The sequence below is a fragment of the Ascidiella aspersa genome, chromosome 8, assembly GCF_963924565.1.
Source record: "Ascidiella aspersa chromosome 8, kaAscAspe10.2, whole genome shotgun sequence".
Classification (NCBI taxonomy): Eukaryota; Metazoa; Chordata; class Ascidiacea; order Phlebobranchia; family Ascidiidae; genus Ascidiella; species Ascidiella aspersa.
Window position 1 is genome coordinate 21527951 of NC_139454.1, and position 121896 is coordinate 21649846.

Here is a 121896-nt window from a genome sequence, read left to right on the forward strand (position 1 = left end):
CTAGAAAGTAACATTAATTTTATATCTCTAAAGTAATGAACCTGTAAAAATAAGCTGTGTAGCCATTTTAGTAAAATAGGAAGTTTTAAACCTGTAACAAATAAGCTGTGTATCTATTGGATTAAAGCTTGCGCTGCTAAAGCGTACTCTGTTTCCTTCAAGATTCGGTGCGTTTCTTGTCATCTTACCATAATAGTACTAAAGGTATATAAACAGATTTGTCTGTCATTCCACTTCTGTGTTCGCTTTCGCCTGTCACCGCCAATCAATAGCTATAATGCAACCGCACGGGTTACAGCTACTCACGTTGACACACTGGTGCTAGTCTCGACCATTCACCCAACACTCCGACTACGTTAGCGAAGCAGGTGGACACCGGATGACCGACCAGGGCGAAGCCAGCATCGCAAGTGAAAGTGCACGCGCTATCCGCGAAGTTGGAGTTGGTGCAAGACACTTGTCCGTCAGTCGGGGCGTCGTGAGGTGGGACACAAATGATCGCTAAAGGTCAGGAAAACGATCAGCTTATCATGTGTATAAGTACAACAGGTTAATAATGATAAGTTGGTGGAGAATTTCTGCCGGAAGAAACAAAGCCCGTCTTCTGTCAAAGGTTAAGATGAAGCATTTTTTTGCAAAAATTATATTGTTTTTTGGTTATAGAAAATTGCCACAAAAGTGTGTTATTCCCTAGAAGCATTTTCATCACAAAATGACACAACGAGAAAAAGCATGTGTTAAGGTAAAAGCAACTTCATTAAAGAAGAAAAAGAGAATTTATAAGAGAAAGGGTACTATCAGCATTATCACTAGCCTTCCCATAACACTGTATGAAATAATTTAAAAAAATGCAGTTGTTTTATATCAAGTCACAGCCGTTTAAATTCCAAAGTAGTTACTAGAGATGTTTTCAAAAAGAGGCAAGAAGTGCAAGCAACGCTTGTTAGGTTGGACAGAAGCATTTGCAGGATTTCAAAAGAATTCACAGCTGAAGAGCACGCCAACGCAAGTCACAAGCAACAGCGTCACGAGGTCTTACGTTCACAAACTGGGGGCTGATTGGTCCAGACGCCCAGCGGGTCACCGTTGCCGTCGTCAACGCAAGTGGTGACCGGCGCTCCGAGGAGAGCGAAAACATCACCACAGGTGAAAGTGCAGTCGCTGCCAGCGAAGTTTGAATTGCTGCACGATACGCCGCCGTTGCTTGGATTGATTTGCTCGGGAACACAAATGATGGCTACACGGGATGAAACGTTGTTTTTAGCATTAACGTTATTCATATAGTATATTCCTTCAGAGTATACACATAGGTATTGATAGACATAGATTACTGCATATAACTGTAAAGCGCTAGATTTAGGTGCTGTGTATATTTGCAGACTGTTTAGGTAATATAGCAGAACGTTGCCAAAATGCAGCTCTGTTGATTGTTTCAGTTATAAGAGAGACACGCCTGTACGATAAAAAAGAAGCCTTTATCACAGCACAAAAAAAGAGAAAGCTTTTTCTCAAAGCAGCCAAATAAAGAAGCTTTTTCTCAAGCGGCAACTAACGTTGGCAGATTGGCGCTGGGTCGGACCAGAAGCCGAACACATCGCCGTTCAGGTCGTCGTTGCAAGTCACGACAGGGACGCCAATAAGGGCGTAGTTGGCGTCGCAAGTGAAAGTGCACTCGCTGCCGTCAAGGTTGGAGTTGGAGCAGACGACCTGGCCGTTGGCGGGATTGTCCATTGGTGGGAGACAGGTGACAGCTGCAATTACAAGTATAACCTAGGCTATAGAAAGCAATTCGCACCCACTCGAAAAACTGTAACAAACTAACTGTGGTCTGCCTTTTGTTCATTTACGAGACAGAAAAATCCCAAAGACAGACAAAATGAATTATTTGTGGAACGCTGTGAACGTTATACCCTGAATTTTTCCTGCTCGTCGTGTATACGTTCTGCTGTAATTGTACTTACCCCACCTAGAGTTGATATAAACTGTAATATTACGATAAATTGTCTGTATATACTCTTTACATAACCTTTGAAAAGTTACTCAGAATCTTTCGTGAAACTGCCAAATCTGAAATGCTCCACAGTCGCCTGCATTGCATGAATAGCTCTATTTTGACTGAAGCCCGAGAGACGGTCTCGGTGAAAAAGTACTCCTGAAAGCAAACTAACTTATAACCGACTGGATATTGGTCTTACGTTGACAGACAGGAGCCGGTGCATTCCAGTCGGTGACGCCATCGATTGTGACGCAAGAAGAGAGAGCGCTTCCGACGAGAGCGTAACCGCTATCGCAGCTGAAACTGCAGTCGCTGCCCTCCAGGTTACCGTTCGAGCACGAAACGCCTCCGTTAAGTGGATCGACGTGAGGAGGAACGCACACGTTGGCTGTAGAAGAAGAATAAAAAACGTTATGAGAGTCAAACTCCTGCTGTTCGTGCGTCGTTACCAGTCTTGAACAACTATAGTCGTTGGTTAAGACATAGCGAAATGGTATTTTTAGGGGGCAAAGTCTTTATTAGATTTATTGAGTACATAGGGTTTCCTAACTTTAAACCTAGCCTACCCGTGTGTTTCTTTCTAAAACATCTCATATTTCATTTACTTCTAAAGAAAAACGCCAATAACCATTCAAAGAAATGCACATGAAAAGCTTATGAAAATATTTTAAAGGAAACGTTTGGTTTCTTTAAATTCAATACCGCGTCCCCTGAGTGAAGGGGCGCGTCCCATATGTAGGTTTACCAAAAGCGCTTTTTCTAACTTTGCGTAATATTTGTTCGGTGGATTTAACTTACGTTCGCAAACGGGCCTTTGGTTGGTCCACACTCCTTGAGGGTCGTTGTTCAAGTCATCCACGCATTCACGGTCCGGAGTTCCGACAAGGCTAAAGCCAGCGTTGCAAGAGAAGCTGAAAATATATATTTGTTTGTGTTATGAAGCGACTTGAACGTTCGCCATAAAACAGCTATTAATCCCAGATGATAGCCGTATTTGTCACATTGAAAATTTGAAAACAAGTGGCACCAAATTGTGTTTAACTCTTGACGAGCTATTTTTCTGGTTTGATTTGGACAGTGTGCCACGACGAACTTCAAATATATTCAAGCGTTATCATTTTCTGTTGACGATCAAACGGAATAGAACATTTAACTGAATGATTTTCATTTATCAAATAACCTTCCTTTCCAAACAACATGTATTGATTTTTGCAAAACACACTCAAACTTGAATTAAAAAGTGTTATTTAGTTATTAAGCCAACAGCAAAAGTTATACGGCAATTTTCTTAAAACACGTCACAATTGCGCCAAGTTTAATCAGCTTTAATGCGAAAATGTTCAAAACACTATATTGCTTAATGTGGATTTGTTTTGCGGGCGGCGGTAGAGTAGAAGCTATTAACACACATATGTCTCAATACTGAACCTGATATAGGGTGCCTACATATGCTTACCTGCATACACTTCCAAGACGGTTGGTGTTGGTGCAGGAAACTCCTCCGTTAAGAATTGGAGTTTGGGGTGGGACACAGATGATTGGAATGCAGAGGGGTCGTACGTTGCTCCAAGCGTTACCATTTACTCCGGCAACTACGTAATGGTAAATTGATTTTTCAGAGGTGTGACTTGCACTTTAATTTCAAGTTTTAAAATTATGACACAATAGTGTTTTTATACAGCTGGGGATTCGGGGTTTCTTGTACTGAGCTTTAAAATAGCCCCGTCCGACTTGCAGAGAAGGTTACTAATTTTATTATTCTTAGTGGCGATGAGGTGTTCCGAGTTCTGGACCGATTTGCCAATAATGAGGTTGACACAACAGTTAGCCAAATGCCAAGTCTTTTATTTTAAAGGCTACATCTCGTGTCGAAACTGAGCAACGTAAAGCCATTTTAAATTTCTATACAGTTTTCAATACGTGATGCTATAGACAAGTTTAGAACGGTACGAACGTCAATTTAGTTTTGTTTAATTTTGTTGTTTTAGGCAAAATTAAAGGTCGGGATTTTAGCACAACTTGAATGCATTTACAACTTACCGCAGACGGTAGCAGATGAGCCTTGCAAATAGTACCCATCGTCACAAACGAAGCTGCAAGTGCTTCCCAAAGTGTTGCCGTTGTCACACGAATAACGTCCGTTGAAGGGTGCTTGTTGTGGGGGAATGCAAACAGTGGCTGCACAAAGCACACAAAATACACATTAGTTGATTTTGCCTACCAGATTTTTCTTTGCTTGTTTCGAACACCTGTCTGATGTCCTTAAAGTTTAAACGTTTGTTTCTGTTTAAAACTAAAAAAAAAATGGGTACATCAACCAAGGGTCTTTAATGTAGCCTATATGTGTACATCAAGGCTACACAGGTCTAACAAATAATGATGGAAGTACGTATCGAAACGCCTTCCTAAGAAAGATGTCTATATGCTCGACCTACTTTGCCTTGTTAGTCATATTCAATTAAGAAAACAAAAAATAAATATCCCCCAAAAAGTAATTTTTATTTTTATTTAAAAAAAATTATTTTACAATTCTTAACAAATGTTATGCGATCAATATGTGGTTGATAATTAGGCATGGTCGCATTACATTGTTTTTGCACGACGAGCGCTTAGTTTATATTGAACTAGTAGGACACCCTGCGGCAGTCAAAAGAAAACTTACGTCTGCAAGTGGGCGCTGGCGAGGTCCAGGTTCCGATTTCGTCAACCACGTTACAAGTGGACTCGGGAATTCCGACAAGCTCGTATCCAGGGTTGCAAGTGAACGAACACTCGCTCAGGTCATTGTTCGAATCGGTGCACACGACGCGGCCATTGGCTGGGTTTCTGTGCGGTGGGTCGCAAGCTATCGGAATACAAAAACGAGCTTAAAGCGTGCAGTTCGTTATTTGCCAGATTATGCCTATCGTTTGCCGCGTTAGACTTTTGAATGAATGTAGCGTGTTTTACGACATATTTTTTTTTGCGCTACATAACAGAAGTATGCCGAAAACCAGTGGTTCTCAACCTTTTATGGCTTTCGGCACCCCTCAAAAATAATAAATAGATTGAGGCACCCCTACAAGATTTTTTCGTGGGTAAATCAATAGAATGTCACAATAAACGGTACTGGGGACAACACACATCAACTTTGCACAACGTAAGCTTTAAATGGATTTATTCCAGTCTTATTTTACACAAAAAGTTGTAAGAGTTAAGTAAAAATCAGATTTCTAAAGATTCTCAAATATCTCTCGGCATTCTTGGGCATTACAAATGGCACCCCGGTTGTGAACCACTGCCGAAAGCCATTGCCGTAATCGTTGGTTAAAAAGCAGCTTTAGAAGTGCTAGATAACAGTTCTTTAACACATGTGTATTTATATCTTTTATTGCATAAAGGAAGGAATATGTAGGGCGGATTAATTTAAATTGGTTAAAACACATATCGTGAACAATTAGCAGTCTGTACTTATGCGTGAACCGTGCAGAGCGTTGTTGGCGCATGGGGTATCTTTGTATGTGGATGGCCATTAACCAGCAATTATAGTTCAAATTATGGGCAAAAATCTCAATTCGTTTCCGTAGGAATTGCACCAAGTTCAACTGGTTGGTTTGCTTTAGAACTTTGATTCGGTCACGTCCGCGCAACGCCCGTTTAATGGCCACCTTGGTTTTAATCCTTAAAAAACACGATCGTGTCTGGAACTGGCGAAGGACACTCGCCAATTAGTCCTCGCCACTCGAAAGTTGAAAACTTGCCGGGCGAGTATCTGTCTGATAAAGTCCGGTTTTCGAAAACCTCCTATTATTATCGGCGCATCTCAATTGGCATGGAAGATTTTTTTGGCCTGATGTTGTACAAAGCTTCAATCAGTTGTTAATAGTTACGGGTTTAATTTGGGAATAGTTGGGTCCAACTATTTTTTGCAATTTTTTTTTCTCTTGATAAATTGCAAAGCACCGTATTGTTTTGTTTTTCGTGTCGTAAAAGTGTGTCCTAATACAAAAAAAATAGTTAATGGTATTTTGGTTATTTTTGGCCTAAGCAAATTTAGCGCGCCGCTTTGATTCTTTTTAATGTCTGATTTGAAATTAAATAGATATCGGCAAAGCTGCCTGCTTTATAGGAGTCAGGAAGTATTCCGCTAATAGCGGATGGCATATAACCTAAAGGTTCAATTTACGCAGTTGTGATTGCTATGCGTTCGTGTTAATATAAGGGTGGTTTAATTTAACTCGCTTTAACTTAAGTCAAAAACGCCATGGCACCTGCGCCTCTCTTTATATTCCGAACTATGTTCATGTTAAGTCGGACAATGAGTGCTAATAACCTATGCAGTATATTAAATCTGCTTGAACCAAAACGATCAAAAATGTGTAATGTTCAAAAATATTTTTACACGTTTACGCAATGGTTGATTTTAATTTTTAATTTTCGTTGCGATAAACCGCTTATTTGAAAGCGTATGCGGGATTTAATTAAAGTTCAGGGAAAACTTTTTTTATTTTCCGTTTGTAACGTATTGGTTTTACCAGCGGGTAACTTTGAAGTCAATATTCTACAATAAATCCAAATCGTTCGTCAAAAAGCAGCTTCCGAGGAGCTAGATCACGGTTGCTATCAAAACACATATGTGTGTGTGTGTGTGTGTGTGTCTGTCATTCCACAATAAACTTACTAGCTCCGAGACATCCGAGTGCAGGCGCGTTGCACCCGTCCGTGTTACAGCAACATCTACAAACTGTGTGTCGGATATCTAGGTTACACTGGGTGGGGAACCAAGCGGGTCGGGGGTTCTGCAAAAATTAAAAAAAATTGTAAGTTACCACTTGGCTGGTAAGATCAGGCTGACTGAAGATTTCGGCTAGCCGCTCCGGAGGGATGTTATGTACTAAGGGTGCCATTCGTTGGCCAGTATGACCCCAGAAGAGCTTGATCACGGAATACGCGTGGTGACAGTTGTGTATGTAAGTTACAGTTAGCTGGAAAGATTCATACGATATACTAGATGTGAAGCAACTTTGTTGCCTTAATAGATTGTTTAGAATTAGTCTTATTAAATTCTTTAAATTTCTTTAGGTTTGTCCTACTAACTTTTAAATTCTTTGGAATTCTCAGTAAATGTTTCAAAATTAGGTTATTTTAAATGACGTAACTTTGTTGTCATATTACATTCTGCAGCAAAACAACAGCTCAACGTTCTCATTGAATCAATGTTCTAATAAAAGTTGTAGTTGAAGTTGGTTCGTGATAAAATTTCAGTTTAAACCGTTCCGCAAAGCAAACAAGGTTGCCAACCCTGATTTATAACACTGCTTTGAGGATCGTCACCCAGCCTTTTTTATAATTAATGAAGTGGTGTGTTTAAAACACTGGGTTTTCTGCGTATATTTAACGTTGGCGCCTGTTATGGGGGACATCGTCCTTTGCCCGAACACTCACCTGGATGAAATTGTTGTCGCAGGCGTGCGCTTGCTTGCATCGCTTGGTGATACGCAATCCCTGGTTGTCGGTTCTTACTTCGTTCTGGCAGGCTTGCTGTTGGGATAAAGAAAGTTGTAAGGTTGGCAGCTTTCGCTTAAGCTCAATTAAAAAATTTAATTTTTTTTTTTTTGATCTTAGCAGAAAATTACATTACGGAGAACTGTTCTATATTAAATTCATCATAATTTCAAGAAACGTGCTTTCTCGCTCTCCACGACATCAAAGAGTGCCAAAATCAGCAAGGTATATAATGCACACCAAAGTGCTTTATTGCTTGTACTTTCACGAATGTCCATTTTGAGATATTTGAAATGCAAGTTTAAAGCTATTTTCGGCAAATTATGCAAATATTTTAAGCGGCCTGTCTAAAAACATGTTTTGCCGTGGGCTTGATCTGTTCACGGTAACCATTATCCCAATAAAATTGTCGTTATACAAATTCATATTTCGCTGTTTTTTGGAGATTTCGTCACGGCATTCGATGAAACCAGGAAAATGCTTTTTAAAGAACTACTTTTCCGAATTTGTTTTGCATTTACGTCGTTAGAGTTGGATGAAATTCAAAAACGGTGAGTTTAATGTAAATTAAAGCTATTTGTTCTGTTGGCCAACGCACGATTTTAGAGCGGCCAGGAGAATTAATATTCGGGCAGAGCCGCTGTTTTTTTTTATTTTAAACAGTCGTAGGTCTATTATGTTAAAATCGCTTTAAAATGCGGTCTGCACTTGCACCACCCAAGAAACGCGTTAGCGACAGGCGCATGAAAAGCGTGTTCGAAAAAAAAGGAAAATTGTGCCATAAAAACGGCATGATTTGGCTCAAATATTCGTTCGGCGGCTCATGCTTAACGCTCGTGACATTTGGAGAGCACAAAATGACAAATCAATTTATCGAGATGGTGTTTATTGGCAGGGAGGCGCACGAAGTATGGCGTAAGCTCGACCCGGCGCCGGCTCCATTTCCATGAACGAGAAAGCGAGGCCACGTGGCCCTTTTTTAGGCCTTGTACCGGCCATCGGTCCATTGCTGATGACGCGGCGCCGCTTGTCTTAACCTGATTTGGCGAAATACGCGAGCGCCAACGCTTGAAGTTGTTTGAGACGACGGGCCGCCGTAGTTGGTCGTTCGCCAACCGCCGCTTTCAATATTTCAATTATTTCGCAACTTTATTTTGAGCTTTTTAAACAAATATAGATAAGAGCCGTTACGGCAACCATTATTTCACATTCCACAGACACGCTGCCTCAACACCTATTACCCAGTCAAAAGAGTTATCCCTGAGCCACTCCAGGCATTTTGGCCTATGTTCGAATTAGCCGCGGTTTATCTTATATTTACTCAGATAAGTGGCCGGAGACGAAGTCAACCTATAGGAGGTTTGTAAATGATACTTTAGCATCAAAATAATAATTTTTGTATATAGTTACAAATTTATTGCTTGTACGTATGTCAAATATTACGTGACTTAGTAATTGTGTTGTTCTGCGACGTAACTCGTTTTGGCTTTTAATCATTTGTATTATTTTAAACAAATTTTATGCGTAAGCGCGTCTTTAAAATATTTCATAAAATAAATTTCGCGACTCACAAACAAAACGTACTTCAGTAAATCAGGCATCGGTAAAACATTTTTGCGTGGCTAAGCGCAAAGTTTCTCGTACCACTTTTGCCAGCCCGTTTCTTGTATTTTTATCGGCTTACCTGGTTGTTTTGGCACTGTTGCATACTTCCGTTTTCCATGCATTCTTGGTTGCTTCTCTGATTTTCACAGATCCAGCAATTCAGTGCTGTAAAGATGTATAAAATATTTAGCTTTAGAATTCGAGTAATTTTCCGACGATTAAGCCCAGGTTTTTAATTTTTTTTTCGTGATATGCTTTTCTAAAATTAGCCAATCGATTTGGAACGTTTGTCAATTTAGTTGAATTTTTCAAATGCCAATGTACAAGGGTGTGCAAATTTAGATTTTCCGTCTCGATTAGATTTCGTTCGGGTTTCGGGCTCGATCGATGCCTTGCCAAACGCAAAGCGAGTTCGTGTTTTACTTCGTGATTTTTTTGCCTCGGGATAGTTGCGCAGTCTGGTTTCGAGAAACCGTCATACTAACGCAAGAGAGTCGGCCGCGGCCTCCATGTAAGTTTTCTGAGGTCAGAAGCGAGATATGACACAGCGATAGACCTAAAGCTATGCTACAGGGCTGTGTACAGACAATAGCACGGAGGTCGCCGCCTGATAAACTCGGAAGTTTTTATTTTCGGGCGAGACTTAAAGGAGAATCGCTCAATATTGGCGTAACGAGTTTAATGTAAGTAATATGTGGAATAGTGCTTAAGACGGCTTATTTATTACGCATATAGTAACAGGAGGCAGGAAAGTTATTCGTCAGGTAATAACACAGTGTCATTTTACGTCATTTGACCGGTTATTCATGCTTTACCTCACATAAAAATTGTTATTCGGTCGCGACGAAACAACGCGTCGGTATTTTTTTACTTAACATCGCATTTTTGTATCCACGAGGTTTAGGAGTTATTAGCTTAGGTGAGAAAAACGTACTACAGTACTTTATTTTAGAAATCATTTTAGAAATATTTTTTCATGACATGTTGTTTGGCTTTAAAATTTTTCAAGTTATTTAGAAAAAAAAATGTTTTTTGATATCCTAAGTAACATTCGAAAACATATACTCGGAAACCGGTTTAAAATTGAATAGATTTTTTAAAACTTTGTTGTCGTTTTTTTCTTGCGAATTTATTGGCGATAAAAATGGGAACGATCAAATCTCGTTGAAAGACGCTCATTTTTTTTTAATTTGTACGTATTGTGTAATTCTATAAAACTGGGTGATTATACGACCGCGTTATTCTTAAATTTGAAACGACAACGTGACAATACCTTTCGTAACAATTTTATTATGTTTTTTTAATAAAAACGTTTTCCCGTATTTTGTTATATTTAATTATGTTGTGGAAAACAAAAAAAAAATTAAACGTGCACACATCAATATTACAAAATTTTCAAAACCGTTGTAACTCAATCGCAAAACTCACCTGACGCCGAGAGGGCGAGCGAAGCGACGACGGCCACAAAGCAGAAAAATTTCATCTTTTTGTGCTGGTGTCTTCCTCCTCTGCTTGCAACTAGACAGAAGTGATGTCCACAGTGTCCGAGCGTCCACCTTTTATACACCGGGCCCGTCGCCCGTCGACCAATCACAGCGCACCGAATAGCTCCCAAAACCCGATCGGGCACTTTTTTTCCTGTTTCGTCTCCTGCTCATTTGTTTCCACTCCTACTCCACCGAATCATCGGCCAGGCCTCTCTTTTTTCTTTTTTTTATTCTCTTTTGTTTTTCTCTCCCGGCCCGGATGCGCGTCTATCAGGGCGATTTTTTTAATTAATCCGGTCTCCCGTTAGACGTTTACCGAGAAACGGTCACCGTCGCCTTGTTGATGTTTGTTTCTCGGGCGCCAAACCGGTTCGTGTCAGGTCAGTCTTGACGTTAGGTTCCCGCCCCCCCAGTTAGAAGCGTGCCCCTCGGGTTTGTCGCACTGGCGTAAACAGAACATGCCCATGTTGGAACCGCTATTTTTTAATTACATGGGTCCGCTACGTTGACAACCAGGCTATTTTAAATTGATTACTGCTGGCCAAAGTTACGTTTCTCCAATTCATATAACATTTTTAACTAGAGAAATATGTGCGTGCTTTCCGCCCTGCCTCTACTTGTGAGGTTGCTCAAAATTCCGCAAAACCAAGCCGATAGTTAACTATTAGCGTCCGAAGTGAATTACATCCTAAAACTACCTACGGCAAACAACGAAAAAAATTTCAGCAAAAAAATTGTCAACAAAACTCTACCAAGCACGGTTTGCGAGACGGCTTAAATTCCCCTTGCCCTTCTGTATGCGCTTATCAAATTTCGACGGAGGCTAAGCCGCGGCGAATCCACGTTGCCGCTCATTTTATTCGATTACAGGGCGTCCTTAGAAAGATCTTGCGTTTGTGAAGTCAAGCACCTGCGATAAAATGCCTTGTAGTATATTAAGCTACTCCAAGTCGCGGCCAACCTAGCTCAACACTCTTTATGATAGAATCGGTAGGTTTGAAGTTCACATTCGGGTACTGTGTATAGTGTTAACCTGATAACTTTATAGGCAATTCTGTTGAGCACCCTACTCCATTAAACGCAAGAAACTAACACATTTGTGGAATTTCAAAAGTTGTATTTAGATGTTTGTGCGAATACTAACGTAAACATGTGAAAACCATTACTAAGGTTTCGCCGCTCCCGTTATTAAGCAAATGTCGTCGTGTAAGCCCGTGTAGGATTATTTACGAGGTCGCCACTTTGGGCGAATTGGCGATTTGCGCTTGCGCTGGAAGCTTTCGAGAAACGACATTCTGCGCGTCTTCTTATGACGAACCGTCTGAAATGCAAATAACCTTGGTCATTTCACGGAACTGACGCGTTTTATTTCAACGAGGGTCGCGAGAAAAGCCAAACAAATTTGAGAACCTCGAACGCACGTTTTTAACTCTGTTTATTGTTAAAAACGCTATTCCGTAACGTTTAAAACTGATTAGGTTTAAAATGAAAAACACTTGTCGATTTCCCAGCAACGCATTTCGCAACTCTACATCTTGTAGTGATGCCAAAATATTGTTTTTCAGCTTCGCCAATAAACCAAAGCGACGCCTTACATTTAGAAACCAGGATATGCAGGTGTATATACCTAATTTGGGGCCAGAGTCAAAAGCTGATTATTTTTCTGGCTTTTGATCTCACAATGGGAAACGCATTTGTGTGCCAACGGCGCTTTTTTGAAAAAGTAAGCGCAGGTCAGGCGACGTTTTGTTAACGTTGCACTTAAGTGTTTCAAATTAACCGACAAAGCTTATAAGCCGACTGGGCGTGTGCCAATAAAGCGGCGACCAACAACACGAACTTGCATGACGTTCGATCAAGATTAATTTAAGCGGACTGCCTGTGTCGGTCAAACAGGTGGAAGCTAGACGAGCGAGAAAAAAACTCGACTTTGGTGGCAACCAGCCAGGCCGCCGCGCGTTTAGCCGGATTTGTCTGTCCACGTGCAGCGCGATTAGTCTTAAATCGCTTTGATAGAAAATCAAAATAGTTGATAAATAATATCAAACTATTTAGTTAAGCCCGGTACGATTTTTCGTTGTTGTCGCCTTAGTACGATGTGTTACCTATATTATTAACATCACCGAAGTCATACTAATGGGTGACATTTTTCACTAACTGAATACATATTACATGGAACATAACAACTTAAACAAAAAAATTGTTCTGCACTTATAAATGTTAACTTGGAGGATATTGTCGGCGTCGACTATATAAGGGGTGCTTAGTATTTAAAAGTTACGTTGGGGCAAATTACCTGTGATGTTATTATGTCAGATATGTGTGTTAACAGAGGAAATCTTAAATGAACAGTAAAATGACCAATGGAAAACCTAATATGAAGTTTCCGTTTTGTTTTGTAGTTGGGTCCATCAATCCATAAAACTACCCTACTATGCCTTCGACTTTGCGAGAGAGAAAAAATCGTACAGTGCAAAACCGAACGAAACAGTTGCAAAGGCAACAACGATTCTTCACGCCAATTTCGGTCGCCATATTGGCCCTCGGCAAATTTAAACTAAATCCCGCTGCATCCAGCTCTGGGTTGTTTACATAATCGCAAACATTCAGTCGTTTCAGTTCACCGTCCATCGCAGCCACGCAGGTACAATTAGTGGTCGCCTCGACCTTGACTCGACCGCCTGCACGTTGCTCGCTTGACCTTCGTCGCGTATTTTGACCTTGCACGTCGCTTCTTTCGTGGCACCTCGACTCCAAGTCGTTTTTTGCCTCCCTTGAAATCGGCCACGCTTGTTTGACCAAACTGGCCGTCTTTCTTATCAAGGCGTTTGCCTTCTAAACTTGACGGATCCAACCTAGATGTTTATTGTTTATTTGTTTATTTTATTACAGCAATTCATTGCGGTATAATGGCCGCGCTCTTTTCTGTGACGTTTAGAGGGAATTTGCTTCCAGTTTCCAAAACGGTCCCAGGAACTTACTCGGATTCCATTAACAACCAGTTAAAACGGCAATTGACCCTAAACCCACAATCGCAACCATTGAAGGTGTTGTATGTACCTCCTGTTCAATATTGCTGGAAGATTCTAATACTCTTCAAAGCTTTGGATTCTGCTGGTCGTCACATATAGCACGTAGATTCCAACAAACACTTACCTTAAATGGGAGGATATCTTTGTTTCTTCAACGCCTCCAAGTATTGTCAGGTATTTTTGTTAAGTTTTATGATTGTTGGTACAACTATGCACGGATCTGTAATATAGCTTGATAATGAATTGCGAAGCCAAAATGGTAGAGTAGATCGACATCATCGTGAGTACGACGTTTTTGAAGATACAAGCTCGTATCAAAACGTCTTAATTAAGATGAGGTCGAACTACTTATCTTTTTGGGATTTTTAATTGTGATGATTGATATTTCGAAAACGATACCCGTCATTTAGGCAAAACGATCGTCTCCAATCCAAAACGAATGCTCATGTTACAATGGCTAAATATGTGTGGGGTCAAATGTTGTAAAAAACTATATTGCTAAGGACCAAAATGTCGAGCATCGACATCATCTTTCGATCTATTCGTTCATTGTGGTTTTGAAAATCATTATCAAACTATAATTGTTGCCAAAATAAGTTTGCCAGTTGTAGACTTAAAGAAAGTTCGCCTACGACTTAAATAGATATATTACTCTATCTGTATACTGATATTACCTAAATATTGGGCAAAACAACCTATCTTACAGAAAAACGGGTCGTTCTGTGTGCCTGAGCGTTTTACGCAGCTTACGCACAAATGCCGTTTAATGTTATATTATAGTTAAAACTGATACACAACTTAATTACCGATGTAAGTTTGTTGGTGATGATGGTTAATTGCCATTATTCCGACAACTCAGCCAGTTCTGTGCCATAGAACTAAAAAGTATAGTGTGTTTTTTGGCTCTCGTTTTCAGTTTGCTGTTTTTTATGTATAAACTTATATCAAAGTGGGCCAAAAGTAGGCTTACAGTTATAAAAAGTAGAGTTTGGGTCTAGAAGTAAATTTATTGTTTTTGGGTTCTTCTCATACACCTTGTTCTTTGCCACATCCCCCAAAAGGAAATCAATTGGTATCAGGTCAGGCGAGTGTAGTGGCCATTCAATGCTAGGCCTACTTCTTCTTCCGAACCAACGCTGTTGAATAACTGTAAGCCTACTTTTGGCCCACCCTGGTATATACATTGCGCAAATGTTTCATCTATTTATCACAGTGTAAGTACTTCTTTGATATTTGACGAATAGCTATATTTTCAGAAAACCTATCGCCCTTTGTTTGCGTGCAATTGTCGTATTGGATTGAAGCAAAATTGCCGCGCTAATTAATCATCTGATAATCCCCATATTTTACCCTCAAAAGGCCAAATGTTAAGTTTTACTAAACTGCAATGAGATATACGTGCTCACAGAATTATTATTTTTCTTGCGATTGCGGCATTTCAGTACACTGGCATTCAATTAAACGCTGTTTCGATTTACCATTTATTGTGGGAATTTTGCTTTCGTTGGCTTAATGACTTTACGAGGTCGAGTTCATGGTAATGTAATTTTATTTGATGCAGGCTATAATGCCTATACAAAAATGCTACAAGCATTTTTATCTGAAGTAAGCTTTTGAGAATGTGGCGAAACACTTTCCTCTATTTCTTTAAATTTATTCGAGCAAACGTTTCCGATGCAGCCTTGTCATCTTAGATATCTTTAGTCTTATAATATTGCGTAAAGTGCAATATTTGCTTTACAAATTGCACGCTAAAGCAATTAAGTTGCGTTAAACTGTTATAAAGGCACCAACGAGAGGCTAAATCAACGGCTTGCGTAAAAAAAAAACAAATTAAAAAAAACAGATTTAAAAATATCGTCTGAATTGATTTCTTTTCAAAACAGCGACTAAACATTTGTTTCCCCTTTAGTTTATACGTTACGTACCCCCCCCCCCCCCCCACACACACACACACACGTACGTTAGTGAAAATCAGGTAGTTTTCGTTGGAAATGCGTTCTCGTCACGAAAGCCACAATATTGCGTTTTCCGATAAAGTATAACCTGAAGGGTTTGGGTCGAATTTCATAAAAGTAAAGACGGGAACCAAAATTCTGCCCGCGCACAAGCAAGCTTTTAACAAAAATCGCCACCGTTCAATAAAATGCCTGCCAATGAGGCGTCCGTGTCACGAATCAACGTGCAACTTAAGGCGCATGTTTTTTCCGGGAAAACGCGTTTTGTCTTGACGTCCATCAAGATGAACATATAACTGGGTTGTTAATTGATTGCTTCTTTTTCTGCGCGAATATGGAAAATGTGTTAGCCGAAGCCTTTATTCGAAGCTGGATTTAGGCCGATGTCATTAGGTTTGCGCGTCAAATAAATAACGGAGAAGTCCAAAAAAGGTAAGTTGTACGTCACGGCCCCATCTGTGTCTTAAATTTCCTATACGTGCTGTCTGATATGCTATTTAGGTGAGTGTCGGACTGTTCTTAGATAGTAGACATATTTCTAGAAATGAAATATTTTTGCTATTTTTCTCTTCGCTCTACCAATCTATAGGGTACCAGTTGCACAGATATATAGAAATGTCATTATAAATTTACGTTCGAATTTATTTACATGTAAACGAAAATTTGTCATACAGTTTATCATCCCACAACTGACATTGTTATATAACTCCTAAAATATGTAATGTATGATAAATTTGTTTTTAATGCAACCAACATCAGGGATGTAAGACGGTTTGTAAACTATCTTTGCGCTAAGCCTTACTTCCCGGTATAGTTTGAACTTTAATGGAATCATGGCGTATTACTGCAAAAGCATGACAAACTTTTATTTTGGTTCTATGAATCAAACCAGGCGACGTAATTTGTTTGCGGCGTTTCCAGTTAAATCATTCGTGCCTTTGCGTCTATTGTTTTCAAAAGTGGGAATTTATGAGGCACAGGAAACAGAACATCTCTCATTAGTTTTTAAGGGAGCTATGACAAATCGAATACGTATTGCATTTTTGCGGTAAAATTGCTATGACGCCATAAACGTCCTCTGACGTCATTCTCCCAGTGACGTTATCGTCCAGAACGGTTGGTGCGTCGACGGCCTAGTTTCACAGCAAATACGCCTGAAATGTTTTTTGTCCCGATAGGGCTGTAAAAGACTTCGCCCTTTAGCCGTTGAAAAATGCCTCTGGCTACTGGTTTTATCCATTTTTAGTGGTCGGCGTTTCTAAAGCGAATTGGCGCTCCGACGTCTAAACTTAGCCGCCGATTTACCTGGAATTCTGCCGCTTTACTGCGCTTTCAGGCTCCCAGCCCGAAAATAAGTTCGTGAGTATAAGGAACGAGCGCAAGAACTTGCCGGATTCTGCGTCCGCTTTGTATGTTGGGTCACTAAGCTTAAGATTAATTTTGAAAAGCATTTAAGCAATGTTGGAAGTTTTAAGTTTTTGGAAGTTCAAACCGACTGCCGCATTGCCAAATTCAAACTGTCCAACCCCCTAAAAAGAAATTATTTGTTATGGCTTAATTTCAATAAAATGCAATCCTGTATTTTTCGATTAATCACTGATTAAATTTCGTTAAACATAACTCCAATATTAATAGTGCTGACGAAAAAGCGAAAGTTTGAAAGAGGGATATTAAAGACCTGTTTTAGGTAGCCAATAACACAGGGGATGAAATGCTACCCTAAAGCCGATTAACCGCTTCATATTTCGAAAACCTTATACAGCAGGTCATGCGTTCGGGTCTGTCCATACAGCCAACTGGTTCGTATGGAGAAATGGAAACAACGGGGAATCCTGGGATACAGGACGACCTACGTTCTTGCCACTTGCCGCTTGTAAACTTGTAAACAAAAGCTCGAAAACACGGTTAGCCGAACTCGAAAATCCGATTCGTGTGTTAATGAGCTTTTCTTTGTCATGAGCTCAGTGATGTCTGTTTGTGTGTTGTGTGTGCAACGCACGTTCATGCTATTATAGGTAACCAAACCATGTCCTAGCTGCGTATACGGACAAACATTCTATTTAGGTGGTTGGGTTTCGGTAACATCGCCCTTTAGCCCTTTTAATCTCCTAAAAAATATAAATATGAGAGCCGTTTCGGTTTTTTGTCGAAACTAGGAAACCTTATTAGTCGTTAAGTCACTTATGCTTCGGCACAGTATACAGCTCACGTGTAGGGGGGTGCACGTTGCTATGCCCCCCATAAACTGTATTTAATTTATTTTGAGTATTTTACTATGTAACTTTAAAAAAGTGCAGTATAAAATTTCGAAACGATACGCATTAATTCGTTTGCATAAATGTACACATTTTAGATTAGACGGATCAACAATTGGTCACGCGCCATTCATTATTATGTAACAACATTAGACAGGCGGTTTTAATTATTTTTTTAATCACGAAACGAGAAATGGTTAGACTACACCCTGCATTTGACACAAAGTTAAACCATTTTTTTATTTCATGAAACTGAATATTACTGTACAACGTATTGTACACTAATCAAGCAGGTTGTCTAAAATACGCGGACCTAATTTCCCACCTCTAGTTGGTATTGAACAATTTCACCGTATTTGTGTTTTAAAAGCCTCATTCTCCTGTTTTAATGGTCATTTGCGCAATGCAGAAAACCTCATTTGGCCAATGCAAAAACGAGGCAATTAGGCTTTTTCGCAAAGCCTCGTTATAGGTTAAGTTTTATGGGCGCCAAGAAGCCGAGGGATTTCCCGGAAAACAGGCGCGATGGCGTCTTGCTACGTTGTAACTTGCACGTTTCATTATGCATTGATAATTCATAAAAAAAACATTATATAAGGTAAAACAAGGTGCGCGTCTTTTTCAAAGATACTTACGACCAGGGGTGACAGTACAATAATTTTCTTAAAGAAACGATGAAAAATATCATGAAATGTTTCAGTGATAACGTCACAAAGGTACTTTAAAGTGGAACGCTTAATACAAGTAACCTTACTCAAACTATGAGGTTTGAGTGAGTAACCTTACTCAAACTATGAGGTTATCGTTTGATGTCGTGCACAAATATGTAACTGAAATCTTGGTCAAAATATAGCCAAGAAAATGGCGGACAGGCCTAGTGATAAAGGGACATAGCCAGGTGACAAAAAAACGTTTTTAGGAAGAAATATTATTTTAATAATCATTTTATTTGAACGCTGTCCTGGCAATAGTTATTACTGAAACGCTGTTCCGGACTGTGCTGATGTAATTTAACCATACTACTTGTGAGTGAGAAAGCATATATATTTTGTCCCAACAAGACACAATGCGAACATTTCTATATCAGCACCCTAAAAAGTCAATTTAAACCCCACACAAATAATTTCAAATCCCGCACAAAAATAAAGTTTGCGATTATGACATTTTGGCAAACCGGTCGTACAATGACAAAATGAGTTCAATCCCTTCGACACAACTCAGAACGATCCCCGGGCCGTTTCACCGAAGAAACCCGCATTCGCTGAAAAAAGTCAACACAGCGATAAAACTCTGGCCAAAAACGATACAAACAACGGAATTAATTAAAAATCGCGTCCAGCCATCAACATCACGATAGTTGCCGACTGCATCAATCAAACCCACATATGACAGCAACTGTCGTTATATAAGCCTATTTCATTCCACGAATGGGCTGACGGCGCCACAGCGTCATTAGCACAACAGGCAGTGGACTTAGGACGTCTGTATGGCATCCTTGTGCGTAAACTTGTTCATTACGCAAATCCTCGCGTGTAAAAGCTGTTCGTATATGTGCGTGCAAATGTTTGCTGTCCGAAATGGAGGCCAGTCGCAACCACACATTTCACACACCTTTTCATTTTTTTTTTTTTTTTTTTGCTAACCTACTATTTTTGAAAAGGTTAAATTTTCACACTATAATCGCATTAGTTTGGTATCTGTTTGGGACCGATGCCGCCCTGATATCGAACGAGTACCGATACTACCGTTTGGCATCATCGGGTATCGGCACCGATCCGACATTATCGGCATTCCTACCATTGACGTAACTGGTGGTGCACAAATGATATAAAAATACCTTTTTAACAAAGTTTAAAGATATTACCGCACGAAAATGTCATCGGTTTCTTAAAGTCCTAATTATATAGTTTCGTGCGCATTTCTGACGTTTTTTGTGCTTGCTTTAAATACCACAAACTCGAACATTTGTTGCCTAACCAGGCTCGAAATATACCTTACATTAATCCCTTAAAGGTTACAAGTGTGTTATAGGTACACAAGTTCTTTCGTCGTCTATCACGATTTCCATATGCAATATCGCTCCATATACGGTTAAACTAAAGATCGTTGTTATTTCGGTTTTATAAAATTTAACGTAATTTGCTGTGCACTCGTATTTCTATGAGAATCAATGCACAAAGGGGAACACACGAAATGACTTGCGAAGCTACAATAGAATAATTTATAAACCATTTAGTATTGGGACATTTGTGTTTTATTCCTATGTTGATTCTTCATTCGGTCTTATGGTTGGAGTCCGTCGCAAAGTACCGTCGTTGGGTCGGGTTACTGCAGTGGTTCTCAACCGGGTTGCCGCAGGGCTCGGGTGTGCCATTTCTAATGCTCAAGGGAGTCGGTAGGTAATTGATATTTACTCCAGTCAGGGTGCCGAAAATCTATTTATTTTTTTGAGGGGTACCGTAAGCCATAAAAGGTTAAGAATCGCTGAGTTAATGCAATGTAAGATTTTGTCTATAACAAAACCTTCATCCAAATTCAATGTTTTATCATAGGCGTGAGGATGGATTGCCGATCTGTGCCGAACCTTCATGTGGAGATGAAAGCGCAGACTTTAGTAAAAGTACGTGACCATATGGGCTAATTGGAAACTACTTCAGGCATGTCTATACCCGCGGTTTAAAAGAATTTTAATTTTATCCTGAATTGTTACTTCGTTCCCAGAAGGTAGTATTTGTGATTTTAATTGAATTTTATAAAAAAAGTATACCTATTGTTGCGGCATTGGCCTTGCAATGGTCAACTTAACACTCCTATTTATCAATAGCTTACTAATGATCTTAATTGTGATAAACCGGCCATGCATTTCCTCCTCAATGGGTAAACATTTTTCAAAACATGTACACTTTCTATAAATGGAATCAGCGAGGAGTTTTACATCTAAGGGCATTATCTCGTTAAATATATAGAGGACACAAACTATAGCGAAACCAGCATGGGTTTGCATTAAATGATGGACAATTTACCATCCATGGTGAAAGAATGCGGCCCACATTAACTAGGCCGTTGCACCTTCGCAACAGTCAAAAACTCCGACAAAAAAACGCATGAGTCATTACCTCCACATAAAGCGTGTTTTTGGCTCGGTCGCACACCAGACAATTAAACGTCGAGGACCGAACGCGCGCCGGTATATAATTAAAAGTCAAAATTGAGAAGTATCTAATTGCCCAGCGTTGTAAATGAACGTCCATACGCTAAACGGCACCTGATTTACATATCCTAATTTATATGTTCTTGTGTGTTGGTGCTGATTAAAAGAGGCGAGACTGACAATTTAATTAATCTGGACGGCGTGGCGTTTCATTTTCGTGAAAAAAAAATGCGCAGTGTATATAATAACATTTTTTCGTACAGAATCAGTTCAAAGACATATTTGGTCTCTCATGTCGAAATTTAACCTCTAACGTGGACACGTGACCTTAATCTGTCGCTATTTGACCTCTAACAGTAAGATTTGACCTCCAGGATCCTGTTGCTGACCAATTGGGTGAAATTATTATTAAACTTAAGACCGACCCCGAAGTTTTTTCAAATTACATTATAGTTAAACATGTGTATATATCGATTGGTAAATATTTTGTATATTGGATGGTAAACATGTTGTTATTTGTAATTTAGTCATGAATGCGCCGTTTACTGAAAGGTGAATTAGCCTCCTCATTACTCTTTCCTCGAAAACTGACAAACAAGCCATCATGAAACACGGTGCTTTTCAGCGCTATTGCATTACACTATTTATGGATATTTACTGGGCAGTTGAGCGAAAATCTTTACCGACCAGGTGGTATTTGTTGTCGCGTCTGTAAAGACGAGAGTCTCCGCGCATTAAATGGACGAGACGCTATATGGCGTCAGATTAAATTGCGGTTCGGGCTGCAGGTAATTTGCTGAGTTCGTTGTTAAGGTCAGCGACGCTCAAAAGACGAGATTAGAGCAAGTTTCGCCACAAAATCCCACCTGTGGACAACACGACTAAAGGCTAAGCTTTGAACAGCAATCTGCTTTGATGAGGATGTTTGAAATGCGCCGGCGAATAGTCTCGGCATAAATATTTTGCCTTGCATCCCACCGCAGACGGCGCTAGAGATGATCAAAGCGCCGATCTCCAAATAATCGCGTCGATTTTTTGGCTTTCTGAGTATGCAATTAAGTTCTGAGCCAGCTCGACGCCATAATTGACTTCAAATGTAATCGGAACTTACTTTGTTTTTCAACGAGCAACACCAAAACGTTTTTGCGGCGATTCAGTTTAATGCAAGCTTTTTATTAAGCGAGAAAGTTAAGATATTTTTCATGGCTGATATTAATACTGATAGAGAAACTTGTAATGTGTTTTCATGGGATTATTATTTTGAACATTTTTTGTGATGGCGTCGTTATAAAATGTAATTTTCTCATAGTTGTGTGTAAAACAAAAGCAGTTAATAAATTACGCCCATGTGCTAATATTTTTACGTTTTGCAAGTCCGTGACTAAAAAGCTGTTCAAAGTGTTGGAAGTTTTAAAATGCAAATCTGAAAAGAATGTAAAGTTTTTTTATTTATCGTATCTCTGAAAATCTGTCGCTACTTTAGACAGACGTACGTCATCTAGTTTGAACGAGTAGTTTTCAACTTTGATGACCCCCTTCCGTATATGCGCTCCGCAAAAATGTTACCCCTGCTCAAGTTTTATAAAATCACCAAGGAACGACACAATGTCGGTCTTTCAAGTCATATTTAAAACTTGTACTTAAGTGATGAATAATTACAATTTTATGTGCTCGTGCCGCCCACAAATTCAACGGAACCTGCACAAAGTGCTCACTGCTCATGTTATGAAACTGTAATAACGTAACACTACCGAAAACTGTGCTCGCGCGGTATTTTATACGCTACAATACAACTTCCCGCTCGCAAAGTCGAAAAACCCACGATGATAAACAGAAACGGCCTGCGGCCTGGATATTAATGAAACGCGCTTATTGGTAAAAAATGAGGCACGGTGCGCATTACAAGTGCCAAAAATATCAGAATAATAATTCATGGGAAAAAAAGAAAAAACAACAAATGTGTCTCTCTTAGCGTTAATAAAACTCGCTTATTGGCCAAAGATGAGGCTAACTCTGAGGAAAGACAGTGCGCAAACATTATAAGTGCCAAAGTAGTAATTCAGAAAAAGCGACTAATAGAAACGAAATCTAACCAATGTGTCTCTTTTCGCACCCCAAATTGAAACGTAGGCGTTTCGTCAGTCGAGCCATAATAAGACTTTTGCAGGTTAAGTCTTTCCACCCAAAATCTCGCGTGTCCATTAACGGTTAAATCCTCTGGGTCGACAAACGTTAAATGCTGATACCGTGTGAAATCAGCGGGAAGCTATTGGCCTTTCATGTTCGCGACTATTGGCCGGGAATAAAGCACGACTATACACCGCAAGCCAAAACGTTGCCTGCAATAAAATGCGCTTGCCAAAGGCCAGTGATATAATTTAAGGTTAATCACTGATGAGTGTCAATCTTCCAATCCGACTTGCCAACGGTGCCGGTTCGAAATCGACATTTTATGGATTCCCGAAACGATCGTGACTTTCTTGGCTTTGAAATTACCTGAAATCGCCAACATTCCAGCTTCTAACGAGGTTGGCTAATTGGCTGAAATCGGACGTGGGAGCCGCGGCTCATTTGCAAACACGGCTTCTGCAAACCACGGGAACGTTTTAAGACTCGTTACTTTATTAAATGCAGATCGACTGAAACGTTTTAAATATCAGAATAATGAACATTTTGCGTTGATTTTAGCTCCGTTGAAATTTTTCAGCTTTTTTTCGAAATATTCTTCGTTTTCATTATTGTCTGAAATTTTACTTCGATTTGTTTATATTTCTGGAGACTTTTAGGTTTTCCTTCTAGTTCCATGTAAGAATTCTCTACTAAATGTGCTAATCAATGCCTGATTTTTACTTGAAATATAGACGATTGTTTAAAAAATTCTCACAGATTCAAATTAAATATGAAACAACACCTAACCAACTCTCTAATTGAATAACTTGTATTTTTGTTACGCCCATTGGCCACAAACTCAAATAGCTACTCAATTATCTCTAGATAATGTTGTAAGTTATAATAAGACCAACACGTATGAAAGGTATAATTATAACTGTGCTTCATACTGATACTATTCTAATGTTCTACTACTAAAAATAATTTTGGGTTCCGGAACGTTATTAAATCACATATTTTTATTGTAGGATAAAAAATGTGCTGTGTATATGGATAGCATTTTTTTAAAGACTAAACCACTAAACTTTTGTTTAAATTATTTTAACTTTAAACCATTAGTAATTGGGATACAAATTTTGTTTTCGGTAGAGACCCATCGTTATTTTAGCAAAAGCAAAGTTATTCGATAAACCTGTTCAAGTTCGACAATAAGTTAATTGAACCAAATCTGCAAACCGCATCCTAGTCTGGCCTTCAGTCACAAGTCGAAATATGTTGATCTGTGTGCTGGAAAAAAAGTTTGAAGCCCGGTACGCCATCAGCTGCCTTCATTCTACAAAACAACGCCGTTTCTGCTTTTCACCAGAAGGCTTTTTTTGGAGGTAGATATTTCGAAAGCAGGGTTTCTTAAACTCTTTAAGATGCGCCCCCTTTACACAATTTATCCAAATTATGTCGGCTATGATGCAAATTGGCAAAATCTATTTCGAGGTAAAACCTGACACAATTTCTCTGACAACATGTGCAGTGCGTAAAATGCATTGAAATAGAAAATATGAAAAATCAAGATGAATAGCACTGTGGATAGTTTACTAAGTTATTGGATTAAAATAATGTGTGTCAGCAACGAATAAAAAGTAGTCGAAAATATATATTCGTGTCAGCAAACCTTAGTATTGAAAAGTTTATAACAAAGCTTTTTTTGGATTATTCTTAGCAAAGCCCCAGTTTGACAACCTATGCTTTAAAGCAGTGTTTCTCAGCCTTTTATGGTTGGCGGTACCCCTCAAAATTAATAAATATATTGTGCCCTGTAGGATTTTTTCCGCATAGGTAATTTACTACTGACTAGAATGTCACAATAAACGGAACTGAAACAACAAACAGCAACTCTATACAACGAAGGAAGTTATAATTGGATTTATCTCACTCTAATTTTACACAAAAGTTGTAAGAGTTAAGCAAAAATCAGATTCTTAAAGGTTCCCCAATCAGTCGCGGCACCCTTGAGCATTAGAAATACCACCTCAGGGTGCCGCGGCAACCCCCGTTGAGAACCAATGTTTTAAAGCTTCATTGCAGTGGTTTTAAACCAACAGTCTACCAACGTGCGTAAGTATTCAAATACAATAAATAAAAAAATCAAGATTGACATCACTGTGGGTAATAGATCAAGTTGTGAATAATACAAAGTGACTAAAAAAGTATAGCCAGGTGCGTGTTTCGAAGCCTACCTTACGTACGTGCGGCGCTGGGTGCACAAAGTAAGGTAATTGGTCGCCCGTCGTGCCGCAAATCGTGCCACGGGGTGTCCAGCACTAGCCCGGGCTCCACTCGTCCGCCTAGCCTGGCCGCGGTCGCACGCGAGAAACGGCCCGAACGTGACCAGCGGCGCCTGGCACGCAACACGCGGCATGTGGCACGCGACACACGTAGTTATCAGCCCGGCCGGGTAAACTTAGAAAAAAAGGCCTTTGCGGCGTTTTTGCTTCAGGGACGTGACACGAGCGGGCGATTAGCGACTGTCCGATCCAATAGAGTGACTTTTGGCGGCTCGCCATTGCGTTTTTGGGACCGAAAATGAGCGCTGGACGTGACCCAGGGTCGCTGGACCTCTGGAAAAGCTGGCCGCCGAAAAAGCTTGAGGGTGATTAGGCATGATTTCTCGCCAAAAATTGCACCATAGAAAAATTAGGCCGTGTTGAATATATCAATCCCGTTGTCAGTTCAACATGACCAGGTTCAATGGTTTACAACCTTTGGTGCACCGTGCTCTCCATACTATGTGTCCAACTTTTTTTATGGTAAGCCAGACTTAATATTAGCGGTTTCAAAAAGCAATAGGCAGCGCTTACAGTTTACACCAGGGATGTCCAACATTCTATTATAGTTGGCCGCATTAACACTTGAAATAATTTAATGTGCCACAGAACCTATTAAGTTTCAAGATTAAGTAATGGTCTTTAGAGTTATAACAGGCCTTTAGAGTTATATATATATATATTTTTTACCCATACTATACTATTAGTGCGCCCCTAAAAGCTGACTGGTACATTTTAATTAGGCTAATATTAAACGTTTAAAATACTACTTGGGAGTGAAAATGACTAGCGGGCCGCACAAAAATTTCAGACGGGCCGCAGGTTGGACATCCCTGGTTTACGCGGTCAATCGGTCAGGCTTTATTAAACTGATTTTTAGAGAACGCTTCTCTTTTCAGTGAAGCATTTCTATAATTTAATGTTCCTCTTAGTTCACAGCTTGACTCGAAATGGCTCGTGGCATGTTTTGGCCAGTTTAAAACTGCTTAAGGACGTTCGTTTTTGTCAGTTAATCACCAGCTTTTCATGATTTCATCGTTAAAAGACAGTCCGCTTTATGGTATCGATATTTACAAGGGTCAAACCGTATTGCGTCTAAAATGTCATAAGTGCGTGGCCCTTTAAACGATGATAAAACTGGGATTAGGCGAAATAGGGCTATCACGCTGGGCGATTAATCAAAGTTTTTTGGGTCGTTTTGGCCACCAAATAACGATAAACCGCATAATCTTTATCTAAAATGCCTCATTCCACATGGCATTAAAATATTTCATCGAGATTTCCTGATAAGTTCAAAAATGGTTCTGCATGCCATGTCGTCTTTTTAAAAGTCCTGTATGCCAAAATTTATTATATTTCATAAATGTTACAATTGATCAGCTATCATTAAATACTGACATTATTTTGGAAAATGTCTATTTGTCGCTTTTTTGCAAGTTTACTGTGTTGTACGCTGTCGCAGGTAGTTTATCTGATAATATTTCCGGTATAGTATACAATATGCCCTTTTGCAGCCAACATACGAATGAAAAATGTAAGTATTTTTCCGTAAACGAATTATAATTTTACATACCCGGTGTTGAACAGGCAGAAGTAAGAAAATACCATTGATTTTAAAATGACTTATGGCTAAGTCTTTTGTGAAATTTCTTAAAATCCAAGTAAAAGTCAAGTCTTTTTGAACAAATCACAAGTCAAGCCAAAATTATAGCAAGTCAATTTCAAGTCAGGTCCTTGTCATATAAAATTAAACGTTTAACTATCAAAATCGTTAAACGCGTACGATTTTGAGCAATAACCAAACAAAAACAAAAAAAGGCATACAGCAAGCAAAATGTTTTATGTGCAAATTAAGATAAATAACCCTTTTTTTTTTTAAATGCCTGTTGAAAACACTTAATTTCAACCAAAGTATGACTCATGCCAAGTCAAGTAAATTGCCCAAAAGACTCAAGTCAAGTCTAGTCATTCGAATATAGTGACTTTTGTGCACTTCATTGAAGTAATTTACTTAAGTCATTACAACACTGGAACATACGTTAAACAACTTATTTCCCCTCCGTATCTAACCCTTTTTCTTACTCGAGTTGAAACAGCATTTAAAGTTACATTCTTGAATCTTTTTGACTCCCATTATTTTTTATTATGTTTCGCATGTCCGTTTGCAACATTTCCAAACGATTAAATGTCGCTCAAGAGATTTATTACATGGATGTCGTACTTTGTATGACTTCGCGATTGCGAATGAGGCGTGTCGTCACAATTTAACGTGGCCAAACGTGCAAGGCCTATAATGTCAATTACTGCATTAAGGACCGGTTCGGGCAATGCACGTCACGATCACAAAAGGCTTGAATGTAAATCGCGCCCATCATGCAGTCCAGGTCGTCGTTTTCCTATCAGATTATATTGGCGACGATTAGCGCCAATATGCACGCGAATCGGTTTTGGAACGCAAAATCGAAATGTCAGCGGGCCAATTTCCGCTGAAGAAGATCAGCGCAAACGTGCCAGACTAACTATTTGTTCATTGCATTATTGACTCTCTCCTAAGACCCCCCACCGTCGGCATTTGTTTATTGCGTGGAAGCCTAGTCATTCCATGGCGACGTTTCAAGTAAGCATCGCCGCAAAGGCGCGTTTGCAAGATTTGCAGCCGGCGGTCATAAATCGGATTTTGTTCAAGCGCCCGTGGCCGTTTTTCAGGCAGTTTTTCAGCCATGTTTTTTGCGCGTTTTTTTTCCTGTACAGCAAACAGACAACACAGATGAAATTCACGTACGACAGATTAAAGTTGTTCTGAAAGTTGAACGTTTTTGTGTCGAGTGATACAGCAAGTTTATAATAGCAAAACGTTAAAAAGTGTTTCTGGTATAATGGTCTTATTAACAGAGCCTAAACCTACCTTGGTAAACATTTTTGTTGAACTCCTTATCACTGTAAGCCTCAAATTGCTAATTTATAAAAGTCACAATAATAATAATCAAGTCCAGAACACCTCAATGCCCACTGGAATTTTATCAAATGGCCCGAGGCATTTCAAAAAGTTATTAAATTCAACTATTTTAATTTAATTTTTCCTAAAATAGGTTTCGGCCAATTTATATTTTCTGCAAATAATAAACTGTTTTAAATATTAGGAATTTCTATAAAGAAACTGTTCTTGCGATTGTTTAAAAACAAATCAAACATTCTCTCCTTTTAGCCATCGACCGAGTTGGAATTTGAAACTTAATCGCCCGCCCTCTTGTTTTAAGCAGCTTACGAGATGGTACGACCTGTTCAAAACCGGTTTTGTCTTCCTCGCAGACCAAAAAGCACGTTTGATTCGCGAACCTTATTTGAATGTGTTATTTAGTCATTTGGATTCACCCGGCGCTAGTAATTTTTTTCCAATCAGCGAACGCGGCTATTACGTGGCCCAACCCTCCCTAAGAAAATTTTCACATTTATTTATAATTTTCTGGAAGCGATTAAGCCCTTGCCTTGAATTTCCTCTAATTTGGTGGCGGTTATTGCGGCTTAACGAAAGGTTATGCTGTACTTGAATAACACCCCGTGGTACACTACCGCAAAACATTGTAATTGGTCAGGTGTTAAGTCAAATCTTACGGCTAACAATTCACTATCCAATTTTTTTGAGGAACAGCTGTTGAATTTAAAATAACTTCAATAGCGGATATTGCTGGGGCGCACTGTAAAAAATATATTACTCTTCTATAACTCAAACTCCTATTGTGCTTACCAAAAACCAAAGTCCAAAATTTTCGTTTCTTAGTGGATGTTTAAGTTTTAATTTTTAAGCGATAATAACAAAATGTGTCTGTTTCCTTTTTAGTCACTTGTATATTTTTAAATTTTCTAGCGTGAAACGAACTTGTGCAGATATCAGTTGCATAATTGCAGAAGCAATTAATATTTCTTTGATTTTTTCTCCCAGACGCCGCAAGATTAGTGGGAAGACTGCCTTGTACAACGTCGTCATGACCTTCGAAAAGCCAGACCATCAAACTTTCCACCAAATGTGGTAGCACCAGCCTAATCCATCTCGGTGTGTGTACAGCTCTCGATTTTTTTGACATTTGTATCTTTATTTGCGATTCGAGATGCTAAGTTGCGAATTAAAGTCACCACACGAGCTTCAGATATCCGATTATCCTTAACAACCCGATTGCCATCGCAATTACTCAAAGCAGGTTTGACCACTGCACTGTCTGGTGTTTCTTTGTTTAAAATCGCCGTCGATCTGTTGCAATCGGCAACGGAAAATCGCGATGTTTGGCACGGACATGTAATCAAGCCGGGATTAAAATTCCGAAACCAGGGTCTTTTGGCCCCAATTCGCTGAGTCAGTGCCTTTTCGGACCGATTAGCGATTATTGTTTGTGGCCGGTGATCAGGATAATCTTTGCGGAGTGTTGTGCCGGACAGTGCCGCCTGACGCGTTATTGCACCGGATTGTTTGTCTATGTTTGTTGTGGCCATTTTTCCGACCGTTTTTAAGCAAGGCGATATCACATCGAACGCGGAACGCGCTAAATTGAACGATAATTTGCATCACACCAATAAATCATATAAACCGCATTTAATTTTTCATATAATTTTGTTTGTTTTTTGCGTGTTGTCTCAGCATTTTTTGGAAGGGAAATGAAACATTTCCATCCAAATTCGACGTTTAATTTTAAGCCGTTTTTCGGTCGATGTCTGAATAATTTATCAAACCAGTGTTAACCCGTGGATTGAGACCTCAAATCTTCGTTTGACTTGGTTTGGCCACCGACTGCAGTATAGTTATTGATTTAATAAGAATGGCCCCGATCAAGATTTTTCCAAAGGGAAAATTAAGGTAGCAATACGCAAACGTGGATCACATCCTTTAAATTTGAACTTAATTATGCTTTTGCCAGGTTTTGATCGACTACAAAAAAGTTCGGAAAAAGAGTTGGGTAAATCAGTAAACCCCTTTTTGGATTTTGTTGTCGCGACCCACTTTTCGAAATCCTACGCGACCCCCCTAATTTTTGTAAGCGAATAAACCAGATTACAATCATATATAATTTGCCAAGTGTTCACATTTCTAGACAAAATGTTTCAAAATTTGGTGCGAATGTTCATATTTACACCCAAATAATGAACGATTTCCTGTTATATTAGACAAGGCCAAACAGTGCTTCTTAAACTTTTTCAGTTTTGTTCACCCCTAGCATCTATCTCCAGATTTCATTCGCTCTTGTCTCATGATATGATAAAACTATCTACACTCAGTGTCAGTGCAAACCAACTTCACTATTACAATCAGCAAAAAGACACCAGTTCAGTAGTCAATTTAGTGCGAGTTATCATCCATTTCTGATGGTTCACCCTTACTCACCCTTTTTGGTCGGTTGCAAAAATATTATTCACCCTGGGGTGAACAATTTACCTGTTTAAGAAACACTGGGCCAAGATACTGGAACTTCGCCCATTTATTGAAAACAAGAGTAATGGTGACGTCATAAACGCGTTCACTGAAGCAAATGACATTATCACAATTGTTAAACTCGCGGTTGTTCTTGCTTATTTCCGTTAAAACTTTAGTGTACCGGTTCATTGTTTGTTTTTTGTCAATTTTTCGCTTAACATATAGAACACGGCGTCAACCTCTTAGAATCCCCTAGTTGGGAGCCACTGGTATAATGCAAGGTGTGAAAAAAGGCTGCAAAACCTTGGTACTGGCTTAACTCTCCCAGGCCCACGCGCCCATTTCTCACCCGACAATCTGCGAATGCTCATCAGAACAGGCGTATCCGGCTCAGGACCACGAAGTCAGGCCGGGAAATGCGAACAAGCTCGGCTAAAGATGCGTAGGCTGGATAAAACACCGGCTTTGGTGCTTGTCCAGTCAAAAGCCTGCCGGTTTCTGTTTCACGAAATTGGATAGTGGATAATTGCTTGACCCGGACGCATCGGGTTAATTAAGGCCTAGAGAGGTGCTCAAAACAAGCACTGCTGTTCCAAAAATTTTCGTAACTGACCGGTCTTCTTTTGTTATTGTTGGGCGATATTCGTAAGATTTCTACATACCCCTAAAATGTTCTGGTTTTTGGTCAACAATTGCTACCTTATCCTACAAAGAACTGTAATTATTTTAGGTGTAGGCAGTGCTGCAGGACTTAAGTCCAAGACTTGACTTGGGTGCACTTAAGTCACTGTTTTTATTGTTCACTTGATTTGACCTAAGTCTCCCGGTAGCACTAATATTATAAGAAAGTTGGATAAATGAATTGACGTAACTTAAGTCGTTTACGCAAATGACTTGACTTAAATTTAGGTACTTAAACTAAACATATTGCCAAAAAAATAATAACACATTCCACGATGTCAATGACGTTACTCGAAATCAACTTGCTAAACAAATGACTTGGAATGATTTTTAGGACAAGGACTAAAGTTGTTTTCCAAATGACTTTATTTGAACTTCAGTCAGTTCAAATTGACGAGCCAGAATATAATTTCTTCGCAATAATCCTTGTTATTACCATGGCACATATGTTAAGTTAGATCTGAAACAAGCCTAGTTGAACAAGCCCTGCTGCCACAGTTTTGATAACTGACCGGTCTTCTTTATTTATAGTTGCGCGATATTCGTAAGAATTTTACCTAACCCTAAAATGTTCTGGTATATTTATAAACAACTGTCACCCTGCCCTCCAACAAACTGGAATTATTTTAGGCATAGACAGTGCTGAAATAACTTAAGTCAAAGACTTACTGTTTTTAATTCACTTGATTTAGGTCTCTTGGGCAAGACTAATATTATAAGAAAGTTGCATAAATAACATGACTTGAACTTGAGTCGTTTACGCAAATGACTTGACTTAGGTACTTAAATTAAACGAATGACCACAAAATAGAACACATTCGACGATGCCAATGGTGTCACTTGGATTTGTCTTGTTATACAAATGACTTGGAATGGTTCTTAGGCTGCCATTAAAAAAATGACTTGACGTAAACTTAAGTTGTTTTCCAAGTGACTTTTGAATTGAAGAGCCAGAAAATAATTTCTTCGCAATAATCCTCATTGCTACCATGACACGTAGGTTGAGTTTGATTGAAACGAGCGTATTTAATTTTAAATGTTGGACTGGAGATGTTTGGAAACACTTTTTTCAAAATACTTCGTTTGGAGTGAGGTTTGATCCCGGCGAACGGTTGTATAATGTTTAATTTAATATAAAGTACCTTTGGTGTGTCACACGGGTGCATAGCATAGGCTACTGTTTGTATGGTAATCTCAAAAATTACACTATTTACGTGGTTAAAATTTAAAATACAACTTACCACGCGATGTCGCTAAAACAATGAACGCACTTTAAATCGCTCTTAACTTAACATGATAAAAGAATCTTGCTCCTTTTCGAGTTAAACGGTCCAGTCTATAAACCTATAGGCCTACCTGTCGCTTCTTATTAAATGCTATCCATATTTTATCTCTCCTGCGTCTTTTTTTCCGCCGTGTAACTTATTATCGCGTAACAATACTAATAAAAAATATAAATATATTTGACATGATTTCACAACCCATATCCAGTTAGACAGACCTTAATCAAATTAAAGGGAATTAAAATGTTTTGTCAACCTTATACTAATTAAACTAATAACATACTAATCGTTTTAAATGTGTAGTGAAAAGGTTGCAATGCGTAAGCCTAAAACTTAACAAAGCAATTGCAAACCGTTTTATTATTACAAAGAGTAGACTTTTTGTAGCTCATAGGGTTTAAACCGTTTGCGAATATATAAAATGTTTTAAAGGTCAATTTGGTGATTTAGAAACAGCTTTGGAAAACTTCACTGTATTGAGTTCGATGCAGTTTTTACTATTATCCAATGAAACATATTTACACACATATAAATATTAACAACTGCGATCTAGCCCTTTATACAGTGGACCCCCTTTAATATGAAGTTGCTTGTACTAACAGATTGAGCAAGCATTGGTGTATGGTTGTTTCTAGACTCGCTCCTCTCTGAGCCTGCATAGCTGAGTTGGTAGAGCGACGGTCCCGGCTTGACCGGAGGTCGTGAGTTCGAACCTTACAGCAGGCTAGTTGTTTTTCTAGTCTGCCCTGCTTGCATCATTAGTCAACAGATTCGGTGAAGAGTCTGCAATGGCTTTCGGTGAACAGTTTTTACTAAGTTGATTCGAGTTTTAGGGCACCTATAACATGACTCTTCCAAACTGCAACTTTTGCCGATTTAAAGAAGTTTAGGCAATGTAGTTAAAACCAAAAAAATTTGCCCGTTGAAGTGAAAGTACTTGAGATGCACCAGCCACAAAATATTTCTAAAGGCTACTTTTGTTTTATGTTTCCAAGCGACTTAATTTTATAGTGTTTTCCCTTAATTTATACAAACAAAAGTAAGCCTCACCCATTTTCATGCAGGTTGCAAGTAGCCTAGTTAACCCTAAATGTAAACAAGGCCAGGCGAACAATATTCAATTTATCAAAAATATAATTGAACAACGTCAACGCGGCGCACCGGAACAACGTCAACGCGGCGCACCGGAATCCAAAACAAACAGGACGAAAATTAGGTCACATTACGGCCAACCCAATAAGGTCTGCCCCGATACGCACAAGTTAAACTATTTTATTAGCCATAAGAAGTACGTCCGTGAGGTTTGTATTTTGCAGCATGTAACCGGATCAATTAATGCTTTTTTACGAACATTGCCTAATTACAGATTTCCACTGAGATTTGCGACCTGCATATGAGCAAACGACCTTCATATAAGCAAATGTTTACCTTCTATTACCATTCTAGAAGTTTAACTTTTATTAGTCAACTGCATTAAGTTGGTATTTTACTTTTTTCCAGGCTTCTTTACAAAAAATCTTAATGATATATATGTTTAATACGGCAATATATATATTTCTTTTCATGGTAAGAAATTATCTATGCTTTGTACATCATTTTTTATTTAAGTCTGAATATTAAGTTGATTCCACGCAAGAATCTTTCTTTTGTCAGTTACTGTGTGGTTAAGTTTCCGCTACAAACAAAGACAGTTTTAATTTTATTGTTAAACTTTAATTAGAAACATTATTTTCCAATCGTCACATCCTGTTCATTGCGAACAGTATAACCATAATCCTTATTGCGAGTAAATGGAGTTTGCTTTTTGCAATTCCTTGTGGTGTTTAAGCTTTCTTAATTTACCAAATTTCGATTTCACTCTAAAAATACAGAACCCCGACTTGAGAAAATCTCGTGCAAAAAAAAAACGCTTTGGAAAGGTGCGTTTGTTTTAGATTTTGTAAGTATGTTTGTTCAACCTTTACCCCAAACAAAGAACAGCCCTCGCCCGTGCAAAATTTTAGTTGGCCGAGCATAAAAAAGCCATCTGTGTTGGCTCAAAATTACATCATTCGTTTGCTTGTATGTGTGTTAGCCCAGTATAGGCTATATTTAGGTGGCCTGTACACCAGTCATCAGCGTTTTGTGTTTGCAGAACGCACACACACAATTATGCAAAGAGTGCAAACGTGATAAGCCGGCGGGTTAAGCGGCGCAATACGACATTTCCTGTAAAAACATTGCGACAGATTGCGTCTTTGTTTTAAAAGGGAAACAGTTTTTTCAGTAATCAGCGTAATTGTTATCGAACGACTTTCTGCATGCAACGTTTTAGAGCAAATATTGAAAGTGAATCATCTTGAAAAGTCTTTTTTAGCCTGTTTCTCATGGCGGATTTTTTTTTGGTTTCTTTTTAGATGTGATGGACCCCAAAATTAATTTCAAATTCTAGTCATTATTGTTCCAAACGGAGCCTAATCTCTAATGTTCATACAAATGAGCAAAATTTATAGTCCGGCAAAAGAATACCCAAGTGAATATTTTATAACATACATAGTAACCAAGAACAAATTACCCAAGCTATCCAGCGTAGAATAATCAGCTGCCAATACAGCAAAACGTGGACCAGCAAAAAATGAAAACAGCAAACCGATTAGTTCTAAGCGTTATGTTAGCAAAACACACAAACAATTAAAGCATAAACGAACTTGAAAGATAAAAAACTCAGTGTTGTAATGACTTGACTTAATTGCACTTTAGCCACTGGTTTAAATGACTTAAGTACACTTGGTTTTTGTAAACTGATTTGATTTGACTTTGGATTTTTTGGACAATTGCCTCGTTTTAGACTTCATATTGATGAAGACGTTTCGATACGAACTTGTATCATCTGATAAAAGTTAAATCATACAAGTTCGTATCGAAAGGTCTTAATCAAGATGATATCGATTTACTCGACTTAGTGGCTTTGCAATACATTATCTGGCATTTTTCTCCATCAACATTTTCTCCTATGATGTCTCAAATCAAGAAAGGCAGAATACAGCTGCAGGTGACTTAATTCGCTCAACAAAATCAATAAAACCCGTCTGCTGTGCTCATTAATAAGGGATGGTGTTAATTTATTGGTGGTGTGTTGGTGACATTTGTTAAGGTCTCAAACGTTATTTTTCACCATTTTCAAAATTGCTTTTGTATCTTGAGAAACCAATTTGTTATTATTTACCGAAAAATGATATGTTTTCAACCAACTTTAACTGTTAATGTTACGTTAAACTATTTCAGGACTCCCTACTTCACGGCCTGTCGGATGCCTGAGCACTACACTAGACTTATCTGTATTGTATATAACGGCCATGTTCAAATGGCGGATCGCGATCCGGTTCCGGATCTTTTTATCGTTTTGTGCGGATCTTCTAATGTAGTCTTAAAAAAATAAACTTTCTACAGTGTTTTCATGTGAATACTAATTGTCAGTGTTGATGAATTTAAAAAAAAATCAAGTATAGAACGAGACTCCTAAATGCTAATCTTTGTGAGCGTTTGAGGATATCAGTATGCGACAGAAAGCCCCAGTTCGATGCTATTGTAAGACCTGAAGTCTAAAACAGGAGTCGGGAACCTACGGCCCGCGGGCCAGATGCGCCCTGCCAATGTAATTCATTCGGTCCCCCACCTCTTTGACAAACTGGATACGAGTCTATTTTAAATACTTTTTGACTATTTAACTACGTAAGTGCGAAAAATTTTCCCGCTTCGCGCGAATCATCTTTCTACGCCCGGCTTGTTTACGTTTTAATGCGGTCTTTAGAACTAGATCAGCGCTTCGTTATCGTTAACGGAAAACAAAATAGTGGACATATATTTTTTAACATTTTTATTTTTGGCAACGTAATAAAATCTTGCAAGAAATTTAAATAAATGCCGGTATACCTAAAAAAATCGCATTCGCTTCGCTCGCCACGTGCGCCCTCACTTAAAAAGCTTAACAAACACTAAACAAGATTAACTATTAAAGTTATCGCGTTTATTCAAAGTAGTTTTATTACATTTTTCATTTGTATTAGGACGACGTTTGGGCTCGCCTTTTTTCGCGCTGTGCACCAACACTTTACTGCAGGGGTTCCCAAACTTTTTTCGCTCGCGGCACACGAAAAATATATTAAATATTTTGCGGCACACTTTTAACACAACAACAATAGAGTCATTTTACAATCGCCCTGACAAACTATATGTAAATGTCTCAATGTGATTAATTTGTAATGGGTATAGTGCGTATTCAAGTCTAAAATGCTTGCGCGTATGCCTATATTTGTATAACAAATACTCTATTTTCCGAAATTACAAAAAGTTTCGCGGCACACTTGACAATCTCTCGAGGCACACAGTTTGGGAATCACTGCTTTACTGCCTTCTTAAATGTAATTAAACACGTTTTAAAGTGAAAAAACACAATTTTTCTCATTTAACATTTTGTGCGGCCACAAAGACCTTTCTGAGTTTGGTGTTGGCCCGCGACTAGAAAAAGGTTGCCGACCCTGGTCTAAACCAACCTATCATTTTTCTCACTCAAATCTTGGTGCTGTATAGCACATTTCACTTTTGGGTTTTACAAAGTTATCAATATTTTGTAGGTTACATTTACATAAATAAAGCACCATAATAATTAAAGCGTGTCCAATATGTTACTATTCGTATTTGGTGGATCATCATGTTGTCAGGTTTGGCTGTGGTGGATCATGGCAGAAATCATTTGAACACCCCTGGTATATAATATAGGACGACAGAGGCGAACTAACAAATAAAACATAAAACAATGGAAGCGCGTAATGCGAGATTCAATAGGGCGTAAACGACGACGATCTAAACGGGTGGTAATCCCAGCCTTGCCCAGCCTTGTCCAACCTTGCCCAGCCTTGCCCAGCCTGACTGTCGACATTCGATTCCGACCACGCGAAAGACAACAACAAGAGAAAGAAATGGTGTCTGTGTCAAACATAACTAATTATTAGGTGCCAACGGAAAACGTGATAAGATAAGAAATAAAGCGTGAAAGGTGAGGTGCAAAAGTGAAAAGGCAAGAAAAGTTAAGTGAGTGACAACGCCATAGTGAACATAAGGCGAAAACAACACAACAAAGAAGAGATAAAACATTTTGTGCAACATTAATTATTCGATCATTTTACTGAGTTTTCGATTTTTGTTTAGGTCTGCGAAAATAACTCTTTCGCTGGATTGTTGTTTCAATATTATGTGTATAACCAGCAGAACTCTCCAAATTGTCGTAAATACGAGGTTTAGGGCTACCCCGCTGGTTTTTATTTGTTCATTGTTGCTTTGGATCCGTGAGTTTTTCAACGATTTGTTTTCATTTTTCAACTATGGGCGTCAGTAGGGTTTCACCCTTTGCCCTTCCACAGTGTCCGTCACGTTTATGTTGTTTGCTTACGTTTTTATGACTCCGGCCATCAGACCGAAGTTCGAACATCGTCAACGTCGGAATAAAGTACATTTCCGAGTAATATCAAAATACGACTAATACCTGATAGTCGCAATACCGGGAAGACACAATAAGACCTATAGCCTGCAAGCAGTGTTCCCTCTCAGAAATTTTTTTTCTGCGCAGATTTTTTTGTACTGCGCAAGAACATTTTAAGACAGAGTTAGCGCGGGCCCGCGGCAATGTAAGTCGTCAAAATTTTAAAGATGACGTCACAAAGAATTTTACTGCGCAATTGTGCTGTTGCGCACCTTGGAGGGAACACTGCCTACAAGGCAAGAATATCTAAAGCAGAATAATCTATAATACCATAGTATTAACACCAACGACATGATAAAGCCAAACACACAGAAATATCCCACACAAAATAAGACCTAAGTCGTCTGAATACGACCTAAACTAAAATAAGATGGGTATTTACAAACCACTCATTGGGGAAAATATGCCACCATATGCTATTCCACCCTAACAATTTACAGTTATTTATCAGTTTTTAAATAACCCTCTGTAAAAAATGAACTGTCACGAACACACAAAACGGTGCCCTCTATTTTAGAATATACTTGGACGCTTTTCAGCCAATACCTAGAATTGTTAACTATAAGTTTTGCTTTTAGCTTGGTTTCCCAGTGGCATGATGGGCTTACTTTTAGTGAAGAATACCCGGCTTTATCGCAGTGCACATCACGCCAATTTTAGGCCATTGTGACGTAATACGAACGGTTAGTGGAAAACAACAAGCTTAACGTCCACAATAAATAATGTTAAATACAACAGTTGCGACAATAATTTGTGACACGGAACGAAAAGGTATGCAACTATTTAGTTGGCGCTAGTGTTAGTGATGTCATAATAACGTTAAAGATGTTGTAGTGAATGGTTGCACTTTCTTGAGGTGATATAACCTGCTCGTTAAATCATTTGGCGTGTCCTGAAAAATCATCTCGCGTGGCATTTTGGCACGCGTGCCAGGGGTTGCCTACCCCTGCCCTAGTTCAACCGGCGCCGCTTTATGTTTTTTAACAACATAAATGTTCCAATGCCATCGGGCAGCAGAGGTCTTTCTAAGATTTGGCTTTGATTTAGCGATAAATGGTTTTAGGCTAAATGATGTAAAGATGTCTTGGTATTTGGATACAAAATGATAAACGTGGTGGTCGAATAATAACAATTTACAAAAATATATTATTAGTCGCCGATGCCTTTGTTCATTGGCAGTGAATTTCATTATACTTGATACTAGCTAAAAAAACAACACACGTTTGATAGCATGCATAGATAGCGCACCAATGAGGTGTTTCATCACTTGATTTCCGCTAATTTGTACGACAATTCATTAGTTCACATCCTCTCTACCCTTTGACATCAGCACAACACCACGAAGACGGACTAGAGCCTATAGAGTGCAGACATCCTGATGGCACCTAAAACAGGACGTTTGATTTGCTGTTGAAATAAATATATAAGATTATAAAATGTAATAAAATAACGGTCATGTTTTTAAGAAATTTTAAGTCTGTACAGGCTTTATGTTTACAGAAATTTTTGTTACATAGAAAAACGTACATACCTTTTAGTGAACAATTGTCAGAAATTAAGCCCATTCTAGCACCAGAAGCTAACCAGCACGCATCTAGCTGCCGTTTTAATACTATAGTTATAGATTATTCTGCTGTGGCTATTGTTGCCTTGTATTAGGCAGTGATCCATCTAAGGTGCGCAACAGCACCATTGCGCAGTCACGCCAGACAACTTGCGCAGTGAAGGTTCTTTGTGACGTCGTCTTTAAAATATAAAGCGCTTCGAATTGTGGGGTCTCGGTGAATGCCAACACACATGTGCGTGAGAGGCCGTCGAAGGGTGCTGCGCGCATCTACGCAAATCGTGACTGGAAATGGGGCCGCGCGCGAGGGTTCGAAGCGTTGCATCACTAGCAAGGTCACTACAGCGCAGCAGGAACACAAGGAAACTCGGCCGCAGAGTATAGAGGCTCAGTCAGAGGCAGACGCGCAGGTTCAGCGCAACGCCGCACTCAAATATAGGCGCTGGGTGATAATCAGTGTCAAGGTGAACTCGGGAGCTTTAAGTGGGTCTGTCAGCGAAGTTACAGAAATCGGACAACGTGGTTTGCGGCGAATGTGGTTGCCATGCTGGGCGAATTTGCTAACGAGGAGTTGGTGGCAGTCGCTGCACGTTAACTTTACAGCGATTAGGGTTGTAAGTTTTCGCCAACAAAAAGCTATCAAGTGCGTTTTGTGTTTGGAATGTTGAATTAAATTTAACACGCTTTTATATACTTTTTTGCGTATACTGCTTATCCACATTTTAAAGCGAGAAAAGAATTTTGCTGAAAAATGCCTTTGATTGTTGTTTTAGCGAACAATTTAAAACATTGAAGCATCTGTTTTACTGATTTTTGAGGTGTATACAGCTTTTTATCGGGGACACCAGATATGCAGTTGTCATGTGATTGGGAGAAAGAGGACATTCGGTTAAATTTTACAACGCAAAACGGCACTAATAGAAGTCGATTCATTGCGCAAAAACATTTATATGTGTCAGGTTCCTGGTTACTTGTCCCATGTTTTAAAGATAGGTAGTAAATAAACGGGAACCTCGTGGTGATTACCTCATCACACCTACCAAGGGCATTATAACAGGCACTGCATGGCCCGCTACGATTTTCTTTTCTTTTTTAGGGTTAAATAATAAATGGTTCATAAATAACAGTCTGGGCCATAGGCTTTTGTAAAAACGTGGCTTGAAAATAAAAACAGACGTCTCGTCACTTACACGTTTTGCTAGAAGCGCTTGTTTATTTCCGCCTAGACATCGCAAGAAGTGGTTTTGTAAACAGTCGTATATGTTTTTAAAAAGCAAATTTTACTGCAGAAGGGAAGGGGTTTAGTGGCGACCAGCTGTAAGCATGTTTCACAAAAGTGTATAGATCTCTATAAACCAGTACAGTCAGACACAATACGTGAAGGGTTGTTTTGAGGTTCTACGCGCGCAGTCATTATCATTTGTGTCGGTTTTAGCTGTTTGAGACTATAGAAACAGAAAATGGATGCTATTACTGGTGTGCGGAATTTTCTGGAAGGTCACTGGCAGAATGTGGTGGACGTTTTTGGGGGCGACGACCGACTTATGTTCGGGCTTGGTGAGAATGTATTTCCGTGGGCAACGCAAGTGACTCGCAGGCAAAAGAGTCTGCGAAAGGAACCACTGTAACCTACGCTAAATTACTGTCCGAAACCTTACGTAGGAGTTAACCGATTGACTTCTAATGTTTCAATAGAAAGTACCCATAGCCTCAAAAACGATGTAATAATTGTTTAAAGTGTTGCTAAATAATGGTTATGTTCGGTGTCATAGGACGAGATACACCTTGCGAATTGATTATTTGAGTCGGATATTTTTTCTGGACTTTTTTATAGAACCAACGTTTTTTTTTTTTAATTTCTCAAATTAGTAAAACCGTTTTTCGACTTTTATTTAGAATGAAACATAAGGAAACTAACCCGGGGTAGAATATGCTGTTAAATTACATGGTGATCTGCATTCTACGGAATTAAGGCCCTCCACTCTTTAGAAGTGTATAAAATCACTTTATTGTCCATTGTTTGAGTCGTTTTCCTTTTGAGTTTTACGAATACCATTATATACCTTTTAGTGCACTGTAAATATGAAAGCAAACTGCTTACCGCCCTCCAAATAACAGGAAAAATGAAGCATTAAAAGGATTAAAATTGCCGGTTGACAGCTGTGAATTTTAATGTTAGTCTTTGTTATAGGTTGCCTAAAGTGCAGTCCTTCGTCGCTTTTCAGCCTTCAGAGCTTTCACCAAAGAAACGAAAAAAACGCCATGAATAATGCACTGAAAAATAAGTACGCTAACACTTCAGTTTCTTTTTCCAGGATGCTCTCTGGCGCTTCTGATCCCGTTCGTTTTGGTCAACGTCTTTTGCGCCGTTCTGGACTTCTCTGGAAAGCCAGCGTTCCTTGTTAAGTTCCGGATGCAGAAAGACCGCAATTTTCCGGTGATTTCACTGTATCAGTGCTTCTCAAATCTTTCTCACGGTGGCTCCGGTATATTAACCGGCAGCTAACACCAAAAGCCATTGTCGATAAAAAAAAGTTATAAAAATAAATGTATCCGTATGTTCATGTAAGGCGAACCAGCGAGGTTGGCCCGTGACTAAATAATGAGAAGCACTGCATCGATAGTATAGTTTTCCTCTTCTGTTGCTACAAGGGCCGTAGCCACGCAAATTTAAATCACCAACTGCCACTGCAACATGAGGCCTGCATTTGCGATTTGCTTTTTTAATAAGTTAGGCCGTAGTAAGGCCGATATGTTTTATCCACAATAAGTTGTATCCCTTACAGCAGTCATGTCAACAACCCCCGTGAATGATTTCCTGGCTACGGCTCACTTCTTATGTATCACTTATTAGGACTTGTGAGGTTGTATGCCTCTACATGCATTTCACTCAATGTCGTAATTTATCTGATTTTGCAATAAGTTCGGCTGGGAATATTTTCCCCAAATAGAAGGTGATGATCGGAATGCAATAGTTATTTTGAATATCTCTTGTTGGAACAGCATACAATGCCTTGGGACATCACCTTAAGAGTAACCTTTGGTTATTTTTTGGCACAACACTGATACAATTATTTTTCAAATTTTTTAGAGAGTTGTAGAAATCACTGTTATACTATTCTAACGTACACTTAATTTTTGCGTTTTTCCAATAAGTCGTTTTTCTAAAAAAGTGAAATTAAATCTTCCCACTTTGTCATTTTTGTTTGAAACTTGTTTTTGTTTTGGGCTATAACTTATGTCAATAAACTTAACGCCAAAGTCCAACTACTGAAAAATACTTTTCATCTGCCTGGTATGGGACTTAAAGCTTCTGCTGCCCCCTTTCGCAACCTAACTACAAATAATAATTTACAGTATTGGTTTTACCTGTAAAGTTGGTAGCGGCCCCACTCCCAAGCAATAGCGTATCAGGGGTATTTAAAAAAATATCAATGTTTAGTTAATATGGGGTGTTTGAACGAAATAGCTATCGATTTTTTTTTGAGAAGGTATCTCATAAATGATGTTAACATCTAGTTGTATTTGTTGTACATTTGCAACAATAAACATTTCCCAAAGAACATGTTAACGGTGTGCCCTTGTCAGGGATATATACTCTTTTCAAAAGTCTCTTTTTCAAAAGCCCGTACACAATACCCGGCGCTGCCTAGGCGTGCAAATCGCGTTTTTAGCACTTCCTTGTTTGGTGGTTTAAACCGGCAAGTCGCGACAACAGAATTTGCAAACCGTTCAGTGCAGTAATCGATATTTGCAGCGCGTTTTTTAGCCGGGTTGTGCACCATTAGTGCTGTAACCACGTCACACTTGAGCGAACATCGGCAACCTGGTAATTTTCCACGCCTAAGACTGCACGCACAGATTTTACTTTGGCTCTCATCAGACGCGCGAGATTTGAGCTGTAAGAGCTGGCGCCTTAGCCTTTTGCCCCGCTGTAAATTTCCACTCTAGCCATTCATCTGTAAACGAACGACGACATTTAGCAGCAAGTTGAAAAGATACGCCAAGCCTTTTCGCCTGTAACATAAAAGACTACAATTTTTAGCCTATAATTGTTCCTAGGAAGGAAGAAAATAAAATCATATATTTTTTACAATCTATACACAATATAAAAATACATGGTACCTGTTGCCTTTCATAGCGTATACATCTAAATAGTTTCCCTTCTCGTACAAGGCTATCTGCTCCTATGGGTATTTTAGTCAAGAATATCACATGCTATATTTGAAAAAAAGCAAAAAGGATTATCCACTCTCACAATTGTTGATTTGTTAACCTTTGTATATTTTTTCACTATAAGGCCATTCTCTTGTTGTGCAATCCTAGTTATGTAAACAAAGAGGACAGTTTAAGCGTGGACACTTAATACCAACGGCCTTAGACTGGCGTTTTTGCCTTTTTTTGTAAGCTTTTTTGTAACACACAATATAAACCAAATTATTCTTACATTTTTGGTGTCCTTTGCTCTGTGAATAACGTTTTAGATTTCAATACCGCTGTGGTTTAAATTATGCCCCATATTAAATAAAAGGAGTGACTAACAAAATGAACCACAATCGTACATGTTATACTACCCTTTGACATTTAAAAAGCAGAGATAACACATTTCAAGTGAAATTTACCCATTTTTATTTGTTAAGTTCCCTGAGAAGGTAATAACCCACTAACTAGTCAAGGACCACTGATCTAAACTGATTTTATCAGTTTAGCAAAAATGCGAAATGCCGAGCTGTGTTATTTGTTAAGCCACTCCATCTACTTGCTTCTCGCCGTCGACTTGGGGGTCTTGTTTACAAAGCTCACAAATCGGGTAGAAATGATGCCGCGATCTCGCGAATCAGCGCGTTCGTGGCTGAGGCTATTAGCGCAGAGCGAACATCGCTATCGCAAAAGCGTTATCGTGCTTGTCAAACGCGTGATAAAATTCCCTAGATGGACAAAGGTCGCTATCTGCGTTGCTTGCTGGTGGCCTTAATGAACGAAGCAACGATGTGCGCACTGCTGGTGATCTGCTACCCGTTGATGAAGTTCTGTGGCATGTCGGCACTCAATCCCCTACCGTCCGCCTTCCGGGCCGTGCTCACTGTATACTTTCTCGGCTACGCGGACGAGTTTTTCACTTACTACGGACACAGGTGACCGACGGGTGGTGTTCCTATGTTTTAGCCGAGCCCCGCATCTTTGACATCGCCGCGAAAGGTTTTGCTTGCGTAAAGAACGGGATTCCCCATTTCGAGATGGCACTTTGCACTCCGTTTAAAGAACTGCGAAAAAGCGGCTGCTATATAAGACTATCCATACTCCACATAAATTGTTATGTTTTGCGCAGCTGTGCTTGAAAAACCTGTTGAAGCACAGTTTTGCAAAAGCTGGCTGATTTATGTTGTTTGTGTTCGCAAATGAAAGCCATTGTAATTAATTGGGCTAATTTTTATATAAAATTATTGTGTTGTGCATATCGAGTAAATGGTAATAAATTGCGCTGAACGTTAGGGAAGTCTTTGTATTGTGTTTTTTTACAATGGGGGTGGTAAAACAATTGGATAAATGTAATGAAGTGTTTTTCTTGTAAATAGCTTTAAATAGTTTCGAATTTGGCAACCCGGTGGTAAATTTAATTATTTTTTCTGAAACCAAATTTCTAACAAATCAAATTAAAAGTAAGAAAAAAACGATATGAGGGAGTAGCAATATTTATATTGACTAAAATGTTTTAAAATCGCTGGACCTAGCCCAAAAGGCTTTACGACTTGAACTTATAGTTTAAATGGCCTCTTTAAATTCATCGTTTACATGAAAATTTATGCTATTGGAAAAACCAAAAATGCTTTGAGTTTGGACGAAACGAAACAACCCCCAAACATCCAAAGGAATTCCCAAACTACAACGAACGGGGCGAGGAAATGGACCACCTTTTAAGGTGCTACATAAACACGAGAAATATACGAAAAGTCGTCAATTTTTTTGCTGCCCTTTGTTTACGGAAATTATAGTGGCAGTCGATTGAAATCGCGCTTTAATCTGTTCGCACCGACGCCTACTAACATAGCCTCGATTCTCAACAGATTACTGCACTGGGGCCCGCTATATAAAAAATTCCACAAGCTCCACCACGAATGGAACATGCCCATCAGTGTGAGCGCGTCATACCTGCATCCTGTGGACTGTTTTGTAAGTTGATAGCTTATAATGAAAACGAGGTTCTGCTTACGCCGCTTTGATTCTGCTTTAAAACGCCGCTACATACCACATGTTAGGCTGTGAGGCAACCCATTTAAAATTGCTTTTCCTCTTGGCACCGTTTAGATTATATAGACTTCCATAACACATAAAGCATATTTGCAACGGAATATTGGGATTTTTACTGCCCAAATTTTAAGAATTAATAAAGGCTTGAATATTAGATAAAAACTGAGGTTTTTGAAGACGCTGCGGCCAACAGGCCTGTGGAATTTACAAATGCTGTTTAAAATTGTTTAAATTTGCTTGCACAAATTAATTAATCAGTTATATACTGCAACGCAATTGCACGCGGTAACTGTTGTCGCGTTAACGTAAACATCCTATATAGGCTAAACTGAATTACCATCTAGCATAAACAACAGGGCTCTGCAGCAACTCCGTTACCCAGCAGCGTTTATTTAGGGTGGTTCATAAAAATTTGCAAAGAAAACGTCATCACGAAGCTACGTCAACTTAATATAATGAAACAAAAAAATGAGGAAACCTACTGTTCTTAGGCAAAATCGTACCCAAATATAATTAAAGTTAACGCTCATCGCGCGCAACCGGAAAAATTAGTATTTGCCTCTACATTGAAAACAAACCTTTGTAGGGGGCTTGCAGTATTAAGAACATCAAATAAGATCAGCACATTTTATGATATAGTTCTTTTTGGATTTTTTTAGTAAACGATTTGTGAGTGCAATCGATTCCCAGTATAGATGTATACATTACGAACGTACCAGCAAGGGGTATAATTTTCAATATTGACCTACCGTTAGTTTTGGCATGGATTTGTAAATCGAGCCCTAATATTTTTGATGCTCTGTTTATATAAAAAAAACAGAAACCATCCCCGTGAAGGCGGCGAAATATAGAAAATATTTTTCATATTAGAAAAAAAGCATGTTTTATGTTTTTTTTTACGATATAGAAATAGATTAGTTCATGGAAGGAACTCATGTCCCGTTTCTCTTCGCCGATCCGCCCCAGGGTCTAGCGGCCAGTTGGTATAGATTTCTTTAAAGCGGGATCCTTTTTATGAAATATTCAACCTCCGAAACTATTTAGACAAAAAAATGAAATATTTATAAGTGTCATTCGAGATAAAATCTGCGTGCAGTAGTTCTAGCCTGAATTAGTTTGGAAAATTTTAACTTGGGGCATGATTTTACGTCGTTGGTGTTTTTTAAAGCACGAACAAACTTTACAAATTATTACACAACATCACGAGTATGTCATTTTTCGCATACGTTTGCACGACTGGTGGAAGTCACGTATTCAAGATACTAATACACGCACTGACCTATTAAGCAAAGAATACTCCACTAAAAAGAAACCAATACTAAAACGGGATTTGGGCTTGTTTTACGTAACTGCACGAAATATTATAAAACGGAATTTTGTCTTATTTAACATACAAGTGTTTTAGAACTCATTGCAGTAAGCTATCTTCTGACGTCGAACGTTTGTCGAATAAAGCTGTCTCTTTATGATGTAGCCCAGTGCTTCTCAACCTATGGGTCGCGACACAAAATTGGGTCGCTGTATGATTTGGTTGGGTCGCCAACCGCAGTAGCTCACATGTTTATTGAGATTGCTTCTAAGAAATATTTCTCAATTAAGAAAATTAAGGAAGCAATACAGATAATGTCTTATAATTAATTATTTCTTTATGCCTATGCCTATTTTTTGTTCGCTTACAAGAAGCTAGTTTTTATTTCGCTTATAATAAAAAAAAACAATTGGGTAGCCAAAGCTTATAGTCGTCATAATTACGCTTAATATTTGGGTCGCCGCGAAAAAAGGTTGAGAAGCACTGATGTAGCCTATTACATAACAACAATGTAGAAGTCTGGGCTTAATAGGTCAGTGCGTGTATTAGTATCTTGAATTCGTGACTTCCACCAGTCGTGCAAACGTATGCGAAAAATGACACACTCGTAATGTTGCGTAATAATTTGTAAAGTATGTTCGTGCTTAAAAAAACAACAACGACGTAAAATCATGCCCAAAGTTAAAATTTTCCAAACTTATCCAGACTAGAACTACTCTATCTGCTTTTGGCCCGTCTGCCCAGTGTACCGACAGTCCTACATCTTACATAAGTCCATAACACTTGCAAAGAGCACCAATTGATTAATATTATTGATCTCAAAAAGTGCTGTTTTGTCTAACGCAATGATTCCCAACCTGGGGGCAGTGGCGTAGCCAGCCGAAAATGACGTAACGGTGTTTGACAATTGAAGGTGTGTCATGCCTTTGAACTGTTTGTGGGGGAAGGCACTCAGGCCCCTCTGGGGGGTCGCCGTGTTGTAATTAAAAAAAAGTTAATGGGATATAAGAGATACAAACTATAAGATTAGCAGTATCGAAGGCAAAAAAGCAACCGCCAGTCTAACATTTGTGTTTATGTGGCTTTTGCTGCAGTGAACCAGTCGTGTTTATGACATCACCATTACACTTTTTAATTCATGAATCAAGCGTAGCTTTAGTTAAACAATATCTAATAAAAATGAATGGGCTCTCAAACCGTAACTTTAGCTTGTTGTGCATACTTAAATCTGGACATTTTAGCCAAATTTTGATGCAATCCGTATAGATTTTTTCATAATTTTGAAATGTCTTTATCGACAACTTAAAAGGGGTCGCGAGAACAAAAAGGTTGGGAATCACTGGTCTAACAAAATCTTTGGCACAGTGTGCATTCTTTGTATAAATAAAGTATGACCCATTCTCCTGAAACTATTTTTGGACTCTTAAAAACCACCAGGTTGATTTTGTGTTCAGTTGACCAAGTTCCTGCCGTTTTTTGCCGGCCCGATGCTGTGCGGCGCGCACCTCAGCATTGCTTTCCTGTCAGTGTTTCGCCTTCAGGCTTCAACGTTGTTCCATCACTCCGGATATCACTTCCCTGGCTTGTCCTCTCCACAATTTCACGACTACCACCATTCGAGGTACAGCTGGGCAGTATCCGCTTAGGTTGGTTTGCAATTTTCACAGCCAAGTCATGTGCAAATGTCATTTAATGGCAGGGCCGGTAAAAAGAAAAGTTAATGTTATATCAGGTAAATATCTCGTCGTACTATATGTAAAACGAGAGTGAAATTATATAACCCTCTAATACTTTTACTTATGTAAATTTGCAAGACGGTTACATACTTTGCAATGGCCGACAAATTGCTTTTATTTCGCGAAGTTCACCAGGATTATGTAAAGCCTCGAATAAAAACGAGCCAAATTACAAACAGGCAGAAGGCTTTTCATAGCATTGTTCGGGAACCTATGGCTCTTTTCGTGACGCCACGTGTCTCTTTTGATAAAAGAAACACGATAGCACAAAAATATAAGCTATATTATTTCTCAGCATGAAACAAATAAAACTACACGTGGCCACGACCGCTTTCTTAACTTTATTTTTCCTTTTTAAACACAAATAATGACCAATTTTCGTAACACTTTGGATTTTTTTAAACTTTAATCCCGGTTGAAGGAATCTTTTAATAGCCCTCTTTTTTTCAACCGAATTCTGTAATCAAAGTTAGAACAAAATAACGGTCCTGTTCAATTTACTATTTTTGGCCAACCTACAACTAGATGTTAAAAAAGCATTATAGGGCTCTCATGGAAATACAACCACGAATATTTAGCTAATATGGCTCCCTTAGCTTAAAAGGTTACCGACCCCTGCACTACAAGAACGTGAACCCTAAATTGAACTAAACGATAGTCAACGGTGTAACAGCCTGATACGTTTCTGTCGTGAAAATCTACATTTAACAGTTGGCATTTCGACTTAAAATATCGTTGTACCGGGAGATTTTGACTTATGTTGGAGTAAATTCATTTAGAATAAATAAAAACAGTCAATACGGGAATAGTTTTAAACAGGGCTGCAGAGTCGGAGTCGGACTCGGGACTCGACGGAGTCGGTTTCTTTTGCCGAAGTCGGACTCGGGACTCGGGACTCGAGTAAGACCGCGTAAAACTACCCGAGTCCCGAGTCCGACGTGCGCATGCGCAGTACCAAATTTTAACACTGTTAAGGCGGCAAAATAAGTTGTAAATGAGTGGATTGCAGAAAATCCACCTTAATTTAGTTGCGTAAATTGGTAAACTACAGGCTGTAGAATCAGAGCTGGACTCGGGATTCGACAAAATCTTACATTTGGCCGGAGTCGGATTCGGGACTCGGGAGTCGGACTCGGGTGTAATTTTTCGGCCGGAGTTGGACACGGGTTATTTTTACCCGCAGTCCTGGTTCTAAATTTGTTCCTTGAATATAATTTGTATGGTTTTACAAGGCTTTGTTTCTAACCAACGTTAGTCACTCGGACAAAATTAAGTCAAACAGTCTTAGGGCGAAAATGCTGCTCATAAACAAGGGTTAATTAAAATTAAACAAAAATCATGTTTACAACCACAAATAGGCTAAAAAAGACGTTTCACGATAACATCACAATTCAAAAGAAAAAATAATCGCGCGACGTGTTAAAATCAGTAACAAAGGAGATTGTCTTGCACGGTTCCTTATATTGTATCGATAAAATTTTTTTAGATAAGGCAACATTTAAGGACCACTTTGTAAAATGCAAGAAAAATGCTTCAGGTATTTCTTGACAAGTGCTGCCGATCGCCGCAGTCACCCATGCTATTTCGCTAATGGTTCCTAAGATTTTATTTTTTGGCCTAGATTCAATGAGTGTTTTGGCGGTGGGCTGCTGGACAAGTTCCACGGAACCGACGTCGCTTTTCAGCAGACGGTTTACGGCCGCAGGAACAAGGTCTTTTACAGTTTCTCGCCCATCACCGAGCAGTATCCCGACGACGAAAAGAAAAAGTGACCTTGAAGCAGTGTGTGGCCACTCTCAATTTACCATCCGGTGTGTCGCTCTCCAACTTTCAATCTTTTCCGGTTGACCCTTACCTTGCAAACGGGAACCTCAGCACTTTCGTTCGGACTGACAGCAAATTTTTATTTGAAAAGGCTTTTGTTAATTAAATGATATACATTGAACCGCATTTAATAAAAAAAATAAAGCGATTAAACGTACTTAGTCTAGCCAGTTTAAAGTTTACTCATGCAGCAGCTCAAGGGTAAAATACGTGAAAATTTTGCACAGAAAAACGTACAATATATTTTTTTGCTTTTGACGCCTTAAGTTACCAATGTGTTTGCTATACAAATTGACATATTGTACAAACTGTATAAATCGGCAAAAACAAAAAAAAAATGACATCAACCAAATTTGTTTGAAACTGTGAATCGGTATGTTTCAGAGGTTGAAAAACGGCGGTTGTACTAATTTGTGCTCATATATTTTTAAGAAGGAATACACATTCAGGGAAAGTTTGAGAAACTTTCATTTAAAAAAGTCGCAGTAAGTAGGGGGACTTTCTCAGTACAGAGGGCGACCGTTTGAAAAGACGCCTAAAAACAGCGAGAAACGCAAAGACAATTTCCTTTTTAGTCTTGGTGGTTGACTGTTCGACAAGGCGGGGTCATAGATCCGTCCTGGAGAGAGCTGTTTAAACTATGAAATAAGCTATTGCTGCCAGGCATAATATATAACCGAGTGTTACTCAGCAGTATTATATAACAATCGAGGTTTCGACGCCCTATACAGAACGCCTTCATCAGGATACTGCATATCATGCTAAACAGATTCCTTATAAAGCAACAAATTGCAACCAATTACAAATTTAAACAGCGATAGCAAATCGTGCGGTTAGAACTCACACAATCGATTAGTGGTGTATCAGCGCCCGAAAACCTATCTGCATTAAAACTCTGTTTTTACGTTAATTTTGCTGGCGCGTGAATGGATGTTTATAAATGTTACAACCAAACGTGTGTAGAATAGCACTCTTTTATGCTTTAAGATAAATGCGGGTCGGTTATGGCTTGGCGGGCGTATTTTGCCCATCAGGATCTGATCTAGGGCGTCCAACCGTTGATAGCAAAACGGCCGATGCCAGACCGACGGTCCCCGATCGTCCAAAACCCTCTACCTACAGTTTTAGGCATTATTTAGGCCTTTTTATGATGAATTTAGGACATATTTCGGCAGATTTAGGTCTTTAGACGATTCTGATCTTATTCTGTACTGCATATTACTGCGTATTTTGCTTTATTATGTCTTATTGTGTGTTCCCTTGCTAACCGGTTCACTGATCTCATACAATTTCGTGAGACGGTTCTATAGAACTGATGCGAACCGGCTGAATCCCACCACTGACGGTAAGTCCTGACCATTAACTGTTAGGAATTACAATCGCGGGCCGGATCAAAAAATGTCGAAATTAAATTGATGCGCCATTGCTCCGCTTCTGCGAATAAACATTGAAAGCAGTATCCTGTTTGGTTAAGCGGCTGTAAGGTTCCGGTTTGCGTTCATATATATATAAATAAAACAAGGGTATTTTTTTCGTATTAAAGTTTAAGAATTATTTTGCGAGGTTTACGTAAAGACTTATAAGTTGCTAATTCCACAGTCTTTAAGTGTTAGTTTAACGGGCATTTTGTCAACAACGCGTGTCCTATGTAAATGTCCTCTTTTATATCGTGGAATAATTCGCGTTTCAAGTAGCAGAAAAAACTTCATTTAATTTAAGACGGAATAAAAAAGGTTAATTTTGAACCAAAGGGGTTAATAACGGCTTTAAGTTTGAGTCAGCGAACATGTAGCCCAAGGTTCATGTATAAACACACAAAAAATATTAATACAGGATAAGTGGGTTTATTTCATTTAAGTTAGAGATTTTTAGTAAAAACGACAATTTCCGATACTGTTATCAACCGGATTGATTTAGTAGAAGTTTTTCTTTAGAAATTGTTTACTTTAATTTTGGACACCCATATTCATCTCAGTGCAATACAAAGAGCAACAAAAAAGATTTAGCGGGTTTATAGCCTTGTACATGTTTCTTTCGAAAGACTTACTCGGCTCCACAGTACTTTAGACACCAAAAAAGGACTGATTAATAATCCTGACGCTCGATTAGACATAACAGAATAATATTGAAAAAAAGGAGATTTAAGGACTTTGCCTTATAAAGCTTTATGTTTTCCAACTTGAGTAGATTTGACACAATTGCAGAGGACCAAACCAAACCGCACTGGTAGCTGTGGTCTTTACATTCGTGCGACATTTAGCACATGCTAAATATTTGCTCGTCGGCACCAAAAGGTTTGTCCGCTTGCAGTCCGGCAGCAACTTGAAAATTGTGGTGACACGTTTTAAATCTTCTTAATTCAGTTATTTGAAACGGGGACGATTTCTAGGGGGAAGAATACAAAGACATTTGTTAAAAGTCATTAAAAGCAAAAGAAAGTGCCTTTGACAAATAGTTGCATGCAAACTCGCATAAAACTGATAACTGCAAAATCCAGCAATATAGTGTGTTTCGAATAGAACTAAAGATCGACCAGTAATTTGCAAAGTCGCATTTGTTTTTAAACTGACAAGTGATACTGTAGTTTAGTTTAGTTGGCAAAGCCTTTCTGCGACTAAAAACATGTTAAATTTTGTAAGCGGCAGTATTGCTAGTGATAAACATAATCCTTCTGTAATATGGTGGTCTCAAGATACGTGCTTAAGTACACCGCTAGTCAGTCATTTACCTACAAATCTTAACCGTGCAGTTTGTTGTTGACTTTTCGCAGCACATAAGCCAGTTTCCAACAAAGCTGATTATCCCAAATAGGCTGCAAGCAAGGCGCTTTGAACAATTAGTAAGAGAATGGAAGCTATTACTGCCGTGAGAAGCTTTCTGGAGGGACACTGGCAAACCGTGGTGGACGCTTTCGGGGGTGATGAAAGACTCATGTTTGGCCTGGGTTAGTGTTAAATACTTAGCCAATATGGAATGATTATTAATAGCTGTTTGTTTATGATTGTTGTTCGTCAAGTTTACAGAATTTAGCGCTGGACCTACGTTAGTTTGTTAGAACATCACCCACCGAAATTCAAATTGAAACCCACCAAAAGTTTAAAAATCGAATTGCACCAGTTGCCAGTTGCGAGTTTTAACAACTTAGAGCTGATCTAGACGGTCACGTTCAATATTGTCAAACGTCAGTTGGTGGGGCAGCACATACTCTAATAACTTTCGTGTTTTCTTCAATTGATGGCAGAATGACGCGGTGTCACGGAAGACTTCCGTCGTACTGCGCGAAGGTCATCGTTTAGAGCCTATAAGTGTGTTTCCAAAGCGGAACGAGTCGCTATAATAGCAAACCCACTGCCATTCAATCGTGCGTTCAGCACAGATGGTTAAACAAAGTTAAATAAATATTTGGCCTTGGATGCTAGTCGGTACATGTCAGACGTGCGAACTCTGGTTAAACATCAATCATATTTTAAAGAATACTGCCAGCGTATCGCATCTTACACTTAAGGGTCAACGACCAGTCTCATAGGATACTGTAACCGAAGGTAAATGCTGTTGTTGTTCGTTAGGTACGGCATTGGTGCTGTTCGTCCCGTTTATCATAGTCAACTCGTTTCTGGCAGTTCTCGATTTCACCGGCAAGCCGGCTTTCCTGGTAAAGTTCAAGATAACAGAAGAACGTAACGTACCGGTAATGATCCCGTATTCATGCTTTAACCCTGTGATTCTCAACCTATTTTATCCTGTGCAGAGATGTATCCAGGGTATTTGGCGCCCGGGGACAAACTTTGAAATTTGCGCCCCTCCTTTATGTTTAATAACGTTTTCTATTACATTAACAGAATAAACCCTACTTTATGCGGCAACACAATTGAAATTTTATAAAACATTGTATTTAAAGAAGAGGCAGTCTCATTTTGGCATCTGTAAGCCTCATTCTGGCGCCCCAGAACCTTGGCGCTCGGGGACATATGTACCCCACCGCCCGGGCGAAAATAACCTGCAATTGTAATGTTTTGAATTGGGCTTTTCTCGTCAATATGCAAATGCTTACAAATTAACTGAAATGAGATTTTTTTGACCACATTCTAAATCCACCCTCCAGGGGGAATTCTTGCTGAGAACCTCTATGTTAACCGTTGCACTACGACAGCAAAGTCCTATGTTTTCATATTAGCTCGACAAGGGCCGCTACATTCGCTGCTTGCTGTTGGCCACCTTCAATGAAGCAACAACGTGTGTAGTGGTCGTGCTCTGCTATCCCTTGATGAAGGCCTGCGGAATGTCCGGGCTCAATCCGCTGCCACCGCTGTGGAAAGCAATCCTCACTTCCTACCTCCTCGACTACATCAATGAGTTCGTGTTTTACTACGGACATAGGTAATGCAACTTACGCCGACTTGTGTCGAACTTTTCTAGTTTAAGATGTGAAAAAATGCTGTTTTTGTGTTCGTGTTTTACTGGATCTATACTCGGGTTTGATCCGTTTTTTTCTCAACTGTAAAACAATCGCTCTACAGAAAAATAATACAAAAAGTATGTCATCATATACCGGGTATACTATAAGCGCTGTGTAGTCTGTCAAGTAAAAACTCAGACCTGGTTCAGTTTCACCCATTAAAATCGTCCAAAAAGTCCCTACAAAAAGGTACCAGCATAAACCCTTAATTCAGTTCCCATCTACTCTACACCTGCAATAAACCATTCTATGTAAAATTCTCCTCAAGTTCGCACAAAACTGAAAACTGTTGAACACATGAACACTAAAAGGCCTTTTATACCATAACTTTATTTTTAACTCTCACTTTGTCCATCTTATTAGATGAAAAAGTTAGCGTTCTTTAGGAGTTAACTAAATCTGAGAATGTTTTAGAAATACACACGCAAAATGTTTGGAATTTAAAAAAGGCCGGAACCCTTGTCAACACCAGTTAGTACTGTACTTTGATAACGCAAGGCATTTCCCACACATCTCTTTGGTACATGTTAAACACCTGTACTTTGTTTACTATAGCAGATAATTCCGAAAGTTGTTTAAAGAGCAAATACGAGAAATTTGACTCACAACTATATGGTTTCAGTTTTCACCCCACAACTTAGGTTGTTTGATACTTAACATTTTATTGCCATACAAACAAGTATCACGATCCGATTTAGCAATGACGTCATTACAGTTCGCAAACAAGCAAAATGGATTTAATTTAAACGATCGAAGTTTTTTCTCAAAACTGTAGGTTTAGTCCTGCAGTTCAACCTATTATTTTTTCATAAATTTAATGTTCAAGGTATAGAATTCTTGCGTTGAATCGCAAACCATGGTTCGAACGGATCGGTACCGATACCAGCCCAGTATCGGGCGTGTAACTATTCCAGCCACTTGACATCGCGTATCGGCTTTGATCCGATATTATCGGACTTACCCACAAACCCAAAATTTTTAAAAACAATTTCGTTCCATTAAAATTAACCTACTGAGGCACGGTTGTGCAAAACCGTGCCAATATTGTAGTACGATTTGCCATTTAAAATTTCACCTAATTTTTGGTGTTTATTTCTGAGATGTTAAAGCCGTGCTGATTAAAGTTAATTGGTGTATTTTTGCAGGTTACTGCATTGGCCTCCGTTGTACAAGAGGTTCCATAAAGTTCATCACGAATGGGTTTCTCCAATTAGCGTGAGCGCCTCGTACCAGCATCCGGTTGACAATTTTGTAAGTTTATTAATTTTTACAAGGATTCCCAAGAGGAACAAACTTATTAATTTGTCATGTTTCACTCGTGTGATAAAACCCAAAACCAGTGTTGTAATGACTTTAGTCATTGATCGACTTGGTGCACTTAAGTCACTATTTTAAAATGACTTAACTTGACTTAAGTCTTTTGACCAAACTGACTAGACTTGACTTAAGTATTTTGGACAAATGACTTTGTTTGGACTCAAGTCATTTTGTCAAATACCTTGGAATTGCATTAGGTGTGTCTTATTAAAATTTATCTCAAGTTTTGTACGTTAAACAATTCAAGTGCTGTATATTGCGTTCGCATTATTTTTCAAGTAAAATGTTCCCCACGGACGAGTTCACCAATTTTAATAGTTATCCGTTTTCCTTTTCAGTTTACCTTATGTCAATGACATGGCTTAAGGTTGACTTGCTCTCATAATGACTTGACTTGGGCAACCGATGACTTGGGCTGCGCCTTTACTTGTTATTTTTGTAAACGACTTAACTTGGACTTAAGTTATTTCTTAATCGACTCAACTGGGACTTAAGTCATTTCAAAATGACTTATTTACAACACAGCCCAAACGCTTTCCGCTTCGGTTAGAGTAACCTCCGTAAAAGATATAATCTATTAACTTAAACTATGCAGTACGTTGGTAAAATAATGAAAAGTACGAAACATTTTCTCCAGATTGCCAAGACCATGGCCTTTTTCGTCGGGCCGATCGTCTGCGGATCCCATTTGAGCATTGCTTGGCTTTGGATACTACAAGGCCAAATAAGCACGCATTTCCATCATTCCGGCTATCACTTTCCCGGGTTGTCGTCCCCCCAATTTCACGACTTTCACCATCTGAGGTGAGACCGTGCGGTTTTGCTTGTGAAAGTTTTACTTCGCAGACCAACACAACACCAACTGTGTGCTTTAAACGGAAGAAATTTTAATAGAATCTTCGATTTGGGGTACACCATACACGGGTCAGTAGTGCAGCTTGCTAATGATTTTAAAAGCCAAAAAGGTCAAGTAGATCTGCAGAATTTTGATTAAGACGTTTCCAGTTGACAATTCATTTAACTGAAGATGATACAAGTTCGTATCGTAACGTATAGTTGATCTTTTTTATCTTTTTTATGACAACATCTTATGGCATAACACATTCATGTGAGAAATAGGAATAAAATATTTATGCTGTACACGTGTGTGTACTTCGAATGATATGGTACTGTGGATTCCATTTAACGTATAATAAAAATATAATGTAGCAAGCATTGGCGTCGTCATGTTCGTTTTTCGTTCGTTTCTTTTTGAGCCGGTGTAAAGCTCAGTTAGTAGAGCGCCGTCCCTGTATGATCAAAGGTCGTGAGTTCGAACGTCACTGCAGGCTATAGTTTGTATAATTAAGCGATAGGTTCAATTAGTCTGTGAGGGCTTTCTGTGTACACGGATGTATTACCTTTTATAGGTAGACTTTTTTCCATCTTATAATAACATAATAATTCGTGTTTTTTTCTGAAGGTTTACGGAGTGTTATGGCTCAACCGGGCTGCTCGACGGCTTTCACAAGACCGACGTCAATTTCCGACAGTCCATCCAATGCCGCAGGGATAAATGCTTCTACAGCTTCTCGTCCATACGTGAACAAATTCCAGACGAAAAGCGACAGGAATGATATTTGACTGTTCGAAGTGCAGAAATATGAAATATATGCATTTTCAAGACAAACAAAAACGAAGTTTTATTTTTTGAAATTAATTTCGCTTCGATAGGTCTTTTGAAATACCTTTGGTGAAAAAATAGGTCAAGATAGAAATTAGGTATACGTTTATTTTTCGGACAGGTGTTATCAAATGCAACAATACTCAGTTAATAATGTTACGCAAATCAACATAAAGGAAAATCTTATTGAATATACAGAGTAGGTGTGGAGACAAGGGGTTGCTAACTATGTTTTCGTCTTTATGCTATGTTGTTTGTTTAAATTGAGTCGCCGACTAAAGTAGTTGGTTGAATTTAAATGTGGTTCTCAGCACGATTTGTCTTAAAATTGATTCGTTTTAAAAGACGAAAATTGCCAAACCAATACGAAGACATTATCCACATTTATTTAAATTGACATTATTAATTTCATTGTCTTTTTTCTTTTTTGTTCACTTAAATCAAAGTATTCTTTCGAATAACAAAATCTGCCTGAATCCGAATGGGGAAAACAAACGATTCTGGTTGCACATCAATGATAAAGATTAAACTAAGTATAGAACTTGAAAATTTCAGTTTGTTTGTATGTAATAAAAATATATACAAACAAACTGATTTTCGGTTTGCTAATTTCTATACTTAGTTTAATCTTTGTTCACTTAAAGCTTGCAAAAAGTTCAGTAAAGAGAAATGCCAATATTGTGAACAAAAATCGTCAGCATTGTAAACAAGTCACCTTGAAATGACCTAATGAACAGTGAAGTCAATTGTACAATAAATTAGGTAGAAGTCAAGTCATTTGCAGATAACTTAAGTTCAAGTCAAGTCATAATTAGAGCAGGTCAGTTGCAAGTCCTTGTCCAAAGTATTAAAATTGGTAAATATGCCGATTATGAGAAATCACTCAAATAAAAAAAATATACCAAAACGCGAGCAAATAGTTTTATGTGCAAAACTAAAGATAATTGAACAAATATATTCCTAATAAAAACTATTCATTTCAACCCAAATCATTTGACTTAAGTCGACTTCAGTCGAGTCGAGTAACTTATCGAACAAACTAAAGTCAAGTCAAGTAATTTTGCACGACAGAATTAACTTAAGTCATTTAAAAACAGTGACTTAAGTGCAAAGTAAAAAACACCTATCCAGGGAACACATAGCAGAAAAATCTATAAATCCATAGAAGACCAACGACTTAATAAAGTAAGATACGAAAAAATGTTTTGTGACGTCACACTGAGTCGTATTTTTGTGACGTCATGTCTACATGACCACAACCGAACGCTATAACTTGTAGCTGCTTGAAAGCGTCCCGATTTTATGTCCCCTAAAATTATAACCCTACATAGGCCGCATAGCCAGAAATTCCAGGAGCGTTTGAAATGTGAGCGCCAGAGAGACATGGTTGTATTTTTGCGTATAATATATATCGTATAATATATAACACCAGGCTGCCAGAAAGCAGACAAAACACAATTTTTTTTTGTTGACGCTTTTTTCCGTTCACCAACATTTTAATAATGTATATAGGACTTGTAAACACAAAATATATAATGGAAAAAATTTATTAGAAGAATTCGGTTACAGGTTTCTAATTTCGTCACCCATACTGACGAGCTTGCAGTGCCTAAGCCCAATGCACACTGCCGTCGTTATCGTGTCGTAAGCGCTTTCCGACGCGACACGGACTGGCGTCTACGTATGCCTGCCCTATATCTTGCGTAACAAGAACGACAAACCATATTTTAAAAGATATTGAGCCCTAAGCAAAGATTTATATTGACACTCCGGTGTGAGTTTTGCCTTTCAAATGACTGAATCATCATATTCATGTTTTTTAGGGTTTTATTTAAAAGGTGTTCAATGATTGAAATTAAGCGTTAAATTTGCGACTGGGATCGTTCACATATGAAAACACCAGTTAATAATTAATTGTCGCGCGTAAAGTAATCTTGCAGAACAGCTGTTCCTGTTTCTAGGTCGCTGAACAGTTTGCATAGTGACGTTTGAAAAGGGCATAACAATCAGCAATTAGTTTAATTCTTAAAGTATAAGAGACCGTTCTTGGACATTTACTGTTTTCCGGCTAAATTGCGCAATAATCGAAAATTGAAATGTTGTAATAATGTAGTAATTGCGTTATTCTCGCTGGTATGACTATTCAGTCAGTCGTCATCTTACCTACGTCGTTAAGTTTTACATGATAAGCATTTCCGTGCTTGTAAACGAAGCCAGTCGTTGGTTAATGAATAAACTGCTGGCTGCAGAATATAGCAGCACCATTTTATTTGAATAGCATTAAATCCATTAGTAGTATATATGAGTCGTAATTTGTTTTATGTTAATAAACTATACCACGGTTTAATTGGTGCTATTCCGCTACCAAAAATATTCCATATTGATTATAATGTTGCTAGTGACACTTAAACATGCTATAGCTTGAAGCCGAAGAAGTGTACGGCTAGTGATTCGAGTTTAAATAAACGTTCTTATTTTTGGTAAAAAAGCGCTTTTATGAATAAAAAGAATTGGTTCGGTTGCGAAACTTTGGCACGGGAAGAAGTTATAGGATAAAAATTGGCACGCCGGCATGTTTGAGTTGGACACCCCTGATGAGCTAGTCAGTCATTTACTTACAAATGTTTTCAGCTTCTGCCTTTCCGCGGCACGAAGCTGACTGCCCTCAACAGGCTGCAAGCAGGACTTTTCTAAACGAAGTTTGAAAATGGAAGCTATTACTGCCGTGAGAAACTTTCTGGAGGGACACTGGCAAACCGTGGTGGACGCTTTCGGGGGTGATGAAAGACTCATGTTCGGCCTGGGTTAGTGTTAAATACTGCGTAGTCAGTTGGCGGAATAAGTTTACTTTTATTTTTAGGACTTTAAAATGTTGGTTTTACTTGTATAAACCATTCCAAAAGGAATCCTAAAAGTGGTAAACTGTACGCCAGACGCTTTGGTTCGTCTTGTATCTGGAGATATTTTTGATTATTGGCGATACGTTCAGTTGTTGGCCTGCAAACTGCTGCTAATCATTCACATTTTTTTTATTTTCTGCAGTTAAAAATGCTGGCATTTGTGTTGTTGCTTAGGTACCACATTGGTGCTGTTCGTCCCCTACATCATAGTAAACGCGTTTTTCGCCGTTCTGGATTTAACAGGCAAGCCAGCATTCCTGATGAAGTATAAGATAACGGAAAACAGGAACGTCCCGGTAACAGTCTACATTCCTTGTATTTTAGCTCTAGATATATTGCAGAACCGGTGGATGTTTACTTCATTGCTCGCTGTTCTTTAGCGGTTGTAATTTTTGTTTGGCATTTTGTATAATTTCAAAACAATCAGAGTATATATAGCAGGGGCGGGCAAATGTATTTAATGGAAGAGCCATTTGCAGAAAATACAAGTACCAAAGAGCCTCAAAATTATTTCAATACAAAAACGGAAATAATGCAAGTTCAGCAATAATAACAGAATTGTATAAAAACGGTAATAATAACACAATAATAATAACGGTAATAACAAAATAACACGCACAATATTTATCGATATCAATATTTTGTTTGATTTGCCATTCTCTAAAATTTGGACGATTATGTTGTTAAGCTGTTACTCTTCGTATTCTATATCTAGTGGTACGTCATAAACGAAGTGTTGGCTAAATACAAAAAAGAAAATAAAGAAACGTAAAAAACATGCCGGTGAGCCGCATGGGGCTCGCGAGCCCCAGTTTGCCCACCCCTGATATATAGTGTTGCCATAGATTAACATTATAATCATTTACCCAAGGTAAGAAGGTTTGAGAACCCCTGTGCTAAGTTGTTAATTCCAAGTTTAGCCCAAGCCCTAAAATTGAACTTTGACAAGTGAGCGAAAATATTTCATACGTGTTCATATTAGCTCGACAAGGGCCGTTACATTCGCTGCTTGCTGTTGGCCACCTTCAATGAAGCAACCACGTGTGTAGTGGTCGTGCTCTGCTATCCCTTGATGAAGGCCTGCGGAATGTCTGGACTCAATCCGCTGCCACCGCTGTGGAAAGCAATCCTCAACTGGTATCTTCTCGACTATTGCAACGAGTTTGTGTTTTACTACGGGCACAGGTGAAGTATATTAAATGCCATGGGTCCTTAGCAGGGTTGGACAACTAGTTTTTCTAATTCAATGAATTAGAGGAAAATGCGGCTAATTCTAATCTAATTTGTGAATTGCTTATTCGCTCTAATTCTTTGGTTGGAACGTAATTTTCACAGTCTGAAAAGCACATGCTATAGGCCAAAAGGCATCAAAATTAGCACATACATATTTATTATTCACATTGTTATGAGAACATTTCACGATTTAAATGAAATTAATTGTGAATAAATCGAATAATTCTAATTAAAATCCAAGTTAAAATTCGTTTTTTTTTAAGAATTCGGTAATTCTAATTCTAATCTAATTTGAGAAACTCAAAGTTATCTAATTCTAATTTGGAAAAAAAACTTAAATGCTCTAATTTTAATTCTAATCTAACTTTGGAAACTAAAATAAATCTAGTTTTCCAATCTGGTTCTTCGGCACATCGATTTGCTTGAACTACTTCTCCTATGTATTCTGCTTGATTAGGGCAACGCTACTTTACCGGTGCAACTCTGCCGTGGGAAAACGTGTTAAAAAAATATTGTGCACATATTTTTTTTCACTTTTCGGTAGGCTTATCTCATTGAGCATACTTTACTTTGAAGCAGGGGTTCCCAACCTGTGGTACGCGTACCACTACCACTAATGGTACGCAAAGGTTTCTGTTTTTCACAAATACCAGGAGTTACCACTTTATATTTCGTTTATCTGGTTTTGTTTACGAAAAAACACGAAGCCTATTCATTGTTACGTCACTATCCTTGTTTTTTCATATCATTAAGATCTTCAAAATACAGGTCATGTCAATTGTCAACAAGGAGCACATTTGCTTTGAAAAGCAGACAACGCTGTGGGACAATGGGCGTTAATTATTCTAAATGATTGCTCTTGATAGATATAATCTACTGTTTTATAGCTTCATTTACAAATAGCGTTGAATAATGCTAGTTGTAAGCTAAAAATAAATAAAATATGATTCGATCAAATAAGTTGTTCTGTAAGGAGTTCTTCGCGTGGCAGTACAGAGCGTCCAAGTGGTACGAGATCGTAAAAAGTTTGGGAATTCCTGCTTTAAAGATTATGTATTTATTAAGCCTATATAATAAAAAATTACCGGTATACTTAAAATAAGAAAAAAATACCGGTAAAAAAGGGAATGGTCGCGAAAGCGCTGACAACTTTATACTATATGCACACATTTGTTAACCTAATACATATTGATTAACTTGCTTTTTAAGGTAACAATTGCTGCATCAGATCATGGGTAAAATACTTTATCAATTTGGAGTCGAATCTGCCCTGATACTACCATAGTATCGGACAAAAATCGTTACTATCAATTGACATCAGATATTGCCTCCGGTATGGTATTTATCCCCCCTATTGTAAGCCATCCCTACTGTCGGCTATGAGAAAAAAAAACTTTTTTTGTTCCATTAAGATTAACCTAATAAAGCACGGTTATGCAAAACCAATTTCATAATACGATTTGTTGTTTGAAAATTCATCTACTTTTTGATGTTCATTTCTGGTATGCTCAAGCCGGGCTGGTAAAACGTGAATTGGTGTATTTTTGCAGGTTGCTGCATTGGCCACCGCTGTACAAGAGGTTCCACAAATTTCATCACGATTGGGTCACCCCGATCAGTGTGAGCTCGTCGTACCAACACCCAGTTGACAATTTTGTGAGTCTTTACCTGTTTTATCTTAGCTATGAGTTGAATTGAAGTTGAATTGACAACCCTCTAGCAATGGGTTTAAACTTTGAATAAACATCATATTCGAACATTATCGACACTGTGAATAGCAAGTATAATATACGGACAGTGTGAATAGCAAGTATAATATACGGACACTGTAAATAGCGAGTAAATAACATACTGACAATGCCTTTGTCGGCGCCCTATATTTGTGTATATCTTTTTTAATACCTCTATAAAGTGTCTGACCTAAAAACTAGCATTGCTAGACCATTCTGCTGCAACTAATCAGGAGTTGAGGTCAACATTTGTTTTGCAAGGGTCAAGGCGGTTTCAAATATCACTCATTCAGTGAAGCATATATGTCTGCCTCAATTATTTCCGAATTCGTCTGCGTAACTCATCCAAAGACAATCTGTTTTGTTTGGTGTGCCCCGGTCTTTGAGTTACTGCTTAAGTAACACCTTATGTTAACGCAGGTTGCCAAGACCATGGCGTTTTTCGTGGGGCCAATCGTTTGCGGATCTCATTTAAGCGTCGCTTGGTATTGGATTTTCCATAACCAAGTACTCAGTCATTTCCACCACTCCGGCTACCACTTTCCCGGGCTATCCTCACCCCAATTCCACGATTACCACCATTTCAAGTGAGTTAGTACGGCAAATGTCCGTGGGAAGAACGCCAATTAAAGTCTCCCGGTTAACTCTTTTATTTCCGTGCAATTGCATCGCATCATATATTAAACGTTCTTGTAAAATGCAAAATAGGGTAATCAGGTATAGCACTATAATATAGGCTAAAGATAAATTGTATTGAACTCCCGACAAGCTTTCGCACAACCGTACTTTATCAGATCAAAGTAGAAATGAAAGGAATTAAATGCACCAAGCAGACAAATACGGCCATTTAAAAAAATTTGTAAAATGAAGTGTTCAATAATAATATTAATTAAATCTCAAATTTGGGTCACCGTTTAACAAACTTTGGTCGCCAACTGTACTACTTCCATGGTAGGATTTTTTAGCTAAGTTCTGACCAAAATGATCTTAATCATTTTACTATCTCCCCTATACTCTTTGCCTGAGAAACTTAGCAAAATTAACAGTTGTGTTGTAAAAAGGTATACACTTACTGAAAATCACACAGAATGCATGACACACAATCGAATCACTATAAGTTGGTCGGCCCTAAACGAGAAAAAAATACAAAATGTATACACTTAGGTCTGCTGAATTTTGACTACAGATTGTCATTCTCACGATATTCGAAAATAACAGGTTAAATTGCAAAATACTTCTCAAAGGATTAAAAACTTCCGTCTTGTAGTTTAATTTTTTTATTTTTTTGGCAAATACAGTCTATTGTGTGATTTACTGGATTAAACTCACACTGGTTGGCTTCAAACATCTACATATATTCACTTTTAGCATACGAAGCTATGTGAACAGGATTCCGCAAGACAGCAGGTTGAAATAATCATTATTCAAACTTAATAATACTAGCATAATAATACCATTGCTTGATATAGACTATACCTATAGTTGAGTTAAATAGACTTTAAATAACATGTGTTATTCGAGTTTAAATATTTGATGAGCTGTTACCATTCCTGCCGTTGGCACATTGAGTATTTCCTCATCGAAGTTTCACTCAAATATTTAATTTAAATCAATGTCATTTTTTGCAGGTTTAACGAGTGTTATGGCTCGACTGGTTTGCTTGACAGCTTTTATAAAACAGACGTGAGTTGGCAAAAATCTATCCAACGCCGCAGGAATAAATGCTTCTACAGCTTCTCTTCGATACGAGAACTTATTCCAGACGAAAAACGACAAGATTGATTTATGACTGCTCGTCGTATTATATTGTATACAATTTACGCATTGTCTGACTCTAAAATGTATATATAAGCTATTTCCAGGGACGCCGGAGAGGGGGGGCGCGGGGGGGGGTGGCAAGCGCCCCTCCTGCCCTTTGCTAAGGGGGACAAGGGGGACAAAAGTGCCCTTTTCATGAAAAATGATATATTGCTTTCACAACGTTAAATATTATGCGACGGAAATCATAAAGCAGTGTTGTACACGCATTTTTTTATAAGAAACTTGGCTAAAGCTGAGTACTAAAAGTTTCTTAAATTTTCTATTGTTTAGAAAAAAGAGAACAATAAAACAAAAGAAGGAGTAGGGCTTGAGCTACGGAAAAATGCAAAAAAATTCGTAAAATGACATGGTTGACATTTGTTAAAACATTTTTGGCACCATTTTAAGCCAATCTAGAGGGCGCGGCCGCAAAAATTTTTCCCCGGACCCCCCAATATTTCGGCTCGCTACGCTCGCCTGCGGTCTATGTTGCCCTTACCACAAAATTCGCCCCCCTTGCCCTGAAATCGCTCCGGCGTCCCTGGCTATTTCGCTTAATTTAAACTATTTAAACGGTTTGTCGGAATTTGTACAAGAGTTCCATAACATGTGACATATGATGGGTTGTTGTCAAATAGTTTCGAAATGCGAATATAAAATGATATCTCAAAACTCAAAACGTAAAAACTTTAATTTAAACCATTTGGCCTAAACTCTAGACAAAATCACTTCACTCGGTAGATAATTGCTCGTCCAGTATATTGACAAATCTCAATATACACTCACGATATAACGAAGCGGTGATCCAGGCCGCTATAGTCTGATAAGACTTGTCAAACTAGAATGCATTGCGAAACGCGGAAAGCAATCGACTCAGCACTTGGTCACACGTCAGTGGACAACGGTCACGTGATAGTGACGTCAAATCAGGCAAAATCGAGTATTTTTACAGGTTAAATGCTACAACCAGTAAATTAACGTGGATGACTAGCAAACATTTACTGATTTGCCGAACCTTTTAATAAAAACAACTTAAAACGGAAAAAGCGTCACTTTTAGGCCTATATACAAAGACCAATGTATGAAGTAAAAAAAACATAAAAAGTTACCATATATATATATCATATGGAAATTTTTTGAAGGTCACTTGTTTATCTTCATTAAATTTACTCCTTTTTATTTATGGTTTGACCAGTTAAAAAAAAATAAACTGAAAAATAAGTTGTTCCGAATTCAATTGGAATTAGAAATTTAAAACTAAAGTTTTTCAGTTTTTGTAAATTAGTTTATTAAATTAGAATTTCGGAAATCGCGAAAACAATAAAATCAAGTCAATCTGATCTCTATTTATCTTTAATCAATTCACAATGATAAAAAGCTGATTTTTATACTAAGACTGTGGCTGTAACGCGCAAAGGTTTGCACGCCAAGATTGGCTCTTTTAGGCTGTATAATTCACATGCATGCCTAAAACCGAATTAAGTAAAATTTTAAAAATGGATTTTGTATGAAAGTAGTATTCTCGATAAGACCGGAAAATAGATCGAAACTAAATGAAAAAACAAAAAATCCTAAAACTATGGGTCAGCCTTTGCAGAAAAAAGTTCTAAATTCGTTTTTTGAATTTGAAAAACTAGAATTATTGCTATAGTTTTCCAAGTCTGTTCCAAGCCGGCTGTTTTCGGACGAAGTGTACGATACGATAATTTTTGTACTTTTTGTGTAATAATATCTAAACTCCAAAGCAAAAATGAACTTCGAGCTGAACCTCACGCGAAATAAGGTCTGTATGCTTAACTCTGCCGGCTCGCATATACCGTATTTGAGTCGGTAGGTGTTTCCGGAGTTAGACTTGGGACTTAATTAAGTAAGACCACGTGGACTACCAGAGTCCCGAGTCTAACGTGTGTATGCGAAGCACCTAATTTCACAACTGATAAAGCCGTGAACTGTTATTTGTAAATGTGGCATAGCATATTGTGCAATATTTTTCAGCCATATATTGTGAGTGGGTGAGTTATATGACACTACTATGAGTGGATTGCTGAATATCCACCCTAATTTAAAAACCTAAATGGGTGAAATACAGCAGTTTGACTCAGGACTCGCGGGCCGGACTCGTTTTAACCCACTTGGCAGCCCTTGCAAACTGCCTTGAAAGTTGTATAGCCACCTAAAATAGGTGATTTTCGTCAGTGCTGAACTTAAATTGTTCCATCGTTTACTGATGTGAATAGAAAGCTCTGCTTTGCTTTGCTCAAAGCATATATGTAGAAATATTATGAACAGTATTTTACTTTAATGATACTATATTAAATAGCCTACATTATTATCGCTTCAATTCGGAGACTATGCTTACTGTATGTTATTCGTAAACACAAGGCTGCTTAACACAATAGTGTTTCTAACTTAAAAAAAAAACTGTAGTCTCACGTTAAATTACCTATTTTATTAAAGCACAGAAACTCAAAGTTAGTGCAAGTTCTTAATAATATTAGGTTATTTTTAGCATATGTATTTTTGGTATGCTTTCTTTCTGTTTACTGGGTAGCCTTTTTAGGTTTATTAAATGACATTACATTTTGTTTAATTTAGTTTGTGCCATGTGTTTTTCTAACTATAAATTGTTACCGGTACACATTAAGGCTTTAGATAATTTTCTTTCCCTTTCGGCTTTTGCTTATTGAACATAAGCTACAGTATTTGCGACTATCTAGTTAATGTGTGCCACAAACGCTTGTAAGCAATTTAAGAGAAATATTATTGAACCTAGATTTCCGGTTTAACCTAGATTTCCTCAAGATTGTATTTACTTCGCTCAACGGGTACACAACAACTTTTTCAGAGGTAGGTATACTGCCTACTGTAGGTGCACCACAAGGTTTCTAGGTGCACCACAAGGTTTTTAATTTTTGTCCAAACTAACAAGGTAAAAAGTTCGTAGTTGCCATTTCTAAACAGTAAACATCTAGAATTACAAGAAGCTATATCTAGAAAGCTCTACATTTTTCGTACATCAATTAAGAAAATAATTTAGATTCTTGAAAGTTGTTTTAAATAATTTTAATAATCCATAGGTACAAAAATCATAGGCTAATGTTAAACAGTTCCATAAAAGCCTTGCTTGATGTCAAAGCCTAAGATTTTCTGTTTCCTAAAACATTTTACTAAACATGACCAGTTATTGAAAATTTAAACTCAGAAAATTAAAATATATATCCCCGATAATGAATCTGTCATCAATTTGAATTCTACAATAATTTGTTTTAATCTAAAAAAATAATCTATGCTCTATAAATTTAATAATCCTACATCTAAACTTATGCCAACTATTAGAAAGTTATATTAGCCTATTTTATTTGATGTTGCAAAAGTGGCATTGGTTATCAACTGGTATTTATGACGTAACAAACGCCGTAAAGTTTAAACATGTCTTGTTGAAATTACAAATCAATGTAGCTTATTGATTTTTGTATCCAGAAAAATGAAATATCAACCTGGAGGCATTCAGCCGCTGTTTAGAGTTGACATTACGCAATTTGGCTATATTCAGAGCGAAAAGTTAAATTTTATCAACGATCTTTTGTTGGGCCAGATAGCTAAAGATAAGCTGCTAGGCTTGCTGACCAAAGTTAGGCCGTCGATTCCGGGAAAATACAGTTACCGCAAAGGCTACCTGCATAACATGGATTACAACAATAAAGTAATGCTAAAAGGCGTATTTGTCGGCACACTGAACGATGGGAGACGGCATGACGGACAGCTAGAGGAAGGCGTGTTTATAGTGCCGGTAAAAAGTGACATGATAGCAGGTAACGCTGCAATCGAAGACCAATCTAAAACTGCCCTGGACGCCTGCTTCTCTGAGTTAAATATTGGCAAAAATGGCAGACCAGCAATTTTGCAATGCACCAGTCGTGGATCTATGCTTTCGCTGGAAGCAACCGGGACACGCCGTTCGAAATCGAAATCCCGCTCGGAACGCCGTCTTACCACCAGCATAGAACCCGGGACGGTCAAGCGGCTGCAACAAAAATTCTCCTGTTCGGATTTGTTATCTGAAACGCCCAGCGTGGTCATTGGGAAATCGGTGAAGCGAGCATCGGCTTTTAGTAAAACAGACAACTGCAACAGTGCCAGCCAGGTTAGCGTGACAACTGCCGAAACCAGCAAACCGACACCACTTCCACGGAAGTCGTTGCGAAGTGCTGGCAAACCACACCTGAAATTTAATGACAGTGACCACCGAAAAACGTTGGTGCCGACCGGCATTTTGCTGCCATCCGGATTGCATAACGGTGACTCCGACTCGGATACTTCGGACGGAATGTCTTTCAGATTTAACCCAATTATACCACAGCTTCAAGACGACTATGTAGGTCAAAACAGTGCAAACAAATCGACTCAAACCGATGACAGCACGTCGTCTGCGAATTCTGCAAAGGTCGATTTTTCCTCCCGAAATTTGCCGTCAGCTACTGAAAGGTATCCGCGAAAGTCTTCGGTGGCAAAGGGTGCATTGGGTCCACAATCAAGTGTAGTAATAGGCAGAGATGCTAGTTCGCCAAGTGTTCTCATTGGTCGACGACCGTTCGTCCCAACCACGAGTCGCTATTATACCTCGAGCAATTCTGATTTTGATTTTCCGCAAGATGTCGCCAATGATAACTCGCGTTTAAAGATTGGCAGGTCACGCATAAAAAGCAAAGCCAAAATGATGAAGAAAGAAGTTGAGAAAAAGTAAGGACATTACTTTTAAAAAGGTTTAAAAAATACAATTAATGGTAAGAAAGTTAGTATTACTTTACGTCACTAAGTTAAACTCATATATAAAAGATCGCTTACGCAAAGCTGTAAAGAAAAGGCAACCGAACAATATTTTAAGGACTTTTTCAGGTTTAGGCTCTGAAACAAACCTATATCAACCACATAATTACCTAATGAGTTTCGTGTTCGAGAGTTCCTGTGAGTATCCCCATGCAAATTTTGTTCTGGGTTTTCATCATTTAGCGTAATAACACTCTATATTCACTATATTATAAGTAGGGCGATTCTTTTTTGACCTTAAAATTAAGAATTTTTGCCTTGAAAAATTAAAATTTTGACAAATTTTGACCTAAAAATAATTTATTTTGACAAAATTTCGACCTGTTCGAAACACATTGATGTAAATAACCTAGGCGTCGTTATTCGCACGTTTTTTATACAGTATATTGCTCTAATAAAGATATAATACGGTTAAAATGACTTTGAATATAAATCAAAACTAAATTTCTAGATTAAATTGAACGATAAGTTAAAAAAAATTGAATGACCAATTTCAAAAAGGTGACTATAGTTTTTAGTTAATTGTGTAAACGATTGAAGTGCATTTTCATTCGATTTTAACTTGGAAATTTTTGACTTAAGGTGTAAATTTTGACAAATTTTTTATTTTTGACAAGTCAAAAAATAATCGTCCTAATTATAGGTAATCTGAGCTTGGTGATACCATTTTCAAACTTCATTTAGGCTTCATGCTTAGGGCAACGCGGTTTGTTTCATTGCCCAGGATAAGGCTATCTTACCACAAACACAGCTGATATTACCATCAGTAAATTCGTTTGCGTTAATGTTTCAGTGACCCAAAGACTGAAATCATACGACCCTTGTCGGTCAACGACGTCCAGTCACCTGGTCCTCGTTGCGTAGAGAAAATAAACTACCCCTTCAGCGGCAACGTCCAGTCACCTGGTCCTCGGTGCGTGGAGAAAATAAACTACCCCTTCAGCGGCAACGTCCAGTCACCTGGTCCTCGGTGCGTGGAGAAAATAAACTACCCCTTCAGCGGCAACTCCAGCTCCGAGGACAATCGTCGGTCCTCTGGCATTCCTGGCCTCACAGAAAGCCGACAGAAGGCAAAAGAAATTCGAAAGAAATCCGCAGGTGTGCTGTTAATAGGAACACACGATAAGACCTAAAAAGCAACAATACCTAAAGCAGAAAAATCTATAAAATCGTAGTATTAAGACCAACGACAAAATAAAGCCAAAAACGCAGTAATAACCACGTCAGAATAAAAACTTAATCATCTAAATAAGACCTAAATTTGCCTGAAAACGCCCAAAATTCATCGGAATAAGACCTAAATGGCCAAAATAACGCCTGGATCCGTAGGTAGAGTGTATGGGGCCGGAACCGTTTGGGCGCCGCAGTTTTGGCACCAGATTTTGGTCCTGTTTGTGGTTATTTTGGGTAATGAGTAAGGTTAGAAAAAACGGGTTAGGGTTGAAATTATTAGGAGTTGGCGTGATACTTAGGAGTGGGATTTGGGTTAGGTAAAGTGTTGTTTAGGCTGGATTCTGACCATTCATTTAGCTCTTATTCCAACTGGTTTAGGACTTATTCCGATTTAGACGGTATTACAACCTTTAGCCATTATAGTCATATTTTTGTCTTTTTCCGAAATGTGTTTTATTCCGACGTTGATGTTGTTCATATTTTGATCTTATGGCTGGATACTTATCAATCACGGATGTCCGATAATATCTGAACAGTGTCTGTAGTTGTCCTATACTATGCTGCTCAGGACCATTCCGATAGTAAACCGATATAGAAAAGTCAGGCGCGACTTGCTATCCAACCCAAAATTTTCTACCTTACAAAGTAGAAATTGCTACACCTTTCAACGCTCAAGCAAATTTGGAAATAAAAAAATAAAGAAAACAGCTTTATAGCATGGAAATAAAAAGCTTTATATGTACGTTTCAATATTAACTTATATATTTTGCTTTTTTGAGCATAGTAATGACGACATTTAATATCAGTTCGGATATTTCTTTTTTCAAACGAGTATCGGTATCGGAATGAAATGACTTGTTGGACAATGGACATCCTTTGCATCTACAATGGTTCTCTATTTCCATGTTGGTTTATCTTGTTTTAGTGAATGCGAAAATAAGCTGTAAAGAAATGTTAGTTTTACGTAACGTAATTACGCAATTATATCCTCTTTACGTAATTATATCATAAGAAGCACGAAGTATACCTGTTTTCGCACTAATTATATTCTGTTTCAAAATCAAACAGAAGAAAGCCAGCTAAATAATCCTGTTTGCTTGCGGTAACTAAAACGTGCGGTGATATTTGACTGAAACTAAAAAGTAAAAAAAAACTAGTCCTTAAAAATTGACGCCTTGTCCTTTTAAAACCTTTTTAAAATTTTCAAAGCACATTTGATAGGCTACCATTTTGTTACAACTCTAGATTACTTTTTGCAACCGATGAGCGACTTTCGCGCTCGCACGGATGACCCAGTCGTGACGAAAGACTTATCCACGTCAAGCTTCGAAGATTTGAAACAGGAGAACACTAGATGGCAGGCTTTGCGTCGTCGAAGGTCTTCCAAAACGGTGAGGTCGTCGTCCTCGGATGAGGACTTGAATTGCTCCTCGAATCCGAAGATCCAGGAGTACAACTCCAGAGTTCGGAGGTATTGCTTACAAGCCCGATTTGTTCTTTATCATAATTTTGTTCTTTCTTCATAATATTTTACGAAGTGATAAGCCCATTTTTATGCTCGTTTCCGACAATAGCATTGCGTATTTGTATATAGGTCACTTAAACCACACCTATACGAGCCTTTAGGTAAGCTAAGAAACCGGACTGTCTATCACATTATTCAAAGCTGTAAATACGTTGGATATACCAGCATCATGTAGCAAACAAGCGTGCCATGGCTATGTATCTTGTATAACGTACATTACTAGCAGCCAATCTGCCTTTTACAGTTAGGAAGAAAGTTCGAAAGTTGGCAGTCGGTAACAAGTTTTTTTTCCCGCAAAGGTCGTACGGGAGTCCTTAAAAATATCCACTTATGTTCGATACTTTGTATTCCGATATAATTATCACCCATTTGATGTTTAAACGGTGCGCCTGTCCGGTCCGATGCCTTAACAACGTCATGACATGAAAAAAAAACATTTATTTATTTATTTATTCAAAACATGATGTTTAAATATATGCTGCTTTGTCGTTGAGAAATTTAGTTACGTTTGATTGTTAAGCTACTTTTTTAATATTTATAAATTCGATTTTTAAGATCCATTATTAAATGTACGCACATTTTCTAGCGATTTTTGTAAATATCAAAACAATAATGTAAGTGTATTACGAAGCACCGTACCACAAGCAGGCCGGCGGAGTTAAAGTCGGACTCGGGACTCAGGTAAGACCTTGTACCCGAGTCCCGAGTCCGACATGAATTTTCAAACTGACATAAAATTGTAAAGGTGGAAATATTATATGGCGGAATATTTTCCAACCATGTATTGTAAGTGAATGAATTATACGACACCCCTATTGGTGGATTGCTGAATATCCACGTTATTTTAGTTACGTAAATTAGTGAAATACAGGCTGTAGAGTCCGGGCCGGACTCAGGACTCGACAAAATCGCACATTTGACCGGAGTCGGACTCGGGTTATTTCTAACCGACTCCGCAGCCCTGACCACAAGTCTTGCCATTTGCAGTGTTGTGACTCACGTTTTGTTTCAGGTGTAGTATGACTCTACCCAGCCAACCAATCAAAGGATTCAAAGAGAAAGTTGGCCTAAAATATAGAAATCTCACGAAAACGCCACAGCTAATGAATAACAGCAAAAGTACCATTTTCGGTAAGTGTGCTTCATTCGATGTTTGCAAATCGCGATTAATTGTTAGCAAAGAAAAAAATCAAATGACTTGCCTTTGTATTCAAAGACAGGTTCTTTTGTACACATTTCAAAGACAGGTTCTTTTGTACACATTTTAAAGACATGTTCTTTTGAACACTACTCATTGCACTTACACACTCGTACACAGTGCCATGTACCTTTAAACGAGTTTACGAACCTTCATTTCCATTAAATTGTTACAGTTGTCGATAACTTTAGTTTGGCAACATTAATTTAACATCCATCCTAACAAAATTTGAATACAGTTGTAGGCACATCGGCAAGATTATTAAAAAAAATTCTTTATACTAACGCTTGCCTAAAAAGATATGACAAAAAACACATATTTTTGGCGTATCGATGTCGTCGACCTTTTATCAATGAAGAAGCAATTGATTATTAGAGTAAAGACATATTATTTTTTGTCAGGCTATGCGTAAAATTATCCCCCCCTTCGCTCACTCACACACACAATCACAACAAAATGCTTCAAAGCGTGGTCTCAAACTCATAATTAAAACATTGACATGTAGATTAGAACAAAAATAAACGTCCAACCTTGTTTTTAGCGCCCGAGCCCCGGGGCGTCTACTCCGTGACGTCAACGGATCAGTGGAACCCTGTCGCGGTCCCGGAAGTCAAGCCAACGGTGTCGTCGGTCCAGGCAGCAAAACACTGTCCCCCTACGCTGGAAATGCACGAGTGGGACCTGGCAGAGTTTTTGCAACAACTCGAATGCTCCAAAGAGCCTTGACCGGCCAATGTTGCTTTGGATTCAAGGCGACGCGAGTTAAAACTTGGGGACTTCAAAAGAAAGGCCGGATTTCCACACGTTTTTTTGCGAATATGTTGAACGGTGGCAAGAGTTTAAGCGTTTCTTTCAGTACGCTCTCTCTTATTAAAATATGAAAAAATAAAGGTATACGGTCAGACGGTAGAGGTTCAAATGGCGTGCACTATTCAAATAAACTTTAAATATTTAAAGTTCTGAATCACTGCTTTCTTTACATATGTTTTAAATATATAGGTATTTTTTTCCGTACTTATTGTTTTGGGCAATTTTAATAGGTGTTTTTTTTCCATATATAGGCTATTGTTTTATGCCATGCATTTGAATGAATTTCGTGAGCTATAGGCTGAAATGGCTAAAGAAAATAAAGTGGGAAGTCTAACAATACGAGACGTAGCGCTCATTCAGAGAGGTTTCTCGAGTGAGGCGCAGCCTATGATGCTTAAAACTAGGCGGGGAACCAACATCGAAGCAAGACGCGATGGATGTAAAATTATTTTTTGACAGGGGCATATGAGAAAACAAAGTTTTTCTGACGGTCAGATCAAAGTAAGATCTGAAATATACATGTGATTAAGTGCGACTCGTTAACAAAAGTATGTAAAATGCTTGGTTTTGACAAGCTGGTGAGAGTAGGGAAAGTCAGGTTGCCCTATTCAAGTGTAATTTATTCATTAAAATATGCTAAAAAATCAGCATAAAAACGTGCAGCCGGACGGAAAATTGTTCTTGGCGTGTCGGACTTGGTCGTATGTTTCAAATAAAACCTACCGTTTTTTAGTAGGCCTACCGGCGCATCACTGAATACAAAACCAGCAGTAGCTCAATCAACGTTCAATTATTCGGACAGCCCTAAACGACCTTAATTGGCAAAATGAAAGGGCAGGAGCCCATGAAAACGTAAGCCAGCAGGCTCTTTGACCTTCGGTGCGACCGCAAGGACGCCTGTCGACAATTAGTGTCTGTACGGCGCACAGTTGGATTTTCTGCGTTGCAGCATTTCATTGCTTTGGGTAGCTGTCACTTAAAGCATCTCGTGGACGCCTATATCGTGTTTGTGCGTTCGCTGCGAAGTGTTTGTATGGATTAGGGCGCCGGATATGCACGTCAATGCTGTTTCGCTTTGAAACGTTTCGTCGAAAGAGAGTGAGCTCTGAACGAACCGAAATCGCATCTATATCGAGAACGTGTGCCCAGTCGTTCCAAGTGCAGGGCTAAGGCAGTTGGACCGTTTTCATACTCTATTAAAAAGATTATATAAATTGTATATTGTTTGTATCTAAATTCATATAAATTGTATATTGTTTGTATCTAAATTCATATAAATTGTATATTGTTTGTATCTAAATTCATATAAATTGTATATTGTTTGTATCTAAATTCATATAAATTGTATATTGTTTGTATCTAAATTCATATAAATTGTATATTGTTTGTATCTAAATTCATATAAATTTTATATTGTTTGTATCTAAATTCATATAAATTTTATATTATTTATACTTTGATTACGATCAGGTGGGTGTTTTTTTCCGGCAGATTGTTTTTTCAATACCTATTAAAACAAGGATACTGTTTTCGAAATTGCTCTATGTAAAATGTTTAATCTTTTGTTCATATTGAAACTGGAATGCACAAGCATAACATGAAGCTCAAACATTTCTAATAGCCTTCTGAGTTTTCGTGTACCAGTTTATTGTAGGTGTGCTTACAAATTATGTTACGTTATTGGACCCTTCGCTGCTCCGGCCGTATCGCGCGTGAATTTGTTTTTTGTTATAGCTTACTTGAGTATTTTAATTTAAGCGCTAACGGAAAAATAAACATTACTTACTTACTTACTATTGTTGTTAGTAAATTCAAACTTGTGTGTTTTTTAGGAAACTATAAATATTTGAAAAAAAACATTTTTAACTTAAAGAAAGCAAAGAAAGCAAATGTAAAAGAAGTGTAAAAGTATAGTGGCGTATTCTTCCCATTGACCAAAAAGTAGGTCGGGAATTCCTGAAGTGTCAGTAGTGTTCGAGCCCAGTCCTCAGGACAATCATTCTCCCAAAGCTAGACGGTGCCGCCACTTGGAGGTAGGGCTAGAATTGAACTGCGCATAGGCAGAAGATTAACATTTTACCTTTTTGTTTATGATGTAAGTAATATATATGTGTCAATGTTAGTAATAATTTTAGTATTTATAGTGGCCAAAAAATCCCCGGTTTTACCCGGGGAAAAAATGACAGGACACAAACCCCACAGTGATCCGGTTAAAGACCACAGTCAGTTGAAAAGCCTGGCAAATTAATTCATACAGCGTGAAAAGTGTTTGGCCTACAAATATATTTGTACATCGATCTTGATTTTCATTAAACAGTTTGTTATAGATTATGGACACTCACATTTGACAAACGTCTATAGGTGGCATGAGATATTGAGATAAGACATAGCCCGTTTCAATTGTAAAACGTTTTGTCAAAAGTGAAATGCGCTTGGCCTGATTTCGACCCCGAAAGCTTCAGTTACAGGGTTGTTTCAAGTTATATCCGTCCCATTGTATCTGCCTTGACAAACAGTGCACGGAAGTTGCAAATACAAAGGACCTTTTTAAATTACTAGCTAAAAGGATGTCGTTCCAATACGCCCATTTTATTAAAGCATCCCAGCTTCGCTCTTTAGTAAATTTGACGCACTAGGCGCACAATATTGTTAATAAGGCATATATGAAATTTGCACTTGATAACTTTCTGTTCGCGATTCTTAAAAAAGTCACATTTTCAATTTTTCTATGGCATCATTATAAGTGATAGAGATTACTAATGAAATAAACAACGGATTTAGGTGTCAATTGTATCGCTGTTTTCGTATGCACTACTTTTAAATATTTGAGTTATTTTGAGCGTAAAAAGGTCGTTAACACATTTTTTTAAGTCATTTCAATGCTTAAAGCTGAAGGGCGTTTTTCTTAGTAGCAGAAATCTGTATTTAAAACAATGTAAGCAATATATAATATACGCAAGTGTTCTTAACCCGTTTTACACGTCGAACCAAATAATAACATGAGTAAACAGTTAAGCTGTGGCGACCCAGTTTGCTTCACTTTGTAGGTACAAGGTAAACGAAACATGACATTATAAATTTAGATTTAATTAAAATGAGCCAAGTCTTCGCATTGTTTGCGCAATTTTCACAATTACTAAATCAATCTTTTTCAGAATAAATCTCAATAATTTTAACCATAAAGTACTGCAGTTGGCGACAGAATCAAATAAAACAGAGACCCTTTTTCAATTTACCATCGCGGCCCATACACTAGTTAACGCATAACTGTGTTGCTTTTGAGTAGAGGCAATTCAGGCGAGAGCCTATACCAGGTTTGATGATCACTTCAATACAAGTTTTATTTTCGATTTTCCAGAAAATTTATTGCTAAAAAAAAAACAGTGAAATGACAACATATGCGATGCCGCTGTCCGGCAATTTCAGTGGAAACTTGACGAGCAGCCTTCCCCACAAATGCCAAAGCCGCCGAGTCGCCGCTTTCCTGATCTTTGCCATTTTGCCTTCGGTTTCAATCGTCATCAACGGTTCGGTGCTGGTAGCGCTGATGACGTACCGTCGCAAGTTACGTCAAAACAACGTCTATTTGCACGTGGCCAACACCCTGCTGACCAACGTCATCTTTTCAATGCTGGCCTTCTACCAGATCCTTAACCTCTACTTTGACCTTGACGGCTACGGTCATTTTGATCCGAACCACCAGGGTCTGGTGAGAGAGGATGTTCGCGTCTGGTGGGCGTTCTACAGGCAAGTCACACCTTTTGTTGATTGCAATTTGAGCTTTTCGGTAATTTCAGATCGGATACGATGCTTGATGCCCATTGGTAGAATCGGCATTTGATTTGAAACTAATACGGTTTTCGATGAAATAGTTTGACAAAAATACTATGCAGCTTTCAAACCCTGAAGAGCTATTTTCAAATTTGTCCGAGATGGGTAAGTTAACAATCAAACTTATTTCAACCAAGCTTTTTAGAAATAAAGCTAATCTTTTCTGTTTACCTTGACAACATTACCTTTCTACATTTATTTTTATTGACCAAATATATGAGTGGCATAATTGTTACCGTATCGGATTTTGAACGCCTAAAATATTCTTCTACCAGTGTCGAAATAAAACACGAATTATGGATTATCTCTGATTGAAATATTTGTTATAATGTGGGATATCTCTAATTGAAATCTAATATATAAGTATAACAAAGCAGTCTGGGTTTACTGCGTTGAAAAGTGTCTACTTTTTGTTATATTTGATTTAAACGTTTAAAAATTCGTTACGGTACCTAGCAACCTATCAAATCCAAGTAAAGTATTCGTTTAAGTATTTTTTATAGCGGTTTAAATTAAACCGGTTTGATTACGGACAAATTAACGGACCATTCATTTAAGAGGGTTTTTAATTATTTTTTGCATGACTAGATTATTTTTCCGAACCGCAGTTACCTAAATTTTAACATCGGACCCTGTTAGCTTCCATGCTTATTCTGCTTGTTTATTGAGCTAGGTGGCACAATACGTAGGTAAAACAACTAATTTAGGTTATTATTTCGACTACTTTCAAAATTCATGTCAGAAAATTTTTTCAATAAACGTCTTCGAAACCATAAGAGTAAGCCGATTTGGCGACCATAGAGTGCTAACATTTTTGCTTAAAATTAACCTTTGCTTAAAATTAACCCAATTCAACGAAAATGCTACGGTGCAATAACACATAAGGCTTGGTTTGTGTTGCGTTGTACATTAGCTATCAAATACTGGCAAATGTTTCTATTTTTGTGTAATAAACGAATTGTAAAGAGTAACGGAAATTGGATAAACAAATAATTTAAACAAATAAACTAAAATCATGTCACACGGAAATATGCACTGAACGAAACTGCGAAATCTTTTCCTATGACAGCCTATACAGTGTTATAGTACACGCGATAATTTTGCGGTTTGGCAGGAAACTAGAAAAACAAACAATTCAAAGCGTTTTTATGTAAATCGCTTGAAATGCATCTCTACTGTCATATTTGAGGCTGATTTGTCCGTCATGTTGCGTTCCATACAAGCGCTACATGTCCTGAGCCTAAAACGTTTGTGTTAAATGTATTTTGAATTCAAAGTTAACACAGAACATGATATTGATTAAATTGTTTATAGACCAAACACAAATTACAAATTGAAACCACCCTAAGAAAAAAAAACAAAAAAATATATTACCCATATACTTCTAAAATATTTGGAAAGACATAATAATTTGTAAACATATCTTACTTTGGTCAATTTTTTTTTTTCAAAACAAATTAATATGGGTGTTTTATCCATTGGTGGTTGCACTTCAAAGCAGCGATTTTCACTGTAAATCACAGAGAAGGTAATTAACCTGCAACTGAAATAAACTTTCTACGTTTAAAGCAAACTGTGGTTTGTAACACAAAACACAAATAAAATTATCTTGAAAACAGTGTTTCTTAAACTTTTTAGCGCTCGTACCCTTTGAGCTTTCATGACATTTTCTCGTGGTCCCTGTCTATGATGATAGACAATTAAAAAATGGAATTCAAATCATTTCTGTGTTGAATTTGTTTTTGCATGCATTAACTACAGTCTTCTAAGTTCAACCATATTTACAACACACAAATAATCGGTCAATTCACTAATGGCCTTTTTGTCTTTTTGAGCTTTTCGTAAATTTTCACACTGCATGTCGCACCCCCTGCTTTGGTGCTTTGTACCACCCAGGGGTACACGTACCCCTGGTTAAGAACCCCTGCTTTAAAATATCTAATTTCACCAATTTTTGATTTTCATAAAATCAATCACAGAGCCCTGCTGACCGCCATGTTCCTGATCATGTGCGGCAACATTGGGATTCTCGTCTCTTCCATCCGGGACACCACTCACGCTCCACTGCTCTTCGGGTCACGTGCCCTCGAGCTCAAGTCGAAGAGCGCGTCCGAGCGTGACGAAGGAAGAAAGCTGGCCAAGCTGCTGGCAGGTGATTGGTTAATTGGTCGGAGAGTTAAACAGCTATAGCTGATTCTAGTTTTCTAATTCGATGAATTAGCGCGAAATGCGGCTATAGTTCTAATTCTAATCTAATTTATGAATTGCCTGTGTGCTCTAATTCTAGTTCTAATCTAATTCGGATTTTGCGACAAACGCTACTTTGTCCAACGGCATTTTCAGTCATTTCTTCGGAACAAAGAATTTGAATTAATTTATTTTTGATAGACACGTCTTGTACGTGATTTGTATAGTCTGAAAAGCAAATACTATGGTAAAACGTATAAAAACAAACACAGGAATTTTTACCAATTCCAGTCGTATAACAATAAATTGCGATTTAAACTAAATTGCTTGTGAATAATTAAATGTAACTCTAGTTATATTTTAATCATTTTCACTAATTCTAATTCTAATCTAATTTAAAAAACTAAAATGATCTAATTCTAATGTAATCTAGTTTCTGAAATAAAAAGCCCGTACATTGTGCTTTGTGTGTAGAGAGTGTATAGTGGTCCTCGACCAGGAATGAGGATTCCGAATCGGAATTCGGGACTCAATAGAGTTGATTTATTTTGCTGGACTCGGGCCTTAATATTTATACTATACGCGTAAGACTATTGGAGTGCCGAGTCCTACGTGAATGTAAATTGTAAAGGTGGAATAGGGGTCTTTTTAAAACATATTAAGGGGGGGGGGGGTGGGGGTGTGAGTAATACGAATGGGGGGAAATAATTATTTTCCTATGTATTAATTGGAATTTTTCAGTAATTCTTTACAAAAATCTTCAAAGAATATTTACCTTGTAGTTTTACCATCATCGGGGTTTCGTGTTTAAAACAAAGCGACCTTTACATATCCGTGTAGGTGTGATATCGTCACATTCTCGCTTGTGTTGCGGGAGAAGAAAACACAACAACGTTTGTTTGTTGGTTTCCCATCTCACCCAAAGGTGGAAACGCCGATCAAGCGGCTGCGCGTTTTATTCGGCTTTCGCCTTTCCCTCTATTGCGCTGTCGCAGCAGATTTCTCGCCGCTGACTGAGCACAAATTTTTTTTTGCGGCCAGTGTTCGCTGCGTGCTGTGTGGTGAAAAGGAAGTCCCATTGCCGACTCGGCATTTAAACTGAGATATGGGCACCGGTTTATCATTCGTGAAGCTCTTGAACAAGAGATAAAATTAGGAAAGCGTTACATGCGAAAAAAGCTAGACAAAAACAACTTATCCACCCACAATAAACTGTTTGGAAAATTGTTCCACAATACGTCCTTCTTACCAGTTTAGAATTTAGTACAGCGCAAGCGCACGTCGGACTCATGACTCAGGTAGTTTTATACTCACTCGACTCCAGCAAAATCAACCGACTCCCTCGATTCTCTAATCCGACTCCGCAGACCTGGTACAAAACAGTTTGCAATCCCTGATTTTTAAACAAGTTAACAGGACAATGTCCTTAAGTTAACAGCAGCGTATTTACAAAAATCCAAAACAATACGAAGACATGTGAGCGCTCTTTCACTATTGTACGTGAAAAGTTATGGAAAAAAAAATAATAATACCGCATACCACAACACATATTGTTTGGGTTAGGGTGCGGGTTAGCGTTTGGGTGAGGGTGGGTTAAGTAATATTATGTTTATTATTAATAATAACTTGACCCACCCTCAACCAAACGCTAACCCGCACCCTAACCCAAACAATATGTGTTGTGGTATGCGGCATTTGAAGAAAAAAATATTTTTATTAATTTTTACGTACGATAGTGAAAGAGCGCCCACATGTGCACCATTCCATGTCAATCAAATACGAACTTAATAATGCAAATCTCTTATGTTTTGCTAAAAGTTCAGTGGAGATAATTTGAGTCACCAACTATCTCTGTTATATATAGTAACGCTTATAAGATTAGGTTCGTCAAGAATAAAAGGTTGAGAAAAACTGTCGTATTAAGCAGTGGTTCTCAACCGAGGTGCGTCGGCACTCTAGGGTGCCATTTTTAACGCTCAAGGGTGCCAACAAATATTCCAAATTCTTTACGATTCAACTTTTTGCTCTATTGGTAATCTTCTTAATAAAAATTTTGTATGCGATAAAGAGCCAGGCAATAAAAAGGTTTTACAGCCTTGTTGCTCAGTCCATGTGCTGTTTTAATCTCTTTATTGCAACGTTAGAGTTTACCACTAAGCAAAAATATGAGCAAGGGTGACGAGAACTACTAAAATTTCTGTAGGGTGCCGCAAGCTAAAATGGCTGGAAACCACTCTTCTAAACTAATGCGTATTCTCTTGCAGGCTTCGACCGAAAGCGACGCCAGCGCCGCGCCTGGATCCTAATCGCAACCGTGTGGATATTTCCTCTTCTTTACGTGGTCAGCGCCCCTCTGGGCTGGAGTTGCGCTTACTCGTGCATCTGTTTGTCCGGCTGCTATCCCTACCACGAACTCGATTCGCTCAAGACGAGGATTTGCTCAAGGGTTTGGCCGCCGATGCGTCACGACTGGCTGGTGGTCGGCATCGGACTCTGGGCCGTTTCTGTGGCGGTCGTTGTCGCCATCTTGTGGCGGACCTTGAGCGACACTAAACGACACTTTCGCTACTGCAGAATCAGGTGACACCCTTTTATATTCTGAGCATTTGGAGCCTTGCGAAGATTCGACAAGCGGCGGAACGCACAGTTAAACAACATATAGCGGTTTTACCAGCACGGCATTCTATTTGAATAAGGAAGAAACATTCCGATTAAATAAATCAACCGAGAAACTGTCTAGTTCAGTAAAGTGCCGCTTTTTCTTGGCATAAGCTTTTTTTAATGATAAAATAATAGTAGCAATTAGACCACCACTGCTTACCAGTGTTGTAAACAAGTCATTTTAAAAACGTCTTAAGCCCCAGTCGAGTAATTTCAAAAATAGCTCCAAGTTAATATTTTGCCAAAAATACCATGCCAAGTCCCAGTCAAGTCATTGACAAAACAATAAAACGTAAAACTATTAAAATTGGCGACCTATAGTCGGATAAATAGGCATTACCTTAACAAAAAAATCAGACAAAACACAACACAAATAGCTATTTCATACGAAACAAAATGTGTTTCGAAGAAAGATTTTCAGCTAACGTATTATTTTATATAAAACCAACAAACACATTTGAAATAACGTAACAGAAAAAGTAATTTCTCTAAGGGTCGATCGCGGAATTACTTCGCCTCAACTGTGGAACACCTTGGTCACCACCAAAGCACCTGATGTCCCAGTCGCTACCAAGCTGTCAGAAAGCGATGACGTCGCTAGACCGACAAGTGACGTCAAAACAACACGTCATCGCTCGCTTATTAGATCACACCAAGTGCTGGTAATGGACTTTATCGCTTTAGATCGAGTCGAACTCTTAAACCAGCAAATAGAAAAGTCCCTGAAAAGGTACCACGTGGTGCTTTCCCTTATAAGTCTGCACCGCTGCTGTGATAAATATTTGAAACCCGGTTATTTGCACAGTTCGACCGTTTCAAAAAGCACCGGAGTTACGATCCTGGTGAAGCCCCAGTCGGTTTATTTTTGTGTTTACCATGATGCTCTAAGTCTAATGTATGCCCCCTTTCTTAACTGCGCAAAAACTTTCTTGGTATGCAGGGTTTGTGGAAAAATTAAACTGATCTTAGATTCCACTGATAAAATAAAACACCAGTTACATAACGATGAGGTAACCTTGTAACACCACAAAATGATACAACCTTAGTGGCGCAATGCTAAACATGGCGTTTTGGTCGAATCCTTTTATCAATATGTTAAGCGAATTGTTCGGAACTGTCAAAACATGTTTAGCGCTTTATAGCGTTAATTCCACAAAAATCCTATTATATATTATCCACTGTTCGTTAAATACGTTGAAAAACATATTTCTAGGAATCTTTGTAAAGCTTGATTCTTCTAATGTTAAGCTTGATTTCTTCTAATGTATCTCTGCCCTTGCATTACCCCTGAGCCCGACCTAGCCTTACCTTCCGTTTCAACCAAACGCTTCCGTTGGTTTTGCTGCAGAGACGGACCCTTGGCAGTCTTCGATACCTGATCTGGATCACTGTACTCTTTGTGACCAGCACCGCGCCGGCAATGGGCTTGATGCTGATCGACTATCTGTCGGATACCAACCCTAGCATGGTGCTGGGCAACGGCTGCCTCTGTGTGCCTTTCGCCTACTGCTTGGTGTGCCCCTTCCTGCTCGCGAAATGCCTCCCGGGAATCAGGTGATTACTGCGGATGTTGTTTTTGTTGTATATTTTTTTATGTTAGGAAAGTAAAAGGTTAAGAAAAGGGTGATTGTGAGTGGCAGTTTTTTTTAAATTGGAAAAAATAACTGAAATGTCAGTAGGTGTTCGGACTCAGATCTCGGACAACCAATCTCCGTTTGAGGGACTGGTGCCGCCACTTAGTTGTAAGGCCAGAGTTAAACTGCGCATTGGTGAAAGGTTAACTTTTTAGCTTGTTTGTTATGGTGGTAGAGTAAATGCCATAGTGAAACATATTCGAGTGCGTGTTACATATACATCACAATACAATGCACGCGTTTCCATGCATTGCACTAGCATGTATACAAGTCTGTAAAGTAGTGAGAGATGTTTTTCTCCTTCCACGGCCGCCAGCTCAGCTCGTAGACGCGCTGTTGCAGAGATTATTAACTTGATCGCGACTTGCGCTCTCTGCTTGATCTTCGGGCTATGGTTTTCAGGTGCTCAGCCCACAAGCACCGCGCGTAGAGTGCTCAACCGGGAGTTGAGCCTCTGAGGATTGCTGGTGAGTGGCGCTAACCACTTCGCCAACGCGCCCAGAATGTCATAGTAAACATTAGTGAAATTTTAGCATTTACTCCCCAAAAAGCCAGTGCTATATGTGGTCGGGAAATTGCAGGATACTACCCGTAATGATCAGTCAAGACCACCGTCACCTGTTTTTTTAAGGCTACGAAGCTCGTGTCACCAGCTTCAGGTAAAATGCAAAAGAGTACATGCTTGTGGAAATTTGGGATTCCATATACTTTCTTTTGATCGCAAATAGTTAGACAAGCCTGTTTCCCGCGCGGGTTAGCCCGACGAAAAACGCTTAGCTAAGTATTTCCCTTTGCAAACAGCAACTTATTTAAAAGCATGATGCTTGGTCAAATAATCATGTTAAACTAACGATTAAGCGCCATTTTTCTGGCAGTGCAAAAATACTATAGGCCTGTCAACATCATATTTATAGGAAGACCTATTCCTGACCGAAGCAAAATGTTAATCCTGCCGGGGTGTCTCTCAAACATGAAGAATGCTTTGCAAAATCCAGGTGTATTCAAAATAAATATGATTCAAAATATAAAAATGTTAAATAGAGCTGTACAAAAAACAGACACGCAGCATTAATAAGGTTCAACGGTCATATAAATACAAAAAATACGAAATCAAAACGACGTCCACGGCCACCAAAAAGTAAGCAGACACCAAACAGTAAGTGCGTCAGCTATGAACTGCTCTGTTCCGTTTTCTGGCGACGCGACTTCTTCTTTGACTTTTTGCTCTTCACGCATTGGCAGGAAACAGGCAAGTAGACCCAGGTCGCGTTTCCCGGACTCTTTCGCCGCTCCATTTTCGTGCCGAACGCGTACGCGACGTTCGAGTAGTTTTTGGGCGCCATTTCTTGTCCGGTGACCGGGTCGACGCAAGTGGGATCGCAAATCGCGATGTTGTACGTCGACTCGGCGAGGTTTTTGCAACGCAACTTGGCGTGGGTCCAGCGCGCGAAACCGCGCTCGTTGCGATCGCTGTCCTCCGGTATTTCAACTTTGCAGCGGTGCCTTCGCAAAACACTGTAGATAGAAATGGAAAGGATTCAACTAACTTACCTTTGTGTGTGATGTTTAGTTACGGATACGATGTTAACGGCGAGTAATGATTCGTAACGACAGGGCGAGTAATGATTTCGTAATCCAGGAATTTTGCTTTGGGGATAATTGAAAAGTTTCAGCGATGACTTTATAAGTTTGCGTCAGCAGGTGAATCGTAAAAACACGTGTTGTTCTCCAACGAGCCCGTGCTCAATACAAAACTTTTATTCTATACGATACTTGGTACTAAAAAAGATACCGCAAATTTTAATCTAATTTAGTAAAAATTGCAATTTATAGAGAATATGAGTCGCGACATACCATAGCACGCCTATATAGCGTTTTATAGCGCCTATATATATAGCGCCTATATATATAGCGCCTATATAGCGCCCAAATTGAATAGGTTTTCTTAAAACCGACAAAACTACAGTAACACGGTTAAAATTCGCTCGAAGCGGACATATATATACATTGTAAAAAAAAATATACTTCCGTAGGCATGTCCTGCTGTTCAATCTTGGGTCGCCTATACCGGAGTAGATTTATACAGTATCATAAGTTTTATTTAAAATAGCTTCTGAGCAAAAGTTTCCCCATATTAAAGATAAGTGTTTAAGAATTAGGAATAGAATTAGGAATATGCTTATTTCTGATATTTAGTTAGCTGACAATACTTTCGGTGAAGAGAACTGGGTGGCCGAATCTTTGCTGTTATATTAACGCTTAGTATTAGGTCGCAGCGCAAAAAAGGTTGAGAAACAGTCGTTAGCGAAACGTTTAGTGTTGGAACACTCAGTTCAAATCGCAAAAAGCGATTTACAGACGTTTGCATATGTTTGTATGGGTAACAGATTCTGCCTTAGATACACCATTTTTCTTATAAGCAAGATTTTCTTGCGCTCGGCGAAGCGGCAAGTAAAGAAAAAACGGAACTGGTTTCCCAGCAAACTTCGCAACTGCATTGCCCTAGACCAGTGGTTCTCAAACTGGGGTCCGCGAGACAATTTTCTGGGACCGCGAAGCACCTAACAAAAATATCAACACGACGCTCCTGAAGAAGAAAAACTTTGTGCGATAAAATTTTCAGGCAACTTACTTTTCCAAACCAAGCTCATTAATTGTTCGTTAACGTTATTGCACGCTTAAAGTTAAATTTTCAATTGTGACGTCATAGTGTTGCGTTGTGCTTGTGAGAATTACGTTTTTACAGCTTGCTGCGCTGCCACTGTGGGCACGGTTTTAAAACTGGTCGTGATTGCTAGACTCAAATAAAGTGATTCGTTAATTAGAGGTTAACATAACGGATAGCAAAGAAGCAAGTGCACCCGTCCCATTGATACAATTAAAAACAACGTGTTATTTTGAGTTTATTTGTGTATATTTTCAAGGACCGTGAGCAATTAAAAAATTGCTGGGGGACCGTTGCGTAATTTTTTTTACAAAAGTTTGAGAACCACTGCCTTAGACTCAAGGCTTCGTCACTCACCTTTTATCGCTTCTGGTCATTCCTTGTTTGACCACTTTCAGCTTCTTTCGGAGCTCCTTCTTGGAATGCTTCCCGCTTGAGAAACTCGCCAGAAACAGGAGCGTCACACACAAGGCAAGAACGAACGACGTCTAAAGCAATAACATGCAATGGAAAACAATACTTAAATAAACCTGTTAAGCCTCGACGTCGTTTATTTCTTGCCAGTTACCATACACCCAGGGTCAGATTAAGGGTACTGTAGGCCTAAGGCTGTTTACTAGAGAAGTGCCTAATTTTGCAAACCAAGCCACAAAAAGTACCGCAATAAAAATGCATACATCTTAAATTAAAATTATTTACTGCAAGTCATTCGTTTTTAAGCAAAAACTGTAGTGTACTGTACTGCTACTGGATCGTAACGTTATTTTTGAAGAGATTTTTAACTTGCTAAGGCTGGGGTTTACTGAACTACGGTCCGCGGGCGAAATCCAGCCGGAAAATATAATTCTACCGACCCACAGCATATTTCGTTAATTAAGATAAAATATAGAGTTGATATGTTGTAGGATGCAAGTTCAAACCACAATTTATTAAAAGCTCGGTACAGTTTTGTTGCAGAGGTATTTATATTCCCTTCGTTTAACGTTTAACGATAAACCAAATCAATTAAAATTCAACCCAAAATGTAATGACCGACCCGCGACCTTCAATCCTTACAGTTATCCATCCCTTTTTGAAAAAAACGTTTTGTGACCTTACATTTTCAAAGCTTTCTAAATGGGCCTGGTGGACACACTGAATCTTCCTGATGAAAAGGATAACTTCTTCATTTATTTACAGAAGTTAAAACAGAACGTTTATCCTAAACCATAACTCAAGCAAAACCTACCTTCAGGTTCATTTTCTTTCACAACTGCCGCAAACTGATTGACCAAAAATAACAATTTTTCCGCAATATAATTGGTGTAAAGTACTATAGATCCTTTCAGTTGTTCGATTGGTGGGTTACTGCTTCGAGCTTGATTGAAATCCTCCATTACTACGCGTTTTATAACCAGTAGTCGCAAGTCGGCTTTCACAGGTCGGAAAGATTCGTGGCCCAGTGATAACGTAATTGCCTGCTTCGCGAGAAAAAAAACTAACGCAAATTAACGCCCACGCCAATGGTGGGAAGCCCCTAAGTGCGGAGCTGCTGCCCGACGCCGGGCGATCGACGTAGCTTTGAACACGCGTATACTGGAAAATTAAACAATAGGGAGCAGATTTTAGTAAGAATATGCATGAGCTTATTTCGTAAGAATAAGTTCATGCAGAAGTATAGGCAGAATTTTAAACGTTTCGTATATATCTTTAACCATATTCAAAAAACATCAAAATGTTCAACATTAATTTGCCCCTCTTTTGATTTTGCCTCTCATATTTTGATGTTGAAAATGAATAAAGCGATATTCGAAACTTTCAAAATGCTACCTACTTCTGTATGGGCTTTTATATTCCTATTACGTTTTACGACAACCTCCAACCATTAAGCTCCAAGAAATCGATTTCATTTTCTGTGTCTACCCAGGCAAAAAGCGCAATTAAATTTATAGAATCGGTTAGTATATTTTCGTATGACTATTACTATTTTTTTCGAACAACGTATGGTTATAAGGTATATAGTAAAGGTCAATAACACAATTCATCACATAATTTTAAACGATACGGAACAAAAGACCCGTGACACCCAAAAGTTTAAACACTCGTCATTTTACGCAAATATGACGTTCACCTGTACGTCACTTGACGCAGAAATGCACGTCACCAACTGTACTTTGCACGTCCCGCGTGTTTGCGTTTTGTCAATGTACTTAAATGCTACTACTTCGATAAAATTGAAACTCCTACGAGTGCGCGACCGTCCGTGGTGCAACTGCATGTGACGTTTCTTTCAGGTTAATTCCATCTAGAGAGAGACGTTATTAGTGTTTGTTTTGTTTCTGCGACGGCATGGATTATTGCCGGCTCCTTCACAACCGAATTCTCTTTAAATTGGGATTTACTAGCTTAGCTGAAAATATCTTTACTACTCGTTCAACAAATTGAGTGTGTTTGCCAATCGACCGCAATGTACACACCATTGCGTTTATTAACGCTTTACCTCACCGGGACTGTGGGGATATCCGCAGACCTAAAATGAAGGACCCAGACAAGACTCTCGTATAGGTGGGTTTGTTTGTGTATGTGTGTTTTGCAAAAAGAAAATAACAAACTAACCCGCAGTGCAAGCAGAGAACAAATTCGGTACCACGCTCCTGGTTTTTTCGATACCGATATAGGCGTTATTGCTTTAGCGGAATTAGAAGCCGTAAATCGTGTAGGCACCCAAACATTGCTGTCGGAAATTTTCGTTTTGACGCCCACCGCTTTTTGATTTTGCCCCTCATTTTTTTAACAGAGCTAAAGGCATTCTTTCTTATTGAACAATTTAGCCAACTGCTTAGCTTTTTTATCCTTAATTAATTGAAACTTTCGTTAACCCTTTTCCAGGTGATAACAAAACTTTTTTTGCATCTACTCGAGTTTTAAATATGTATAACCAGTGTTGTAACGACTTAAGTCATTGACTTAAGTGCTGCTAAGTCAGTGTGTTTCCAAATAGTGTTTTGATTAAAACACGGCTTGACTTAACTAAAGTCTTTTAGACATATGGCTTGACTTGGTCATTTTGACTTGTGAATACAAACCCTACCCCATACCCAAATCTCCCCATGATTTCCACATTCAGGGCCGCCCATCGGGGTTCTTTTTTCGATTTCAAAGAGTGCGCAGTAGTGAGATGTCGTAAACGATATCCCGTCCCCGCTTCGCTGCGTTAATCACGACCGTAACGAAAGTGGTTGCAAACTAAAACCGCTTTCGGTAGCCGAAAACAGAGGGCCAAGTATCATAGGTACATGGACGTTTTGGACTTAAACTTTGGCTGTGTTGCTAGCTTAACGTTGGACGATAACCGTGCAAGCCCATGACCAAAAGGCGACGTGCCAAAAACATTAAAAGTGTAGCTTTTTATTGCAGAGATCATAATTGTTTTTGAAAATTTATGAAAATATATAGCTTAGATTTGGTGATATTATGTATTCCGATTTATGCTAGAGCCGATAGGGTGTGTACCTAAGTATGACTATACAGTTCTACAAACAACCAATTTCCAAAAGTAAAAAAAGCTAAAGGCTCGATTCAAAGCAAGTGGATCGTTCTAAACCCCGCATATTACACGCCTTTCCATCCCCGAAAAACACCTGGGGTAGGTAAAACGCACATTCGTTGCGTTGGTGTGTATGTTTCACCCACTTTAGGTTGCCGCTATACTGCATCCTTAATACGAATTTCCCCGAACTTAACGCTGCGTGTGGAACAACCGGGGGTTTCCCACAGTTAAAACAAAACGGGTGCATCTGTCGACGAAGTTCAATCTTAGTTAAGAATCTCATTTATTCCGGCGGTAATAGTTTAAAGCAGTGATTCTCAACCCTATGTGGCTTACGGCACCCCTTGAAAATAATAAATAGATATGCCGGCCTCTACAAGAATTTCCAAAATTCTTGAGTTAGAAAATTTGATAACAACTGACTTAAACACTCGCATTGGGCATTATTGCCCCCTCCAGGGTTTTTTTAAGGTTTGGTTTGGGTGACCGCTAATAGTTTTAAGAGACCGCAAGTGTTTCATTTAAATACCAAAAAGTTGCAAGTCCAAAATTTGGGAAACCGCTGGAGAAATTTGGGGAACCATTTCGGTCCCCCGAAACACCTTAAAAAACCACTTGCCCCCTCTCCCCCCTTCTCCCCCACACACACACAAAATACTAATAAAAATCCATTGGTTGCAGGCAAGCGTTCGTCGCATTGGCACTAAAATGTGGAAGTTGTGGAGGCGACGGAAAGAGCCGGAAACGGAAAACAGGAGCACGAAAGAGCTCTCGCTGAAATATCACCCAGGTTTCGGAAAACAAAACGCTCTTTCCTTTAAGGGGCGTCGATTTTTTTACGACGAAACGGTGTTTTCGAAATTTAAGTGATGATTTCTGCTCCACACAAAAGCTGCTTGCTTGCGTTTGTGACACCGAGTCACGTTTTCCAGGCAAATCGGATATTACTATGAAGAGTAAAGTTGAACTCCTTTCTAACCACGCCTTTATTTGCTTTTTTGATCTAGACTGGTTCAACATTCACTAATATTCAGTTAATTTCGAGTTGAGACAAAATTGTGGCCAAACAGTCCGGTAGCATTTTAAAGTGACCATAGAGTTACTAACAAGTGTTAATAAGACGAATGCTTTTAGCATGTTCTCAACAAGAGTTTGTCTATACAGCTGGGCTGAAATTCATTTAGGTATATTGCATACGCTACAGAGAACAGTCCGTACCTATTTTGTCTCATTTTAAAACCTCGTAGCCGTAACTTGCTTGAAAATCTTGTAATTATAGAAATCGCATACGGTTAACGAAGTGTAATAATTGGTCAGATACCGCGCTCAATAAACTTTTATTGATCAGGGCATGGCGTCATTTCATGTTTGTTTTTCATCTTACAAAACCAAAAAAATGAAGGCGTAGGCTATAGTTTATATGGTTGTGAAAACATGTAACAAATGTTGGGCAACTTAATACTGTGTGATTTCTGTATACCTTTGCGGAATGTCGTAAACGGTAATATAAAACATTTGGCCTATATATCGTAATATATGGCTGAAGCCAGATGAACCGATTGTGCATATGACCTATTTCAATCTATATAATCCTAAAGATGCAACAATTTTTTTTTAATTAACTTTACATTAACACTTAACGAAGCCTGTTTACAAAATCGCTCTGTTGTAAGATATTTGCCATTTCAATGGTTTTGCGTTTAACGTATAGAATTTAGTTTTGTATATTATTGGAAATATGGTTTGCACTTTTTCTATGTTTTCTGTATAGTCTGTTGTCTTGCATAGCCGCGTTTTGTAACTCTAAATCTAAAGCCTATCATTGATTCGGTTTTTGATTCTTGAAACAAACTGCGATTGTTATTCACAAAAATGGCGAGAGTGTTAGATATAGAACGCTAATCAAATAATTTGTTTAGGGTTATATGTTAAAAAAAGTTGAAAAACCTTTTGGCTGGATTTATGGATATTAAATTTCTCCAGCTATACAACTGCTCGCTAATTAAACATATTTAAATATCCATACATTCTCTGTTAACCTTTGCCACAGCAGTGACTATGTGGTGGATATTAACAATGACGAGCTAACATGAAGCCTTCTATTACTATAACGTGTGATTGTGACCGTCGTACTTTTCCGTGCAACGAAAGTATTGAAATAATAAACGTTCACCCGAGAAAAACTTTGATATATATCTTTTAGAACGTGATAGGAAAAGTATAAGGAAAAGCCATGCTGCAACTTCCCTTAATGAAAAATAAATAAACATCAGTGAATGATCATGTTCCTCAGTGATTTGCTAGATTAGTTTTCCGATTGGAACTAGGGATGTCCAATAATATCCTATCGGAGCCGATAGCCGATGCTAAGTGGTAGTGTCGGTACTCGTCCGATACTAGGGTGGCATTATTGAGGATCCGATGCCAGCCATGATTTGTAATCTGCGCAGCGGTTTCTACTTTGAAGTGCTTGATTTTAATTAGTAGGCCAATGGGTTAGCACATAAGGGTAACTATATAAACTTACAAAAATCAACAGGGCAAATTTTGGGCATATTAACGTGAAAAATGATATCTTTAAACTTTTAATTTCATCTTTTTTGCATGTTTAGCCATAGTAAAGACGCCATTAGTTATGGGGTCGAATTGTGGTGATTTTTGTCTAAAATACCGTGTATCGGTATAGGATAAAAAGATCACGTACCCGAACTTCCCTAATTGTAATTGCGCAACAGCGATAAGTATTTCAAGTCTTTCCAAATAACACATGGCAATGATCTGCACCAGGCCGACGTGTCCGTATGCAGCGGTTAGTAACAGCACCATTGCGCACAAGTTCGTATATAACAACTTGTCTACCTATCTCCAAAGACTAAAAACGCGCGTCTCTGTGTGCCGAGACGGAACATCGCCAAGCGTTCACCGTCGGCAGAAAAACCGCCGAAGCGTTCCGCAGGTCATAAAGTTTCGCCACACCACGATCATGGATCGGACGGCCGAACGAAGGTTGGGCATCTTCAAGCAGAGCGCCACGGCCGCAAAGGTCTCACACAGGGTCGGTAAAATAAAGGCGGGCGTGATCAGGTCGCCGTTTCGCGCGCGAAACATTTCGTAGTCGCCGCGCGGCACACAGTAGAGCGTGAAGCAGACCACGAAACTCGTGCCGACGATGTAGGTCAGCGATATAATGACCAGCATCAGCAGCTGGCGGTAGAGCGTGTCCAACAGCAAAGGACTGGGCTGCTCCGTTTTCTTGCTGCTGTTCGTGTCTTCAGTCGGAGCGCATAGAGGGGCGAACTTATGCTGGTCGACGTCGCACAAGCTGCGCATCCCAGTTTCCCTGTTATGCTGCTGCTGCTGCTGCTGCTTGCTTTTTAAGCTGGTAGTTGTGGCGGCAGTCTGGCGCCGCACGCGGCCGAAATCGATGTGGGATCGGATGAGCAGTGCGATCAACGTGACGGCGTAGAGCACCCAGATGCAGCAGCCGAACACCAGGAAGAGATTAGACATGGGAGCCCAGATGGCCGAACAATCTGTCGGTAAAAAGGAATCGTGATCCATCCGGCGCTCGTGAATAAAATGTTAATAACCTGGGTAGTTTGCAGGAGGGATGTCCGATAATATCGGATCGGAGCCGATACCATGTGTCAAGTGGTGGTATCGGCACTCCTCCTATATCAGGGCGGTAGTGTGACCAATCCGATATCAAATTATTACAAAGTATTTGCCTTGATTGGCAATCAAACGCGGCGCTTCTATACCTTTAAATGCAAATTTGAACGTAAAAAAATGTAGCTTAACAACTGGAGGTAACTAAACTTCTTAAAGCTGCAGCAAATTTCGCCGTTATAACCAGTTAAAAATTACATTTAAACGTTTTGATTTGACGCATTTTGCTTTGTTTGGATCAGATCGTTATACTTTTGTCCAAAATATCGGTTATCGGGTATCGGTATCGGGTATCGGTTATCGGGTATCGGTATCGGAATAAAATGTCCGGCATCGGACACCCCTGGTGGTAAACAACGCAATCTGCTAAACCGAACTATTGTAGTGCATAAGATCGGTTCTGAGCAAGTTGGTCTGTTAGTGGAATAGGAAACTGCACTTATAAGAATAATACATGACATTTACAAAGTGAGATGGGTCGCAAAATCTTTCTCTGTTATACGGTTAGTATTTGGTCGCCGCCGAAAAAAGGTTGAGAAACGCTGCAATAAGTTCACATTTCGTCCCTAAAAAGTTGTAATATTGTAACAGACCGATATGCACCCGCTACTGTAAAGGGAAAAAATGGGTTACTTTTTTATAACTATGAACCTGTAATGCATTCAAAATGCAAGATGCCACTGCATCATTATAGTTATCATTTTTACCTGAGGAAATTCTTTGTTTAAAATATATAAAAACCTACCATCGCTTAACTTTCTAGACCTAAACAATTTATTAACTTAAAACACATTATCTGCTCGTAGACACGTTACCTGAAATCTATGCCGTGACTGCCGAAAAAGCTGATTAATTTAAACAGCAAATCACGTGACAATGAAGTAACTAAGAGATAATGATGTTGCCAATGATCTAAAAAAACTAATAATTTGCGAAGCATACCGTTACCGACACTTGACGATAAGGTATCGAAAGGCTTATAGGCTAACTTCATATTAACAGCTACTTTGAACTGGGAAGGTATAGCCTGCCAATACCTATAGCTGCCACAATTCTCCTATCCTGTCAACCAAAGTGGATTTCTTTTTTAACCCCCTAAAACTAGGAAGTTTACCCCAGGTTACGAAAGGCTGCTCGATAATGACATAACTTTTAGCAAAATGCTGCTGCCGTCTCGACAAAAACTTACGCGACCCGCACGCGCTTCCCACGCTGTCATTTTGTGGGATGTAGTTGAACTCGCACACACAAAAGGGAAGACAAAGGTTGGCCACGACGTCCGCGATCGCAAAAGCAAACGGAAACAACCACGAGATGGCGATAAAGGTGCATGCGGTCAGCTTGGGATGACGAGCAGTCCACAAAGAAAACCTGGGCAAAAGTAATTGATTTTTATCGCTTGCGACATGAAAGTCATATTGGCACAGGCCAGGCGCGGATCTGTAGAATTTTTAATTGGGGAGAAGTTTGAATAATTAGTCAGAGACGACGTCGCAAAGTGAGCTCAAAGTGTTTAATACTTTGATTATATGAAAATTGTTTAAAGTTCGAAATTTGAGTTTAAATAAAATATTAATTAGCGTTTTCTGTAGATGTGTTTAACGTAAAAAAAGTAGCCTGTGGTGAAACTTTAACTCATAACTTACGTAATAGATTAAAGTTTACGCATGTATCATAGAATACAAATAAGCAAAACTATAGACGCAAAATTTGAGGGGAGGCTAGGTGTTAAACACTGTTTTCGCAACCTTTTGTGTGCCTCTAAAAGACGACCTTAGACACGATATAACGAAAACCCGATATTGAACCATTGTTCCTAAAAAAGATTTCTGGGAAGAATGGGGTGTTGTTTCTAATAAAGGGTACCAAAAAGCCACTTTTTTATATTTTGCTAGTTGCAAGAGGCTTCCAAAACGGTTGTAAATCTCTAGGTTTCACTGTAGATAACACTAAAAAGGCACAAAACCCACAATCTAGCGCTAGCACCATACACCAGTGTATCATATGTGAATAACAATAAGTGAAAGCACGTGACAGCAAAACCACCACAACGGGTACAAAAATCTTCCTCGATCGTCAGTATCGGTAACGTATCATACTGTTGATGAAATTAATGGGGTTAAATGTGAAATTTTCCATGTTCCCACTATTTTGAACTGCGGTCACAAATATTTGGCTTGTTGTATCTTATAAATAAATTAGCAACTGTTGTGCAACCAAAGTCGCAATGTTGCGAATTAAAAAAAAAAGATCAATAGCTTTCCTTTCTTAACTCTGCTACCATCGGCCTAAAAGGGTACGTGGCGTTGTTTTGCCTATTGTGCGTCAAAATGTGCAAAAAATGTGCGCACATTTTAAACTGCCTTTAAAATGAGCGTTCATTTTGTTAGAGTTAGAGTTAGAGTTAGAGTTAGAGTTAGAGTTAGAGTTAGAGTTAGAGTTAGAGTTAGAGTTAGAGTTAGAGTTAGAGTTAGAGTTAGAGTTAGAGTTAGAGTTAGAGTTAGAGTTAGAGTTAGAGTTAGAGTTAGAGTTAGAGTTAGAGTTAGAGTTAGAGTTAGAGTTAGAGTTAGAGTTAGAGTTAGAGTTAGAGTTAGAGTTAGAGTTAGAGTTAGAGTTAGAGTTAGAGTTAGAGTTAGAGTTAGAGTTAGAGTTAGAGTTAGAGTTAGAGTTAGAGTTAGAGTTAGAGTTAGAGTTAGAGTTAGAGTTAGAGTTAGAGTTAGAGTTAGAGTTAGAGTTAGAGTTAGAGTTAGAGTTAGAGTTAGAGTTAGAGTTAGAGTTAGAGTTAGAGTTAGAGTTAGAGTTAGAGTTAGAGTTAGAGTTAGAGTTAGAGTTAGAGTTAGAGTTAGAGTTAGAGTTAGAGTTAGAGTTAGAGCATTTTTGCGCGCATTGTGCAAAAATGTTCGCATCCCCGTCTCCATCGGCCTTTTTGGAACGTTTGCTGTGCAATTAAAACACCTCACCTTTTAAACAAGGTTAAGTTGCTATCTACGTCAGAGGCCTGGGGTGGTTCCGCTTCGATGACCCCGGCCACGGTCCGGTGAACACGGATGAAGTTGTTTCGTAGAGCCATGATGACGAAGGCGATGCCTCCTGCGATGACTGGATGCAAAACGGAAATTACGTCAAAACAACGCGATAAACAATGGAAAAGCAGGGTTTAGAAAAGGCTTGTGTGAACGTTTGTAATGCAAGGCGTTCAGCAACCACAAAAATAAGAACTAAAAATAAACGTATAGTGCAAATATATCCAGCAAACTTTAAGCATAACAGCAAAGCCAACGTGTTTAAATTAAAAGGTTTCAGTAGACGGAAAGCGATTTGAGTTTTTTAAATAATTGGTCTTTTTTAAAATGCAATAGAAGCTGGGCTACGGGGATAAAAGTATACATTGTGTGAATGCTTTTATGAATCTGATTCCATTCTTGGATTGGAACGAAGAGTTTTCATCTAAGCATTTATTTTTATAATTTTTTTTTTTATAAATTTATATTTTTTTATAAAATTTTTTTATGATTTATTTTTTATAAATTTAGTTTTTATAATTTTTTTTTTTTTTGTATTTAGCTAAAGTTTTGCGCATAAAACGAATTTCTTGCTGTCTTGCGTTTGCGATATTTTTTTGTTGATATTGGGATATTGGAGAAGTTTACCAATTTTAATAGTAACGTTTAATTTTTATGACTTGGAATTGACTTGCTCTATTTATGGCTTTATTAGGACTTGACTTGTTGTTTATTCAAAGCGACTTGAACTTAAGTTTTTTTTTCAAATGACTTGACCGGGACTCAAATCATTTAAAAATCAGTTGTTTACAACACTGCGCTGTAAATCAAGTATTATCACCTAATATTTCCCAATGTGTTGTCCAATATGACGTCATAATACACTGAAAGGTGACCACTGAATTGTGATCAACAACCCAAACATGCGGTCTCGACATAAGCAATAAAATATCCGTCTAAATTAAAGTAAAATAGCTGTTCTTATTTTAAACATAGCATTTTTGTTTAGCGTTTATAATGCGGGAAGTAGGCTAACCTTAAGACATAACTAAGCCGGGAATAATAAAAGTGACTTTAATCGATTCATACAGCACAATTACACCTTCTGTGTTGAGATATGATGTGGAGGTCAAACATGGTTGGCCCCTTACTCCGAGGTCGAAAATCGTATTCTTTCATGAGGAAGTGGGCTTGAAACCGTCGCGTTTTATTTCAATACCAAATAAAGGTTTACTGTGGGAGATTTTTGAATAGCATGATAATCGGCTTAAAATGGTACTACACTAAGTATTTTCTCTTAGTCATGCTTTTTTAGCCTCCTAAACAAGACAGGTCGAAATGTTAATGGTTTGTAAAGGTAGGTACATAATGTCTTAAGCATGGCACAAGTTCGAGTGTAGGGCGCCCTGAAGTGAGCCAAAACGTTAAACTCGTCCTAATATTAAGCTGGTTTACCCCACCAAGAATAGGAATATAGACGTTTCAGTTTAAAACAAACACGGCACCAAGAATTCTCAGAGTGCCAAAACTTCCTCAACGGAGTGTAAGCGGTAAAAATACATTTATAGTTAGAAGAACATACACTGGAGACAACCATTCTCAGAGTACCAAAAAAATCGTCAACGGAGTACAAACAGCAAACATATACCTATAGTTAGATTAGAAGAACAAACACTGGAGCCAACCATTCTCAAAGTGCCAAAAAATCGTCCACAGAGTACATAGGGCAAGCATACTTACCCACGTACATTGCTGTCACGCTGGTTTTCTGCGCTTGCCAGAAGCGATGCATTGCTGTTACGTTAGCCTCTCCTAGCACACCGTCGCTTACATAGCTCGGGCCTCTGAATCCGAGGTAGCACCAGGCTGTGTCGAAGCCCCTTGCAACGTTGCTGACTGTACAGGCCAGCACCACGTTCGCCGCGTAGATGTTCACCGTCTGCGAACGAAGCCGGCTCCTGTAGGAAAAACGATCTTTTTTAATATGGTCCTTTCCTTTATTTAAAGGTGTTGTATTCTTTTTTAGCGGGAAAGGGCTCAGGTACCTTAGGACTGGTTAGGTTAGCAATTTGCTTGAGGAAGGTTTAAGGTAGCTTTTCTAATTACTTCCTTCTTTCGAGAGTATGCATTACTGTTCTGCAGCATTTTCTGGGCTTTGGTTGCCTGGTTATGGTTTAAATGGGGTTTGAGCACGCTGAAAGGCAAATATTTGTTGTTTTTAGAAGGTTTATAACTCATGGGCGTCAAAGGAAAGTTTTGCTCACGCACAGTTATATAGAGGGCGCAGAATGCAATTACCAAGTCGAACTTCATGACAAAAGGTCTTGCTTGCAGCAGAACAGATACGTGGTTTAGCTGGGTGGGGAGACGAAAAATGTGGAACTTAACGCCACAAATGAAGCCGGCTGCCGGATTGTAAGGTTATACGTGTGTCTGTTGAACTTCGTTTTTAATGTGCAATTAAAGTCGTGTCTTAACTTGTCTACAAATGTAAAATATATTTAAAATACATCGGAGATTCTTTACCCGTCCTCATACAAATTGCATTTTCAAATTAAAATTAAAATTAAAACGCCAGAATGTTTTTCACTTATAGGAATCACGGTTCTCTCCAATATTTTTGCAGTTCTATGTTGCAACATTTTTTACGTTCAATAGAGATATGTATCTTAGTGTTGTGAAAGTATTAACGAAAGTTGACTTTTCTAGAAAAAGGTGTTGACTTTCAGAACTGTTTGCGCCATGAAAAGAGCGTTATGGTCTCAAACACTAGAAGGAAACTGTTGGAAGAAACAGTTCTCTGTCAAACTATGGAGCCGTGGTTCTCAACCGGGTTACCACGGCACCCTGGGTGCCATTCGTATTCCTCAAAGGGTGTGCGACATTTTTGGTAATCTTTACGAATCTGATTTTACAACTTTTTGTGTAGGATTAGAGTGACATAAGTCCAATTATAACTTCCTACGTTATGTAGATTTGATGTGCGTTGTCCCAGTTCCATTTATTGTGACATTCTAGTGAACTATACCTACGGAAAAATCTTATAGGTGTGCCGCAATCCATTTAATATATCTGAAGGGTGCCGCTAGCCATAAAAGGCTGACTATATAGGCTTTTTTCAACATGTTGCTTCACAAATGCGACACCTAAAGTAAAAAATAAACACATAAAAAAGCTTAGAACTCCCGTGTCTGCCGTTTGTTTGTCGAGCTCACTAGACTTAATGACTTGAGCCCCTTGAAAGACGCATTATGCTGCAGCCACCGCTGAGTAAATCTTGCCGTCTGCTGTGCCCGGGCCCATCAAATATTAATGGTCTTCAGTTGGAGGCTGCCGAAACTTAGTGACCTCACGAACCGGCATATATAGGGCCCCCGTGCCAAGCAATGCGTCGGAATTAAAACGTTTTGATGTATTACGCCCCTCGTGAAGCCAACGACGCCACGTTAAAGAATAATTCAGGCCTTTAATCGTTTACCAAAACGTCCGAACGCCGCAGATATTTTTCATTGATTGTATAGCTGCGATCTGAGGGCAATATGTGCGGTTTGCATATAATGGCACGGCGTTAGGTCTTTTTGTCTTGTGTGGTTCGTTTCGCGTGTTCACGACTGCAGCCCGACAAGCATATACGTTTGGGTGTCACCTCCTTTTCTTAGCCGTTACTTTTGAACGCTAAAGTTGAAAAACTAAACACATTTCGTTTGCCTCCAGTCATCTTTGTTACTTTGCTATAGGAGCCTTCCTAAGGGAACATTCGGAACTAGTTATGTACACAAAAATATTTTGCCTAAGATTGTTTACGTTAAGTGAGGTTGAAATTTTACACATATACAGTTCAGGAATATCGAAAATTGAGAGTTACTTATTTAATATTGTTTAACAGCTATCAAAATTATTCTGGAACTACATTGGGCCCCTACTTAGTACTTATCCACGGCCAGCTTAACCGCTTACCTGAACACGAGCAGCGATATAGTTAGGAACAGGGTTAAAGGGAACGAAATTGCCGCGACGATCAGTTCCGCAAGAATGTAAGACCTCTGAAGCGGCACGCACAAGATGCCTTCGACTGCTGCTGTTGCTGATGCTGTGTTGTTGTTCCCGGTTTGATTGAACTGCGACATTCCGACTGCAACTGTTTACCCATCTAAGGCTAAAAAGTCTAAAAAGCGACTGTTTTAGAGTCACTTATCCTAAGCGATCAGCATGTCAATGAAGCCTAAAAGTCCCCTGCGGAGATAAATGGTTCGTGATGTTAAAAACAAAACATCTATTGTTTTATTTTTTAAACAAAAGTATCTGTTTTAATGAATCTTTCAAAATACAAAGATAGACCCAAGACCAAATTTATCATACAAGGTTTATTTGTACACACTCAAAGATGGCGTACGAATAATTTAATAAATATACGAAGCTTTTCATTTATTTTAACTTTTCTTAAAATGTTAACAATATATATATAAAAAAACAATCACCACATAACCCAACAGTTCGCTGATGTTCTGCCCTTTTCTTACAACACTTGCTCTTCTTTTAAATTCATTTTCACGTTACAAGGAAATAAAATTCGCTATTTTCTGTTTCATAACATTTTAAGAGTGAGAGTGTACAGCTAGCAAAGTCGACGGTACAAGAACAACATTTTATATCGTGTCTTCGTCAGTTTGCGAGTGTTCTGATTACTGTACCATCGTAGAATGGCACCTTTTATTTTTTGTTCGCTGGCATAGCTATTGCGACAAAACAGAACCTGTATCAGCTTACATGCTAGAGAGTTGTTGCAATTTTCTCAACAACCAGTATGATACGTCACATCGATTTAATAGAAAGATACGAAAAGCAGCTTTCTTTTTTTTTTCGACAGCGGCCAGCCGCTTCTCTTCTTCTTTTTACGCGACAACCTGCCACATAGCGTTTTTCACCCGATCAATCCTCATTGAAAAAGACCTCGACGCACCCCTATTAATTAATTCGCTGTCAATACAGCGAATCGTAAAAGCGCACGGCCTGAGAATTTTGGTAAATCAATTCTGTTTCTGTCGAATTTCATTTCGACAACTCTTTGCCCGTGTATAAGACTGCGAGCTGATTGCCTGCCTTGAATCTCATCCCAAATACCTAACTAAGGCCTTAAGCGTCCATTGTATCATATTTATAACATATTTCTATTTTAAACCAATATTAAGTTGAATGACGTCGGCTCTGGGCGCTTCATACTTGATGGTGTGTTTGCGGGAGGTTATCATCGATTAAATGCCACAACCAACTTAGAATAATATAAAGAAACACGGTTCAAAATCAAACGAATCATCCAGTAAGCTAAACGGATTTATTTTCAAATTAAGGCTTTACTTGGGTTGTGATCAATTAAAAAAGTTTCCAATGGCATTTCAATTTTATAAACAATTTCCCCTTTAGACTGTTCATGAACAGAATAAACAGGTATAGGTCATGTTTGCGTCCATCCAAAGCCGGATTAAGGGTATTGTATGCCTAATGCTGTTTACTAGAGAGGGGCCTAATTTTGCAAACCAGGCTACAAAAACTCACACACATGGGACACATTGACTCGACTCAGTCATTCGTTTTCAAGCAAAATCTGTATTGTACTGGTACTGGATCTGTAATACTGTCAGTCATTTAACCTTAAAAAATGGGCAAAAATTTTTCAAGGGTTAATAGCCTGATGGTTAATCCGGCCCACTGCGTCCATCCATCCTTACAAAGCCTTTGAAGTTTATTTAATTTGTGTTTAGCTACATGTTTGCGACAGAAATACTTACGGTGGTTAAGCTATAGCGTCCAATTAAGAGATTGATCAGCTAACCGTAAATTTCTGCACACCACTGTAAACAATAAATCACCGATTTGACCTGCCGTGGCCTCTGTTTGAATTCAATTTATCCAAATGTCAGATTACCTGTTTGATTTCCCCAAGGAGCATGTTTCTCATTTGTTTCACAGTCACCATTGTTAGCTTTAGCTTAAACAACTTTGTTTCCGAATCTCATGATCTGATTTACCAAACTATAACACTATTTGTTATTTTCCATTACACTTCCATTGATTTCTACACAAAAATGTTGCCATCAATTTTTGCTGTTAAACCCAAATCACCTAAAAAGAGTAGTGCCGCCCGTTTTAGTAGCATGTTGCTTCTCACTGCGTTGCAAATCGGAACATGTCGACTTTACTGAGGGAAACAAATTGTGCTTTAATTACAAGCAGTCAATTGCCATTGGGGATTTCCCTCAATTTGATTGGAATAGCGCTTTAGGTATGAGCCTGTCCTGCTGGGCGTGTGTCCCATTCTTCCCTGCGTGTTTATTTAACTATGATAATAAAGCGGTTAACAAGAGGCTTCTGACTTTTTAACGGGCTAATATCAATCAACTCTCTGTCTAAAAACATACGATTGAAAACTCTGATAAACCATTTCGCAACGTTTACTACCAAAAAGTTTACAAAATCGAAAGGTTCTCACGATGGAAAATAATATAAAAACAACTTGCACAAAAATCTTTGCACCAAACTGTCGTGAACTTTCAATTCGTTAAACCATAAAAAGTTGTCATCAGCAACAACTGTTATTTCCTCGTGTTTCTTTTCAGTTGTTTTAATTAAAAAAAACGCCACTTGTTGACCCATGAAACAGTTGACAGCAATTCGTTTGACTTAATTATAACCGTTGATTTAAAAAACATAGTATAGATACTTCAAGTATAAACAAGCCTTAAACAACCAGTCAACGAAAAACTGAAACTTGCTGCAAAATCATTTAATCAATGACTCTTAAAAAATAATGACTCTTTGTGACGTTTACAGTATTATTAAAAAACAAAGCTGGTTTGTGTACACTATGCAATACACTTTTTCCCTAAACGCCGACTTTGATTTTGTCAAACTCTTTCAGCACCCATTGAAATCCCCAGGTTTAGTTGAAGCATATAAAGTACGCTCGCACCTTTAAAATGAATTAGCTTTTCTAACAGTGTTGTAATTTTTCCAAAAGTGTTCTAATGATTGTTTTCGTTAATGACTTGACTTGTAGTTTAATTGTTTTAATAATGACTTTCCTGAGACGCGTTTTTTTTTCGAAAAGACTTAACTTGGACTTAACAAAATAATACTTGAGTAATTTTAAAGTGCCGTGTTTGCAAAACTGGTTTGTAATATAGGCAAAGTCAGCGAACAAGACTTGCTGCACACGCAATGGGTGGCAACAACCGTCGTAGCCTACATGCAAGCTATAATTAGGCTTTATTGCTACCAGTTTGATTGCATTTCAGTTATTGCTAAATTATTTTACGCGTTAAAAAACGTCAAAACTTTGTCAAAATTTACACGTTAGGTCAAACATTGTTAAAATCAACAAACAATGCGCATGAAGAATTTACAAAATTTGAAAAACTATAGTCAGCCTTTAGAAATTGTCGCATTAGGTTCAGCTCGAATTTCGTTTTCAATAACTGACTTCTGTTCGACCGGCAGTCAGTAAAACATCAGAAACGTGTCGTGGACGACGCCAATTCAGTTTATTTTATGCAACAATATGTTGTTTACATCACAAAATTTGTTTAATTATTTAGGTTAAAATTTCTAATTTTTAAGAAAAAAACAATCGCCCTAGTTAATGCAGTTCGGTTGTATTTAGTTATTGTATTGTATTTTAGAAATACAAGACGTTAAACGGGTCCTCGTTTGCAGGTTTTTAATCGTCGTTGCGGTCGCATATTAACCACCTGATGCGCGGCTGGGCGGCCGTGGGCCACGTCTGAAAATAGTCGGCTTCTTTCTACTGCATTGCATGAATGTCAGTGAATCATCCGTTGGCCGGTTTGAAAAAAAAACACTTCAAAATTAACTTGCCCGTTTGCGTTCCAACCCAGGTCGGTTTGATTATAGTAAAAGCGGCGTTCACACGAAAAATATGGTATAGGGCTGAGTTTTGAAAGCCCTTAAAAGTGGCCCCTTGCTTACCAACACGCCGTTCGTTGAATAGAAAATCGCGTTTCCTGTTCGGCCCGAAGAATTCTGCTGCGGCCGAAAACGTGCGCGCACAAATAATTGACATGAAGATTTGTCACCGCAGAAAATCACGTGCTGGTGACTCCGACTGTCGCTTTTGAGATTTATTAGGCCTGTACAATAGGCCGATGGTTATCATTAAGTGAAAAGTCAAAGCGGTCGATTGAAACACGTACAATTATGCTATTTGTCAATCAGTAATGCGACGATCCTAATTCAATAAATAATTTTTACTTCTTTGCATTGGTCCGTCAATTGTAATTAAAACAACCCAAACGACTTAATTAGTTTAATTATGAATGCATTAATTTCAATAGTTGCCAGTAATATTTAGCGGACAATTGTTTTTAAATTGTGAAAAGTGATTTCTTCCAATAAAGTTTAAACTGACAATCAAACAAACCGTTTGAATAACTATGTTTGCCGTTCATGGAGCAGTTGTTTTACAGTCCAGGGATGTTCAACCTGCCCCGTCTAACGTAACTAATTTTTTTAAGTAGTATTTTTTAGAAAAAAATGTTCAATGTTATGAAAACGTGGAGAAAGTTCGCAATACGCTGGAGCGTACAAACATTGTAATGCATTTTACGTCATGTAATAGTTTGTTTTGAGGCTGATATATTTGAGTCTATGACCACATCCCAACAGCCATAGTACATAATAAGCAACACAGAAACAACTTATTCAATTTTAGTTTTCTTAGTACGATATTTCCGCCTTTTTGGATGAGAACAAAATTGGTAATCTGGCTTTGTTGTGCTTCAGCCAGACTTGGACAACTAGATTTATTTTAGCTTTTTAAAATTAGATTAGAATTAAAATTAGAGCATTTCATTTCTTCCAAATTAGATTAGAATTAGGATTAGATCATTTTGAGTTTTTTCAAATTAGATTAGAATTACCGAAATCCTAAAAAATTAAATTTCAACTAGAATTTGAAATAGAATCACCTATAGTTTTTACAACCAATTTAATTTAATCACAGTTTATTCTTATAAGAAAATGAATTGTAAATATGCGTGTGCTAATTTGTATGCATTTTTATGCTTTTTAGCCTGTAAAAATTACTAAAAGTCGTTTCAACCAGAAAAATTTAATTGAAATTCTGTGTTTGAACTGAGAGACTAAAAATGCCGTTGGACAAAGTAGCATTTTTTTGTAAAATCCGAATTAGAGTAGAACTAGAATTAGAGCGCACAAGCAATTTACAAATTAGATTAGAATTAGAATTAGCCGCATTTTGCTCTAATTCATTGAATTAGAAAACTAGAATTATCTAGTTGTCCAAGTCTGGCCTCAGCAGGGTCTACGCAAATTATAATCCGATTTTTGCGCGGAGGTACTAGTCGGATAGATAGATAGATTTAAATGTATTTTCGAAACAACGGTAAATACATGGAAAAGAAAAAAAAATTATAAAATAAGGAAGCGTCCGTAGTTCCCAGGGGGCGGCGAAAGACTGTTAAGTCATCTATAGTCAGCTGCCCCCTGGCCGTGATTCGATTCAAGTTAAGCATTTTTCACGAAAACGAAGGTGAAACAAGACACATAACAAATATAATTATTTGTAAATGCACACGAAACGAGATATATAATAACGAGAATTGTTCTCAAACAATTGACAAAAACAAACAAAACAAAATGCCTTATATTAAGGCGAAACAAGATACATAACTAAAGGAAAAATTCGTAAATACAGGACAAGAAAACAAAATTATTTTTACATTATTTTGTAAACTGTAAATTTTACTGCTTAGTCGGCGGCCCCTTTGATAAATTGTATGATTTATAATATCCATTGATGCGGAACTGATTGCAAACAGTGTTTTTTTCTTACCTGACATTTCAACTCGTGTTGTTGTTTTTTTCCTTATGTAAAATAAAAACAATATCAGAGTATCCGCAAATTGCAATCCTATATTACTGGGTCTTACTAATGCAGAAAAAACTAAGCGAATCACGTAAATGTTGATAGAATTCGTAAACATTGATATTAACCAGTGATTGTCGACCGTCGTTCTGTGAAAGATTGGTCAAATTAAAAAAATACCTGCGGAGGAATTCCTTGGGTACTGACGATATTTCAAGTAACACCGGTTGAAAATCATTGTACTGGACTTAGAGCTCCGTGTTTGCTTACGTCTGGGTAAACGTTTTTGTTAACTGTGAAACACCCATGCATTTTTGGTGTTGTTGCTAAAATCATTTAGGAAATGTTTTTTTGTAATACAGCTAAAATAAGATTTAAAGTTATATGGCTAATTAAATTTGTTTGGTCAATTTTTGTTATTTCTCATTTTCATTTACCGTTCTTTTTTATCGTGGGTTCAAAAATCAAAACACTTGATTTAAAAAAAATAATAATAATTTTTTTCTTAGTAGTACATTATGTCAAAATTTTAAAATGATCCTGAAAACACGTTATTCATCACAATGTTAAGCTCACTCCATACACACCCCAGCCAAATCTCGTCTCTGATGCGATACAGACTTAATGAAAGCGAAACAGAGGGTGAAAAGCATTACGCATCACACAAAGAAGAAATGATGTGGGCAACAACTGTTACAAGGTAATTAAATACCAACTCTGCAGGCGTCCCAAGCAATTACCGAACGGCAATATTTCTAAAACATGGACTGAACGGCAATGTTCAGTCCTGGAAGTTGAAAACACAGACCGACTGTGGCAAGTGTCTCCAATAACGTGGACAAAAGTATCGCCGGAACGTAAAGTGACTCGTTGTTCGACTTTGGCAAAACTAGAAGAACCAACACAAATCCGGTGCTCAAAGCGTAAGCGATTGTCACGCAAAATACGACCACCAGATGACGACGTAGATTATTTAGCAGTAGTAAGCTTGGAAGGCTGCGGCTTTGTACGACTCTTAACGTACTCTGTTGAGGCGCGTCGGTTTGCAGTTCAGTATCGAACGACGACTGGCTGCTACCAGGCTCGGTGCGACCCGATTGGTATGACATCACGATGTCGTCACCACGTTTGAATAGTCCAAATGACGTCACGGCTATTGGGGCCAGCAGAACGATGTAGGCAAACCAGATGACACTTCCGGCTTTGATTTGTTCATCATTCATTGGCCACATAACGGTTGTGTTACCTTGAAAATTAGACTTAGTTAATCGTAGTCGCATGCAAAATTGACAGCACGGTTGTTGCTGCTGTTTTTAAACGGATGCTAGCGGTTTCTTTTTGGTGAAACCACATTTGTTTAAACCCCAATTCTACTCTGTAAAGGTTGTGCGAAAGAAAAAGGTATCGCGACGCTAAAAACAACAAATTTTCTGTTTGGTATTTTTTCATGATTTCTAAATTTAGAAAAACGAAAATATTTGGAGTACAAAAAACATGACTCTTTTTCGGTCCATATGACATTGATAGAAGAGGAAAGTCTTTCAGCACCTAATTTGCTTTACGTTGGTTGAATGCCAAACCAGTCGCTTTGTAGAGCTTTCTAGCAGAAAGAATAACGAACACCCCTTAGCAGGGACGGATCTATGATTTTGGTTGCATTCACTTGAATAACATAGGCCAAAAATAAAAATATTAGGGGAATGACGGAGTGGATCCATCGGCAAGAATTTAGAAGTAACTATTCCCTAAGCAAAAATAAACTCAATGCAAACCGCTTCGGGTATCGTTCCCGTAAATGCAGGATCCCGTTGCCGCACTCGCAACACTGAAGACAACCGGAACAAACCAGGATAAAACTGCGGCCGCGTAAGTGGTCCTTTTCCGGTGACGCATCAAATAAGACCAGAATCTGCAAAAGACTTGTTCGTGATAACTTAAGCCAAACAGATAGTTAGCCAGTGGAGCACAGGACAGCAACCGATGTCCTACGAATTAAATTGTAATTTTTTTGACCAAAAACTTAAACTTTATATCAGCGAGGTTAAGGGTTTTAGTCAGTATGAATGTTAAACCTGGTAGAAAAGTAGGTAACATTTTAAACGTTTAAATAACTTTTTATTTTTTATTTTTAACATGGAAAAGATCAGCGGCGAGTCAGAGGTTCTTCAAAAAAAAAAAAAAAAAAACATGAGCTAAGGTCGGCAATTTTTGTTAAAGATGCTGTCACTAATTTAAGGTATTTAACCAGTAGACTTTAGAAACCTGCTGTTTTCAGTCCAAAACTGTAAAGCTGTAATGGAGTCTATATAGGGTTTACAATTTACTTGTTCCCTTTTAATATTAACGTTTTTTTTTTAACTTGTCCTGTTTCTTAAACGTTTTTATTTTTCTTGTTCCTTTTTTAATTTTAACGTTTTTGATTTTTTTTTTTGGGGGGGGGGGGGTCAGGGGACTTGTTGAGCTGTACTTAGTAGTCGTCGGGAACGTACCGCGGCATCAGCTTGTCGCTGTCCACGCCTTCAAGTGTTGTGACGTTTTGGCAACTCAAACAGCATAAAGCCCTGTTTTTCGCTTTAAAATCAAACTTGAAAAATTGTAAAAAACGGGTTCGTACGAACCGGTGTTGAACCATCTGCTGTTTTCTTTCCTTTATCCTAATATTGTGTGAATCGTTTACCAGGATTACAGACCTATACCACACTTGAGTAAAAAGCAAATTCACTTAGCGCGAAATACTTAGGAGTGTAATGTCTGGAGGTAATAAACTTGGACGTAAAGTGAAAATCAAAAGACAAAACTATATAAGCTGAAACACTTTAAAAAAGTAAGGATCTCCCGCGGACAACAAAATGTAAAACAAAGATTCTTGTCTTCGTATCCAAAGATCTTAAGACTGTTTATTTATTAAACCATCAAAACATAAAATCATTTCTTAAAATCTTTCAGAAATATATATTACGCCTATAGGCATCGTCAGTTTATGTACAAAAATAAACATGTAAAAATTCCAATATTGGTAGTTAAATAGTAAAAATATAAAATTAAAAAAATAGTAGGATAGCGTATAGGTCTAAAATTATAGAACACCTGCAGATGTCAGATGCAAAAGCAACACCTAGCGAATGGCATTCGTGAAACAACGTAAAAAAAAATATATATATAGGTTGACTTTTGTAAACGTTTTTAATAATTCGTACGAAGGAATACTGTTGTTTATGCTTGCCATTACCGTTTCAGTGCAGGTCCCACGACATAATTCTGTTGTTCGAAGTCGGCGACCGTTTTGTTGACTCGCAATATGCCCTCTTGCAAACCCAAAGCCACGAACGCCAGGCCTCCAGCAATCGCTTTGGGAAAGTATTAAGATATTTGGTCAATTTGATGCTCTACGCTTATAGCCTACACTTTTGTAAAATGTCTAATATATTTTGTTTCATCGCTTGTGGTATAAATTCACTTTTTAAGGGAAATATTACAGATTTATTGACTTGCAGTTGTTTTGTTTTTTTATTTCGTCAAATGATGCTTATAGCATAGTCGTTTGCATTTCAGACGGAAAAGTAGGTATCATTTTTAAACCTTCGAATAGCTCTTTATTCATTTTCACCTGAATAAAGAGTTATTGGAAACGTTCAAAATGGTACCTACTTCTGTATGGGCTTTGATATTCTTATTACCATTTTTTGTTTCTCTTCCTGTGTCTGTAAGATATCGTTACTCACCGGTGCACGTGGCGAACATGGTTGCCTTCTGGAGATGCTGCAGCCGACAAAGCACGACTTTCTCCTGGCTTGGCTCGCAGAACAATTTGCTGAACACCAAGGCGGCGTCGAACAGTCGCAGGAAGTTGTGTACGAAGCAGGCCACCACCACATTTGCCGCCAGCAAGTTGACCGCTTGTGTTCGCAGCTTACTCCTTTCAATAGGAAAATTTGCCCGTCAATGTATTTCGCCAAGTTCAAAATCCAGTGGTGGCAAACATATCGTGCAATGATAGCACTGCGGTACTTCCAAAAATAACTATTGTAGCCTACCGGTGGATGTCCCATATCTTATTTAATACGATACAGTCCGATCCGGCATAAGATTTTAATATCTATTTAAATAAACTAAATTTATTAAACAGTTCAATATATTTTTCGAAAATATATTAAACCAAAATTTGCCTCAGCGTTCAAAAGACAAAGTACATTGGTTGTTGATGTTGTTTACAAACAAAATACCATTTTTTGGATCGTAAACCATGACCGAAATGCCTATATCAATTTTGGTAAGTACCTATACCACCACTTCTCATCAGGAATCGGCTTCGCTTCAATATTATCGAGCATTCCAAACGCCCAACGATCTTTCCTAACGCGTAACCATAGACTAACCAAGGGCCAGTAATGACCAAGTGAAGTTTGAAAAAAATCTTTTTGCCCGTCTTTTTTTGTTGATGGGTATAGGGTTGTTTACAGGTCTAGACGGGAAATTACAACCGAAACTGTTTTCCGCGGAAATCTTTTTTAGCAATAATTTAAAGAATAGCTAAATTCTCATACAATTTCCAAAAGAAAACACTTCAGTAAACTATGGTCTAACAATTACCTATATTTCAACATAGCAAACGTGAGAAAAAAATTGACGGGCAGAGTTACGATGCATGCCACCAATTCAGCCAACGCCCAGTCTCCCAGTTCAGATTGCATTGCCATCTTGTTGTAGTTATTTCAGAAACATCTCTACATTTATAGGGGCCTGAAACAACCAAACTGCAACTTTTTAAAGGCATGTTGGCTTAAACAATAGTATAGGTGTTAGCCGAATCTTTACTTAAACAACAGCTAGATAGTGTTGGCACAACATTTTAGGCAAACTTTTATTCAGATATCAGCAAACCAACTGAAGAATACCCCAAATCACACTTGGAACATCACATTGCATAACTGAAAACAGTTGATCTATCTTTACATAGGTTTTGTATAGCAACAATCGTAGTTCAATATGGCTGAATTGTCGGCGACTTTGTCAAATTTTATTTAATGTACCTAACGGCTGATGCATTTAATATTTTTATAACGCCGAATGCTAAATACTTTTTTAAATTGGCTCACACTCCATTGACCTACACTCCATTTATTATAAAAAATACTACAACAAAAAGTCTAACGATCCGTGCTCTTAAGCGTTTGGAACAAGAACATAACACAAATCGAAATTCGACCTTATCTTGATAGTCCATCTGGAATAATATTCAACTTCAGTCTGCTAGCAATGGCACTTCTATAAATACTATGCAAATGATTGCCTAAATGTCACTTTAACAATGGCCGACGAAAGAGATGTCAATGGGCCAATCTCGGGATAAACCGCGTTTGTTACAAACTGCCACATGTGACAATTTTATTTAATAAAGTTATGTAAAACAAACCAGCAACGCTATGACGGATCGCTTTAACTGAAATACAGTTAATTGTACAAGTCTTCTAATTGTTGTATTCTCGACATGTAGATTTAATGTTTACAAGACAGAAATATACACGATTTGATTTGATTCGAGGTTACTAGGTTTACCACTTTTTAAGTATTCATAATACTTTAGCCGACAAAAACAATATGGACCCACATTGCTGTACAACGTAAAATAGAGGTATAACTGAAAACACTGATATGGTAAATGGCAGCAAAAAAGAATGTTTAAAACGGGGCTAGCTATAATTATTTTTCTTCTTTGTACAAAAATCCGAGGTTCAGTATGCCTAAAACACTAACGAATTGATCACAGTATTTCTAAGAGTGTCTTTTTTCGATGTGCTATTAAAAGGCTTTTTATAGCCTCTCATTTTTGTTAGTAATAATATATCAATTAATATTTTTTTAAATGTGATATGTTACAAATCATTAAGTAGTTTGAAATACCTATTCCGTTGTATTTCCTAATTTTTATGCACTATAGTGATTGTGCGATAAATCGATATAGTCTACAAATCTGCAATTCAGAACACGTGTGTGTGTCGACATATATGGAGACTTAAGTAGGACGTATTGAAAAACATGCGATTTTTGTCGTTCTTATATAACTCATTCCGAACGTATGTAATTCTAAGTGAAAACAACTTGCTATGCAACAACTTAAAAAACGATGCCGACTGCCTCCTTTGCTTGCCGTTCAGCTTCGTAAGCAGCCACAGCTTACGATGTAAAGCATCAACTCGGCGAAAGAGTGGACGGCCGACCTGAGGTTGGGCAACTCGGCGCAGAGGGCGACGGCCGAGAAGCACTCAGCAGTCGGGGAGAGGATAAAAATGATGATCATGGAGTAGGGATGACGCTCCATGAAGTCCTCGTTGAGCGTGATGATCATCACGGAGACTGTTATAACCATGAGGCCAGTTCCGACGATGTAGACCACCGAGATGCGGAGCAACGCGTTCAAATGCTTGGCCAGCTTACGCAGCAACAGGCTGCTGTGCTTTCGCGAGTGCCTGAACATTTGCAACCTCTTCAGCGCTTTCTTTTGGATCGTGCTGCTTCGATCGACGTGCACCTCTTCAGGAGGAGATCCTTCCACCTCCTCTTCAACGACTCCCTCCTCACAGATGTTCGGGATTCCTTCCGCGACTCTTATTCTCTTGGACTCTCTCCGGTGAGACATCATCAGCTTCCCGACCCGCTTGAAGTCGATGTTGGAGCGGATGATCAGGGCTATGAGTAGGATGACGTACAAGATCCAAATGCCGCATCCGAGTAGCAGGATCATGTTGGGAAGAGGAGGCCAAACCGACGAACAGGACTCGGTGATCGGGACCTGGCTGTCTGTTTCGTTGGGATCTTTCTCTGAAACACATCAAACCAGTGATTCTTAACCTTTTATGGCTTGCGGCACCCCTCAAAAATAATAAATATATTTTCGGCGCCGCAACTGGTATTTTCGTTGTGTTTTACTGAAATGTCCCTATAAATGGAACTGGAACAACACAATCAACTTAAAACATGTAGGAAAATGTCATTTAATATAATGGTCTTTAATCGTACACAAATAGAGGTATCAAGAAGCTTACCAATTGCAAAAATCAGATTCTTAAAGATTCTCAAATACCTATCGGCACCCTTGAGCATTAGAAATTGCACACCAGGGCGCCGCGGCAACTCCGGTTGAGAACCACTGACATAAAGCCAATACTGCAATAATATACTGGCCTGCTTGGTTTAGATAATGCACCCAACGAACCCAAGACATATTCAGTCACTATTTTTATCTGTATTTTGGCATATATTAATATAACGCAAATTGAAAGAACCGGTCGCTTTAAAATCGGGAAATATTATTAGCGTAATTGACGAAATTAGATTTTCGAGTCATCATTAAACAAAGTGAATTTTTTATTATTGCAGTATTATAAACATTCCGTAGGGTAAGTCAAACTCGTAAATCTAATCCGAGGTTGTAAACTTAGCATGTTTTAGTTAAATGAATATTGTTAAATTTTTAAACAGAATATATAGTTTATATGACCACATGGAAGTTCACCACGTCTTTATTCGATCTCATTCTCATGTTACTTTCAAGCCACACGGCCGAACATGAATCAGAATCATAGCAAAGCAACCCTACCTCCCGGACATGGAACGCGGTCGTAGTTTCTTGGCACGTAGTTGTACCAGCAGATGCAGTTGCTTTGGCACTGAAAGCCAATCGCCGAGGCAACAGAAACGACAATGGGTAGAATCCATGACGAAATGATAAGGAAGTAGGCAACTGCTTTGCGGTGCTTCTCATTGAAGGCCGCCAACCTACAAAGAAGCAAGTGCGTATTTGGTTTGTAGCTATTTGCTGTCACACTGACAATGACGACTGATAGGTTTGTCGCTTTGAATTGCCTTTCAAAATCGCTGCCTTCACAAACTTCACTTCGTGCCATACACCTGATAACGTGGGGCGTTTAGATTTTTAATTTGTGGCTCTGTTTGGTCGTTGTGTTTCTTTTTGTTCAAAGTAGATTATTGAAATATTTCGTTTGCAAGTTTTAATTAGTTTAGGTAGCATTATGTAAAAGTTTGTATCACGTGAGTTACCAACCGAAATAATCTTCTTTTCAACATTAGTGAAGGGGAAGATATTTTTAAGTGGTTTATTAATATACTGAAAACACATTTTGATGACATTCTTATAGTGAACCTATATGAATACCTTTTCACATATTAAAAACGAAATTTAACAAAAACTGGTTGATAAAACCTTACATGCAAAGTATTACTTTTGTATTAATAATCAGGTTTAATTTCAAAACCAATCATTGTTAATACTTGGAGTTCAATGTAGCATATGTTTTCTATATGTGGTTATAATATACATTTATTTACATGAGAAGTTTTTAAGAATGGTAATCACTTGAATGTGTATTTTAAAAGTGTTTGTTGATGGATAATGAAATTGGACATAAAATCGTTCAAAGACAAAGCGTCACAAAATGCTCAACTGATTAGACATTTACAGCATTATCGACTATCGTAATTTGTGATGATGAGATACGCTAAACAGCCGAAATCAACAGACACAAAAAATATGAACCTTGTCTTCCAAGTATTTTCTTCCACGGTTTCGTGCATTTCCTCTTCCGTGACTCCTGCCACCGTTCTGTGAACCCGGAAAAGGTTCTCTCTCAACGCCATTATGACGAATGCGATGCCACCGGCAATTACTGCGGAACAGGGGTTCTTAAACTTTTTTCCCGCAGACCCTTTTATTATATTTTTCCCCGCGGACCCCCTATATTTTTTTTTGCCCTATTTTTTTTTTTTTTGCAAAAATTTTTCAAAAATGACGTCATAGATTTCAGAAAACTGTTTTTCGGTCCACAAAATGTTAAAGTAAAATGGAGTCCAAATGCATTCAGTGCATAAGCGTTTTATTTTTAATTAACCTGTTTTCTCTGAAAAATTAATTACTTCTCAAATATACACTAATATATCAATTTGGCCTTCATGGACCCCCTAAAACTAGTTAACGGGGCCCAGTTTAAGAACCCCTGCTATAGAGATTTCAAGATGGACACAAAGTTAAAATACTAAAAGACACAAAACACAAATGAATGAGGACTATTACGTTTGTACCTCATTAAACTTCTCTATCTTGCTCTCAAACAACGTTACCCATTGTCTGTCGTTGGTTTCAATTTCAAGTTACGGCACAGCAGCAATTCAACCAAAGTATAGTAGTTACATGCTTAACTAATCGACGCTCCAATCATATGAGCTAGGGGCATTAAATATTAAGTAAAATTAACAAACCACGAGAAGCCATACACGTTTTCCTGGCATCAAACGGATTAAAAATAGATTGTTTTGTTGCTGTTAATTTTGTTTAAGGACAGTTGTAATGACTTAAGTCAATGACTTCCCTGTGTCCCCACAAGTGACTGATTTAAAAACTTGCCGTTTGGCCAAAAAGTCCTTGACGTGAGTTAATTTAACAAATGACTTGACTGGGATGGCATTCATTTAGGAAAATTACTTGACGTAAAAAATAAGTGTTTTAATGAAACACTTTTCGTTAAATATTTTCATTAGATACCTCAGTTTTCAGACGTAGAAATTGTCTTGCTAATTGTTACGTTTTACGTTTTCGCTAAGCGATATATTTCTTGTAGCGGTATAGAATTACTAAATTAAATCGTCCAGCATGTGGGTGTGATGCCAACGACTTGACTTTAAATTGACATGCTATGGTAGGCCTATGGCAATGACAACGCGGTCTTACGATACACTATCGTTACAGGCCCTATAGCAACTCACCCACGTACATCACCACGATCAGCAGCTTATGGATCAGCCACAGATCGAAGAGCACAGGGTTGCGAGTCATTTCGTCCGAGTAGTAGCTGGCAGGTCCGCCCGCCAGTCCGTAAATTGACCAAGTCAGGTCGCTCACCCTCACCACACTACTCACCGTGCATGCGATTACCACGTTACCCGCGTAGATGTTCACCAACTGCGAGCGCAACTTGGACCTAGAGGAAGAAGCATACCTTTTATGGTTTTATTATTTGGTTAAACGCTTATGAAATTCTTATTTCGTTAAACGTTTTATGATTTTCTTAGCACGTTAAATGTTTTATGATATTCATATTACGTTAAAAGTTTTATGATACTCTTAGTACGTACAACGTTTTTTGATATTCTTATTTCGTTAAAATTTTTTTGTTACTTTTAGTACGTTAAACGTTTGATGATATTCTTATTACGTTAAAAGTTTTATGAAATTCTTATTTCGTTAAACGTTTTATGATTTTCTTAGCACGTTAAACGGTTTATGATATTCTTATTACGTTAAACGTTTTATGATATTCTTAATACGTTAAACGTTTTTTGATATGCTTATTATGTTAAACGTTTCATGATATTTTTTTACGTTAAACGTGTTATATTTTTCGCAAAACATATAAGAAACACCTGTCAGGGTTGGCTTCATTTAGCATTAAATGCTTTTCTTATGTAAACTTAGTGTTGTAATGACTCAAAATGCACCCAAGTCACTGTTTTTAAATTACTCGACTTGATTAAGTATTTTGGACAAATGACTTGACTGGGACTTAAGTCAATTCAAAATGACTTTTTTACAACACTATAGTAAACGTGGGTTTAACCCCAAGTTTCCGCTTTAGATCCCAGCCGAGCTAATCAGGGCAAAAATCAATACTTTGTAGGATAATTAAATTTAACTGTAAAATCGACTGCATTAAATTGATTTGTCTGTAACAGTGTTTTTTTTTAACTTTTCTATGGCACGGGACGCTTAGGCATTTAAATAATTTTGCGGGACACTGGTCGAAAGTTTATTATAATGCATGAAAAGCAACAACATTTCAACAATTTGTTCACTTTCAATTTTTTTTTACACCCATGGTGTATGGTGTTGTTAAACCAGTGGTTTTCGCCCAGTGTTCCATAGAACATTGGTCAAAATGTAAAGTTTTCATGGAACACCGGTTGAAAAAGCAACTAATAATAAAAGCCAAATGTTTTGTGCGTTCGCATGACAGGCCAAATCCGCTTTGATTTGTGTATTTGTAGTACAATATCATTTTCAGCATTGTCTAAGAATATGTTTACACTGTATGAGCGTGACTGCTCTGGATGTCATTTGCTAAATAAAAGCAAAAGTTTTTTTTTTTTCTTTTGTTCAATAAAATGTTTTATTGTGTGTAAACGTTTTATGATATTTTTATTACGTTTATTATTTTATATTTTTCGCAAAATTCAGCAACAATACCCAACTCATAAAGGTGCGGCAAACAAACGGAGCTATATTAAAAATAAAATCAGGCGTGAATTGGCATTGTACGTGATAAGTTGTGCCGCAAAGCATACATTAATTTTTCAACACGCGCCAATTTGTTGCTGCTAACATGAGTTAAAGCTTCCACGCTCATATTATCCTCGTTTATCAACTTTGTTTATGTACAAGCATCCTGCTACTAACCATTTAACTATATTGTATGATAAATCTGCAATGTTACTGCTTTTCATACTGCTATTGCAATGCTTGCATGTTTTTAATTGTCATTGCAATTTTGACTTTTCTTTTTCTTTTAAAAAAAAACTCTTTTCGAAGTCAAGTCACACTTTATTGTGGGTCAATTTTTGCACTAAAAAAACAGTCAATTCCAAACAGGAGTGGATCCAGGATTACTTTTTGTTTGGTCATGAAAAACTGTTCAGAGATGACGTCACTAAGTCTCCAAAGTACGTCATAACATGTCGCAATAAAAAGTTACCCTAAGAATACCACACGGTTTGTTTGTTTTGTTTAAGTCAGGTTGAAGAGATGTCACTTTTAATGAAAAAGCTGCGTTACCTGGGGGGTTATCGATTCGCGCAAAAGCAAAAAAGGCCTCTATACTGTTTAACTTGCCAAAATGGTCGTTTAAGATAGTGCGATAAGACGAACGACGCCTTTGGTCTAACTCTAAGACTTTACAAAAAATGGGCTAAAGTATTCTAGGCCTACAGACAAAAAAAGTTTCGCGCTTTTCGCAAAAAATTGTGTTTACCTATAGTTTACCAAAAGATCTTGAGTCAAGTCAAGTCAGTTTACCAAAACGACCCAAGTCAAGTCAAGTCATTTTACCAAAACGACCCAAGTCAAGTCAAGTCATTTCACCAAAACGACTCAAGTCAAGTCAAGTTATTTTTATCCAAAACAACTTAAGTCAAGTCAAGTCATTTTACCAAAACAACTTAAGTCAAGTCAAGTTATTTTACCAAAACGATTTAAGTCAAGTCAAGTCATTTTACCAAAACGACCCAAGTCAAGTCAAATCATTAAACCAAAACGATTTAAGTCAAGTCAAGTCATTTTACCAAAACGACCCAAGTCAAGTCAAGTCATTTCACCAAAACGACTCAAGTCAAGTCAAGTCATTTCACCAAAACGACTTAAGTCAAGTCAAATCATTAAACCAAAACGACTTCTGTCAAGTCAAGTTATTTTTATCCAAAACGACCTAAATGAAGTAAGGTAATTTTATCAAAACAACTTAAGTCAAGTCAAGTCATTTTACCAAAACAACTTAAGTCAAGTCAAGTCATTTTACCAAAACGATTTAAGTCAAGTCAAGTCATTTTACCAAAACGATTTAAGTCAAGTCAAGTCAAGTCATCTAAAATCATTGACTTCAGTGCACATAAGTCGATTCGTTGGCTTAAGCCATTACAACGCCGCTTTTTTAGGGATAAATCCAAACAAGCTCGAAAATCACCTGAAGACCACCAACGAGGTCGCGAGAAAGAGGTTGATTGGCAGCCCGATGCAGGAGGCCACCATTTCGGCGAAGAGGAAGACCCAGGGCTGCGGAACGCAAAGCGTATCATGCGGGTTGGTCAGGTTACTCGCGTTGGCCAACACAGGCAGGTTTGCCGCGCTGCTCATGTTGCCTATAGAGGGAGGATTGTGCTTTTTCGATGGTTGCCTACAACAGCGATCTGTCGTAAAGAAAATACAGTTATGAAAAGGCTTAGGGAAAATAACTAGAGTAGAGCAGACCTAATTAATATGTTTCTGAAAAAATTACACTTCTAACTTCGGGTGTCCGATAAAATCGGATCGGAGCCGATACCCGATACCAAGTGGTGTTATCGGTACTCGTCCGATACTAGGTTGGTATCGGTGCCGATCCGATACCAAATTAATATGGGAGTTCTAGCAATGCTTTGCGAACAAACGCAGCGTCAAGTAACG

The 121896-nt window shown here is 38.4% G+C and overlaps 5 protein-coding genes across 5 annotated transcripts in view; 3 read left to right on the forward strand and 2 right to left on the reverse strand.

Annotated features, from left to right (window-relative positions):
- Positions 1 to 10598, reverse strand: part of LOC146136844 (sushi, von Willebrand factor type A, EGF and pentraxin domain-containing protein 1-like) — a 16845-nt gene extending 6247 nt beyond the window's left edge. The window contains exons 1-12 of the mRNA XM_083395285.1: positions 10514 to 10598; positions 9165 to 9250; positions 7421 to 7516; positions 6657 to 6774; positions 4659 to 4841; positions 4037 to 4174; positions 3453 to 3588; positions 2795 to 2907; positions 2196 to 2384; positions 1554 to 1751; positions 1040 to 1237; positions 307 to 501 (exon numbers count right to left, since the gene is read on the reverse strand). Coding sequence (XP_083251411.1) covers positions 307 to 501; positions 1040 to 1237; positions 1554 to 1751; positions 2196 to 2384; positions 2795 to 2907; positions 3453 to 3588; positions 4037 to 4174; positions 4659 to 4841; positions 6657 to 6774; positions 7421 to 7516; positions 9165 to 9250; positions 10514 to 10568 — 1705 coding nt within the window. The 5' untranslated portion in view covers positions 10569 to 10598. The remainder of the gene's footprint in view (positions 1 to 306; positions 502 to 1039; positions 1238 to 1553; positions 1752 to 2195; positions 2385 to 2794; positions 2908 to 3452; positions 3589 to 4036; positions 4175 to 4658; positions 4842 to 6656; positions 6775 to 7420; positions 7517 to 9164; positions 9251 to 10513) is intronic.
- A 27208-nt stretch (positions 10599 to 37806) lies between these two features.
- Positions 37807 to 51219, forward strand: LOC146136845 (fatty acid hydroxylase domain-containing protein 2-like). Its single transcript, XM_083395426.1, has 6 exons — positions 37807 to 41402; positions 42161 to 42282; positions 44778 to 44980; positions 45911 to 46016; positions 48858 to 49024; positions 50761 to 51219. The coding sequence occupies exons 1-6, from the start codon at positions 41306 to 41308 to the stop codon at positions 50909 to 50911; spliced, it is 846 nt and encodes a 281-aa protein (XP_083251552.1). The 5' UTR covers positions 37807 to 41305; the 3' UTR covers positions 50912 to 51219.
- A 2591-nt stretch (positions 51220 to 53810) lies between these two features.
- On the forward strand, positions 53811 to 58352 carry LOC146136846 (fatty acid hydroxylase domain-containing protein 2-like). Its single transcript, XM_083396269.1, has 6 exons — positions 53811 to 53907; positions 54530 to 54651; positions 55138 to 55340; positions 56565 to 56670; positions 57374 to 57540; positions 58199 to 58352. The coding sequence occupies exons 1-6, from the start codon at positions 53811 to 53813 to the stop codon at positions 58350 to 58352; spliced, it is 849 nt and encodes a 282-aa protein (XP_083252395.1).
- A 20631-nt stretch (positions 58353 to 78983) lies between these two features.
- Positions 78984 to 92880, forward strand: LOC146136847 (uncharacterized). Its single transcript, XM_083396270.1, has 6 exons — positions 78984 to 79342; positions 81406 to 81578; positions 83878 to 84193; positions 84768 to 84936; positions 85623 to 85828; positions 92784 to 92880. The coding sequence occupies exons 1-6, from the start codon at positions 78984 to 78986 to the stop codon at positions 92878 to 92880; spliced, it is 1320 nt and encodes a 439-aa protein (XP_083252396.1).
- Positions 92881 to 114825: 21945 nt separating this feature from the next.
- Positions 114826 to 121632, reverse strand: LOC146136848 (uncharacterized). Its single transcript, XM_083396271.1, has 5 exons — positions 121418 to 121632; positions 118452 to 118666; positions 117229 to 117358; positions 116272 to 116450; positions 114826 to 115493 (listed from the first exon to the last, which is right to left on the reverse strand). Exons 1-5 carry the CDS (start codon positions 121585 to 121587, stop codon positions 114826 to 114828), a joined length of 1362 nt encoding a protein of 453 aa, XP_083252397.1. The 5' UTR covers positions 121588 to 121632.
- Positions 121633 to 121896: the final 264 nt, after the last annotated feature.

Bases quoted from the DNA above. Each gene is read 5' to 3' on its own strand.
- LOC146136847 (XM_083396270.1), top strand. From the start codon at position 78,984: ATGACAACATATGCGATGCCGCTGTCCGGCAATTTCAGTGGAAACTTG. The intron at 81,579-83,877 runs GTGATTGGTTAA...ATTCTCTTGCAG, and splicing joins GCTGGCCAAGCTGCTGGCAG to GCTTCGACCGAAAGCGACGC. The intron at 84,937-85,622 runs GTAATGGACTTT...GTTTTGCTGCAG, and splicing joins TTAGATCACACCAAGTGCTG to AGACGGACCCTTGGCAGTCT.
- LOC146136845 (XM_083395426.1), top strand. From the start codon at position 41,306: ATGGATGCTATTACTGGTGTGCGGAATTTTCTGGAAGGTCACTGGCAG. The intron at 44,981-45,910 runs GTGACCGACGGG...GATTCTCAACAG, and splicing joins TTCACTTACTACGGACACAG to ATTACTGCACTGGGGCCCGC. The intron at 49,025-50,760 runs GTACAGCTGGGC...TTTTTGGCCTAG, and splicing joins CACGACTACCACCATTCGAG to ATTCAATGAGTGTTTTGGCG.
- LOC146136846 (XM_083396269.1), top strand. From the start codon at position 53,811: ATGGAAGCTATTACTGCCGTGAGAAGCTTTCTGGAGGGACACTGGCAA. The intron at 53,908-54,529 runs GTTAGTGTTAAA...GTTGTTCGTTAG, and splicing joins AAGACTCATGTTTGGCCTGG to GTACGGCATTGGTGCTGTTC. The intron at 54,652-55,137 runs GTAATGATCCCG...TTTTCATATTAG, and splicing joins CAGAAGAACGTAACGTACCG to CTCGACAAGGGCCGCTACAT.
- LOC146136848 (XM_083396271.1), bottom strand. From the start codon at position 121,587: ATGAGCAGCGCGGCAAACCTGCCTGTGTTGGCCAACGCGAGTAACCTG. The intron at 118,667-121,417 runs GTGATTTTCGAG...TTCTTCCTCTAG, and splicing joins ACCTCGTTGGTGGTCTTCAG to GTCCAAGTTGCGCTCGCAGT. The intron at 115,494-116,271 runs GTAGGGTTGCTT...GATGTGTTTCAG, and splicing joins CCGCGTTCCATGTCCGGGAG to AGAAAGATCCCAACGAAACA.